Source organism: Rhynchophorus ferrugineus, unplaced genomic scaffold (assembly GCF_030347505.1).
Source record: "Rhynchophorus ferrugineus isolate W39M unplaced genomic scaffold, kcgeb_rfMv2 rfM6, whole genome shotgun sequence".
NCBI classification, from domain to species: Eukaryota; Metazoa; Arthropoda; class Insecta; order Coleoptera; family Curculionidae; genus Rhynchophorus; species Rhynchophorus ferrugineus.
In genome coordinates, this window is record NW_027472585.1 from 18,894,429 (window position 1) to 19,038,607 (window position 144,179).

Sequence of the window (144,179 nt, forward strand, 5' to 3'; positions counted from 1 at the left end):
AACGCTGTTATCTCTATCACTCCACCAATTTCACCGAACCAGGTGAAAAATAAAACACTACAAGGATGAATTCGACCCGGCGATCGAAAAGGAAAACGTCAACACGATCCATTCAAAAGTTGTTTGTTCATTTATGGACCCCATTTCCATATCAAAACTATTCAAAACAAGAGCGTTTCCACTTCATTTCCGCTGTACGGGGGTCGCGCGAAGGGGTCGAAGGCGCGGAGAGGGGGATGGGTTTGCACGCACGATGCAGAAAGCAAAAACCGAAGAGAATGAAGGCACCCTTGCAAGGACAAGGGTGTGAAAAGTGGACCTATCGAGCTGAAAAACCAGTGGGACTTTTTTTAGATTAAGGTTTTGATGAGGACGTTAATAAAAAAAAAGTGTTTTTGAATCATTGTTGAATATAGCATTATTATGTTTAGTTCGATATTAGTAGTCATAATAAAGTCACTGTGTAATTGATGTCTATAACTGACGTTCCTTTTTCTTTTTCATAATTAGACCTAACTGTAGATAAGCCTAGTACAATCTTAATTTACAAATTAATTTGTCACTACTGTTCTGTTGTAATTGCGTCAATACACAAGCCTAACGAGAGCGCGATAAGTACGTATGTTCTTCCCAAATTAAAAATAAATTAAATCACTTAAGCTAAAGTTGACAGTTTTGTTTAGTAGTTGTATTGCTTCCATTTTGTTGTCCTATCCCATAAGTCCAAAAATGTTTTATAATTGAGTCTCTTTGATTTTAGGTCAACTTGGGATTATCCTTCGACTAACACAGTTTTTTTATTTTGATTATGATCTGTTTTTCTCTGTTTTTCGTTTAAAGTGATGTTCCCAATTTAACCTACTTCCGAGATAGATGCCTAGGTAGGTCGCTAATTCTGCTTGAGGGATTTTGCCACAACACCAAATTGACATGGGCAGATTTCGAGCTATTATGCTATATTCTCCAGTCTGTATAAGTATCGATCTTCTTACTGTTTATTAACTAATAATAAAACTGTTGTTTATTATTTGGGATAAAATAATCATTAACAGGTCAATTGAAAAGTCCCCGGCCTGGCACATAGATGGCGCTTCTAGAATTAAATCCATATGTTTTTTAGTTAGCCCTAACCCTCAAAACAACCCTAGTGTGTGAATTACAGCATATTGTGTGAAGCAACTTTTATTATTGTGAAAAATGGATAAAAAGGAATTTCACGTGTTGATAAAATTTTGCTTTTTGAAGGGAAAAAGTACAGATGAAGCAAAAACTCACCTTGATGCCGGTTTTCCGGACACTGATCCAGGAAAATCAACCATGAAGGATTGATATGCTAAGTTTAGACGTGGTGAAATGAGCACCGAAGACGGTGAACGCAGTGGACTCCCAAAAGGGGTTGTTACCGACGAAAACAAAAATCTACAAAACGATTTTGAATGACCGTAAATTCAAACTGAACGAAATAGCAGACACTCTAAAGATATTAACTGAACGTGTATATCATATCATTTACGAATATTTGGGTATGAGAAAGCTATATGGAAAGTGGGTGCCGCGCGAGCTCATTTTTGATCAAAAACAACGATGCAGTGTTTGAGGATGATCAAGCGTTATCATCATGTTATCATGATCAAACCCGAGTTTTTGCATCGATATGTGACATTATTTCACTCCGAAGTCCAATCGACAGTCAACCCAGTGCACTGCACATGATGAACCCGCTCCAACGCGTGGGAAAACTCAACAGTCGGCTGGTAAAGTTATGGCGTCTGTATTTTGGGATGCGCATGGAATAATTTTCATTTACTACATTTAAAAAGGAAGGGCCATCAACAGCAACTATTACATAGCGTCATTGGATTGTTTGAAGGACGAAAACGGCCGCATTTGAAGAAAAAAACGTGTGCTGGTTCACCAAGATAATGCACCGTGTCACAAGTTAGTGAAAACGATGGCAAAAATCCATGATTTGGGCTTCGAATTGCTTCCTCATCTATCGTATTCTCTAGATCTGGCCCCCAGCGACTATTTTCTGTTCCCAGATCTTAAAAGAATGCTCGCTGGGAAAAAAATTTCTTCGAATGAAGAGGTAATCGCCGAAACTGAGGTCAATTTTCAAGCATTCAAAATTTACATTCTTCCATTAGTCGAAGCAGAATGTAGATATTTTGAGTGTGCGATGGAGATTAACTTTTACAGAACGGAAAAGATGTAGTCGTAATAATTTGCGAATTTGCTATCTTCATATTTTTTTGCAAATCTGTTGAAATAATAGCTAGTTCACAAGACAAATTTTAAAAAATCGTCAAAAAGAACGGTATTATATGAGAACGCATAGTAACGCTTATACAATCTTAATTTTTTAAGTTTTATAGCAACAAATGTATATCAAATAAATAATAGATATCAGATTATATCAGAATACCTTAATAGCGATAAATTCCTGTATTCTATATTATTAATTAATACTATCATATCAAATTACAATATAAAATAATTTTTTTACCAATTTTCTTAGATTATTACCTTAATCTAAAAAGATTATTATCCAATCTTTTCAACTATTTGCTGCTATATATATATATATATATATATATATATATATATTATATCTTAAAAATTGTACATTCTCCTTAAAAGATTTCAATAATTTGGAAATTTTATAATTTATAAGATTGTTTATAAGAAAGTACTAATTTCTCTCTATATAGTATTTATTTAAATACACTTATGTTATCAAAGAATTTTGCATTGAATCGAAGGGTGGTATAACAATTTTTATACAATTTCTAGCTTCAAATTAGCTACTGGAGGGAACCTATCATCTATGTATATCTAAAATTTAGTCAAAACTCATGTAGCAGTACTTTTAAGACAATCTGAGTATGTACCAGCATGAGTAACAATATAATCAAGACTCGAGCACATGATCAATCATTCACAAAAATTCAACAAAATACAAAGAAATATAAACAATTTACAATATATCATCTCAAATATTAATGTTTATTGTGGTAAACATGGTAGACAAAATCATCAGAAATTTTCACCAACAAAGTCGAGTTTTTCGACAGAGAAAATATAAAATAAGAAAAATAGTCGCGAAAATAGTCTTAGCGAAATATAAGTGATACCTTGACATGGCCAAAAGAACACAAAACAGCAAGTTCTGTGCGTATTATGAATCAAAATTGCTAAAATAGTATATAATGTGGTTTGAAGGGGCTTTTGGTTTCGAACATTGAGAATTATTAATTTAGATGCCAAGGATAAATACAAATGGCTAAAGAAATTCGAAAATAATTAATTGCAAACCTTACTAGACGAAAACTTAACTCAAATTCTCAAAGAGCTCTCAGAGAGCTATCGAGTGATGGCTGATCTGTTTTTATACTTTATATGGGCTATAGCACAAATTGATTGAAATTACCATTTCATAGCTTTTTTAACATCGCGGTTTAATTTTTTGAAAAGCCAAAAGAAAGGATTTCTGTAGTTTTGAAACTACAACTACTAACTACAACTATTTCAAGTGTAAAAAGCCATCGGTTGACTCAGGAGAACCATTAACGTGGATACTGAAAGGGGATATTCATGGCCAAGAAACGACCAAGGTGTTACTAGCTGCTAAATAAATGAAAGATATGAAAAGATGATCGGAAATATATTCATAAATATATATTGTACAACTTTTTTCGAATATGAGAACATATTTTTACCAAATACCAAAGATTTTTGTACATACGTCATCAAGATGTTTAATGTATTGCCTGTCGCAATTTGTAAATTCGTTTAAGAATCAGACGATATTTTCTTTCTCATGTTATTCTAATTAAAAAGAGATACAATGCTCTTTGATAAATTCGATCGTGTAACCGAACTAGAAAATTCGTTAGAGATAAGCATTTTTACTGTTAATTATTTAGTTGCTGCGGCTTTTATTGAAAATATTTTTAGTGTGTTGCAGCTGAACTGAATATTAGTATAGACATGGACTGATATCTCAGAATATAAAAAATATAATCCTGAATTTACAGAAAAATAAAACCGTCCTCATACGAAGCGGGTGACGAATCAAGATCAGCTTGATGTTAGCTCTACCAGAGATTAAATATATGAAATGTATAAAAACAGTGAGTAGTTTTTCAATACAAACAAAATTTAATACAATTATTTCAAACGAAACTGTTAGTTTGAAAAGTATTAAAGAGGTTTAATGGAAATTCCAGATATTGCTTTTAAAAGAATACAATTTTTAAAAGCATATAATATAATGAAGGAATACTTATGATTTTAATTTATGTATTTAGACGATATATTGATATTTCAGAATGGGACCAATATACTCAATTGTCACTCATGGCAAGATGTTAATACAAATTGTGTTATGATAACAGTTGATGGAAAAAGGTAAAAGTTGGTATAACAATTGATTAGGTTTTATTAGTCATAACATTTACTACTAATTCATTGTAGATATTTGTTTGGATGAATTCGATCAAACACATTGAAAAAGAAATTGACAAATGATGGATTTGTGAACAAATGTTAGATAGAGTGGAAATGAACAGCTTAGTTATTCACTTGAGTGAAACTTTCTGAATATGGAATTATGATTCAATGCTGATAAAACCAAGACAGAGTGCTGGGAGTGGAAACAACTAAAGGTGAGTATATAATTAATTTATAACCGTAGGAAATGTTATTGTAGAGTGTTAAATATTTAGGTACACAGATATGTGTGTAACTGATCACAATATATATGAGCATTTGGTAAATGCATTAAAGAGAATGCAGTGATTAAATCTAGTTTTATCAAGAAAGATGTATACATATATTAACAGAACAAACAGAACAAAGAACAAACAAACAAAGAACAGACGAAGGAGAAATACGGTCATATCAAAATGTCTTTATAAGGAAACACTCAACCCAAGGACACAAGAACTTAGCGTAAAAGGTAAATATGCTCTCTAATGAAAGTAAAATAAATACTTGGATATACAACTGTTAATTAGGTGGATTAGGCCCCCAGGGGCTACAACTACGTAAAAAACGCGCCTAGAATTCTAACTCATAGGTGGTAGGGAAAAGAGTTCAATGTAAATATATCAAACACAACCCTAACATCCAAACTATTATAACTGTTTAGGGTAAATTGATATTGCAAAATAACTTTGGATAAACTATACGTAAGCATCTAACATAATAAATAAAAATAGTATTATAATAGTAATAGTAATAGTGGAATGTTGTTTTGAACGAAGCCTTATTAACATATGAGATTTTCTTGGTTGATAGCTCGATGGTATTGGAGACGACTAGCCGAACTTCCGACCAGAGCTCGTGCCCGAACCGCAAATAACAGCCCCTGGTGGCGATAATTGACATATTGACTACGTCAATGACAAGTGGCTGGTCCCAGGAGGGTGAGGCTCTGGGCTATCGGGTGTCTAATGCCCGACCGAACGCTGACTTGTGATTTTTTACGCGGTAATGGTTTCCTCGCGGAGTGCGATCAATCTTTTTTCAAAACATTGAATAGATAGGGCGAGATATAGGTAAACAGAGCGGCGAGTCACCCTGAAACGTACACCTGGGGAAGGTAATCGTCGTTCCTGAGTTTATATTAGGTAGTTACAGCGAAGAAAATAAACAAAAACACAATTCATGCCATCGTTTTGAACGTTTACGCACTTTACATGTTTTTTTATAATAAGAAAACCACTCCCAACCCACAATTTACAACTTGAGCTTTCATTTAACAAAGAGGATAAGTGTGTATTACTTCATAAAATATTAATTGTGTTGCATTCTCCTAGCCACAATCTCCAGTAAAATATTTATGACTGTCTTTTTGTATAAAGTCTACTTGTTAAAGTGAAAATAAATTGGTTATTTGTCACTTTAAAAGTAAATTCAAACGCCTGTCTAACAATTTTCCTATTTTTCACTCATTTTCCCAGGATTTTCAACCATCGAAAAATATGTTGTCTGTCTTCGTTACCAGGTGTATCGCTTGTTTGGCATTTGTGACAGAGCTTGTTACGTAATTGTATTAGTGTCTCAGATTTTGGCATATATTGTTTGATCGTCACTATATTATACATACATCACTTCTATATATCAGCCATCTTATCAGGGACTGTTGACTTATAGAGTAGTATTTTGTATTGCAGCAATATTAATTTTATATTTAGCATTTTTTTTATTCTGGAGAATAGGAGGACCAATAAATAAAAATACATTATATAAAATATAATGTATAGAAAACTTTTATACCATGTCACTTTAAAGCATTTAACACATTAGTGACAAACTATTAATTAATTTTATGTAAAATAAATTATGAAAAATTATCTTTTATAATTATAGTTTAGAGCCCTTTTCACTTACTAGAGTTTACCTGGACTGAACTGGCTACTAAACGAGGGCTCCGAACCAAGGTCTTCTGAGCTATGCGACCAGTGGCCAACTTAGAGACGATTCCATAGTAACTGGTCTTACCCATGTTGGTTCCAGGCGTGACTAGGGTGGTTATTCCTTGTAGAATTTTACACTATTTTCGAAAGACCATTACACAAACATAAAGCAGACATAAATCCATACCCTGTGGAATTCGAAGTAGTGACCATCATAGAAATAGGAGGACTGTCCTGGCACCTTAACTACTGAAGCTAAGAAGCCGGTAAACAACGGAAATTGGATATTCTTATTAAGTGCGTTTTGTAATTATATTATTTTTAGTTTATTTATCAAAATACGATCCAAATTTAACTTTTGGCAACATGTATTTGAAGGGCATTTAAATAGTTATACTTGTTTTGTTTTATTTTTCTAGAAACATTTACATTTCAATTCAGGAACATTACACGCCATTGAGTGTACTTAAAAATGGACACTTCTCAAGATAATCTCACGAAGGGACAATAATATATAATGTATAGAATGGATTGATGGTATTTTCCATTTAATAGTTTTAGTATAGGTTTATAACTTTTGCTATATATAGCTAAATGCTGTTATATTGTAAAAGATCGATTTGACAACTATTTGTCATAATACCTCATAAGTTAGTTCAGTATAGGTATTCAATTCATCATATATAGTCTATGTTCAAATATTTATATATAAAATTAATAAAGTTCAAATATTTTTATTGTTTTTAATTTTTATAGTATTATTATTTAATTTTATTAGTATTTTTATTGTTGTAGCAATATTTACTAGACAGAACAAATCAAATTTCCCGAAATGAGGAAAAAACCACTTTTGCCACTATATTGACATCCTCATAGCTAAGACAGTAAAAGTGAATCAATCGTAATCTCTAGTATCAATAGTGAATCTCTCACAGTGTTACAATCTCCTAGATTGTACACATTTTATATAATATAGTGTCTAATGTAAATCTTCCAAAAGGTTTTCACAAAATCATATCCACTTGTTACGAATATGACTTAAGTGTTTTAAACATATTAATTCATGATTATTATTGGTAAATTAGCATATTATTGAATATTTTTGCCTATTAGTAAACCCAAGGGTTAATATAGAAATCAATGTGTAAAGCAAACAAGATTTGTTAAAATACAATGGTACACTTTTATGTTTACAAACGTTTATAATATCAAGTCAACCTTAGTGAACTTAAACAAGAGAAATAAAATGCTATTTCTTGCATTAATGTGCTACTGTGTGCCAAACTTAAATCGACTACTATAAATATAGATTTTTTAATTATTAATAATAATAATTAGATTTTATGAATTAAGGAATAAATCTCGTAGAAGGTACGATAAAGGATTGTCAAGTGATAGTAACTCGGCCTAATCGACTGTTGACTTTTTGAAGCTCCAAAAGGTATCTCAAAAATTACTCTAACAAAAAAATAATTGCCAAACTACCAGATGTAGCGTAAAGACAAAATATTCTACAAGACAGACAGGGGAAATTTACTACAAAATGTAGTTTAGAAGATCATTAATGAGAATCTTGCAAGGAATTTACAGTCAATATTTACAACTACTCATAAGCCTTTGGACGTTTACGTTAAAAGTAAACTATTGATTAGATTAACATCGTTACTAAAACTCCTCACCAAGCCTCTATATAATTCAAAATACAATAAATGGGTTTTGTATTGTCCACCCAAATCCACTAAATTTTATTGGAAAACTAAATGACCAGTTAACTTCATATCACATACATCTATCTATCTTGCAAATTTTCTCCGCCAACTAGAGTGTTCACCGGATGGTGTTTTGTCAGCCCTGATGATAATGATGATATTATGGCTCCCAGATGGTATCCAATGCTATTTTGATCAATTAAGAAGGCGTTGTTCTGATGCAGAACTTTTTATAGTTCTTAAACAATAGTTTCGTTCACTATATTGTGAGCACAATGCCTATCAATTTCTATAGCCGGATTATCTATGAAATTAATTTGTGAGAATTGATTACATGCGTGGTAGTAGAAATATTGCTTCTAGTAAGTGGGGATTTTAGAGTGGATAAGAATTTGTTAACTTACTTCTGATACAAATTTAAATGTTACCAAAAAAATGGTATATTACCCTAAAATTGGACATGAATTTGTCCACTTCAGTATGCGTTGTTCCAAAGAACGCCATTTGGAAACAACTATAATCATTTTGAATGCCAAGAAATGGTTAGAATTATTTCTCATCCCAAAATCTAATGAGCATAATGCATCTGGTGATGGGATCACTGTGGCAATTTTATTTTCCCACCGGCATAATAGAACTCAATTGATTAACTACTGTATTTTAATGCCTTACAATATTGACAAACAATTGTTATTTTCCCAACTGTACTTGATTTGTTCGCACCATAATTTTTATAGGGATCCTAGTGAAATCCTACTCGTTAATGGATGATAGGGTATCGTGTATCCAATTCATTTCCAATTGCTTCTGAACAAAATTGTGATATACTAACAATTATCATTTATATATCTCATTGGTCATCAGACATCAGTCATCAGTCACATGAGGTCGTTTTATCTTTGGTATTATTAATAATAAAAGTTAAAAAAGTTTAGGCGCAATAAATATGTAACTAAATAATAATAAATGTAATATACATATACGAAGTATATTTTACGATAAACAGTCACTACATATTTTAACTCTCTTATTGATAAATTTGTATTGAGTGTGACTAAGATTCGATTCGCAAATATCATTAGCAAATATTTATTCATATTTGACATATATGTCATTATTTTTACGTTATCTGATCGATGCAATTACCTAAATATACGTACATCTATATGTAATATAAGTGGTTTAATATTTTGCATTAAACCATCAGTGAGGTGAAATTTGGTGCATTTTAAATAATAATGGTCGGTAGTTTTAATCAGCATTCAACAATTAAGTCATAAAAAAAATTCGATTCGCAGTCTTAACCATTTGATAACCAACAAAAAGATCGATCCTTTGTGATAGTCAAACTGCTGATGACGGTAATACTTTTTTATGTGAAAAAGCAGTTTGCTTCACCGAATTGTGAGCACAATACCTATCAATTTCCATATCCGCATTGTCAATAAAATTAATTTGTAAAAATTGATTATGGACATCTAGTAGTGGAAACAGCGCTCCTAGTAAGTGGAAATATTAGTGTTTATAAGATTTTGTTAAGTTACTTCTGATATAAAGTTCAATGTTAACAAAAGAAATTTTTTCTCCCAATTAATCTATATTTTTTCATATAAATCTTCTTTGAACTTGAGTAAATATATTAAAATCAAAATTAAATAAACTGGTCTAGACGTTCTCTAGTTTTAGTGAGACTTATAGTATATATAGAGATTATATGCATGCAAATAATTTCATATTTCAGTGAATATAAGTAATGAAAGTTAGAATGTTGATTTAAATTATATTGACTGTATTTATTGTATAGTAACGTGTCCATTCACTTCATTGTAACTGAGTGACGGCCGATAAAAAATGTGCGTGGGTAGACGGCGAAATTATTACGCACTAATAGTATCATTATGTTGTCAAAGTCGCGGAAATGAACGTCTACAAAAAAGCACTCGGAGCGGCCGTAAATAAGACTTTTTACGGTCGTAGTAGCGACGTGCATAAAACGCCGCCAAGGCATAATCTCACAATCGTAGGCCACAATCAGGTAATTCTAGTTACACCCCCTCAAGTCTTTGACCAACCGCGAAGTTGAGGCCCATCAAGGTTAGCGCGTTAGCGTTCACCGCCGCGAGAGGCGCCCGCTGTCGGGTCCGCGCTCCAGGAGCGCGACGACGCGCAGGGTGGGCCGTCCTTCGACGAGGTGGGGTCGGCGACGTTCCGCCCCTCGGGCCAACAAACTCACACGGCAAATTGGTGAACCGAGCGCCAGGCCAGTTCGTCGCGAACGTTGATGATCGTAGCGTACCGACGACACCGTCTCCTGGAGCGAACGAGTCGTCGTCGTGGTCTTGAAAGTATCCTTCGTGAGAGTGCAAGTGATCGCGAGTTGGTGATCGGGTGGTTGTGGTGTCCATTCTGCCTCCGAGAGCCGTTCGCTGGGCGGATGGGAGCCCTGGCCAGCGTGGGATGAGCGGTGGGCCACGGCCCCCCCTGCCGGGCCTGATCCCCCTGGCGGCCCTGTCTCGGCGCCGGTCCGAACCGATCGATGCGGCGGCGGGGTCACGTGGCCAAGAGGCGCGCGCTGCCGCCCCCAGTCGCCGCCACCACCGGCACCATCGCCGCCGCCGGGCCGTCGCTGTTGGTAAACAGAGCCGTAGCTCGTCGCCCGCGCTAGACCGGCCGCCGCGGGTCAATCCAATCTTCGTGTGGGTCCGACAGGAAGACACGCGCATCGTGGACGTGAAATGCGAGGACTACGACAAGCGGAACCGCATCCTGCTGACGAAGACGGCGCACGGCTGGCGCGCCATCCCGCGTACCGAGATGCTGGCCGCCCCTCGGGCGTCGGCTGAGCCCCAGCCGCAAGAGGACCAGCAGGAACAGCAGCAGCAGCCGCCGTCGCACCACCACCATCACCGTCATCACCGGCGCCGTTCCCGCAAGTCCAAGTCGCAGGTCAAGTCGGCCTCGGTGCAGTTCCCCGACCCGGAGCCGGCTTGGGTCACCAGCGAGAACGTAAACATCGAGTCGCTGCTGCCCTCCCATACCATCCACGTCAAGAGGACCCCGTCCGAGTCGGAGGGCTCTCCCAAGAGTGTAAACAGTGCCGTCGACAGAGACTATCCGCGCACGCCCGACAACAAGCTGTGTGACGTCAGCCCGCTGGAGAACCTCCTGGCAGTGGCGGAGCTCGAATTAAAGCAGCACATTCAGGCCGGAAGCTGGGACGAGGAGGGCGGGGAAGCGGAGCGCGCCGACGATTCCAAAGATGACCCCAGCATCGAGGAGATCGACGAGCTGCTGAAGACCAAAGCGCAAGAGATGGACATCGGTCAGATCGATCTAACGGACGACGATCGCAAGACGCCCCACGAGTGCAGCTACAACGATGACGACGAAATGTCCATGAATGATATACTTTCCAGGCTGGAACAGTCCCTTCAGAGCCCACACGAATTCAATGACGATTCGGAATTCGACACTTCCAAGCCGGAACCGGATATGACCCCAGCTACAACCCATTCGGAAGAACACGTCGAGTACGACGAACCTGAAGTCAAACAGGAATACAACGAACAGTCTGATTTTCAAACAGAACCATTGGAAACGAACTGTGACCTGAAAGAAGAACATGATGAAGATGAAATGAACATGAAATCACCCTACGCATCACCCGATCATAATTCAGAATTAAATGTGGAATGCAAGCCTGAGGACATAGAGGATGTCGACGAAGACCAATTAGAAATGGATCAGAGAGATATCGAACTAAAAATAGAAATAAACAGCCCGGCTCATTTGCAAGAAGAACCAAACGACATAAATGACGAAGAAACAGTTATTTCGAAAGAAAAAGAAACATCAGAATCATCATCAGACACGCCAAAAGAAGTGGAAGAAATCGATGACGCCCAAGACGTCGTCCAAGATTCAAATGAACACGAAGAGGCACCACAGGACCTTATTGAAGAGCAGGAAGAATCACAGGAAGCAACACAACCTGTAAATCAGGAACAACCCGATGAACACAAACCTCAGGTTGAATCCGAACATTCGGAGGCACCACAAGAACAGGAACGGATAGAGGAGCCAGAGCAATCAGAAGAACAGGAAGAACAAATGGAAGCCGAGGTGGAACCAATTTGTCTTGATTTATCCATGAAAAAACCGACTCCACTTACCATCGAAATCAATACAAATCATCTGGAAGAAAGTGAAGATGGTCCCACCGACCTCAGTGTCCCCAAGAATCAACAATCGCCAAAACTTGATTCCACCCGTCCACCTTCTCAGAACTCCGAAACTGTTCAGTCGCCTCAACCCAGCGGAATACCTGCGGTACCGCCCTCGCCCGATATTGTCTCGACCAGTAGTGCCGCGTCTAAATCACGCTCGGCTTTCCTAGAGTCGCTGTTATCGAGCTCGGTTCAGAAAATGCCGCTGAACTCTGAGGTAACCATCACCAAACAGAAGGAACCTCTGGATTTGGGCAAGTGTCGGAAATCAGCGAGTCCAACCGTGACTTGTTCGGAGGAAATCACCCGTGTGGCCAACTCGGAACCACCCTCCAAGAAATTTAAAACTGACGATATTACCCTGAAAACTCTCCTGGACAAGGACTTGGAGAATATGGACGCCGCCAATAAAAAATCCCTGAAGCCGGCTAGTGTGTCCCATTCATTGAAAGTTGCCAATTTACCGAAAGTATCTGATCCATCTCCTGATCCTGTTCTGGAGTACAAGCAACTCCTGGCTGAAATGGACGTACCAAATCCCATCATGGTGCCGAAGGAGAGCTTTCCGAACCTCCTTAAACATCCTAGAAGAGAGATACTAAAGATACTCCATGGACAGACTGATAAGAATATTCCACTTGATGATATTCTGGTTGTGTATAAGGACAGACTGCTTGCTGCTTTGGAATCGAGCGGAGGCAGGATTCACTCAAATACCAACAAATCGGAATCTCTAAAATCTGTACCCAAAATGGTTAATAAGCCAGTGGAGAAAAACAATAACGACAAGCCTCCAGCGAAAAGAAAGTGTTCCGAAAGTACCACCAAGACATCTGCTGATACGTCAGCAAAAAATATCCTAGCCAACGATATTGATGCTGCAAACGAAGCCGCACTGTTTTGGTCGTCTTGTCCCAATCCATTCGAGGCAATGGCTAATTATCAAAATCACAGTGAGTTTATTCAGGCGCTCTATGCTGCTTCGTCATTACCATATTTGCCCAACCAACTTGGAGAACTTCATCCCGGACTACAGATGATTCTAGGTAACAAAAATGTACCTCCTGTAGGTTTTCCATCCGTGCCGCCAGTTAACTTCAACAATCCATTAGAGTTATCATTATGGCAGGAAGCAATGATGCAAGCTAGCATGCTCAGAGGTAAGAATCCCTATGAGAACTCAATATTGAACCAGCCTAACTACCGAACGAATTTGGAAGCAAAGAGGTCTCATTCTCATCAATCCCACACAGCACGTCACAACGCCAGGATGTCCTCGGTTAACGAGCACAACAAGAGCACCCTACAGCAACAGTCGCTTCTTCAAGGTCTCTATAACCAGTCATCGATGACCACCAATCCCAACAGCTGGCAGAATCCCTACCTGGGTTTGGGGGGATTTCAACAAGGCAGCAACAATATGTCCTTAAGTGTTCCTCCATTTAATCCGTTCAGTCACAAGAATAGTGCCAGCTCGAGCAGCAAGTCCAACCAGCCAATGAACTCATCTTTCCTGCAAAATCAAAACAAGGAATCCGCCTTGATGGCTCAGTTCAATGAACACGAGAAACGCCTTCACCATCAGATGATGCAGGAACAGCAAAAACTACAACAAATGCAGCAGGAGAAGATGATACGACAGCAACACCAGCATCTTCTGCAGCAACAGCAGCAGATGATGAAGCAACAGAACATGTCGAAGAACGTAACACCCAAAGTACCACTGTTGGGTATCCAGTTCGGAGCTGGTAAAGACGGTCATCAGGGGGACAAGTCATCCGCGGATCATCCTAAACAAGTGCAAGGTCCCATCGATCTGTCTGGAGCGCAAAACGTTAAAACGAAAGGTAAAATGGGCGCGGCTAGTGTGAATAAGACATCATCGAAGAGTCACGTGGACGATGTCCCAGAAGTGGGGAGCACAACAGGAAACATCGAGGAAATGCAGGATGCCCATGCGCTATGGCATCCCCTATTTGGAAGGTAAATACTTTTACATTATAATTAAGTTATGTTTGACATTCTTGCATTTAAAATAAAATGTCTTTTTTTTAATTTATTTTAATAATATCACTTGCTATAGTATCATCTTTGTTGTAATTTGAAATATTACTTTTACAATATTAAAACAGTTTATCTTGATTTCTATTATATTTTCTTGAATACAATTAAAGAAGTAAAAATAAAACCTCAATGATGCTACTCATTTTGATATATTTTATTATGTTATTTTGTTATGTAAGAGAGGATCCGATATAAATTAATATTTATTATAAATTCAAGAATGTATGTGTGAATAATTGTGCATATTATTAAATTTTTATATATTCTACACCCAAAGACTATTTACTACACCTAAAGAAATCGGCCTTTTAATTTTATAGAAATGAAAATTCTCTTCCGTCGCTATATTTAATGAATTGAAAAATTTTATTTAGCAATACTAATTCTTTAACACGGCTATGACTGTAGAAGTGATCGATACTATACCGCATATGTTACGCCATCTATTGTAAAGGCTTCAAAGCCCTTGGGATTGGGTATATGGCACCGGATTCTTGCAAAACAATAGTCGTATAATATTTTTAATATCAATTAGTAAATCCTTGATATTTAGGCTCTGCTATCGTAAATTTTCGTTGTTCTGTTTGCAAAATATCGAGACGAGATAACGGGCTATTATCTTCTAGGCCAACATCTCGCAAATATTAGCAAAACAATTAATAGAATTTTAACGACAATGCGTTAACATTTCGAGACTGGCGTTAAATATTAGTCATGTAGAGTTCGGATCATTAGATGTTAGGTACTAAAAGTTAGATAAATATCAAACTGCGCATAAATCAGGCGAGAATAAATTCAGACGCGAACTGTGGGTTTTATAATCACCCGGAGCCAAACATGGCCAGTGGGATGATCTTTGTTAAACATCATGTTTTATAGCGTTAAAGTTCAGCTGAAATTAATTAGAAATAGTCGAGTATCTTTAATAAAATACAACGGACGATCGATAACGTACACACTCGGAAACATTTCATTAATGTAAACACGAGATTTGCTAATTAAATTATCCTAAAATTACTATTCTTTTAACTAAAAAATAATTATCTCTATTGCAGTATTTGTTCGATTTATTATAAATTATATGTATATGTCTCATTACTTCCTTTCAATAAAACGTTTCTTATTTAATTCTTAAATCACGTTGGTTAATGTAAACATTTCGTTATTTTAAAGTACACCTGGTTAGAATTAGTTCACGTTAACGTAACATCTGCTAAAACTCTCTATATTATATATAGAGAAACATCTAAATCTATTATAATTATCAGATTCTGTTATCTAAACAACTGTTTTCCGATAAATTATGGATATAAATGTATTTTTTTTATTCTATCGAAATATTTGCATCAAGATTTGGCAGATATTCTTTAAAACTCAGTGTTGATTCGATGAAAATTCGGTTGGTTCTAAAATTCGATGAAGTTTAATCCAGTAACTATTTTATATTTTGTGAAAACATTTAATTTTTAAATTTCATATATTGCTGGTATTACCAAATTGTCAACACATATTACCAATTATAATACATCATAGTGCTAATTGAATTTAAACATCAAGAGGCATTTGAAAAACATTATTAATTGCTCTTATTTGTATTTTCTTGGCATACATTTTGTCACATTTATTTGTTTAAACTGGATCAAAGTATATTAGGTGTATTTTACTACCTGCAACATTTGGCTACAATAATCGTAAAAATTTGCAGAGAAATCTTTAGAAACATTTCGATTAAATGTTATTATTTATTAATTTTGAAGAAATGTGAACATACATTTCTCTCTGCTGTCATATATTCTCAGTCATTTTTTAAAAATGTAAATTATATTTTTATCTTTATTCATAGTTTGAACAATACTGGAATAATATTTTTAAAAAATTGGTTATATAAATGAATGAATAATGAATGCTAATGAATTCATCTTTATAAAATTGCATTACTTGTATTTTTACGTTAGAATACAAATTATACAATAGAATTATCCAGAGAAAACTCGATAGGTGTCTCTAGAGAAAATTTTCAACAACGTCCAATATCCAGATGATACTGGGATCGACATTCTAGTAATATTATTGGTTAGTTTAAGTATGCATTAGACATCTCTAAAGAATTTAAGTATGCATTAGACTCCTCTTATTAAAACAAAATTAAATCAAGTTTAACATTATTAATATTAACATCCTATTAGACTAAGGGCACTAACGAATTGTAAATTGCAGTAAATATATATATATATATATATATATATATATATATATATATATATATATATATATATATATAGGCAGTAAGTTTTTTTTATGATTTTTGTTATACAATAAAACTATACTGACATGTAGAAGATCCTGTAAGTGATCTGCTGCACAAACTTATAATCTAAATCTTATTCTAGAAACTATACTAACTTATTCTAAAGTCTATCCTAACTTATTCTAAAGGCTATTCTAACTTATTATAGACATTATTATATCTCATTCTATGGTCTCTTAATCAGTTCGTATGGTAGTATTAGCGTTCATGCATCTCACTATCATCGCGCACATTTAACTGCTTGGTGAGTGCATTGGAATGTACTAACACGAACAGTTTCTCAAAGTACATTACAGTAATACTGAAACACACTCGAGAAATGAAATTAACCATTCAAATTTCTTTATGTCTCGCAGCATAGCGATTCAAAATTTTTTTTTCAAAGTAGTGACATCTAGATATTGGACGTCGCGAAACATTTCTTTAAAATTGCCTATAATGTTAAATATTTATTTTCTCTGTGAACTATACGTCGATAGTCCAACAGACGCCAAGAAAGGAGGCTACTCCGTAAACTCACCATATAAAATAATTATATTGATAGGTATGGGAGTGAGTACTTTATGTATGTGTACTTCATGTCCATGTAAACATTAATTATACAAAATCTATCCCTACTTTGTACGTGCAACATTTCTTAAAAGTGGGTAGCATTTTAACACAACATGTTACATTAGCAAAAATAAATAAACAATTTCCTAACAAAATCAACGACAAAAACTTGTAAAAGCCCGAACTTGAGTCCATAGTTTGCATTAGGTGACAGTTTTGTGAATAGTTGACTCTGAAAACACAAGGCAGGCGGCTAAGAATATCAACACCGTTGATGATTCTGATACTGTAAGAAATTAAGTGCAGTTTTGATTTCGCGACTCCGCTCCAATATTTTTATTGTTAAATGGTGGTTCAAACCATATAAAAGGAAAGCTGATGGTCGAAAATATGAGTACCACTATGAAAATCTCCTAACTATTATGTAAGCACTCGTTATGTTACCCAGGAGGTAAATATTGCTCAACAAGTCATATGGGACTATTTGGAAAAGTTAGTTAAACTGGAAAGCTAGATGCCACACGAATAGAATCATAGATCGCATTTCCATTTGTGAATCACAACAAAATTGATCTATTTCTGCAGCAGATGGCACTTGGTGATGAAAAATGGATCACTTAAAATTAAAAGTCCGCAGCCACACTAAGCTGGCGTAAATGGTAACCAAACCAGAATTTATGGCCAAGTATGTTTTGCCTGATGGAATTCGCAAAGTATAATATACTATGACCTTGACTCCTACGACCTATTATAAATTCAAACTTGTAATGTGAACTTGTGATATTCCGTCAGAAGAAACAGTCGCAATCACACATACACAAGTAAAATTCAATATGTTCTCCAGCTAACATAAATGTAATTGGAAGTTGCATAAATATCAAAGATCTTCCCAGAAAATTATACCCCTTAAGTTATATTTCATTTTCACCAAAAATATTGATTATATCAGCATAAATATTTTATTAATCAAAATTAATAAAGTAATAAATACAAAAAAAAACATCAACAAATTAGTCGAAGGTACTCCATCTGCACATTACTAGTCTACATTTCTAGACGCATCTGCGTATTACTAGTTATAGACCGCTAAAGCTATAATGTGTAAATATATTACTGATGCTGTTCTAGACCAATATTGTAGTATCAAAACTTTTGGCTGCATATCATTTGGTAATTCTTCGTTCTCTATTATATACAGAATCCTATAGCTTATAATAAATTATATGCTATTCTCAGAGAAACCTTTAGTAGGTCAAAAGAAACATTTTGATTAAATTTTGTTGTTTATTAATTTTGAAGAAATGTGAACATACATTTCTCTCTACTGTCATATGTTCTCAGTCATTTTTTAAAAAATTATATTTTTATCTTTATTCATAGTTTGAACAATACTGGAATAATATTTTTAAAAAATTGATTATATAAATGAATGAATAATGTATGCTAATGAATTGATTTTTATAAAATTGCATTGTTTGTTTTTTTACGTCAGAGTGCAGACAAATTCTACAAATTATATCATAGAATTATCCAGAGTAAACTCAATAGGTGTCTCTGGAGAAAATTTTCAACAACGTCCAATATCCAGATGATACTGGGATCGACATTCTAGTAATATTATTGGTTAATTTAAATATGCATTAGACATCCCTAAAGAAAAGATTTTGTTATAAAAGCATTTGATCAAAACAAATTTATTAAAACAAAATTAAATCAAGTTTAACTTTTTTAACATTATAAATATTAACATCCTATTAAATTAAGGACACTAAAGAATTGTGAAATGATACATACACGATTAAAATTCAATATTGTTCTCCAGATAACAATTCTATTGAAAGTTGCATAAATATCAAAGATCTTCCCTGTGTAAACACACCCTACAAATTATATTTCAATTCACCAAAAACATTAATTTTGTCAATATAAATATTTTATTGAAATAAATATTAATAAAGGAGCAGATACAAAAAAAAATTTAAAAAAAACAGTGTCAACTAACCTTTACAAAACAGCTACAAATTAATGGAAGGTACCGTCTACACATTACTGGTCTATAATTGTATAAGCATCTACACATTACTAGTAATGGACTGCTAAAGATATAATTTGTAGCTATACAACCGACGATGTTTTAGAGCACTATTGTGGTATCGAAACTTTTGGCTGCATATCATTTGGTAAGCTTCTTCGTTCTCTATTATATACAGAATCCTATAGTATAATAAATACATTTTGAAAACTACAAATCTGAGTTATTGATGTTGACCACAATAAAGACATAACCAACCAATTTTATTCCTCTTGATAATCATTCAAATGGCGTCATTATAATATACCGACTGTAATATTATTTTCGATTAGTAACAATGGAGGTTTTATCTAAATATAAAAATATCTATTAGAATTGGCCTTGAATCATGTTCATATACTTATAATCCTATTATCAATAAATATTAGCCTTCGTGAAGGTCAATGTATGAACGTTGACGTTATTTAATATAAACTAAATTAATCCTAAAAACGGGGAAAAATCGTTTTATAACAAACGCTATTTTAAAAACTTTTTTGAGACTGCTAATAAGCCCTTCCCCCATTATATGGGCGATTGAGATAACTTTTTTTCAATAAAGAGGCAATTTTTATTTAAAAAAAATTATTTCAAGTCAGTATATTTACATATTTTTTATTTTGTTTATTAAATATTGTTTTAATAATGTTTTGTAAGACAAGAAAACATGATCGTCAATGGTTTTTAATTGTCAGGTTTATAGAATTCATCAACAATTTTTATTCCTAACTAAATGCGCGAAAATAGAGTAAGAGCAATTCTTCATAAGTTCACAGTGATTTGGATTTTTGGAAGGCTGTATAGCTTGTGTGATAATGAATCTCGATGAATTAGGATTTTAGTCCCTGAATAATGATTGGTTGTCTGAAAAATGGAAAACAATTGTTCGGTGCTTGCATTTTGATCAGCGATATTTATTTACCAAAATACGAAGCATGAATGCAAAATACTGTTAGATGACCTAACCTAGCTATCAAATTGGATGGTTTTGACATTTTTCTATATAAAATCAATGTATTTCATTCAGTTTAATTGCGTTACTCAATGTATGCAAATGTAAACCGTTACTTTTATTGTTAGATTTAAAGATATCTTCTCTCGAAGTTCAGGGAACATTTTTATATGGAAATGCCGAACAATCATATCATTATAGTTGGTTTTGATTTCAATTATATAAAAGCGACATTTTGGTGTCCAGTAGGTGTAGGACAAAAAAGTTCAAAGAAAATAACTTATAAAGCTTATTAGCTATTAATAAATCCAGCTTTTAAAAAGGTTAGCTGTTAATGAACCAAACGTTTACATATTATGGGAAAGTTACGGAGGAAGCAAAATAGCAGAAATTTCTGAACATAATAAGAAAAATTCTGAGTGTATCTAAGATTTTAATAGTTCAGTGTATTGTTTTTCTAATATTTCCTGTAGCTTATGAACAAGGTTGTCATGCCATGCCTTATCGAAGGCTTACGTTACATCTAAGAATATAACAGGTCAATTGAAAAGTCCCCTAGATGGGATTAAATGCATATGTTTTTTAGTTAGCCTTAACCCTCAAAAGATGCATGTATAAATCTGACAGCTGTCGGATCATTAGTTTGTGAATTATAGCATTTTGAGTGAAGTAATTTTTGTTATTGTGAAAAAAATGGATAAAAAGTAATTTCGTGTGTTGATAAAATATAGCTTTTTGAAGGGAAAAAAATACAGTTGTAGCAAAAACTTGGCTTTATGCTAAGTTTCCGGACATTGCCCCAGTAAAATCAACTATCAAGTATTGGTATGCTAAGTTTAGACGTGGTGAAATGAGCACCGACGACTTTTTATTCCCCTTGATAATCATCAAAATGCTTAAATCAACAGTGGCGTCATTAAAATGTACCGAATGTGACATTATTTTCGATTAGTAACAATGGGGGTTTTATCTAAATTTAACAATATCCATTAAAATTGGTCTTGAATCATGTTCATATACTTATAATAATCCGTAGAAGCGTATTGACCTATTAAACTTATTAAAATAAAAATGGTCAAATATAAGGATATTTATGACCATTTTTAGTTATATATCAGCAGGAGGGTTAATAGGTTTAGAAGGTAAATAAAAATGGTAAACATTTTTAAATAACATTCTATTTTTATAAAAACATCATATTACACATCATTACTGTTTATAAACAAATATACACAAATTTGGTAAATAATTAATCTAATGTAGAAACTATATATAAGGAAGGAAATGAACATTGAAATTTTTTTGAAATAACACTCAAAAATAATTTTTATATGCCTTTCTATTTTTATAAAAACGCCATATTTAAATTAATTTACATATTTGAACAATTAGCAAGATCTCCAAGAACCATATAAGTCAACATTACCATAAAAAAGATCACAATCGTTTAGATCAATCCCAGCGAATATAGTTAAAACCAAATGAAAAAGCCACCACTATATATGAAAGCAGCGAAATTATCCTAAAAATCTCCAAATATGATCAACCATAATCGCTACTATTCTTGATCCACAAACGCCATTAATGAATTAACAGCCTGGAGCTTTAGATTAACATATTGTACATTTACTAGCCTAAAATGAATGGATTATCGTACTTTTAAGCTGCAAGAAATGTCAGTCGATACCTTATTATTTTTAAAAAACAATAATTTAGTGAGTACATTGGGATGCACTGACACTCTTTCGAAGTACTTCACACAAACACGTTCAATTACACTTGTTATAGGTTCTAGAGGAATATCGCGTTGTATCAATTTATTTGAAATATAGTACGGAGCATCAACAATGGCACGCAACACTTTATTTTGGAACCGTTGAATGATGGATATATTAGATTTGCTAGCGGTACCCCATAGTTGGATTCCATATGACCAAATGGGCTTGAGTAGAGACCGATACAGCAATACCTAAATCTAATAATAACTTGGATTTGCGCCCGATGAGCTAATACATTTAATATAATTTGAGTCCAAGTTGTTTCCGTTTAGAGAGTATGTGCTTATTCCAGGTTAGGAGTCGATCTAAGTGCATACCAAGATATTTAACATGATAACAAGATATTTACTGGTGGACATGTTCTTCTACGCAGGGTAAACGTTATATGCGTTGATTTGGTTTCATTGGCTTTAAAGCGCCATGTCTTCCACCATAATTGTATTTGCTCCAAGTGGGTTTGTAGGTTTATTGATGCTGTGACTGAATCTTCATGGGATGCTAAGATTGCTGTATCGTCTGCATATGTTGCCACAGTAGTTATTTTTGTGGTGGGCAGATAGGCCGTATACAGAAGATACAGTACTGGACCTAGTACACTACCTTGCGGAACTCCTGAATATATGGGATTTAATTCGATATGTTCATCGCCTTGATTTACAATAAAATTTCTATCAGTGATACGAGTTTAGTAACTGATAGTCCGAGTGAGGGAGAAGTTTCTTTAGTTTAATCTGCAAGCCCGTATGCCATACTTTGTCAAAAGCCTGAGATATGTCTAGAAAAGCAGCCGAACAATATCTTTTGGCATTTAGGTCAGTGTTTATTTTGTTTACAAGTCTATGCACTTGTTCTATAGTCCCATGCTTATTGCGAAAGCCAAACTGACGTTCCGGAATAATTTTTCCTTTTTCTATTATATATTTTAGCTTCTTTATGTATAATTTCTCGAAAACTTTCGAGATTATTGGTAATAAACTTATAGGTCGGTAGGAGGTCACATCTTCTGGTATTTTTCCTGGTTTAAGAATCATTAATATTTTAGCTACTTTCCAGATTCTAGGGAAATAATTAATTCGTAGCATAGTATTAAATATAAATGTTAATAGTTTTATACCCTTTTCTGATAGTTCTTTTAAAATTTTACCAGTAACTAAGTCATAACCAGGAGCTTTTTTAATATTAATCTCTCTCATTATTGTTTGTTTAACTTTTTTGACCGTTAATTTCTCGTGCGGTAATTCCATTTGAAATGGCGAATCTAGAAAGCTAGTAAGTTTATTTTCCTCATCTTTATGTAGCTGAGGCTGGAAAGGTTTAAAAACATTTTTTAAGTGTTTTGAGAAAATGTCGCCCTTCTCTTTATTGCTTCTAGTTCAATTATTTTCGTTTGTTTTAATAGCTGGGTTATGCTGCTGGGATCTCTTAAGCTTTTTTGTTGCTTTCCACAACGAATAGTCTGTAGCCTCACTTGATGTCAAATTTTCTAGGTATTCTAATGCCTTGGTTTTGTTCAATTTGGATTAATTCTTTCAGCTCTTTTATTGCCCTATTAAATTTTCTTTTATTCTCTTCAGTCCTTTACTGTTGCCAATTTCGTCGTAAATTTCTTTTTTCTGCTATCTTTTTCTGTATTGTACATGATATATGTGTATTTTTTCTTGTAAATGTTTCACTGTTAGGAGTCGCGGAATGTGCTGCCCCCTGTATATTTTTTGTAAGATTTATTGCTGCTATTTCTATATCCATTTCAATTTGTAACGGTAAGTTTAGAGAGATGTTTCGATCTAAGTTTTCTCTAAATGAGGGCCAGTTAGTTCTATTATTGCACAGAGAAGGGGATTTATCTTTGATGGTAATTTTTGAAGAAATTGTTAGTATTATTGGTGAATGATCAGTAGACAAGTCGAAACATGATTCTGCATGACACTTTTTTGTATCAATATTTTTTGTAATACAGAAATCTATAGTATCTGGTTATTTATTTCTGTCTGAAGGCCAATATGTTGGTTCACCAGTAGAGATATATTGTAAGTTATCTGTATTTATTTATTTATTGCTTTTAGCAGTTCTCTACCTTTTGAGGTTATTATTCTTGATCCCCACATTAAATGTTTTGCATTGTAATCTCCTCCGGCTATAAATCTATTATCTAGCGTACTGAGGTATTCTTGAAATTATTCTGCCTTGTCGTTATATTTGGGTGGGCAATAAATCGCAGACATTTTTAATGGTCCATGGACTTTCTCTATGGTTAATGCGCCAAATAAGGAATTTATTGTGGAACAACGTATCCTCATATGGCCAATTTCAATGATGCATCGTTTCTAAAAGACAAGTAATCTCGAGTAACAGACAGTTTTTCTCCTACATTACAACGCTCGGTCAATATTACAAGAATTGTCAATGGAACTCAAAGGAGATGTTCTCTCGCATCTAGAGTACTGCCCAGGCACCTTGTATTTCTTCAAACATGGCTTGGCTGACAAGTTCTAAAAAATTAAATAAATATTTTCATCACTTTCCAAGTTTGATATCTTGTGCCATATATTTCTCAATAAATGAGTTTTTAAGTTAAAAAAATTATCAAAATACATGGCAGCATCTAATATTACTGTTTATTATGTTCGATTAGATCGATAGAGGGAAATTTGTTCATATCGAGCTTAATTGTGTTTAATGTTCGAACATGGCAAGAGCAGAAAATGGTTCTTGTGCGATGAAATGGACGTTTGAACTGCTTAAAATTCAAACGTGCCGAACATAAACGATCGCTGTAGATAGCACGTTCTTACAAGGCATTTTAAAAGGGAAATTTGCATAATTGATTTGGTCGGGTCCGGTTCACGGAAACCCAACGAACACGCAATTTTTACCCGAAAATGGACTTTCTTGTAGGTTATTATGGGCATTTTTCATACATTAAAAATGTGGATTGGATAATTCCGTGTTGTAATTGCCCCGTGTACGACTAGTCTTTGTGGCGCGACCTTTTTTAATGACATATTACTAAAGTGTTTAATTTATCTTCATTACATTTTAACCACTCTTCTGTGCAACGCCAAAGCAATAATCGTTTTATTATTAGTTGATCGCTTGTATTGGTAATTTATCGCGATCGGTGCAAATGTAAATATCCATGTAAAAAATTGTTTAACAAACCAACTTAACTAGTAAATTTGATAATTTTGGTACCCCTCTATACAAAATAATAGTTTTTCATTTAGTATTATTTTATTTTTCAGTTTTCATATATTAATTAGTTTTTCAGTGCATACAGACTAATCCGAGAGCTACATTTATTGTCTGTTTTGAAAATTTCTACTCAAGCTAATTAAACATTAAGCATTGGTTTCGAAGAACTAACAGTGGTGATTTTATATTAATAACAAAGAACGACATGAAGGGTTAAAAAAACTGGTTAAACCAGTTCGAAAACAACGAGGAGGCATGATAACGGCAATAAAAAATATTGATTTATAATAATAATACATGATAGACATATACCAAAACAAAGAGATTTATTTTTAAATTAATCTTTAATAATATTAAATAATTAATTAAGCTTTTAATAGAATTAAAAGCAGAAAATGTAAGAATTCACCATATTAAGTTAAACGCATTACGAATTATTGACATCACTTAACTTTGCTAAGCATAACTTCAGCATTAAAATGCTTGAATTTATACTTTACCGTTATAAAATCGTTTTTGTGCTATTAACCAAAATAAAAGATCAACGAAAATATTGAAGTGCGATTTATGAAGGTAATAACTAGAGTTGGGAGTCAGTAGTTGTGTCTTGAATTTCGAGTTGTGGAACTATATTTGTATTTTTTGAAGTTAGAATTGAAGATACCTCTTTTGTGATAACTTTTTGTATCGCCTCAGCGTTATTTACAATACCAAATCCTGCTTTTTTAAATCTAGGATCTAAAAATGTGGATTTCCCGCACATCGTGTTCATTTCTAAAATTGCCAGTGTTTTGTTGATGACATTTAATAGACAATTATGTAATTTTTACCCATTCACTTATTAAAATCCTGGATTTGATGGAATATTGCAATACTCTTACTAACGGTATAATTAAAGACATCGTAGGATATCTTTCGCCAGATAACTCGGTGGTCATTATTTCAATGGGTTTTAAAAATATTTTAAAAGAAAAAAGAATTCTTTAAAGAAAAACATTTTGACAAACAAAAGTCTTGGACAAAAATCCTAAAAGTTTATCAAAAAAGTATTATTTATTATACCACCCCAAAATATTACCTATTATGCCAGTCAAAAGTATCTTATTGTTTATCATTTACATTTTTTTTGCCCTCGAAAACTAGCATTCCAAAATGCTGCTATATTAATTTATAATATACAGTTATTCACAAGCAAACTACAAAATAAAACCACATATATTACATATAAATCTATATAAGCATATATTCGGCGCATTACTTTCAAGGTCGCGGCTAGGACGACACAATCGCATTGTTAAAGAAAGAAGTCGAATGAACTTGTAGAACCAAAAATAGTTACTAGAAGTAAACGACTGAAACAGTCAATAATAAAGAGTAATAAGATCAGTCGGACCGAAAACAGCGACTGAAAACAGTCACTAGTAAAAACAGTCGAACCAAAAATAGCGACTCAAACTGGAATAGTCGATAGTAAAAAGTAATCAATTACTAAACAGTCGATTGTCGATTTCAGTCGATTGTTCCCAACACTAGTAATAACCTAAATTTACCCATGGGGCACTTGTTTTGTGTTACTGTAACTGAAATAATAATTTTAGAAAGAATACTATAACATTTTTAGAACTGATGTGAGTGATTATTCGAGAAAAACTAGCTATTAAATGTGCTAAAGTATTGAACATTATATAAATATACTATCGGTATAACATTTAACACTACACTACACAAACAAGACAATCAAGTGGAGGTAATAATACTAAAGTGTACCCAATAATAGTATAATCCCCATTTGGGAATTGCGAGAATAGTATTATTGAAATCTAATGTTGCATATTTGCTAAGATAATAATGCTAAGATAATTTCAGGATACAGATGCAAATGTATGTTAATTGACAAGTCTATCAAAATATTAATTCATGGTAACTAGAACATAAAAAGGTATAAATCATATATATTTGATGGCTGCTATCAAATTACCGTGTAATATTTGGGTAAATAAAATGCACACTTTGTAATTTTGAAGTTTATTTTAATAATAGCCTTACAAATTTATAAGCACATGCAACTGCAATACTTCCTTAAGTTCTTTGCAAAATTTGTGTTTAAACATGTATGTTTGAATATATGTTATTTAAAATGTTTGATATTTCTATTAGCCATAGAAGAAACAAAATATTTTATATTAGCTTTTTGTAATCTAATCATGATGAGACTTGACTGGCGCTTGTTGATTCACACCATCGATACAGGTTAGAATGTCTAATTTCATATAAACCGTGCAATTCCACCAACACAACTACGTTCCACACAGATCTGGAACGTTTAACGCGCATATAAATTTAACATACTCTATTTTAACCGTACAATTACAATCTTTCCTGTAAAGTAAATATAAAGAATTGTCGTAAATTTTTTTTTAAATTAATTATCATAATGAAAGATTTATTTGGGGAAAACTTAGTTCTAACTCTCATAGAACTTTCAGACTGATTTGCAGTTGACAACCCAAATGTTTTCCGACGTTTCTACATTATAGGCAGGATACAAAAGCATAGATTTATATGCATGTGTTATTCTACATATATTAGATCTCTCCCTATTTAGTAGCATCATTGACCTATGATCTGGCATCAATCATTGCTAATATCATCAATAATATCATAAATACTTAATGAAATATTTGAAGAATTCAGCGAAATTTGTATATAACCATATAAAAAATTAATAGTAAACTTAACATTATCTTTATTTATATAGTTTCCAAAGAAATAAAAAAAGCCGAATCAATTATACATTAATAAGTACTTTAACTACAAAAGAACTAATTTGTTTTCCTTAAATTGCTTTTAATTTTTGTCTTAATAACGATTCAAACTAAATTACTATTGTGATACTTACTAATTAATACTACTTAAGCAATATAACATTGTAACATTCTAAACTCATAGAGAGGCTGCATGTACTTCGACTATAATTTTCAAACTAACTTAGTAAATCTCCAAATAATTATTTTCAAACACCGATTTATTCATTTTGTGACTCACATATTGTGGCTAACGCACGACAAAGTGGCGTAAAACTTTGTCGTTATACAACGATGAGGGCAATGTAATTTACAGGGAATATGCAAAATAATATAAACAGCATGAAGTATACTACATATTTTGCTGATTGGCTACAGAACTGCTACCGTGTAAATAACGTGACGCGTATCTAGCTATGTGTAATGATCGGGGAAATGTGTGATCTCTGAGATGTTTAACGTTTCACGAGCGACAATATCCACGGTAATACAAAAAACATGATGAAACATCATCAGCGAAGAGGAGTAATGGGCGAAATTAGACTTAGCTGATAGAGACCAACGAATATTAAAAATCTTTCTGTCAAGTCAACATAAAACTACCGTGGCAAAAGTGATAGCTGAATTCAACCTTGACTTGAGTAATGCTGCTTCGAAAAAGAAGTACGGGGGCAGCTCCACATAGCTAGAATCCAATTATTATATAACCTTGATACTTGATGATCTGAAGAATATCGCATGGTCTAACAAACCATCGTTTACATGACATGTTTCCTACAGATGGCTGGATATATATGGACAACCTCAAGAAAAGTCAACTATCCGGACGTTCTGCTTCTTACAGTTGAGCATGGCAGAGGTTTCGTTATGATTTTCTGTCATTCACATCGCTGGTCGGATTACTGAGAATAAAGTACTTCATACGACTAGCATAGTGCTGTCAAACACATTATAGATTTTGTTCCAATTCACACACAAAGTAATATTCGACATGCTGAATACGCAGTCACTTGCTAAATTGAATTATCTGTTATAGTTTCGGAGATATAGGCTATCCAAATTTTACATATTAAGCTCTGTTTCTCCATATAGGCCAAAATTGTAAAATGGTCTTATGAATTACGGATTCCGTTCCAATTCACATTTCAAATAATATTCGGCATGCTAATTACGTAGCTGTTTGCCAAATTGAAATGTCTCTTATTGTTTCAGATATAGGCCATCGAAATTTTACATTTTAGGCTCTTTTTTCCATATTCGGAAAACTTGAAAATTGGTCCTATGAATTATGGATTTTCATCCAATTCACACACTAAGTAATAATCGGCAAGTTGATTAAGTAAGGATTAAATTGAATTAAAGACAAATTGAATTGTCTCTTATAGTTTCTGAGATATAAGCTATTAAAATTTTACATATATCAACTATAGGCTCTGTTTGTCCACATACGATAATATTGAAAATTGATCTTTTGAATTATGGATTTTGTTCCAGTTCACGAACTAACTAATATGCCAGCCGATTACGTAGTCGTTCGCTAAATTTAACTATCTTTTATGGTTTCCTAGATATACACTATGCAAATTTTATATATTAGGCTCTGTTTTTCCATATGCGCGAAAAGAGATAATTGGTAAAACATAACATAATGAATAATAATATTCCAAAATGATTAGTGAAACTTTGTAGTTTATATATCAGTGTATTATACGCATTCGGTGAAAGTCCCTGGCCTGACACATAGATGGCGCTACTAGAATTAAATCTATATGTTTTTAGTTAGCCATAACGCTCAAAAAATGCGTGTATAGATTTGACAGCTTTCGGATCATTACTTTGTGTATTAGTCATTTTGAGTGAAGCAACTTTTGTTATTGTGAAAAAAATGGATAAAAAGGAAATTCGCGTGATGATAAAATATCGCTTTTTGAAGGGCAAAAATACAGTTGAAGCAAAAACGTTGCTTGATGCCGACTTTCCGGACACTGTCCAAGGAAAATCAACCGTCAAGAATTGGTATGCTAAGTTTAGACGTGGTGAAATGAGCCGAAGACGGTGAACGCAGAGGACGCCCAAAAGAGGTTGTTACCGACGAAAACATTTAAAAAATCCACAAAATGGTTTTGAACGACCGTAAATTGAAATTTAATGAAATAGCAGATATTCTAAAGATATCAACTGAACGTGTACATCATACCATTGACGAATATTTGGATATGAGAAAGCTTTGGACAAAGTGGGTGCCGCGCTAGCTCACTTTTGACCAAAGGCAACGACGAGTTGATGATTTGGAGTAGTCTATGAAAATGATCAAGCGTAATAAACCCTGTGTTTTTGCGTCGATATGTGACAATAGATGAAACACGGCTCCATCATTTCACTCCGGAATCCAATAGATACCCATCGAAGTGGACTGCACACGATGAGCCCGCTCCAAAGCGTAGGAAATCGCAATAGTCGGCTAGCAATGTTATGGTTTCTGTATTCTGGGATGCGCATGGAATAATTTTCATTAACTACCTTGAAAAAGGAATGACTATCAGCAGCGAGTATTACATAATGTTATTGGACCGTTTGAAGGAGGAAATAGCCGCATTTGAAAGAAAAGAAAGTGCTGCTTCACCATGACAATGCACCGTGTCAGAAGTCAGTGAAAACTATGGCAAAAATCCATCCATTCAAAAGAAATTGTATGAGATGATCACCGAAACTGAGGCCTATTTTGAAGCAAGAGACAAATCGTACTAGAAAAATGGTATCGAAAAGTTGGAGAGCCGCTATAATCAGCCTTGAAGGAAATTATGTTCAATAAAAAAAATATTTTGCCAGAAAGATGTGTTTTAATGTGGTAGGCCGGGGACTTTTCAATTGACATGTTATATTACTGCGAATGAATATGTTCATATCCTCAATGATAATGCTCCAATACACACAGCCTATAATGTTTAGTCTTGATTTGAAAATACAATTCCTAGATCTCAACATAATTGAACCGTTATGAAGAGATTTTAAGTAAGAGTAAACAGCAAATCATCAGTGTAGTTCAATATCAGTGAAGCAATTGATGAATATTTTGATACAAAAATTGAACAGCATTTCGATTGGAAACTATTCAGACATTCTACGAATCTATTCCAGAAAGAATTGCAGCTGTTTTAAAAGCAATAGTGGCTTAATAACCTTAATTAATAAATGTCATGTGTATGCCATACATTTGTATATACTTTTCTTCGACAATTCAAGGAGAAAGTCATCGATCTACCTGACGATATTGGCGATCGTATGACGTAAAATAACAAATAATTCTTATCTACCTTATTGTCGTATTTGCCCACTACTATATTAATTTTTTGATTGTTATTAAGTACGATATATACCTTCCATTCATGATTGATAGGATGAACGAGTAGTGACGTCAATAAAGCAATAAAGTGCACACTCACACTTATGGAATCGATACAGTGTTCTGTGATACTTCCGATTGTTATTGGCGTTTGATAAAACATTAACAAAATTAAAACTGTTTAACATATTAGCCGTAAACCGTTTCAAATTGACTCAACACATAGAAGACAACACAACAAGCGTAAACAGTATTACTTGTTAAAATTATATATATGCAATTCATGAAATAGTTTTACTTTCACAAAAATGTGATGCTTATTTAATGTGTTTTTATATTTATAGAAAGATTGACGTCAAAAGATCGTAATCTCTATCAATAAGCAATAAATTCAATCATAAAATCTGATATTTTTATATATACATCTACTACATTATTTCATAATAACTATTGCGTTAGAAAAAAGAAATTCATTTCATTTTTAAAAAAATGATTTTAATGGTCTTTTATATTTTTTATATTTATAGAGCCTAAACTTTTAAGAACATACCCTTAAAAGGGCTTTTCAAAATTTCAATTATTTTCAGAGATATTTCAGTAGCTCCGCATCTAAAAACGAAAATTTAAACGAGTTTTTCTCGAATTTACTTTTTTCTAGACGGTTGACATGAGATCAAGCCTTTGATCAAGTTGACAAGTCTCGGTAAATTCTCTTCGTTCTATTATATCGTATGAAAATAAAAAATGGTTCAACAAAATTTTTTTGCCAAACTGTGACTGACGTATTTTATAATTTTTTAAATGAAAATGAAAAGAATGCTGATACGAAATTTTAAGTAAATCGATTCAATAGAACTTTAGATACGTGTCAACTCTCTAAAATAATTGCGTCGATAAAAAAAATTTAAATTGTTGTTTTTAGATGCCGCGTCAATCAACTATATGCAGCTATATAATCTATAATCTAAGATATATATTTATAAAAATCATCTTAATGGCATATTACTAAATGTAAGGCTATGAATGTATGGAAAAAAATCTTTTTTTTTATTTATAGAACACAGTACACACTTCAAGTAGCATATGTCTATTAATACTTATTCAATTAATTCATATTAAAGCTCATTTGAAAGGTAGCAGCCCAAAAAAAATTATTGCTATAATATTACTATCATAAATATCATAAATATATTAAATACAGATATATTTATGCCTAAATGTCAGTATATATGTTTCAAAAGTTGAATTGTATCAATAATTGCAATAAAATATTGAATAGAAGTATATTATAATTGATTATATTATTAGTTTGTTTCATATGAAGATGAATGATTAACTAAAAAATATACTAAACAGATAAATATTTTATATATTTTTGTTCCTAACTATAAGGTAGATAATTCACATTGACAAATGTATCAAACCATGTAGTGTTGTTCTGTAAAATAAATATTTATTTTATTCATTATCAGTCCCTTAATAAATTATATATTCTTATATATTGTTGATAATATATACTAACGATGAAATAAACTTCTTTAACAGGTTTAACTATTAAATTTCCTGATATTTCGCTTGCTCATTCCGAATTCCAATTTGAATGTTTCGATAAAAAGAAAACAAAAGGTTTACAATGATTCTGCGTGAAGTTTGAAAAGTTATCTTTTTAAAGTTAAAAATTACAATTCTTAAAATTAAATATACGTTTATGGTTATCCTTAGCCAATAAATGTACAATTACACGCAAAGCTTTCAATGTTTAGGTGTGAATGGAGCTGTCTTTAAGTACGTAAACTTACGTGTAAGTGAAAGCAATCTCTTCTTTTGCCTGGAACATTTTTACTCGTAAATTGCTCTACATAATAATCCACTTAAACCATTCTCTCCTTTCATAGTTTGAAGGTGTTAATTATAAAGGCCAACGATGAAAAACTCAATTAATCAATCATTCAATCAATTCAATCTCAATAATTTTAATTAATTCATGCGTTTTTTATACCATTATTGCGAAAATGATAATGATAAAGTTATTTCACACAGATATTTTTATACACCACACAGCACCTATGAGAAACAGGTTTAAGCGTTTTTTATATAGTGGTAACCCCTGTAGGTATAATCCACCTAATTAGCAATTGTATATCCAAGTAAAATTTTATAGCTTTATTAGAGAAGTTAATTACCCTTTTACATCTAGTTCTTGTTTCCTTCGTTGCTGTGTTTCCGTGTCAAGTTATTTTGAAATCACTGTATTTCTCCTTAAGTTCCGATTCTTCTGTTCATTTTAACCAAATGCTATATTCTAAACAACTACACACATATCTATCACACTCTACAATAGAATTTCCTACAAATATCTTATATTAATTATATTCTCCCCTTTTTCTATTGCCACTGAACTTGGTATCTTTTTTCGAGCCCATTTATAAAAAGTAAAATACATAAAACACAATAAAACATATAATTTATATTTACCTACCAAAAATTTGAAATAGTTCAGTCTTCAACATGGTATCTTCGACCATATTTTGGGAGCCATACCTTAATCACAGCCTTTGCCGTTCCACAAGTGTGTGGTGGATCAATAACAATATGTGTATCGTCCCTTCAAGTAACTTAAGAGCTGATTTTCAAACCAGAACTAAAATATGTTATGATTCATTTCTCCATGGTAGTCGCCCTTGTACTTGGAGGAAAACACTAACTCTACTCCAGGAATAAAACCACCCAAACTAAAAAAACCAATCAAATATTATTCTTACTTTTATTTTTTCCATAAACGTTTGTTGTCTTTACAATCGTTTAATTAGCGTTTTGCCAAGAATATATCCATGCCTCATCTAGATATACAAATTGAAATAACTATTTTTTAAATATATTTTAATTTTATTATATCCTTTTAAAATTTATATTTTAAATTTTTAATTAAAATTAATTTGTGAGAGTTCCATTAGATCTCTTTGTGGGTTATCTTTACACAATTTAAATCCTGTGTATCCTAACAACGTATGGGAGAAGTTACATCCATCAATGAAATGGAGCTGAATACAAGTAAGTTTTCTATGGATACTCCTCATACTAAGAATTTTCTCTGAAACAGTTGTATTAAACTATGTTTATATCGAAAAAATTAGTTAACTACTATAAACTGCAGCAAACTTGATATTTGATAATGTTAATACTTATTTCTTTAACGCATTTTAATGGCTTACCATATCACTAATGTTTTAAAGAATTTTGTAATAATTTGATAATAAGATCGACCAGTATAAATATTAATCGAATTTAAAGTAGCGTTGGGACTATCGACTGGAAACATTCGAAACAGTCGATAGTCGCAAAACACTCGAAACAGTCGATAGTTAAAATTACGACTGAAAATAGTAATTACTATTTGTACGGTTCGACTGTTTTTTTTTTCATTCCTGATATTAGACGAAGATGTAGGAATTTTTGTCCGTATAAATTATGAGATAGGAAAGGACGGATATAAATGCTTGAAGCAGTTAATTTTAAATGTGCTTATATTCTCCAATGGTAATATAAGCGAGACGGAGATGTATATATATATTCAATCACGTGCTAATTTTAAAAAAGAAAACGAAAAAAATATTACTAATTTCTATTAACATGTAATAAATAATATATAATTTTAAAGGAAGTAGGATTACTTTTATACTGAATGTTTTGTGGATTTGTAAAAGGGAATGGAATAATAACACCACAAATGTTTTATCGTATTTTAATATATTAATTGCTATTTTTAAATAACATAATATAATAAATATAAATAATACAATACAACAAACGAAACAAAAAAACTAGAGATGTTCAATAACCATAACTACTAAATAAAATGTAAACGTATACTTAATCATTGAAAAATTTAATCCATGACGAACCTAAAAATGATCGTATAATAACAACCAGACCCTTTTTAAATAAAAGTTTTATTTATTTTTAAGAGAAATATTTTTAAATTATTGTTCAGGAATATTACCACTTTCAACTTTACTCCCATGAGGCGATTTCTTCGACCGTTAATTATTTGCCTAGATTTTGAAAAAACTCGTTCCGAGGGGACAGAGGTTGCGGGTATAGAGGAATATTTTACGTGTAACTAATATAATTCAAGTATTGTCATTTTATGGGCTTGCCAAAAATCCAATGGGTTTTCTAAATGCCCAATAAATGGCATTTCCATATACTGTTTAATCTGTAAAGTTACTGCAGTACTTGGAGTAATTACTTCTTCCATTCTAGTCATTTTTTTGATCAAAATATCTCCAGATGTCAATACATTCTTGGTCAGTAGTTGTGTCTTGAGTTTCGAGTTGTGGAACTATTTTTGTATTTTTTGAAGTTAGAATGGAAGATACCTCTTCTGTGATAACTTTTTGTATCGCCTCAGCATTATTTGCAATACCAAATCCTGCTTTTTTAAATCTAGGATCTGAAAATGTGGATTTCCCGCATATCGTGTTCATTTCTAAAATTGCCAGTCTTTTATTGATGACATCTAATAGACAATTTTGTATTTTTTTCCCTATTCACTTGTAAAAATCCTGGATTAGATGGAATGTTTCAGTACTCAGTACTTATTATTAAGACATCGTGGGATATCTTTCACCAGATAACTGGGTGGTTATTATTTCAATGGGCTTTAAAGTTGAACACATTCTGTTAAGATAGTCCATTCGTTAACATATAAAAACTGTGGTGTTCTTCTTAATAGCCATCAAAATGAATTGTTGAATAGTAGAGTTTTCCTATCAGAAAATGTATTTATTACAAATATTTAATATACTTTATTCATCTCTTTACCGTTAATATTTTTAAAAGAAATTTAACAACTGCTACTGCAAAAAATTCTTCAAATCTTTTAGAATCGATGCAATTTCTGAAAGCAACAAACAAAAGGCTTGGATAAAAATCGTGAAAGTTTATCAAAAAAGTATTACCTATTATACCAGCCCAAAGTATTACCTGTTATACCAGTCAAAAGTATCTTACAATTTATCGTTTATAATTTAATTTTTTTGCCCTCGAAAACTAGCGATCCAAAATGCTCTTATATTAATATACAACATATAGTTATTCACAAGCAAACTACAAAAAAACATAAAACCACATATATACATAAAAAAATTATATAAGCATAAATTCGGCGCATTACTTTCAAGGTCGCGGCCAGGATGACACAGCCACATTGTTAAAAATCAGTCGAATGAGCCAATAGAGGCGAAAATAGTAACTAAAATAAACGACTGAAACAGTCGATAGTAAAAAATAGTCAATTACTAAACAGTGGATAGTCGATTTCAGTCGATTGTTCCGACACATCAAACAACCTGTACCAATCTATGCCTTTTTAACTATTAAAATGAGGAAGAACTATCTGCTCCGTGTTTAAAATGAATTAAACATTTTTGTAAAATGCATTTAGCAGCTATTTGATGTCGTGTATTGGATGTTTTATTGGAATAACTATAGCATCGAATCATGCACCAAGGAAGCAGAGTATTTTTCAAATCTTAATAAACTATTTTTCCGCTTATATATTAGGACATAAACTCAAATATCCTCACACAAGTGAAACTTTGAAAGTATAAAATGGTCATGAATAAAAAGCTAAAAGCTTTCAAAATAATATACAGAAAGCACACGATAACATTCTTTCTTTATCCTAATATTTTATTGCTTTTAAACATTGTTATCTCTTATTTTCAGCCACAACAAGGGTTACAACCCCTGGAACCTACCCTCGGTTACGGCGACGGGTGAATAACACAGGCTTCCACCTCCGAAAGTCGCATTTTGGAGGAATACCCATCAGTCGTCCTCCAGGTCCAACAATCCGGAGGCTTCGTTTACAGGGTTCGATTTCAATTCGTTTTTTTCTAAATGAGTTACCTGACAGTGCACGTGGGCGTTTTTTTAAAGGTGAGTACTTAATTTCCCTTCTATACTCTCATTGGTGTGAAAACATCACAATAACTTACCAAAAAATGTTTAGAAATTCATTGATTTTATCTCAAATCCAGACAGCAAGTTGCTTATTTAACACAATAGACGACATTTTTGCATATGAGATAACAAATATTTATTATTACCTTTTATCAAGCAATTCAAAATATGTTAAGTATTTTAATTGTTTAATTTAGCTCATATTTTATTAATATATTATAATATCTTAAAATATGTTTATCCTTAATCAAATTTGCATAAAATATATTACATTGTATAATACTTTTGTTATTGATGTTAATGTTTAAAAATATTTAAATAACAATATGTATTGTGTTTTGTATTCCAACAAAATTATATGAATATAAATATTTCTTTTTTATTATAACATATACATTTTGGGTAATGATTATTCACATAATCAGTTGAATTTAAAACCTTTTGTATTCTATTTGTATACTAACTAGCTCGAGCTTATAGTAGGAGAAGGAAAAAAAACAACCCTAAATTATCTTTTTTTCTATGAGTTTTCATTTTTTGAAAGCACATATTACAAATGATGATTACCTAGAACTATCTAGTAATTTTTCAGACGTAAAATTATTGGCATTTGAAGGATTTACTCCCACAGGTGCACTACACATAGAATAAAAGCCCTACAGAATTTTCTCAACTTACTGTATTAGTTCAAAGGATTTTTGTCTTTTCAACCTCCGGATAAATTTACTGTTGTGGAGCAATTGTTGTACTTTGACGATTTTGTAGTAACGCATTCTCGTAAGATAGGTTTTAATTATATTGTAATAGATAATTGTGGTATTTTTGTAAATAACAGTTTAAATTCAGATTATCGTCCAACAAACGACCACGTTTCCTTCCCAACATGCTATTTCCTCTTGAGTTTTGCATCCAGTGTCAAGCTCAAGTATTTATCAATTATTTCTCTAAAACCAATTATCACTGCCACGTAGTCTATTTTTTAAATGTAAAAACCATATGTGTAAACTTCGTGCATACAATTTTATTCATGTCTTAGTCCACTCAATATGTTGATAGCTGTTTGTGCTCTACTTATAGTCTCTGTCTCAAGCTGTAGCAGTATCATTAGTAAATGTGACTGTTGTTACTCTTTCACATTCAGAGATATCACTTGTATAAACTAAATTTATTTTCAGTGTTAATTAATACTCATCCGTCATATTTTCACATATCATAAATAATTCACAAAAAAAGGAAAAGTCATACAATCAATGTTTTGGAGGTAAAATATTATTATTATTGTAAGTGTTATTCATTAATTTATATATTACGTAGGGTACCTAACCATAGCACATTGTACATAAATAAATTTATTATTATAAAGTTTAAGAAAGAAGAAAAAATAAAAATCCATAAAATACTTAGCTATACAATACAATGGAAATGATACGGCTGTCTAATGGTATTATATTTATAATTTTACACGAACATTTAGGCATATATAAATTGTGTCTCTTAGACTTGCCTTCCGGATTGGAACAACAGAGCTTTGCCATAAACCTTTGCTCTCTCTCTCTCTCTCTTTGTCTGTGTGTGTGTCTCTCTCTATAAAATCCCCAAAGAGGATATAATCAGACAATTGAAACCTGCAGGGAGCTAACATCTCCCATAATGTTAAACCTTCATGCAATCTGAGCTGCTCCCATCACTTCACAGTCTTAAAGAGAACGAGAACATCCTCATTCTAGCAATTAAATGGACTTTTTAGCAGTGAACTTTCTTGTTTGTTGTGATGCTTCAGTATTCCGTTCTGTTGTTTTTTTTTCTCTTTACCAAAGTCGTCACCAGAATGCAAATAAGAATTTAAAAATAATCAAAAAATCATAACAAAATACCAAATAACCTCTCATCACTTCCAAGAACAACTCTATCAAGAAGTATTTAGAGCCCCTGTGATCTCTTCCATATTTTTTATCGCAGCCAACATCCTTTTGTAATATTATAAAAACTAAGCTATAGCTACCTCTCTATTAAATTATTCTATCTAGTTTAGATATGTGGAAATCTCTGTCACTAGGACTCACTGAATGGACAAATTAAGCCTCCCTGAGTCTGAGAGACCTTGAGTCAAAATGTTCAAAAATTCAAAATTAATTTCCCCAAAATGAGCATAGCTTGAAGGATATAAATAAAAAAAGTTCTACAAATTAGACCAAATAATGTTTTTAATCCGCAGGCTGTTTCTTCAGAAGATGTTTCAAGCGCTACCAAACTTAAAAGAGATACGTAACAGGTGTCTGATCCATGTGAGACTGATAAAGTCTAGCAGGAGAATGACAATGATACAGATAATAACGACATTTTAAAGATCGACACAACCAACTGTGCTGCTCAGTGCATGAGCATTAGTTAAAACACTTAGTTCAATAAAGATGAAGTTTGAACCATTTAACAAGGCTTTTTTTAAAAAAGGCAAGAGTAGTCTATATAGATTTTGTAGGTACTGGTTCTTCAATTATTCTGATAGACTAGATGAGCGTCAATATTAGGTAGGGCCTTCATCCTGCGTATAAGTGTTGCAAAACCTCGGCTAGTTTTAGACAATAAACGCGGCAGAGTTAGTGTTTAGTGAAACCTGAAGCTCCTCAAGTGAATAAAAATAAGAAGGGTTTATTAAATGATAATGAATTAAACATAAAACATGGGCTCAACACTTCAATTAAAACAATCATTAACTGAATATACAGAAGCAACGAGCGTCATTTAAATGTATAAGAGTCAAAATAAATAAAGAAAGAAAAAATAAAGTTGAAATAATTAATTTCTACTATACATAGTATATCTATGAATACAACCTAATTTCTAAGTAAAAATTGTTCTTAGATAGAGTGAAAACTATATAATGTTATGATATCTGAAAATTTCCTTAAAAAATAAGAAGCATTTAATTAAAACCATTGAAGATCCAATAATTGATTAAATGAATTAAAAACATTTCCTATCGAATGGTTTAGTATATAGCCATAAAATTCAGATAGTATACTATCTCGGTAAAAGGAAATGTTCATACATTTACCGAACATATGTTTCATTTCAGCGACAGACATCAAAAGCAGCTCGATTGTATTAATAACCAATTGAAGCCTGCTTATAATGATAAATTATATAAATTAGAAACCGTTATATTTATCTTTCTGATCTTCTGCTACTAATGGTTTCTTTTGCCGCTGCCACACGACAGTTGAGTATCCGATCAATGTGCGTCAAAGTCAATGAACTTGTTCAGTAACTAAATGTGACTGATGGTTCTGCATTAGTTAGTCCGAGCAATAGTAGCAACGAAACCATTGTAAACATAACAATAACAGTTATTACTATGCTAAAACGAAATGAAAAAAAGAACTGTACGTCTTTGTGTGTGCCAGTGTGTGCTCGTTGACCTTTCATGGATTTTAGGCTTCTCTGTATTTCATTTCCATTCGGTTTTTGACAGGATTTCTCTTCAAGATGATAAATTAAATAGTGTGTCCGTCATAAACCAACGCTGTAAAATTTAACAGGGTTCATCAAGTTTTAAGATACTATTATTTTACTAAACTGGACGTTTTTATTTGTTATATATTACAATATATTGCGATTATTCTTTTTACGTCTAAACTGACACTAGTTTAAAAGCTTTTTTGTCGAAAATATTTTTTCAAACGTGTTAACATAACATCCCAGGTTCTACTGAACCGATTAACATGAAATATAGAGTGAGTGAGGAGTAAAAATCTCTATATATTCTTCTATTTTATCGAAATAAACTATAACAAAATTTGATTTTTGTTGAAGAACTGGTTAAATTGGTTCGGTTCTTTTTTTTCTTTGATATGATAAAATAATATATGCCCTTTGTTGATATATGAGAATTTACTGAACGAATTTACTTGAAAATTGGGGTATGCCTCCTTTATACATTCTTCTATCGTATCAACGTAAACTATAACAACATTTAGATTTTTACTATTTTTAAAGAATTTGTCTCGTTTATTCGAACAAGCGTAATTAGATGAAAATAAATTCGTTCAGCTTTTTTTCTACTTCGATACGATAAAATAATATATGCTCTTTATTGGCTCTATCTCGGAATCATTATGTCCAGGAATTATTGGTCATAAAATTGTTTACAAAGATTATCTTGTGATATTGATCATTGTGATGTAAAATAAAACAGTTAGATTTCAACTAACAGTTTATTGTTCTCTCGAATTTAAACGACGATTTTCCATTACCATTTGGTTCAGTTTAATACGATTTAATATGATATGAGCTAAATATGATTTACTTTACATATTAATCTCTTTTACATACGCTACATCATTCATATATATTTCAGAGTACATTCTTTGTTCAATGTTTTTAAACATTACAATAATCACAAAACAAACACACACATTTTGAATATTGAACAACTTTCAACAGACATAGTCCATAAAATAAAGATACTTAAACTGCGATGTCCCATATATAAAATTGTAACCAAATTTTACGCGTCCGAATCACCAGGCAACAAGCCAGCAAGCTAAAATATTTAAAAAAAGGATTTTAATAGAATATGTTAATTAGATATTAGTTAACACCGAATGAAACATTTTCAAAACATAAAAATATTATCTAATCTGATTATTATTATGTTTAACAAATGTAACAACTATTTACCCAATAATATAATTTTAAATGAGAACATACTGAAATGTTTATTTTATTAGATATTAAATATAATAAGTATAAATCTCAGTACCAACTCAATTCCAAGAATCATCCCAGAAGACATCCAGTCTTAGCCTGCCTGGTTACGGGCGTGACTGGGATCATTTTCCTTGTCGGATTTTGCACTCTTGCCTAAAGACAATCACAAATATTTAACAATCACAAGCATAAATTGACGACCATGCCCCAGCAGGATTCCAACCCGCGACTATTGCAATAGTAGGTGGACCTTCCTGTCGCCTTTACCACTGCGCCAACCAAGCCGGCTTTTTTTCTGTTCTTATTGCAATGTCCTGGTGGGATACCGCAGATAACTCATGATATTTAAAAATACTGGTATTTGTTAGCATTCAGAAATTTAGTTAAATAAAGTGTTGTATATAATTTTGGTAACTATTTAAAAAATCATGATCAGCATCAATTTAACAATTTTTGCTTGCAATATAACCTATAAGCACTTAATTCTTAGTCTTTTTGGTACAGTATTGTCTCAGTTAAACGCACATATTCGTCTGTTTCAAATCTGTGGAAAATATTGTTATAATTATCAGTTTTCACACCTCTCAATTTAGTTTCTTTAATGAATATTAAGCTGATTTAATGAACGACACTGATTCTATTATTAAACTTGTAGCCATTTTTTCGATTTCGATAGATTAAAGCAAAATATCGATGAAAATATAGAAACTACGTATTTAAATTCAATTAGCGATATAAATTTAATCACTATTTCATCATACATTGTATAGATCAAGTAAATGTCTTCCACATATATGTCTAACAGGTGAGTCGAAAAGTCCCCGGTCTTCCATAGTAAAACACACTTTTTTGGCAAAATTATTATTTTTTATTCAACATAATCCCCTTCAGGGGTTATACACTGATTATAGCGACCCTCTAAAGTTTCGATACCATTTTTGTAGTACGATTTGTACTTTGCTTCAAAATAGGCCTCAGTTTCGTCGATCACCTCTTCATTCGACGAAAATGTCTTCCAAGCGAGCATTCTTTTGAGATATGAGAACAGGAAATAGTCACTGGGAGCCAGATCTGGAGAATATGGTGGACGAGGAAGCAATTCGAAGCACAATTCATGGATTTTTGACACGGTGCATTGTCTTGGTGAAGCCACACTTTCTTTTTCTTTCAAATGCGGCCGTTTTTCGGCGATTACGTTCTTCAAACGGTCCAACAACGCTATGTTATAGTCGCTGTTGATGGTCCTTCCTATTTCAAGGTAGTCAATGAAAATTATTCCATGCGCATCCCAAAATACAGACGACATAAACTTGCCAGCCGACTGTTGCGTTTTCCCACGTTTTGGAGCGGCTTCATTGTGTGCTGTCCACTCGGTTGACTGTCGATTGGACTTCGGAGTGTAATGGTGTAGTCTGCTCTTTCAATCAGTTTTAATTTACGGTCATTCAAAATCAGTTTGTGGATATTTTTAATGTTTTCGTCGGTAACAACCTCTTTTGGCCACTGCGTTCACCGTCTTCGGTGCTCATTTCACCACGTCTAAATTTAGCATACCAAACCTTGATGGTTGATTTTCCTGGGGCAGTGTCCGGAAACTCTGCATCAAGCTAAGATTTTGCTTCAACTGTATTTTTTCCGTTCAAAAAGCAATATTTTATCAACACGCGAAATTCCTTTTTATCCATTTTTTGACAATAATAAAAGTTGCTTCACTCAAAATGCTATAATTCACAAACTAATGATCCAACATCTGTCAAATATATACACGCATCTTTTAAGGGTTATGGCTAACTTAAGAACATACTGATTTAATTCAAGTAGGGCCATCTATGTGTCAGGCCGGAGACTTTTCGAATGACCTGTTTCAATCATCTAGTCTTCTCTGAAGTTTGATGTAGAAGCTCATAGGAAATTCGTATAAGAAGTAAAAGCAAAAAAGTTTTCCATCTTTTACTTTCGTTTGTCAAACTAAACTAAACCACGTGTATGCTATAGGATAAACTTTTGGAAGAGAATTCATTCAATTTAAAACTCACATTCTGGAAAACAGCGATTTTGTTTTGTATCTGAATGTAAAGTAATAAATATTTATTTAAAATTATATATAAAAAATAAAAGAAAAACACATATAACCTAAGATGTCGCAGATCAAAAGAAATCTGTCGGTTTTTTTTATACCTCCGATACTCAAAAGTCACTAGATCTCACAGTAAGAACATTTTGGTTACAACTGCGCCTAATTAACTTCCCAGTTTTTGTATATTTTGCACCCGGTACATTACTCTGGAATCTATAAATTATGTGTACAATTGTCGTTATTGTCAATATATACTCAATTCTGTACGCTGTAAGTTCATAGTAGTTTGAGAATTTATTTACTGAATGCATTAGTATTTTTCAAATATGTTAAAAGTATTATTTAATTCCATATCAAATTCTTGCCTATTCTTAATTAAGTACCTAGACTTATTAGTCATTAATCGTTATTGAATTAGTAAATTTTAAATAATAGAAAAACGAACAAACAATTGAGTAATTACAAGAAATTGACGACTAACTTAATGTCATAAAGTAAATATTTTTTGTATAATATAAATATCCTTCTTCGGTGCAATTCATCTTCATTATTAAATAATCAATACTCCATTCACACTATTAAACGCCTCACTCAAAATAATTTTTGAAGGTATCAGTAGTCAATTTTTATTTTAATTTGCTGACTTTAGATTATTTCTTAAGCACGCTTATCGATTATTTTAATGAAATATCTGTATATTGTCCTCTGCAAAAACCAATATATTCTCTCAAAACTTTTCCATATAGGTTTGTTAAGGTTACTAATTGCTTTTGCATTACAAGTAATAATTTAAAACATCAAGAAAGATTGCGTGAACACCAGTTGTCTCTGTATCTAAGCACGTCAGTGGAAGTACACCCATCAAATGCTAATAAAGTTTGGGTCTGATATTTTAGAATAATATGAATAATATAAAGAACAAATTACTAGATAGTTATAAAACTACTTTAGAAAAAACTAGTTATAAAATGTTTGCTTTATATATATATATATATATATATATATATATATATATATATATATATATGTGAACATGGCTCACATTGTGTATACTGCTGGTTAACACATACAGGGTTTGACAAAATAATATGAGCACCATGCAATATAGTAGATCTTCTTGCATGCTGGAAAAACTGCTTCTGTGCAAATAATGCACTGAGTATATTTTGCTCAGTTTACATACCATGTCTTGTACAATCATGTAATGTAATATACGCTTAGTTCTATAACGATTAAAACAGGCGACGTGGCATGTGTGTGTTAATGCGAATGAATATCATAATATCATTTTTATCTTCACAATGGAGATCTTAATATGCTTAGCATAACACTGCCATATTCTAAGATTTATCATCTTATATCTTAATTGTACGCGCCCTTACACAGCCAAAAATATCCAACATTGATTTGAGGATCCTCGCAATATCATTAAAAATCTTCCCTGGCCTGCATAATCGCCAAACCTCAATATAACTGAACTGATATAATGGGATTTTAAGCAGAAAGTGAGGAGTAAATTTCTATTTCCAACATCAATGTAACAACTGGCAGATGTTTTAATACAAGAATGGTACAACATTCAGACACTACTCAGACACTCTACGAATCTATTTCGTCAAGAATTGCAGCTATTAATTATTAATTATTAAATAAAGATTGTATATATGCTAGGTAGTTATATTTTTTTGTCCATGTTGTGTATATGGTTCTATTCTTGTTTAAACAACATATTGAAAAGATACTGTTTTCAAATACAAGTGTAGCACACATATACTAAAAGATTTATATTAATCAAAATGTTCTTCAATATGCATGAACTTTCTGAAAAGTCCGGTAGTTTGTGCTAATTCGTTTAGAATTTGTTCTATTGTTTTTTGAAACTGTATGCACATTTATTTAACTACATTATAGATACTTTACATATTATAGTACGTATACGGCGGATTATGGATATTCCATATAATATTATTGCCTTATCTCTCTTATATCTGAAATATATATGGAAATATATGGAATATATAAGGATGTATATAACCATAGTATATGATATATATAACAATTCATTTCGGTCCACTTTAGATAATTATATGTCCGCTTGGTTGCCATAGTGAACAAGACGACAGAACGGTCCTCCTACCACTACGGCAGTATTTGATTAGTGATTTTTGTAGTATTTTGTATCTCGCTTTCATTACCTGTCAGGAAAATATCAAATTTTCTACAGTAATAGCAAATGGCATTGAAAAATATATTTACTATAGTCCGAACCAAAAGAAATAATGGATTAGTCTGGGGAAGCCATCCATATTACCCCTGGAGAAAAATATTTATGACCAAAATATATTATTGTCACTATTGTACTGCCACTAAAGTGTCACTAAAGCTGACCTAAATTGTTACTTTAGATGTGTACTGACGTCAATTGAACAAACTCGCAAACAAACAAACACACTATATATTGTTGTAAAAGAAAAACAGCAACAGCAAGTAACAGATGCAAAATCATCACCTTGCATGACAGTCTCGGCAACAATTTTGAAGAATACACTACTGTAGCTCGAACTAGAATTTCTTCTTATACAAATATGTCGTCTTCTGAGTACCGCTTGTTTAGATTGATTGCACACTAGCATAACTAGTATATTTGCTTGGCTGGCACACAGTTTCAAAATACTAAACAAGTACGGAAAGGTATAAATAACTAAATCATTGCTAAGCCGGCATTATTCTTTCGAAACTGTACCATCATATTACCATAAATATAGCAAAAAGTTGTAGAAAATAATGGAAAATACTTTATCAACGTATACTTATTTTACTACGTATACCAATTTTTATCGTTAACTGCCTTTTTAAGTAAAAACTGAATCAGTAGGTCTCGGATTGGTTTTGACGTGATTAATTATTCTGGTATTCCTTAAAAACCTGAGTTCATATCAATAATCAATAATGAGATGATACAGACATCAAACACCACTCTATCCTGATAATACCAAATATTTAGTTAATTCATGAATGTTATTGCCTTATTTCTGTGACTAATATTATATACATAGTTAATTATCAAAGCATGACCTGTTTTAGTTAAAACTTCTAGTAAGATAACATAACACTATCTTCTGTATTAATTAATATTTTAAATCTAGAAAAACGTCAAGTGTTACTCGTTGAAACATCAACAAGAAATAATTTATTTTTTTATACGATATTGCAACATAAAAGGTTTTCGTCATAATCGTACTTTATGGCGACTTGCCAATAAAATTCCTTCTCAGTATTAGCTGGATCTATCGTGATTGTTCAACACCGGCCTCCACAATAGGTTGTAATATTTTCTGAATTTATTATTGGGCACGTTTTAATACGATAAACTGTCGATCATAAAAGTGCTAAAACGTAATCAAGAAACGCGATAATTTAAACAAAAGTCGTTATCGTTTTTTATATACCTTAAAATAACACTATAACTTGAATTATACAAACAAAGGTATAGGTAATACATTTTACCAATATCCAAACGACTTATACCTTAAAAATAAATTATTAACATTATAATATCAGTTATATAAAAAAAGACATAGGCAGTATATTTTACCAAACTCCAAACGACTTATTCTACGAAAATAAATTATATTTGTTATATATAAAACCGCAGTAAGAATCACCTGATGTCCCACTCTGAAAATCACATAATTACAACTTTACACATATTACTAAAATGAATAATAATAATGAAGATCTTCCTACGTACATAGATTAATTACAAGATTAATATTTCGATTTACTTGTACATATACTTACATAAATTTATGATAATTTTTATATCAATGGAAAATGTTCATAAACTTACAAAGTAAACAGTAATAATCAGGCACATGGCAAAGAGATTGTAGTTCTTATATTCAATAAGATACGGATCCTTTAATATACACATTTAAGTTATGCCAATACCTATTGTTATACAAAGCATGTAAATAGATCAGCTGCCGAAACCTATCAAACATTTTCGGAAACTTAGAGTGCTGCTTGTTCATCATATAACAGTTACCGCATTCAATTTCTACGCTTTAAAAGTGGCAATTTTGATACAAATAACAAAGAATGACCTGAAGGATCAAAAAATCCAAGACAATTGCAAGACTTACTGAAAGAAAACTCAGCTTGTTAAGGACGTTGGAGAGATAAATGAGTAATATTGTTAATTATATTTGTAAAACTCTAATAATTATTTCCTAGAATACCGTTTTTATAATATCTGCATTTCTATAGCTTCATAATGGAGTCTTGGATCTCTGGCATATTGCGGGTCAGTTTTTGATCGCGTTTTGTTGCCACTACTTGTTGCCTCTGACTTATTTGAAATTTGTTTTTATAACATCTTAATTAGATACGCTTAGTACAATCTTAATTTACAATTAATTTAATACTACGTTTCCTATAGACTTGGATTAACTCACAAGCAAGATGAGTGCGAGAAAATACATCAATACGTATTCCTCAATTATAAAATTATAATAACTTATAGTTATAGTTTATACTAAAGGTATATACTTTATATATGTTCGTATGATTTTGTTCGCAAACTGAGTTCCGAGGTAGTCCAATTGGAACCAAATCAGGATCGATTGGGGGGAAGGGACGAAATCGAGGGAAATGCCCATACAGGCTCGTGCCTTTGAAAGCACATACAAAATTTTCACATATTTTTTATCTCAAATAACCAGATATTTGTGTATAATGTTACTGCTGAGCTGATGTGATGAAAAATTCGTTCAGTGCAAAAGCAATTCAATTTGCACTTTAAGTACGAACTATAGTGTATAAGACCTCGTAGAAATATTGTAGACAACAACTTCTATAATGTAATGGTTAAAGCGTTTAACTCTCAAGCGGAGGTCGCGGGTTCGATTCCTCGCGCTTTTTGTTGTTTATCCCGGGGCCTGAAGCGCTTCTTCTTTTCAATAATTTTCTCTTTATTCCTACTTTTTCTCATACGGACTGCACCTTTACTTGGCCTAGTCATTGTAATATTAAATAAAATAACTTCGCAATTTATTGTGTAATAGATATTTAAAAGTAAAACAATAAAAAAAACAGTAAAAAGAGAAAAATAAAATATTTCTAACAAAAAAATTGAACAGACTTCTAAAAATAAATAAGAAACTCCCTAAAAATGAAAAAATAATCAAAGTTAGACATTTAGCACAAAAAGAGAACGTTTTAAAATAAAATATGTATATAATAATCCATGTAATAACAAAATAAAAATAAACAAAAACCTCATTTAACCTATCTAACATACTGCACGTATTTTATATTTAACTACATACACACAATTTAGCTTAATACCTACTTAAACCTATTTGTCTATTTACAATATTATTTCAACTACTACCTAACTATCAACTAATCACTTTGAAGTCGGTATCGAGCCCAAACAATACAAAAATAATAATATAATTTTGTGACAAATAGATATATTAAATTACCAACAAAACAAATCTAAATAATTAATCTAATTTAACTGTTTGGGTTCGGCATCGACGTCAAAGTAGTCAGTTGATAGTAGTTAAAATAATATTGTAAATACATAAAAAGGTTTAGGTAGGTATTAAACTAAATTGTGTATATGTAGTAGAATATAAAATATCTGTAGTAGATAGATTAAATAAGGTTTTTGTTTATTTTTATTTATCACAACGATTATTATATACATATTTTATTTTAAAGCGTCCCTTTTGTGTAAAAAATCTAAGTTTGATTATTTTAAAATGTTCAGTGAGTTCCTTATTACTTTTTGAATTCGGTTCGATTTTTTTTTGTTAAAAATATTTTATTTATACGCAGATAGCATTCAAAGGTGATAGTACCGATGGTTGATCACTGTCTCTATTAACAAAAACAATAAATTCGTGTATTCTCTACTTTATTTCTAAGGCATTAATTTGATGATTTGATTACGGCTATATTTCAATTTCATTTTAGTTGAATAGAAAAAAAAACTATTTTACGGTCATTACATCTTCTTTAAAACGAAAACTAATGCTTGGAACATTAAAGCTAGAGAATTCGAATAAATTAAACCGGCCCGTTTATTGTTAAAGGCATAAAAGCAGTGAAAGGGCCCTAAAAAAAAGAGTTCACAAGGTAATCAGGAACAATTTAAGATAAATTGGTACATTTCAACGTCAACAGCCAGCCGACGGTGGCCCCTGTCATTCACCCCAGGCATTTGCATTTGAATTCGGACGTTTGCGTGCGGAACAGGAAGACGACCATTTCGCTGCAAGGCAAAGAGCGGCATTCATGGCGGTTTCAAATAGAATCGGCGCTGTGAACTCGTGACCTCCGCTGCTACAGCGGCTGTTCTCGCTCGATATCGATATGGCACGTATTATTACGTACTACGAAACAACGTTTTCTTTCACTATTATCTCCGCTGTTGCTCTTTTGGTTTCCGATGTTGTTCTTGTTGTGCTATTCTATTAACAATTAATTAAATTAATAATAATAATAATTAATTATTATTCATCGATTAAGATATTGTAAGGCCTATAAATTTGTTTTAAAGTATTTTTTTTGATTTGAAGCCTTATTGTGAAACATTGTACGATGCATTTCATTTAAAGTATTGTCAGGCAATTTTTGGAATCCATCTAGAAAGAATCATGTGTCTTTTTTCATTATTTGAAATTTTTATTCGGGCATATTCGAGGATATCTGACTCGAGCCAATTTTTCGTATCTTCATAAGAAGCGAAGCGCTACTTAGATAGGTCCACGACTCATATATCGCTACATCAAGTTTGTTACACCCAACCAGGTGAAACGGCTTCAATAAAACAGTAAATATACAAATAAACTTCAGTAAAACACATTATCTTGGCAAAATTAGTTTTTTTTTCAATATAATTCCCTTCAAGGGTGATACACTGATTATAGCGACCCTCCAACTTTTCGATGCTATTTTTGTGGTACGATTTGTCCTCGGCTTCAAAATAGGCCTCAGTTTCGTCGATCACCTCTTCATTTGACGAAAATTTCTTCCCAACGAGCATTCTTTTGAGATCTGAGAACAGGAAATAGTCGCTGGGGGCCAGATCTAGAGAATACGGTGGATGAGGAAGCAATTCAAAACTCAATTCATGAATTTTTGCCATCTGTGCAGTCCACTCGGATGACTCTCGATTGGATTTCGGAGTGAAATGATGGAGCCATGTTTCATCCATTGTCACAATCGACGCAAAAACTCAGGTTTATTACGCTTAATCATCTTCAAACACTGCTCCGAATCATCAACTCGTCGTTGTTTTTGGTCAAAAGTGAGCTCGCGCGGCACCCACTTTGCACAGAGTTTTCTCATACCCAAATCTTCATGAATGATATGATGTTGAGGTTCAGCTGATATCTTTAGAGTGTCTGCTATTTCATTCTATTTCAATTTACGACCATTCAAAATCATTTTGTGGATTTTCTTAATGTTTTCGTCGGTAATAATCTCTTTTGGGCATACACTGCAGCTCATTTTACTACGTCTAAACTTAGCATACCAGTTTTTGATGGTTGATTTTCCTATAGCAGTGTACGGAAATTCGTAATTAAGCCAAGTTTTTGCTTCAACTGTATATTTTCACCGGTTTAAGTATGTTTTCACCGGTTTTGCATCATATGGTCGAGCGTTGTCATACTCAAGAATAATATAGTTGAGTCTTTCCGATTTTGCCGTTGAAGTAGCATTTCACACATGATTCAAACACATTTCAATGTTTCTTGGCTTCAGTTCATTCAGCACAAAATATTCAAGATTTTGGATCATTCTTCATTCATCATTCTTTAGGCGATTAAATTTGTCGGTTTCCAAAAGTTTCAGACAATATTCGACGGTTTTTCTAATTGAAAGAAAAAAATAATTTTGTCCGCAAATGCAACTCATTAGGTACAAATTCAAGCATTATCAACGCACTGAAAAATGTTTTATTTGCACTCATAGACTAGTATAACACTGTATAGCTGACACTTACTGAAAATTGCAGCTTGTCACTAAAGCTTCACCTTGAAATTGGTTGCAATAACACCGTATATTGTAAATACTTTAAAATAAATTTATAGGTCTAATATTTACAATTAAAGCCTTACCATTGTTTAAACCACTGTTTTACATATATAAAATTTTATAGTGATTCTACAGCATGTACTTGCAAAATAACTTGCTATTTGCAATTAAGTTTTCATGTAATATCGGGAATGCAGTAAGTATTCAATTAATTGAACGGTTTATTAATATATTACTTACCAATATATGGTATGTACAGTAATTATTTGTTGTTATCTGCTGCTCAAATGTAATTTATAACTGATTTTCAAGAAAATTTAATAATCCATACCTTAGGAACATACTTAAATCATTTAATTATTTAAAAATATTAAAATAATTCTAACTAAGACATATTAGAAGGATCTGTTATTAAATATTTTGCTTTAAACTCTAATCCGCTGGAATTGCTTGCTATTCATAATATTCAACCAATTCATAATTATAACTCATTAAAGTTGCACTCTAGTCTAAAGGTGTGAATTTTAGATATTTTTTCAAGTGTAATTTAAGATAGATATTTATAGATGTTTCAAAAATACGTAAAAGAAAAGTGACAAAATTAATACTCAAAATGTTACAGGCTGATAAAGTGGACTCAACACACCGTCACCTCCTTTCTAGTAACCTGAAATAAAAAAACAAATTGTTAATATAGAGAATTGCAGCTATTGTAAAAGGAGACAGCAATATTTTTTCGCCAACTTAAAGCTGTTCAATTTTTAAATAATATTAAGGGTCCTAATTTGTTACAGTTTTACTTTGTGCGATAAGATAATGTATAGCATAAATACATAAACTTTAATATATTAAATTCTGGCATGTATTTTGATAATTTTTACCTTATGTATAGATAAATGCATGTCTTACACTTATATTATTTAATGACACTTTTAGAAAACTATAACTAATGCAGTTAAAAGGTTGATTTCTAAACCCATGTATTTTACTAACACATTCAGCTTAATAATTATATAAAAATTCATAATGCAATACATTTAGAAATGAGTTATACAAATGTATTTTCAGCCGTTATATAACAGTTTTTAAAAAATATAACGTATTTTTAAAAAAATATTTTTATAAATGTATTAAAGACATAAAGAAGTTTTTCAAAAATAATCATTTAGCCTATTGCTTTATAGCTTTTAATTATATTGTTTTAGATTATTAAATTCAGATAATGTAATACAAATTATTTGAAAATTAATTCGAAACCAATATTCAAGTTTTTTTAATATTTATTTAATAAATAAATGTTCTATTTTTACAAAAAATTGAGGCTTGATTCTAAAAAAAAAATATGATATACTGTGAAAACAATTCGATTCCAATACGGTGCCTTTGCTATGATAAAATAGATAGGAAACTATTATTAATCTCCTTTAAAGTAAATAGAAGTTCCAGGAAATAATTTTAGGGTTGTTTTTAAACCCAGGGCGTAAAATAAAATTATATTAAATAAAACCATATAAAATAATCAAACATCTTAAAAACAGAGATAAAAATAAACGATGTAATAACTACTTATACAATAAATGGCAAAATAACTAATGCAAATAAGCGTGTGAGATCTTGATGTTTGAAGTAATTGGGTGATAGTTCTGCAAATATAATAAAACATACACTTTTTGAATGACACGGATAAAATTAAAATATAATTGACAATTACGTAGATAGATACTCTATCTAGGTAGCTAAAATATAACGGTACTGGCAGTTATAATAGTATTGATAATAATGGTATAGATAAATGAATATATCAACAAATACTGGTAATGGACGGTATTAATAATCTCAAGTAAAGACGATGACAACAGCAGGCAATAAAATGCTGGAGCAACCACGATGGTTAGCAATAATCTTAGCCAATAGTATGACATGTGCACACGTTATGAAGGAAAAATGACGCATGACCGACCAGCTTATACCCTAACACTAAGAGATCAAGGAAGGCAGACGCACAAAATCCTCCTTTTGCGTTAGTAGTACTCGCCATATATATATATATATATATATATATATATATATATATATATATATATATATATATATATAATAACGATAATAGCGATAATTGATAGCAATGATAAGCTGTGCCTGAATAATAATGGGGTGTAATGAGATCAAGAGAAGTAACGCGCCAGATCTGCTGTCAATAAGGTTAGTAGGCCTCACTAGGATTAAGCTAAATTCTCAAAATAAATAAATAAATAAACGAACAGTACTGTTACTAATGCGCTCACTTCTCCAGCTCCAGCTATGATGGACCTGCAATGCGTACAAGGGAGGAAGCTAAAAGTCACACGCTAGATACGCTGCCACCAAGAGCCAGCAGAAACCACTTTCAGTGGCGTTTATGTATGATTCAAGTTATCCATAGATCATAAGAATACATCATTAACTTTAGGCACTTTGACGTTAGTTTTTGAATTATAAAATTCTTATAATTTATATTTACAATTGCAACCATAAAACTATCACCTTTGATTTGTCATAAATTCAGAATTAAGGAAAATATACAACGAGTCGAAGAAATAATAAAATAGCGTAGAATAAAATATATAACGATGGATCGATATATAAATTAATAAGAAGAGCATAATGAATAGAGAATAATAAGTATAAAATAAAAAATGGAGAATAATAAATTAACAATAATAAATAGAATATGAGAAACGAACGCTAATAAATATAAAATAATAATTAGAACATAATAAATCGAGATTTAATAAATAATAAATGATAAATAAAAAGAGAACACTAGAAACTCTGTGAACAAACTCACCATTTGATGAAATTCAGCTTAGACGGCACAAAACTCCGTAAAAAAACTGAGTAAGAAGAACGTACTCTATCTGGTCGTCGCGTCTTTAGAAATGAACTCTTATAAAATTCTATCATCCCTAGGGCGTGATCACATATGGCAAATACAACGCACGAAGAAAGATCAACAATGTTTCCTTTGACGGTAATTATTTCCGTTAATAATTATTCACAACGGTGACAATTGTATGATTTACAATTAAAAAGAAGCGGCAATCCCACCTATTTCCTTCACATTATCCCTCAAACCTTTTTTTAGAAACACTTGAATGACCCAAAAATGAAAATGTCGAACTACGAGATGGAATTCTAAATATCGTAGACATTCGGAACGATTTATGATTTCCTTGAATACTTCATGTCTTTGTCTGTATTTTAAGCAAAAAAAATATCGATAAAATATAAACAAATTAAACTCGGTTTTACATAATATTACTTATCTGAAAAACAATTTGCAAGTCAATACACCAAGATAAACGATGACCTTAACAGGAAACCGCAGGACGGTTGCGGTAAGAGCAAGATTTAAAGGAATTGTGCAAAACTCTTTAATAATTTACGATTCATAAATTATCGATAGAACTGTTAACATTTAGGTAGATTAATACCAGCTTCTTTTTTATACGCATCCTCCACGTCACCAAGATATATGAGATTTATATTACTCAACGACCATAGGTTAATGAGAATTCCGAAGTACCTCATTAACGATAAACATCAAGGAACTTGGCGAGCTCTTGTAATAACCGAAGCTGTTTGCTTAAACATATAAGACAATTACATACCATATTCTTTTTCAGGTCGTTCATAAAAACTTTCTCCGTCATATCTCATCATATTTATTATATTTGTTCAGTATGGGAATCAGAGTGTCGTAAATTGGTAGTTTTTTTTGAAGATTGTATTTCTTCATGTGTATTTTGATTTCTTTTTCCTGACGTAACTTGATGTATAATTTTTTCTGTAAATATTATAAGTTTATAGTTCTTTTAACATTATATTTTTATATCGCTGAAACATTTTTGTTAATAATTTTTAGAAATTATACTATTCTTCACTGATCTTGATTCTTGTGTTACTATATTAACAATTAAATAATGTGGATATAATTTGTATTTTAATTTGAAATTACTAGACAGCTCCGAAATATCCTAAAAAACCTCTATTTATTGTATATATTGTCTTTTGTTGAATAATTTATTTCAAACAATAAAAAAATAGTCGGCTTGGTTGGCGCAGTGGTAAAGGCAACAGGACGGTCTACCTACTCTTGCGATAGTCGCCGATTCGAATCCTGCTGGGGTATGGTCGTTAATTCATGTTTGTAATTGTTTAGCATTTGTGATTTAACATTTAAAAAGAGTGCAAAAACCGACTAGGAAAATGATCCCAGTCATGCCAGTAATAGGCTGGGTAAGACCGGATGTATTCTGGGATGATATATAACTCGGTAGGCTTAATGCCGAGGACCGTGGTTCGGAGCACACGTTAAATTGTAGGTCCAGCCCAAATAAATCCTTACTGGTAAAAAGAAATTATAAGTTTATAGTTGTTTTAACATTATATTTTTACATTTTTATAAAAAACTATTGTTAATAATTTTTAAGAAATTATACTATTCTTCACTAATCTTGATTCTTGTGTTACTATATTAACAATTCAATAATGAAGTTCATTTTTATTGTTATTTGAAATTATTAGACAACTTAGAAATGTCCCAATAAAGGCTCTATGTATTGTATATACTGTCTTTTTATTGAATAATAAATTCATTCATTCTTCACTAATCTTGATTCTTGTGTTACTATATTAACAGTTCAATAATGAAGTTCATTTTTATTGTTATTTGAAATTATTAGACAACTTAGAAATGTCCCAATAAAGGCTCTATGTATTGTATATACTGTCTTTTTATTGAATAATTTATTTCAAACAATACAAAGTATTAACAACATCCAATTAAAGATTTTATTGTGAGATGAAATATCAATCTGAATCTCTATCGCACTACCTAAACCATTTCCGAATACACATTAAAACACACCAAAATTGGTTCAACCGCTTAGAAGAAAAATTATATATATATATATATATATATATTTAATATTTATACTCTTAGAAGGTCACTCTTCTAGGTCACTCTTAGAAGCTTAACCAACTTAGAAATCATCCCAGAATACATCCGGTCTTAACCAGCCTGGTTATTGGCGTGACTGGGATCATTTTCCTTATCGGATTTTACAATCTTGCAGAATATTTAAAATTATTCTTGCTGAAAATACAACGAACATATAAGCATTTATTCATTTTCTTCACATTAAATATTTTTATTTGCTTTATAACATTCACTGAAACTATTACATCACACATTATTAACTTATGTTTATTTCAACATGAAAACTAATGCCTACAATAATAATAACACAAATAGAAGTACTGTACTTTCAATTGCATTAAAATGAAAAATCTAATTATTTAATAAAATAAATGTAGAATATAGAATATAAAATAATCTATGAACCATTTAAATCTCTGATCATTTCTTCAATTTAAAAAGGTTTTTATTGGAAAAATTGGGAGAATATATATTAAAATATTTTTCATAATTTTGTACAACTTTTTCTCTTTCTGGCGACATGGTAATATCGTGTTCACAATGACAATATAGCTTTGGCAGCGACCAAATAAATTATTTTCGCACTTTCTCAGCATTTCGAAATCGTATGCCGGTCAAACAATGCTTCATCGGTCTGAACAATTAGTAATTAGAAGATGCTATGTCTGATGAGTTCGCTGAGTGAAACCTTGTGTGTTTCCTTTTCGAGCTGTAATAGTATATCCTTCCCAAATCTGGCAACCTGCGACTTAGTGCTGTCCTGCAAAAGGATAACTTTGCATTTGTTGCTGTTTGTTTATAATTTTTCTTGCAACAATACATGGTTAAATTTCTTTGATTAACATCAATAGATATCTGGAATAACCGTTTAATTGAGTTTCAGTAACTCATAATATAATACACCTTGTCAATCCCACCATCTATACAGGAGTACTTTATGGCCCTAAATATTCAGCTTCAGTTCTGATGTGGATGACTATACTGGACTAACGCATGACTTCTAGCGCTTGCGCTGAAATAATTTATAATAACATTTTCAGTCAACTCATGTGATGGCAATTTTCTCACATTTTGGACCTTTTCAATCACATGTTCGTTCTTTGCCATTAACATTAATATAATTTATACATTCAAATGATTGAAACCAAAACCTACAACTGCGATCTAATAAAGCCACATTACTATAATTTTCTAAAGGTGTTGATGAGCTTTGGCAGCAGATTTCTTAGAAAAATGTCGGCAGCATATTATTAGCGTCTGAATTCGCTAAATAATTCAACAATCCTAATTGGGAAAAAGTCAGTTTATGTATATAAATAATCTCTGATCAAAATACACACAAGCATGTCGAATAATATAAATACTGAAAATTAAATGATATTTCGGATGGTATCTCTATCGAAAGGCTAGTGAGATTCAGCATAATCGATATGAACTGTCCTTTTAATTATGATTCGTTGTAGATTCACCTACAATTTATCTTCAGAACCACTTAGATCTAGATATATATCTAGTTATAATGTTTATGTATTAGCACTGTTGGTTTTCTATTAAATACAGCTTACTGCACTACACTATATAAGATCAAATGGTTTGACTCTTTCGAGTGTACGTCCTCTTCTGATGTTATCCAAGAGTTGTATCGCTTTGATATTGATATGAAAAGGGAGCCAGTCCTCATGTATCTTTGCAATTTTCTTGATTTGCTTAGTAAGAGTTGATATCTGAAAGTCTCGGTGTAGGCAATCAGTTCTGTAGTATCTGGTTGCACCTACAGTACTTGTCAGGAGTTTGTTCTGGCAAGCTTCTACATCTACATAATCTCTACATAATTTAATTCCATATGTCCATATAAATTTCAATATTTGTTTATATAATAGCAATTTATTACGTACTGATAATTGTGATCTTCATCCAATTAACCAATACATTTTCTCATATTTTAACTACAGTTCTTTTCTTTTTTTCTTTACATGTTCCTTCCATTTATTGTTGTTGGTACTTGTTCAGAATTTCTTTAATTCATTTTTATTTTCCAGATTTTGGTCCAATTATTCATATTATTTCTTGATTGTTGTAATTTTTGTGTGGTATCTTCGTTATTGTTACCGAGAGCAAGAATCGCAGTCTAATCAGCAAATGTTGCCATCGAGATATTTTCCATTTGTGGAATAATTGCTCCCAATACACTTTCTTGTGGTTCATTTGCTATAGCTTCTATTCTGGTAGGGTAGGCTTCCTTTCGTTTTGCTCTAAACATTCTGGTTGAAATGTAAGATGATTTTAAGATACCTTTTTTAATATTTTACCAATACATTTAAGAGTAATATTAAAAAAAAACCAAAAATCATGATTATTCGACATCTTCGGTATTTACTTGAATTCCACGTAAAAGTGTTTTTTTACCAATATTTTAAAAATTGTATACCATCTTTATAAATAGTTCCAGAAAATTGTTATAACGCCAAGCTGTTTTTAGAAGTGACTCAGTGAACTCAGAAACTTTCATTTTACTTTATTCCCCATAGCATGGATGTTGTTTGATACGATAAAAGAATAACAGGGAACATTATTACTAACGTAATAAAATAATCATCACCGACATGTTATTAGAACCTCAAGATCGTCAATTATACCCAAAAATACTGTATTTTCCTCCCATTTCCACTCTCGCTAAATGGGAAATACGCCCATTATTTGCGGAAAACTGACACGAAAACAGTCGTAGAGACTCGCACACACACACACACACACACACAGGCACGCACGTCGTTCCGAATCGATAACCGGGCGGCATAAGGGGGAGGCAAAAATGTAGGTTAAGTCTTCTCCGGATATTCGGCAACGTCGCTCTCCTTCTCGAATTTGACTCACTGCCGTCGGCAGCGTAATTCTCTCGGGCCGGGTGGCGGCAGTGGCGGCGGTGACGGCGGAGGCCTTATCGACCATCCCCCACAAATCAATACCGCATCGGTTGTTGTTGTGGCCGTCGACGAACTGGTCCGGATTTGGTGCGTATTTGTGGCGGGAAACCAGGTCCATTCATGAATCGTACGTTAAGTTGTCAATGACGAAATTCTTGCAGGAAGAAATTAAAAGCCATAAAATATAACGAAAAAGCATATAGTCTATCCAAAGAAGCAGTGAACATACGTCATCAAGATGTTTAATATATTACTCGCCGCAATTTGTAAATTCATTTTAGAATCAGACAACATTTTACTTCTCAGTTTATTCAAAAAGTCGTTCGGTTGTCAAATATTTGCAAAATTCTTCAAAATATTGGTTATAACAACTACAGGTTATAAACCGGCAAACTTTGTTTTAACGCTTTGGTTGTTTTATAAACTTCAATTCGCTGATTATTATTACTCTGGCTAAAAATGCCGAAGCCAGATAGAACAGATTGCGCCTCTAATCAGTTACTTCTAACAGAAATGAGATAATGGACCCACCTCTTTCCAGTAATATTCGTTAGAGTGGCAAACATTTTTGCTGTTAAATATGAAGTTCTAACCGCTTTTATTAAAAGTTTTTTAGCGTGTTGCAAGTAGCACTGAATATTAGTGTGGACACATCATTAAAATATCTCAAAAAATTAAAAATATAATTCTCTGTTTACTGAAAAGAAACGGTGCTCATACACAGCGAGTGACGAATTAAAATGCTTAATGTTTGCTCTATCTATAGGTCAAATATATGAAATGTATAAAAACGATGTATCGTTTCAATATTAACATAATTTAATACAATTCTTTCAGAGGAAACTGTCTAGGAATTATCCATAGGTGGCTTAGAGTGATGAGATATGGTCTTTAACGCAAACATTCCTTCGTACACGGTTGGGTAATATAGAATATAAACTGTGTTTAATTTAATTTCGATATATAACAACATTCTATCGCTTAGAGAAATCCAATCCTAATTAATCCCCTTAATAATTGTACCTTGAAGTAATGTATTTTATTTTCATTAGGGAATATATTTAGCTTTTTATGTTCAGTTCTTGTTTTCTTCGTTGCTGTGTTTTTTTTTTTGACAAATCATCCCGATATCACTGTATTTCTCCTTAGCTTCGTTTGTTCTTACTCGTGTACGTCTTTCTTTATCTAATGCAGTTGTCATATCTGCAATACAGTTAGTATTAATTCCCTTCTCGTACATTTTAACAATATGCTCATTATATATTCTGAACAATTTCATTCATATCTATGCACATAATTCTTTAGCACTCTACAACACCATTTTCTACAGTTATCTTATATTATAATTATATACTAACTTTAGTTGTTTCAACTCTTTTCACCCTCTCTTGGTATTGTGAATATTGAATCATAATCCAATATCCAGAATATTTCATTCACTCACTGTCACGTTCTGAACTACTATTCAAGTCAATAACTAAGCTGCTAATTTACAATCTAACACCAGTTCACAATTCTATCACAGAGTCTGTATCTGATGGAGTTCATCTAAAGCGAAAGGTGTAGAGAGTTTGCTTTTCAAACAGTTCTTGCGTATATACCTTTCTCAGCCTACATATATACTGTAATAATTCTTTGCCACATCCCATAACAATTCTATTTGTTGTAGGAACGAGGACCTTACACTTTGTGGCCATATGTGTATCTTTTTCCAGGCCTATTTCTAAAAAAGTAAACACAATTAAAAATTTCATTTATATTTACCAAGCGAAAAAGTTAAATACTTCATTTATTAACATGGTATCTTGAAAATTTTATTTATATTTACAAGCCTTGTCATCTTTTATTACAGCCTTTACCAACCGTTGCTAGGATCTTCTTGGTCCTAGTGTGAAGAACAATATATCTATAATAAATTGTTAAGAAATATTATGATTTACAAAACCTTATCAATTTTCATTCTAACTTCCTTTTTCCATCAAATTTTGTTTTCCCTACAATCTTTTTGTTAGTGTCTTGCCACGGGTGGCCTAATGTTCTATTTTGAAATACATATGTCTGTACACAAATGTCGTTATGTGAGTTATGTCGCTCAAAGAACTGCATGCCCCTAAGTCTTCTATTGGTAGTTTCCATACCAAAATTTATCTCTGATATAATTGTATTAAATTATTTTTATATTTTTATATTTTAACTCACAGAAACTAAGAACTAACATCAAGAATGTATATACTCTCTATTCGGTGAATCAAAAATTATATTGCTTTTCTTTAATTTCGGAGATTTTAGTTAAAGTAGACAAACTAATATTCAGTACATCACAATACAATAAAAGTGCAGCAACACAATAAAAATATTTCCAATAAAAGTCCCAGCTGCTTAATATTTAATAATACCAATACTTACCCCTCTAACACATTTTACTGATAAAAACGCCACCCATTACAACGTTTCTGGTCGCAATTTGAAATTTATGAAAACAAGCGAAGAAAACAACTTTTGCCGGTTTATAATCTCTTATACAAATATTTTGAAGAATTTTGCAGACATTTGACAACCCAACAACTTTTTCATAATAATTCGGTTACATGTTCGAACTTATCAGATAACATTGTATCTCTTTTTGACTGGAATATAATGGGAAGGAAAATACTGTGTGGTATTAAAACGACTTTACAAACAGCAATAGGCAATTTACTGCATTATACATCTTAATAACGTAAGTTAATTACTACTTTGGATATTTTAATTATGACAAAAAATTATTTTAAGTAAGCAGATTATAATTCATTTATTAATAAATAATACAACGACCAAAAAAAAAGAACAAAAATAGGAATTGACGTATACATTTTAATTGATACAGTCACAATAATTGATTGCGGCATATTTTACCATAATCCATATATTTCAATTACGTAACTTAATTAAATAACACTAATTCATTGCTCAAAAAGATTGAATATTTCTGTTATTGCAGCAATCACTTATTACTGCTATTTTGTCAAGATAATTATATATTATTATTTTATAACCCTTAGTAGTTTAACAGTCTGCCCCATGGATCTTAAGATTTCGAACCATTTTTTATCTAATATACCAAAAAATATATACTATAGGGGACATACTAAAAACGTGTTGTGTGATATATCTAATTCATAAAAAATTCTAAAACAGCTATCAGCAAGGGCACTGAAGTCAATGACATTTATCTTTAATCCAAAGTTATGATTATAGAAAATAGCTGAGCCATGTGATGGACGTAAGGATGCACGCAAGGATGCAAAACAAACTGTGAAAGTGTTTTCCTCACCCATATTTTCATATAAAGCATGATAAAACAAAATGATGAAATTACTGAACTACAACCAATATTTTCATCGGTTCTACAAATTAATGTTTTGGGCCCAGTATTACATATCATATATGCTGCTATTTACTGTCGACATAAATTACCACTGATACTAGATATGCAACCAACACGCCAATCTTAGCATCCCAATGACAAGATCACGAAAACTCCAAACACAACAGAATCAAACTACAGGGTACCTCTAGCAAATATACGTATCATTGAACGGCTTCAGAGCAAAGTGTTGCGAGCTATTGTCAATTCTCGCTCTGTATTATGTTTTCAATTTAGTGGTACAGCATCATATTCCTATGAAACCGATAAAGAGTATAATTCAAAATTTTAGTGTCATATACTTCGCAATAATTCAATGTACTTACAAATTTGCTAAATGTGATTGATAACAGTGAATCAGTAGATGAAAGTGTAATATTTTCCTATGTAATTAATGGACATATGGAGGCATTATTATTGTCCAATTGGGAGATTGTTGGGTAATATGGGTAATTAACAACTAATGTTTATATATATATGATTTCTTGTAGATTAATTGTAATTTTATTCCATTCGAATATTGGTATTTTCGGATTGAGAATTTTCTTGTGGAATTTCAATAGCACCCTACTTGAGATAAAAGACATAAGCCTAAAATGAGTGAGAAATATGTAGCTTTAAAAATTTTATATAATACAATTTCTGTGGGCTAATGGTAGAACATCTTGATATATTACTTTCCAAAAAAATAGTATGGACCAAAGAAGAGTGAAGCTTTCTAACTACTTTTATAGATTTGCTGAATATTACAATAATGACTGTAGAACAACGCAAACGAATACGTGTTTTTCTAAGATGTTTGGAATCTGATATATATATTTCTTGTGAAAGTAATGTGCAAACTCCAGTGTACAACAGATGGTGTGACTGTGTATTAAACTTAATCGGATACATAATAATCGCTTGAAGAACATAACAATGATCCAAAAGCTTGTAGTTTATGTGCCATATGAATTAAATCCAAGACAGATTGAAAGGCGTTCAGTCATGTGTGAAATGCTGATTCATCCTATTTTTACCGATGGTGGAAAGTGAAAAAACCCATTACGAGAAAACATTTAATAAAAAAACGAGAAAACTGGTGGGTACCACCTGGTCGTGCATCAACATCAACCATTCATGGTTCCAAGCTAATGATCTGAATTTGGTAGGATCAACTTGGTTTGGCTGAAACTTCCAATGGAGATGGCTATCAATTACAATTGATGCGTTTAAGTCAGACATTATTCTTCAGCATAACAACGCTCGACATGTTGCGAAACCAGTGCTTGAAATAATTAAAATAGTATGCGCTATCCCAGTATTATTTAGACCTTGCGCGTGATCTGTCTAGGAAGCGCTTTTGAAGATGCCAAAAATGAGTCAATTTGTGGTTAGCTTCAAAAAATACATCGTTCCTTCACCATAAAATTCGTAAATAAGCCAAAAGTTGGGAAAAAGTAGCCGCTATCTATGCACGATAATACATTATACCAATTTTTCATAATAATGGTTCAAATTAAAAAATATTCCTTAAAATTAATAGAGAGAATTAGATTCTAAAACTTTCTTTCTTATTTAATTTACAAAATCAATGCAATATATTTCTATTTATATTGAAAAAAGAGGAAATAATTTCAATTTATCCAAGACTTTTTAGGTAAAAGTATCTGCCTGAAACTATCCCGAATAAAATAACAACTAATAGTCTCGTAGTAACATCAATTCAATTAAAGTAACAGTGTATCGATTATTTTTAAATGAATCCTTCATTATTTTGAAGACACTTAATCATAATTTTTGCAAGGCATTAGAATGGGCTTATAAACATTAACATTGACACCGCAATAGTTGATCGATAATAATGACGAATGAAACCATTTGAGCGTCAAGCGATTCGATACGCTGTACTGTCATTGACCCATGCGATTACATTTGTGCGATGGTGGGTGAGTATTTCACTACGTTCAGGTTCTGCGTATCGGTTCATATTTTAAATGGCAACAACTCGATGCCGTATGTCTGTATGTGCATGTGTATGTGTGTGTGTGTGTGAATGCGTGTATATGTCGTACCAATAAATCAGCATTTTTATCGGCAATCTGGGTTAAAAACATGGAAAGGCCTGGTACCAGTACGATTCTTTTTTTGATTGTCCCGCTGCCAATTAAGTTTTGGAATATAAATCGTTAATTTACTTAAGTTGTTTAATAAATTTTGTCGTTTCTATAAAGAAAACAATTGTATGATTTAAAATACATTCTGGAATTCTCCCCAAAACTGCCTTGATTGACAACCACCAGAATTAGAGGATTCTACCCCGGGATTACTGTCATATTCCAGTTTCGACATTTTCGGGACTAAATCTGTCAAATCTGTCATGTCTTTTTAAATCTGTCATAAATATAAGTTATAAAAATATTTTTAACAAAAAATTTGAACCTACTTCAAAAAATAAATAAAGAGCTCATTAAAAATTAAAAAATAATTAAACTTAGATTTTTAACACAAAAAAAACATTTTAATATAAAATATGTATATAATAATCGTAATAACAGAATTGCACTCTTTCGAATTTTGAAAATCGGCATATATATATATATATATATATATATATATATATATATATATATATATATATATATATATATATATATATATATATGTATATATATATATATATATATATATATGTATATATATATATATATATATATATATATATATGTTATACATACATATATATATATATATATACAGCCTAACGTAGAACCTCCTCCTTTTTCGAAATCGGTTAAAAATGCGAAAGGGTTTAGAAAACAAAATTGTTTTATTTTACGCCAAGAAGTGGTGACTTTTTAAACGGCTATACCAAGCGACACTGAAGGTCTTAGAAAACAGACCACCCAGTTAAGCACCTTCAATCCACCCTTTGTGACTTCTTCTTCAGCAGCGATACTTTTGCCGGAACCCCACTTAACTACACCAAGAAACTCTTCAAGTAACTACGGAAAGATTGCCAATCTAACGTCGACCTGTCTTCTTTTCTTGACGATTAATGCGAGAGATAACAGCCTTATTATCTCTTCGGAATCCTACCGACTGCGCTAGTTATCAAATGTGGTTTAGAAAATAAACACTATTAATTTAATTTATAAAACTATTTACAAAGCGACCCTGAGGATCTATTAGAAGAAAATAGACAAACCCATCTATCTCACTCGTTCATTCACTCAGATAGTCGGTGCCGTATTACATACATATTGTAGGAAAAACGCACTAACTTCGCATGCCCTTTTATCAATCATTTCGTTTCCCCAACTGTCTTGATAATTTTTTTATATTTAATTTTGGTCACTTCAACTATTGTTTTTTAAAAATATTTTAGATCCTCACTTTTACCACTACATACTCCACCTGCTGCTTAACATGATTCCAATACCCGTCAGAAGGTTTATCAAGAGTAATCATATAGGGCTCGATACAGGCATCCATACAACGAACACCAAGCTAAAATTTATACCAGGCATAGTAGATCCAACAAACAATCTCTAACAATATTAGATAATATGGAGATTATTAATTTCCCCGGGGAAACCCACCAGTCTGCCGGCATTGTCTCCAGTAATAGTCTCACAAACCGGTAGCTATATTTAATAGAAATTTAACGAGGACTTTCACTGAGGAGATGGTATACAATAATTGGCGAGTGAGAGAACCGAAAATGGTTTAGTCCTATGTGTTGTTGCAGGTAGGTTGGTAAAACAATCTGGCATAATCTAGAAAAGATTGTTGTCTCTGACATTTGAGCAGCTGCATTGACAGGCGTTTTTCATGTACTTTCAGATAATAATAATAATAGCATAGCCGCTGACAAACAATCCCAGATATAAAGGAATCTAGGCTAAAGAAACGCTCAAGCTCAAGAATGAGAGAGGATGGATGATGAAAGAATGGGAGAAGGCCCTGAGAGTATATTGCATTGAATGAATCTGTTAAAATTAACAAATGTTTTTGATAGGAATCAATTATGTGTTGAAGATAACGTATAACTTAAGAAACAGAATTAAAGCATAATTCAATAGACGTTTTAAAGACAGAACTTGTGGAATTTAACTCTAAGCCAGAAAGAACCAAACCGAAGTATATTCAGGTAGTTTAGAATAAGTACTACTGTTACTCTAAAAACCACAGCCGGCGTCATTTGTAGATATGGAGCCATCCTCCATATGTAATTATGGTAAGGATAATTGATGATGGACTATAATTCTTAAAATAAATGTGCAGTGATGGTACAATCGACAATTCGGAAGATATCCATGGTGAAAAGTTTGGAGAGAGAATGAGTAGGAAACTAATTATTTAGTTTGCTTTCTCGCCAACAATCAAACCAATTATATTGTTATTTATACTTAAAAAAATGCATGAAAAATGCGCGTTCAAATAAACTAATATTAGTATTATTACTAAACAAGGAAAACATCTTTTAATATCTTTAAGTTCTATGGGATGTTATAAAATGGACCAATTTATAACTATCTACTATATACTACTATTATTCACACCCTACAATACCGTTTTCTACAGTTATATTCTGTTAATTATGTGCATACCTTTTGGTTGTTTTCACTCTCATCACTCCGTCTCAGGAATTTCCAACATTACACAGCATTATCCCATATCCTGAAAATTTCCTTTAGTCACGGTCACATTTCAGATCACCGTCCAAGTCGATCATTAAACTGTTAATTTCCAGTTTGTCCAAAACATGTTCACTTTTCCAACATTTAAGAATTTCTTCCTCTGTATGTCTTATCGAGTTCATCCGAACCGAAGGTGTTATGGTCGACAATGCTTCTTTCCACATATCCAAACAGTTCCTGATGGAATATCCTTCTCTACCGAGATATCTATTATAATAATTCTTTCCTACCCCCCATATCTACTTGATTGTATTGAATATATAGTGATAAGGAGGAAGTCGTAATACTATGCGACCATATAGTTCAGCCATTTGATCTACTGTATATCTTTTTTCGGGCTTATTTCTATTCTTTCATTCCTTTATTACAGCCTTTGTTGATACTGTTATTACAATTGATTTTCAAACCATAACAAATACATGTTAAGGTTCATTTCTCTATGTTAGCCGACCTTGGACTTAACACTTGGAAAACACTAATTCTACACCAGGAATAAAACCATTCTTATTTCCTGCATGAATTACAATATATCTACTATTAATTATTAATAAAAATTATGTCCAACAAAACCTAATCAAACTGTTGTATTATTGTAACTTTTACCTTTTTCCATCAATATTTGTTGTCTTTTTCATTCTTTTATTACTTTCTTGCCAAGAGTGCCCCCGTAAACCATCTTGAACTATTCATCGTTTCATTCAAGTTTCATCATGATACAAAAAGTCAAATCAATTATCTCCCTTGAATTAACTGTAACTCTTTGAATTATTTTTAAGGCAATGTCTGAAAGTTCCATTATACATCTTCAAAGTTTACTTTTACACTATTTAAATCCTACGCCCCGTAAGAGTGTTTGAAGGGATGTCTCACATCCCTCAAAAAGCTGCATGTCCTTAACTCTTTTATGTATACTTTCCAGACTAACAATTTTCTCTGAAATAATTTTATTAAATTATGTTTATATAGATAAAATAGTTTATTTACTCACTGTTCTTAGTCATTTCGTATATTTGATCTCGAATAGAGCCAATAACAAGATGATCAAGATTCGTCACCCACTTCGTATGTAGACGGGTTTTCTTGGTTGAACCTAACATATTCTTCTTCAATTTATAAGCGATGTTAGTAACAGTACCCACACTAACATGCAGCACAGCAGCAACACTCTAAAAAACATTTTCAATAAAATTGTAGGGACTTATATTATTTAATACCATCAATATTTACTTCTCTAACAGAATTTACGGGCAAAGGGGGGCCTCCATTAACTCGTTCCTTTTCGAAATAACAATCTGTATAATATCAGTTTGTGACCTGCTGATTTATAACCTGTAGTAATTATAAGTAAAATTTTGAATAATTTTACTTACGTCTGACAACAGGACGACTTTGACAGGCTAGTTCGATTTCACGTTCGAACTTATCAGACAGCATTATGTCTCTTTTTAGCTAAAACAAAATGAGAAAGAAAATATTGCCTGATTGCCTGATTAAATATCTTGATGATATATGTACAAAAAACTTTGACTAGACTATATATATAAACTTATGCACTATCCATGTTCATGGGTTTGGTTTCTTCGTATTTTTCGACGATATCTGTGATAATTTCCCTCACGCATTCGATTTCAAGGTCATCGTGCATCTCTTCGTTGGTTACATCGAAGAAATTTATTGTGTCAGCGTTGGATGTTACTATTGAGTCTGACCTACTAATATATTTTTATCTAACATGTTATGGGTATTAAAGTGTTATGTTATACACAGAAGTTGGTTTGTTACTTTAAGTGATTTATCTTTAACTTAATTAATTTCTTAATAAAAAGTAGATCAAAACCTGACTTACCTTTCATTATATATCTGCAAAGTGATACTTCGAGATAGAAAATGTAGTGGATATTAAAATAATTCATATGTTAATTTAGTGTCTTGCAATATTTAAAAATATATGGAACACAACCATTGTGTTTATCACACGTTTTCTTTTTCTTGTACAAACTAAATTTCCACTCACTCATTTTACATCCAATTATTTCTAAGGGTTGCAATAATAATCTAATTGTATTATGTGTTCCAGCTTGAACTTAATTTATGTACAAACTTATGTTTGCTTGTTAAAAACTGATATAGTGGTTAACTGATTTCTACTTGGATTTCTGGACTTATCATGAATTTCGCGTAAGAACAGAAATATTCAGTTCAGACATCCTCTTAATCTATTATATGACTCAAGATCATGATAATAGCCCCAAGTAAGAAGTGAACAAACGTTTGAAAAATATTTTAACCATTTTTAAAATGTTTGCTTGTCCTGCTATTAGTAATTGCCATACAGCTTTCGTTATTATATAACCAACTTTATGGAACTAAACATTTTAGTCAGCATATATCTCACACTATTTAAGGTGTCGAGTTTAAAAACTTGAAAAAATCGATTGTTTTTTTCATACTTTTATAGCTTAACTCTTTAGGTATATACACTTAAGATCATTTTACAGGAACATGTACTTAAACCTTAACACCTTAAACACGTTTTACACGAAACTAGTTTTTTGGAAACGATTGACATGATATGTCAAGATCAACTGAACCGATGTACTTGAAACTTCGCGCGATCCTTCCCTATTTACTCCTTTATCTTACAAAGTAAATATAAAACCAAATTTGTACTATTTCTATTATTAAAATTGGGAAAAATTTTCAACACTTTTCCAGATTAAGAAGTTGGGAAGACTACTGGGAAGGTAGCAATCCTGTCAACGAGGGAGCACCATTTTTTTTAAACCCCCCACTAGATCAGCCTAGAACCTTTTGGATACTTTTTGTCATATTTTTTCTTTTATGTATTTTAAACTGTAGATAGAAAACACTAATGCCTACACAGCAGCTGTATTCTTAGATGTAGCACAAGCCATCAATAACGTATGGCATGATGACCTTGTTCATAGGCTACAGAAAATGTTACCGAAACAACAAACTAAGCTATTGAATCTTACACTACAGCCAAAATGTTAAAAGTCAAACAAGAGGAAGCCTACTCTACAATAAAAGAAGCTAAAGCAGGTGTACCATCAGGAAGTATATTGGGGCCAATTCTTGTAATATACTAAAAATGAAAATTATCATGGCTACATTTGCTGATGACACTGCGATTCTTGTTCTCGGAAACTATAACGAAGAAACGACAAGAAAATTAAAACAGACAAGTCACAATATAAATAATTGGACACAAGCTTGGAAAATCTAAATTAACGAAAGTAAATCTGTGCATGATCAGTTCACGTACAATCAGGCAATAACAATATACAATACTAGCATTCCATATAACAACAACGCTAAATATCTCGGAATGAATTTTGATGCAAAACTTCGCTGGAAGAAACATATAAAAATGAGTAGGAGAAAACTGGAGTTCTAATATATAAAAATATATTGGTAATTGAATGAAAATCACTATTATCAATACATAACATCTTGTTATTATACAAGCAAGTGTTGAAGCATACGGAATTCAATTATGCGTATATTTCGCTAAAATTAATATGAATACAATAAAAAAATTTCAGATAAAAGTCCTGAGAAGTATTGTAGGTGCATCCAGATAATACACGACTGATTACTTACACCGAGACCTTCACAAACAGACAGGAAATAAAGTGAATTAGAAGAAGACATGAAACAATGAACCATTTGATTTTGTGCAGTGTAGTAAGGTGAGATGTATTTAATAGAAAAACAGCAGTGTTATACATAAATATTATTATACCAAAGACTAAGATAGGGCCGATGGGTCCTTCTAGAAATATATCTAGATATAAGGTATTTTAGATAAACGATAGGTTAGTCGGCAACGACTAGTAACAATGCAAACTAATAACTGCTTGAACAGCCTGAAAAAAACACTGTTCCAATTTTGTAAACAATATATTCTAAAAAACTAGAATATATCAAACTGATAAAATGTTGATGAACTACAGAAAATCCCGTTATTAAAAAAAGCAGCGAAAAATATACGACCACACAAAATCAGTTACTTTAATGTGATATTGCCTCTGTCACAAGGACGCAACGAGCACAAAAGCCAAATTAACGGCCCCTTTATCAAGATCCGGAGCGATTTCAAGACGGACGCATTCACTCACGCATCACAAAATCCGCATACGAAACTCGATGTTAAGTCGGTTTAATGCCTTCATCCAGCACAAGAAAAAAGGACGACAAAAGAATGAGAAAAAGAGAAACGGACAAAGTAAAAACGTCGAAAGTTGGATTTTCAATTTTATCTGATGCATGCTCGCATGTCCCCGTATTGCGGCCATTTGCATATCTGCTTAGACAGTTTCTGGGAGAACGGCGAAGAGATGGTGCCGATAGAAACGCTGAGTTTTTTTTTTGTAGTTGAATCTTTGATATGCTGATGGTTTGCACGCTGAAGAATGGCGCAGGGCTTTGAACGGTATCGATTCCGAATATCAATTCTGATTATTTAGCCAATAATTATCCTCATCCATAAATTTAAATGATTTCTAAATTGTTCGTTTTTAACTAAAAAATATCTATTATTCAACATTTGTTCAATCAAAACAATTGTTTCACATTTTATGACACTTTTTTTTAATTAATTACATCTTACGCTGGATATGCTTAGTACTTAGATAATCTTAGTTTGCAAATTAATTTAACTACTATTTATATTTCGATAATAGGAAAAAAGCAAATAGTTAAGCTGCAAATATATTTTTATTGTTTTTCAAAGCACTCGCCACGATGATCGATACACTTTTGCATACGCTTAAACCAATTTTCAAAGCATTTATTCCATTCCGAATGAGGTATCTTCAAAACATGATTTTTGAACGCTTCAATAGCTTCTTCAGGCGATGAAAATCCACGCAGCTTATTCTTCGCGGATGGGAACAAAAAGAAGTCATTGGCTGCCAAATCAGGGCTGTACGGTGGATGACCCATCAATTCGATGTTTTGAGTGATCAAATAATCTATTGTTTAAGAGCTCGCATTGTCATGATGAAGAACAATCCGGCGTCCCTTATTTGTTTTCCTTATTTTACCGAAGACTAGGATTCAAATGGTTGTGTACCAATCAGAATTTACTGTTCTACGCTCCTCTAGAGGCACTGTGCAATATGACCGTTTTTTCCGAAGAAACAGGCCACCATTTTCTTCGAAGTGCTTCGTGCGCGAACAAATTTGTTGGATTTGGTTCATCTTGGGACACCCATACAGCCGACTACTGCTTTGTGGGCTCATACGAATATATCCATGATTCGTCACCTGTCATGATGTTATAAGCGTCTTTCGAAGCACCGCGATTGAATTTCTTAAGCATTTCTTTGCACCAATTGACACGAGCCTTTTTTTGAGCGATTGTCAAATTGTGTGATTTAGCAACTTTATTTCATCTTTTGAGGCGAAAGTTTGGATCACGTCGTGTATCCATTTGATTTCTATTGATAATATTGGTAATTAATGGTAGAACTTTGTTTAAGGTGCGTTGGTTACACTATTTTGGTATGTTTTTCAAACTCATATTTGCACCAATCTAAACAAATGTTTCACATTTTATTTCAAATGTCTCTTTCAATTTTTCAATAGGCTCTGGGTTGTATAATAGCCAGTGCTTTGCACACTAAAGAATGGTGAGGGATATTGAATAATCTTGATACCATATATCGATCGTGCTCATCCAATAAATAATCATTATTATCAACTAACTAAAAAACATGAAATGTGTACGTTTTTAACTGTTAGAATCTCACATGGCTATAAATTATACTGTCTCTGAACTCATGTAACCTAAGCATGTATTTAATGAAATATTTTGCGTTGGTTGTTGATGTTGAAGTTTTAGTTTTAAGAAAAGGTCTACTAGGAACAAATTCGAACTGTAATATCAGTAACTTCGATTTCTATTCAATATCAGTTTTTTATAATATTAAATTTCGCGAACAGCTGTTATAAAGCTATTGAAAATATGATATGTTGCCGTCATATGCGATTTTTATTTAAAAATCCAAGGCTTTACTATGAAGTATGGCAATATTGTTACTTAAGCTGTTTGCCAATGGTGGCCATCATTTTCTTCCAATTTACGCATATTAAACGCCGAAAAAGAATAGTTTCATATTAATTAATCAGATGGCAATGTCAAACGAAACAAATAATAAATGAAAGGAACAATGTCGCATGAACACAATGGATATCCAAGATCGTTTTTCTCTCAGTTTTCCAATCAAACTTTGACTGATACATTCGCTTTAGCCTACTATGTGACTAATATCTTGCATGTATTTTGAGCCACGATATCAATTACCAAAAATGCCAAGTATAAATACTAAATAACCTAACCTAATTATTAAATTAAATATATTTGACATTTATCTACAAAAATAACTGCTTCTATTTGGTATTGTTAATTTATTCAATGTATCAAACACTAATCATAGAACGTTACATTTTCGTCATTCATTACTCTAGTTGTTTAGTTTCAATAGATCCACCTCCAAAACCCAATTATCAGTATTTGCTTTAGAATGTTGTTTGTGTGTTGGCATTTTCAATAATATGTCTCTTTTATCACTAAAAATATAACGAAATAAAAAGAAATATGTTATTTCAATAAATTTTAGGTCAATATTTTAATAATTAAATAATAATTTTAGTGATAATTTTTTTATATTTACAAAAAAAAATACCACGTTGATTATATATATACTGATTGTTGATGGTTCAAATAAAATATGAGCTTATTTATCAAACTTGTGGATATTGTTAAAGTCAAACATCGTTATTTTAAATGTAAATATTATAGCATTGATCAGAGAAACAGTGATAATGAGCAACATGTTTTAAGTTGCTACTAAAATATTAAGTTATTGAATAATTAATATTGAAAAAGCTAACCAGAAGACTATAACATGCTAAAATATATCAGGGAGACCAAAGGTTACAACATATTAATGATGGTGGTATTTCATAGATATGAAAAATAGTTATTGATGGTTAAAATTAGGTGTATCCAAGAAACAGTTATACTTTTGTTTTTAAAAAGAATTGGAGGACAGTGAACTGAAGATATTTATTAAATATTTATTTATTATAACTTTTTATTACAGGAGCAAATTTACAATACTAAGATATGTGTGTTATGTAAATATATGTTATACTTCTGGAATAATTTTCCGATAAAAATATATCTGTTTTTCAGGATTGGATTTCTGAATTTTAGCAAAGAACGGTCTTAAGAACCAAAACAGTTTGACCATAATTTTTTTTTATTACTCTTCGTGAGTCCACAATCTGCCCTATTGGCAATAAGTATTTCTTATGTCTATATTATATATACATGGCATGTAGAAAATCACTTCATTAAGCAATCTTCTGTATAAAATATTATCTTAATTAATTAGTCTTATTCTAATGCTTATTCTAAACTCTACATATGTCCAGTAATCAGATCAGGTGGTGTTAAACGTTTTAGTCTACGCACTTCACTATCACGTCGCATATTTAGCTGATTAGCGAGTACATTGGGATGCACTGACACTCTTTCGAAGTACTTCACACAAACACGTTGGATTACACTCGTTATAGGTTCTAGAGGAATATCGCGTTGTATCACTTTATTTGAAATATAGTACGGAGCATCAACAATGGCACGCAACACCTTATTTTGGAACCGTTGAATGATGGATATATTAGATTTGCTAGCGGTACCCCATAGTTGAATTCCATATGTTCAAATGGGCTTGAGTATAGACTCATACAGCAATACCTTGTTATCTAATGATAACTTGGATTTGCGCCCAATGAGCCAATACATTTGATATAATTTTAGTTCTAGTTGTTTCCGTTTAGAGAGTATGTGCTTCTTCCAGGTTAGGCGTCGATCTAAATGCATACCAAGATATTTAACATGCTCTGCTTGGGGGATTTGACGATGATTGATATTTACTGGTGGACATGTTCTTCTACGCAGGGTAAACGTTATATGCGTGGATTTTGATTCATTGGCTTTAATGCGCCATGTCTTCAACCATAATTGTATTTGGTCCAGGTGGGTTTGTAGGTTTATTGATGCTGTGACTGGATCTTCATGGGATGCTAAGATTGCTGTATCGCCTGCATATGTTGCCATAGTAGTTATTTTTGTGGTAGGCAGATCAGCCGTATACAGAAGATACAGTACTGGACCCAGTACACTACCTTGCGGAACTCCTGAATATTGGGATTTATTCGGTATGTTCATCGCCTTGATTTACAATAAAATGTCTGTCAGTGAGATACGATTTTAGTAGCTGATAGTCCGGATGAGGGAGAAGTTTCTTTAGTTTAACCTGCAAGCCCGTATGCCATACTTTGTCAAAAGCCTGAGATATGTCTAGGAAAGCAGCCGAACAATATCTTTTGGCATTTAGGTCGGCGTTAGTTTGACCATAATGAATTTCAATTCGTAATGGAGAATGAACTTCCAGACAACTTTAGTTGACGAATTAACTGTTTCCAGGCATTTATGTGTGAAGGAAAAGATCCAAAATAAAAAAGGCGCGGTTTCATTGCTTTCTAGACAAAAATTAGAGTTTTCTATAGCGTTTTGTAGATGACGTAGTGAAGCTTTTCTGTGGCATCCACATTGATACCGAAGTAGAATATTCAGTAATTGTAAATGGTCCGTGTATGGTGGGATCAACAAGGTTTACGAGGCATTACCAGCTGCTAAAACCGAATTGAACTATTATTGAAGATATTTACTGACGTCACTTGAGTATATTGTGCAAAAATGACCAGCAATATCGAGTAGTAGTTATAAACTTGTGTATGCTCGCCCACACGTTGCAGTAGTAGTGAAGGATACACTGTTGCCGCTGGAATTACTACTACACTGACTCATACGGTGCCAAGCTCGCCTGTCAATCTGTTCGCACTGACAAAATTATAGAAAACGTTTAATGAAAACATACATTGTACTAATTTTGGTCAATAAATATCCTTTTTAAAGTTAAAAAAATTATTACCATCTATGTAGGTACCTAATAATGTCCCATCTACAAATACTTCGATTATCGGTAAAAAAGATAAGTCAATCGATGTCAATTCATTTAAATTGGTTCCAATTCTTTGTTCATTGAATTATATTACAGGGGACCGTTTCTGAGGAAAAACAGATATATTTTTATCGGAAAATTATTCCAGAAGTATAACTATACAAACATATTTTTATCTTAGTATTGCCAATTTGCTCCTGCAATAAAAAGTTATAAATATTTAATAAATATCTTCAGTTCACTGTCCTCCATTTCTTTTTAAAAACAAAAGTATAACTGTTTCTTGGATATACCTAATTTTAATCATCAATAACTATTTTTCATCTCTATGAAACACCACCGTCATTAATATGTCGTAACCTTTGGTCTTTCTGATATATTTTATATATTAATTATTCAATAACTTAGTATGTTATGGTCTTCTGGCTATAATATTTACATTTAGCTTTTTCAATATTAATTATTCCATCAACAATCAATATATATATGTATAATCAACGTTCCATCTTTTTTGTAAATATAAAAAAATTATCACTAAAATTACTATTTAATTATTAAAATATTGACCTAAAATTTATTGAAATAACATATTTCTTTTTATTTCGTTATATTTTTGTGATAAAAGAGACATATTATTGAAAATGCCAACACACAAACAACATTCTAAAGCAAATGACATAGTTTTAGTACTCGTTTAACCATAAATTTCAATATAAACTAATCCCCGTCGTATATCGACGAAGAAAAACCGAAACGCCAAACATTGAGGCTACATTTGTCGCTTAAAGATGACGAATAACCACGCCCCAACTAAAGCCGACGATCGTGCAGTCCGCGACAACCCCGCTCGTCGAAACAGGTTCGTAATTGGGTTAAAAATTAATCAATCAATCAAGGGCACAGGCACCGAAATGAAATCGTTACTACGTTCCGAATTCCTAAATAAGGAAATTCTGGTTAAACAGAAACAGTAGCAGCGTAGAGATTGCCGCGTTGCCAAATCGATCGATAATAAATATCATTGGCGGCGTTGACGGGTTTTCCTTGCGAATAATGGGGTACGAGAAAAATGTCTGTTTTCGATGGTAGAAGAATACGTTCGGAAGAAACAATGTTAGATTATTTGAAAACTAATATTGGCTTTTATGCTTTTTTTTTAATTTTTACGAAAAAAATTATGACGGTCGTCATTTTTTTGTCATAATAATTAAGAATCTGTCTTTAAAAAAATATTTATTGCTTTTCAAAATATACTACGTTATTATCAATACGCTATAACATTTCAGATATCTACAAAATATAATATTTAGAATGTCTTGTTCTGGCAGCTTTGTTGTTCACAAAATTTGCCATCAGATGTTGTATAAGTTGTTTAAAATGTCGATCTTTATATTGTTCTTAAGCCGATAGAGCCGAGTTCTTTACTTTCAGAATACTTATAATTTTGTACTACAACGTGAACAGTTATTTGTATATGCCCACTTCATACCTAGTGAGATGAAGAAATTCCTATATTATGTGGACTACACGCAGTTATCCACTAAAAATCCCCATAGAACAGATAATTTTCTTGCTTATCGCCATAACTAGTAGAGCAATCGTAGCGGTCCCTATTGGAATAGTCAGCGGTATGCGACCGGATTTTTAAGTTATCGGAAAGTCAAAGAAATAAGTTATTGAATTTGTATTTCGAGTAAAGTTCTTGTCTCTAGTAACTGAACAATTTTCACGATTATAACATCTCTGACGGCAAGAGAATGGTGATCATGATTATACTTGTTATACAAGCATGTGACGGTATCACTAATACAGTTGATCAATATAAGAACAAATTATCCATTGGGCACAAAAAAAATTTATGATAATTTTTATGTACATGGCATATAAAAGATCACTTTAAATATTCTAAGGTATATTTCTGTTGATTAATCAGATAGAATGGTGTTAAAAGCTTTAATCTATGCAATTTGGTGTTATTACTTGCATTAATCTGATTGAAAAGTACATTTTAGTGCACTGGCACTTTCTGGAAATACTTAACACCAACACATTGATTTATACTATACATTGACTAATGTTGCCGTGTCTTCTGCATATATAGCCACATTAATGATTTTTGTAGTCCGTAGTCATCAATACACCGGAGGTACAATACTACGGAATTTTTTTCAGAGTAAAATGTAATCTGCAAGATATGATTTCAGTAGCAGATCGGATAAAAAATTTAATTTCATCTATAGCTTTTTACGTCAAATTTTATCAGAGGCATGAGATATATCCAAATATGCAATAGAGGGACTTAAAAGTCATTGAATTGTTCAATAAGTCCGTTGATAATTCTAGGAAAAAGAAAAGGAAATTTCCCACCGTTCAACGCACTTATTCTAACGATTCCCTAATGTATTACTTATTTGTTTGGTGCATAACGTTTTGCGTGTTTTGCGAATATTGAATAAGTTAATTCATTGATTCTTTCACGTCTATAAACTGGACAATCTGTTGCATACAATTAGACAAAAAGGCCGCAATAATACTCTGATTTCATTGTTTAACCAGTTCGGAAGTCATCCACGAAAAAATAATTTTTGGATTCTAAAAAAAACTCCTTCTAATGTCTTTCATATCTAATTTCTAGACACTAACTCATATTGGGACCGATATATCGATTTCACATCATTTCTTAGTATTTTGTGTTGATTCATAATGGCCCAAATAACCTTATATAAAATTAAATATGTCGTCGATGTTAGACCTTACTTAGACCTAGTTACTAAAAATATCGGGTGAAAATTGATATTCAAGTAGTCTGTTGGAGACTAGTTCTCATTTAAAAACCTGCCAAAGGGTGAGCGTAAAACCTGGAGAAAATTCGCATCATCTGAACCCGTGAAAAATCAACTAATTGTTCAAATCTAAATAAGCAAATAATACATTATGTAGCAAAAGAAAATTGTGGTATTTATTTAATGGTATGTAAATATTTTGATGCATCACAGTTCATCGAATGTTTTAATTTTGTATTTCTCATTCGAAAATAATTTTGCTTTCCTCTTTAAACCGATTCCTCAAGCAGAATCATCTAAATACCTCGGCATCCATCTTAATGATTGGGTGAATCAGAAACATGGCGTAAAAACAAAAGCAGAGCAGATCAGAGACAAAATCAAGCAACTGTACTTGATTTATTAATCAGTTATAAAGCCCATTTGTATTTATGGGCTGCAAATATGGGGTGAAATTAAAACATCGAACCGACTAGTTAATTACCAATGCTAAACGAAGTCAAGACAGCTTTGGAATCAAATGGGTTATCCTAGATTTCACCTTAAAATAAGAAGTAAGTTTACTGAAGCATATCAACATGGAAACTATACTGAGGAACAAAACCACATGAATTTCTATGTCCTAAAAGTGTCACTTTTATATGATGTAGTTATTCGACACTTGTATTGCTTGTGTATAGATGCAAATACAATAGAACAATAGTAATACATTAAGATTGTGACAAGCATATCTAACAAATAAATATAGTAAAAAAGTATAACAAGTTTCTTATTAGTAGTTTACTTACAATATGTTTTTGTAAACGACTTGCACATTTTTTATTAAAATCGTGCTGTCATAAAATGCTTCGTCTTGAATGGATTAACCCCTAAGGAAATTCATCCGAAGATAACAAATGTTAACCAGGATACTGCTCCTTAAATGTCAACCATTAAAAAGGGGGCAGCTGAATTTAAACGTTATTAAACTTCCATCTCTTCCCAAACTTGAAGAAATTTGTTACTTGGAAGCGTTTCACATCCAATAAGAAAGTTGAAAAGGCCGTAGATAACATTGAAAAGACCGTGAATATATCACAGCCTTCCAGAGTCTCCGAGAACTATTATAAGTCTACATAGTCTCCGAAAGAAATATTGGAAAGAAATGCCGATATTGAAAGAAATAAATCACAGTCTTTCATTTTGATACTCTCAAATTTCCTCTGATCATACATCGTCCAGGTAGAGAGTCATCAACTATGACAGCTAAATCTGTTTTAAACCTTATATTGTATCCCTATCATAAATTTCAAACATATATTGACTGATGTTACAAAAATGTATCAGAAATATAAATTTAACTGAAAACATTGTATTAAAAGTAAATAATTAAAGTTTATATATTATGATATTAAATATAGTATATACTATATTTAAATATCTAATACTATATTCTACTTCCTATATTAATTTTATTTGTTTTGAAAAACTTACCAAATATAATTGGGAATAAACATATAAAAGACTAAACAAAACGTTACATAATTCAATAATAGCCTTTTTGTATGGGGTTTTTTATTGTTTTTTTTTATAATTTAAAGTCTGCTTTTTACCAACAAAGGTTTATCTGGACTGGACCTACAGTTTACCGAGGGCCCCGAATCACGGTCCTTGGCTTTATGCCTACCAACTGGAGGGTAATCAACTTACAAATCATCCCAGAAGACATCCGGTCTTACCCAGTCTGGTTACTGGCGTGACTGAGATCATTTTCGTTGTCGAATTTTACACTCTTGCCTAAGGACAATCACAAATGTTAAACAATCACAAACATACATTTACGACGACTATCGCAACAGTAGGAGGACCATCCTGCTTTTACCACTGTGCCAACCAAGCCGGCTTTTTTTTATTGTTATTTTGTACAAAACTAACAAAAAATATGATATATTACTTAACCAGTCGGGGTAAGAAAATATATCTTCTTGGATAATCTCCAAGTGATTATTCCTTTTTTATTATATTTTTATAATTATTATATCTTATAACTTGTGGCAAAAATATTTAGCTCTTTAAACAAAACAGAAGCTTCAGAAAAAAAGAGTCAGCATTGCTTAAACTTATAAATACACGATGAAAAACTGTCGCTTTTACCACTGTGCCAACCAAGCCGGCTTTTTTTATTGTTATTATATACAAAAGTAACAAAAAATATGGTATATTACTTAACCAGTCTGGGTAAGAAAATATATCTTCTTGGATAATCTCCAAGTGATTATTCCTTTTTTATTATATTTTTATAATTATTATATCTTATAACTTGAGACAAATATATTTAGCTCTTTTAACAAAACAGAAGCTTCAGAAAAAAAGAGTCAGCATTGCTTAAACTTATAAATACACGATGAAAAACTGTCGCTTTTACCACTGTGCCAACCAAGCCGGCTTTTTTTTATTGTTATTATATACAAAACTAACAAAAGATATGGTATATTACTTAACCAGTCTAGGTAAGAAAATATATCTTCTTAGATAATCTCCAAGTGATTATTCCTTTTTTATTATATTTTTATAATTATTATATCTTATAACTTGTGGCAAAAATATTTAGCTCTTTAAACAAAACAGAAGCTTCAGAAAAAAAGAGTCAGCATTGCTTAAACTTATAAATACACGATGAAAGACTGTCGCTTTTACCACTGTGCCAACCAAGCCGGCTTTTTTTATTGTTATTATATACAAAAGTAACAAAAAATATGGTATATTACTTAACCAGTCTGGGTAAGAAAATATATCTTCTTGGATAATCTCCAAGTGATTATTCCTTTTTTATTATATTTTTATAATTATTATATCTTATAACTTGAGACAAAAATATTTAGCTCTTTGAACAAAACAGAAACTTCAGAAAAAAAGAGTCAGCATTGCTTAAACTTATAAATAAACAATGAAAAACTGAAGCAACATTACGAAAGCTGAATAAATCAGGAATTACTCTATTATTATTTTTTTTTAATTCCCAAACAATTATGTGACCATCCTCTTGAATTATTGACGTCCCCTCGCTGATACCACAATACGCTTTTGTTATTTTTACATGGTTTGAAAGCAAAAAATACTAGTGTCTTTTGTTACGCATCAAAAGTGACCGCAGCAGAAACACCATCGGAATATCCTGCAAATCCAACGACTATGACGGATCCAATCGCGACAAAAACTTATTTTAATGAAGAAATATAAGTATTTCCTAACTGCCGAATTATTGACGCCATGTTTACAAAGATACTCACTGAACTATATATAATAATTATTTTTAGCTCAATGTCATCTCTTAAAATATATAATACATAATAAACAATTAACCTCCATTAATTGTGTCTACAGTCTTTTTAATGGCGAAATTATTTAATAAAATATACATTTCTATTTATATTTCTGAGAGGTATTCAAAATCGATGTTGCAGCATCTGCGTACTGGGAACAAAAGGGAAAAGGTTTTGTATAACTGTTAAACTCTGTTCAGCACGTACCTCATTAACTGATAAATTTTATAGCTGACTATTTCTCAGTGATAAGGTAATTGCAATTGTTCATAAAGTGACTTCATGATTTATATATAAAACTATATATAACTGTTAATAATCGTATACAAACGCACATGATATGGAAATAATATTAAGCTTCAAAATTTTAAATAATTAAAATATTTAATTTATATATTATAGTGATTTTAATAAAAATAAATTATTTTGTAAATAATATATTTATAGTATGGATTTGACGTAGTTTTTAGATGGATGGAAAACTGTTGATTTTAACGACTGTCAATATTATATGCAAATCTAACATATCTGAAATGTTTCGGAACTAAGTACTCCGATGAATAATATCAAACCGATAATAGCAACACATCATTGATTTAGATTGCTGTTTAGAGCTAATAAAAGGAAACAAAAGGCCGATTTCCGATGTCGGTATACTATAATAGATGATTTGTTGAATTATTATATATAAATACATATCGAACTTAATATTATTGATGCCTCAAAGGCTGACTGCCAAATTCAATCCTCTATGGCAGGATGAAGTCATTGTTCTGAGTCTTTGACAACAATAACAATATATAATTGGTCACATCATACAGTAAATCATAGAATGGTTAACAGTATTAATCTTTACCTTTTAAAGTTTACCTTTACAACCCATTTTACGCTTTATAGAAGTATATCAGCATGAAATATATCAGCATATCAGTCATCAAGCGAAAATCCTGATAGTTGATACGTCAAGTAACGTCCCGTCAAAATATTACGTATACAACCTTATATAACAGGTCAATTGAAAGGTATCCGGCCTACCATAGTAAAACACATTTTTTTGGCAAAATTTTTTTTTTATTCAACATAATTCCTTCAAGGGCGATACACTAATTATAGCGACCCCCCAACTTTTCAATACTATTTTTGTAGTACGATTTGTCCTTTGCTTTAAAATAGGCCTCAGTTTCGTCGATCACCTCTTCATTCGACGAAAATTTCTTCCTAGCAAGCATTCTCTTGAGATCTGAGAACAGGAAATAGTTGCTGGGAGCCAGATTTGGAGAATACGGTGGATGAGGAAGCAATTCGAAGCCCAATTCATGGATTTTTGAAACTTTTTTCGGCGATTTCGTCCTCCAAACGGCCCAATAACGCTATGTAATAGTCGCTGTTGATGGTCCTTCCTTTTTCAAGGTAGTCAATGAAAATTATTCTATGCGCATCCCAAAATACAGACGCCATAACCTTGCCAAAAAACTGTTGCGTTTTCCCACTCTTTGGAGCGGGTTCATCGTACGCACTCCACTCGGATGACTGTCGATTAGACTTCGGAGTTAAATAATGGAGCCATGTTTCTACCATTGTCCTTTATCGACGCATAAACTAGGGTTTGTTAAGCTTGATCATCTTCAAACACTGCTCCGAATCATCAACTCTTCGTTGTTTTGGTTAAAAGTGAGCTCGTGCGGCATCCACTTTGCACAGAGCTTTATCATACCCAAATATTCGTGAATGAAATAATGTACACGTTCAGTTTATATCTTCAGAGTGTCGGCTATTTCATTCAATTTCAATTTACGGTGATTAAAATCATTTTGTGGATTTTTTAAATGTTTTCGTCGGTAACCTCTTTTGGTCGTCCATTGCGTTCACCGTCTTCGGTGCTCATTTAATCACGTCTAAACTTAGCATACCAATCCTTGAGGTTTTATTTACCTGGGGTAATGTCCGCAATCTCGGCGTCAAGCCAAATTTTTGCTTCAACTGTATGTTTTCCCTTCAAAAAGCAATTTTATCAACAGGCGAAATTCCTTTTTATCCATTTTTTTCACTATAACAAAAGTTGCTTCACTCAAAATGCTATAATTCGCAAACTAATTATCCAGCAGCTGTCAAATTTATACACGCATCTTTTGAGGCTTGGGCTTAACTAAAACTACATGGACATAATTCTAGTAGCGCCATCTATGTGTCATGCCGGGGAATTTTCAATTAACCTGTTATTTTTTTTAAACGTCGGGTTTTGCGCTTTAAAATTTACTTTTGTTTCAACACAAGGAAAGCCTTTGAAAATTAACGAAAAAATACAAAAGGAAGGTCGATAAAACTGTTATAATACAAAGCCTGAGAAAAAACATAAGATTAACTTCATTTTTACTATAAAAATCCGCTTTTTAAATATTACGGAAACCTTTATCGGTATCACTATTATACGTAAAAATCAAGACACAGTAAGAAAAGAAGCTTTTATAGGAAATATTTGAAAAGTAACAGCATTATTCATTACTTTTTATGTTAATTTTTTTTCAGCTTTATTTTTTTAATATAATACATATATGTTAATATACAATATTAATATATTGTTACTAGTCGTTTCCGTCTAACCTACAATTTGTCTTTATGATAACTTAAATTGTCAGTATCTGAAGCTCTTGATGTAGGTAATCAGTCCTATAGTATTTGGGTGCACCCACAATACCTCTCAGGACTTTGTTCTGAAAAATGTGTATTTTATTTATGTTACTCTTTGCAGAACATCCCCATAATTGAACTCCGTATGTCCATATAGGTTTCAGTATTTGCTTATATAATAGCAATTTATTATGTACTGATAATTGTGATTTTCTTCCAATTAGCCAGTACATTTTCCTATATTACAATTCCAGTTATTTTCTTCTTTATATGTTCCTTCCAACGAAGTTTTGCATCGAGATTTATTCCGAGATATTTAGCGTTGTTGATATATGGAATGATAGTGTTATTTAATGTTATTGGTGCTTGTACGGTCTGTTTATAGGTGAAGTGCACATGTACAGATTTACTTTCATTATTTCTTATTTTCCAAGCTTGTGTCCATTTATTTATATTGTCACCTGACTGTCTGTAATTTTCGTGAGGCTTCTGCACTATTGTCTCCGACAGCTATAATCGCAGTATCATCAGCAAATTTAGCCATCGTAATATTTTCCATTTGTGGTATATCACAAGTGTAGAGTAGATAAAGCATTGGTCCCACTACACTTCCTTGTGGTACACCTGCTTTAGCTTCTTTTATCGTAGAGTAAGCTTCTTCTTGTTTGACTTTTAACATTCTGGTTTCTATGATGATGATTTTATGTGTATATATGATTCTAATAGTTCGGCGCGTTATTTTGGTAGCATTTTCTATAGTTTATGAACAAGACCTTCATGCCAAACCTTATCGAGGGCTTGTTCTACATCTAAGAATATAGCTGAGCATACATTTTGACTTTCGTAGGCAATAAAATCTGTTATTCTGTGGATGTGGTCAATTGTTGAGTGCTTGCTGCAGCTTTATTAACAATTGTTTTATAATTTGGTGTTGTGAAGTACAGTTACATTTTCGCGTCCAGTAATGCTATACATTTATTTTTATATAAATATACGTAAAACGGAACAAATTGTATATGAAAATTCCAACATTTCTGTAGAAAATTTTATAAAAGTGTAAAACATTCGATGTTGCCCGATTCATAACATATTTTTAGGTTTTTTTTATAATTGACACTCCCCATTGACTGTTGATTTGACTTGAAAATATAGACGTTTCGTTGGTATTTGGTAAAGTAATCAACAATTCACCACAAGATTTGTCGAGTTTTGGCTAGAAAATTACTTCATATCCATTTTTCCAATAGACAATCTCTATAGTTTCATCATTTTATTTTAATCATGTTACACAGAATGGTTTTTACATCCAGGCATAATACTTTTAATATTTGATATGGTTTGGTTTTTATTTACTACAGTACATACGTAAAAATAATTCCTCTAATCAATTTTGTATTCATCTATGTAACAGTCTTTCAAGATGGTTTGAAATGTCTCTTATCCAGTTTTGTGAGCGCCCATAGGCATACAGAGTAGCAAAAAAATCTTCAATAGACGCACCGAACATATTGACAGCCCAGCTACATCCGTACTTTCATCGACTTTTATTGCAAACATATCCAAAATATTCAATCGATGTATGACTTTATCTGCAACATATTTTGTAAATTCCATTAGGGACATTCTTGCTCGAGCATTTTACTGCTACAACTTATTTTGCCACGTCTTCTCCAAGTATGCGCTTAATTATTTTTAATATTCATTGTTTAATTATCGTAGTTCTGTCTGGTTTACGAGAAGAGAGATCTGCTCATAACAATTTAAATTTTTCATATTTATGTAAATTCTCCATACATCTCTTTATATCCTAATTAGCATTTTTTCTTGTAACTATTCCTTTCGAACATATTGACTTAATACCTCAAATTCTATTGACCCGATTTACTTATAATTTAGTGTAAGCCTTCTATACTATTATCATTATCATATACAAACTTTTTATTTTATTTTTATTTTTACTATTTAAAAAAAATTTATAGTTATAACATGTACAAATATGTATAGTTTTTATGGAATAGCCATATTTTGACGAAAAACATTTTGTTTGACTTATACGATACGAGACATTAATTAAAGAAATCTAACTTGAACTGAAAATATTGAACTATAATTATTTAATGAGTGGGCATTCAGGAAAGGACATTGAAGCATTTTACGTATTCTTTGCCAGGTGGCAAAGCAATGTTTAACATCATTTACCATTGCTAGATAGCTAATTTATTTAACCATTTTACATCCTAATAACATATAAATTGATAAATCGCTGTTTTGATAGTGATTTTTTCGCGATTGGTGAAAACAAAGGGAGCCTTGAAAGGGAGATAATTTATTAATGAACGGCTTAGGTATGTAGTACGTAATAAGGCCGTAAATCAAAATAATACGCCGCTTTGTTGTGCCGCAATTGACCATAATAAATCACGAGATCGCTGGGTCCGCTAGACGGGAAGTGAAATAAAATTGTTTTCGCCAAGTGATGGTAACAACAACAGTTGTACACACGATGACTTTTATTAGGAAAATGCTTAAATTAGATAGCAAAACAAAATATATATTACTAAGGGGTTTGACTATTTACTAATTTAACAGAAAACAAATATCAAAATTTATTAAATGAATTTTGAGAAATTTGAGACAGGCAACAAAAAAACTTAATCAGTTATGACCCATTCCAATTTCAAAGTAAAAATCATCAAAAATGTTTAAAAAACAATAAAATCGGTACAGTAGTTCTTACAGTAAAAATGGCAACCTAATTCTTCTAAAACTGATGAAGCTATGTTAGATCTAGCAAATCCGTTATTAGGTATAACCTAACCTTAATAATTAATAATGTAATAACTAACTATAACCATAGAGTGATAGAGATGCAACTCAATAGGCGACTCTGGAGCAAAGTTTTGCGTTGTCCAACATCCAGAGGGAACCATAATGGGCCATTGAAATAATTTGATTGGTCAATTTAAATCTCCATTATAGGCACCTGTAAGAAAAATATTTTACTGTGAATACATTTGATTGGCTCATTAGTAATGTTTTGCACGTGACCGCCTTGACGTCATGTTTAATTGACCAATGAAATTTAAATAAAAAACAATTTTTTTCTGAAATATGAAATGAATAAATATAATATTCAAAAATAAATAAATATAAATATAATCTATAACAACAAATATAAATTTATACTGTAAATTTATCTACAAAATATAAATATAATATAAAAATAAATATATCTATAAAATATAAATATTATATAGATATATAAAACCATAAGCAAAACACTTTGGTGCATTGCAAATCAAAATTATCTCTTCCATCTCTCCGTCAGTACTTTTAATATTTTATCCGAAAGATCATTTTGGAATGTACAATTGAAGGATTTTAAATTTACTTATAGGAACATCTGGACTGAAGTTATAGAGTCAAGTAATTAACAGTAAGAATGAGCAGAAAGGGGGATACTGGCTGAATGAATACAAACTTTACATTACCTTCGGAGTTTGTTCAAATGTCGATGATACTTGCTTCCAACCCTGGTCGTTGGCCTCGAACGAGCAAATAGGTACTACAAATATAGTAAGACAGTTTAGAAATTAATAGTAACAATTATGAACAGAAATGTGACTGACTCCTTCAATTTACATTCTATATAATTTTGATTTTGATCCACTTCCATTTCTACATATTTTGGGCTTGTGGTATTATTTTCACCATCACTAAATTGTTCATAAGTACTTAAAGGAAAGTTTAAATGTATCACAAAAATGTCTCACATGGTAACGATAATAAATCTGTTTCATGTTTAACCCAACCAGTTTAGGATTTTTAATGTTTTCTACTCATTTCTTAAAGATCGTTGTTTAACGAAAAACGATGATGCATTTCCACACTATCTGTGCATCCGGGTACACAACACTTCCTAGAACGGGAATGCATTTCAACTACCGACTCGTATATAGTAATAGAATAAAATAGTTATCTAATATATAAGCGTTATAAAAAGCTAACCACACTGTTCTCAATATAGGGCACATTCAAATGGCGTGCAAAATAAACAAACCATAGAACGAAATGAACCCATCAGATTCGGTCGCGGCTCTTAGCATAGCGAATAAAACAAGTAATATGTTAAACGTAGCCACATCTACATGTTGGACGTAACTACTATAACTCGTAAATAACATTTTAATAAAAATTAACTATAAGTTAAAAGCGTTATACCGGCCAATATCTCTATTCCGGACATGCCGACAATGTCGAAAGTTTTATTAATATTTTTATTCAAAACGCTTATTTTTTTTATATTTTAAAGTATACTTTTTACCAACGAGGGTTTATCTGGACTGGACCTACAGTTTAACGTGGGCTCCGAACCACAGTCCTCAGCATTAAGCCTACCGACTGACGAGTAACTTAACAAGGAATATAATAGAAAAGTACCCGGCCTGACACATAAATGGCGCTACTAGAATTAAATCAGTATGTTTTTTAGTTAGCCCTAATCCTAAAAAAATGCGTGTATAAATTTGACAGCTTTCGGATCATTAGTTTGTGAATTATAGCATTTTGAGTGAAGTAACTTTTGTTATTGTGAAAAAAAATGGATAAAAAGGAATTTTGTGTAATGATAAATTATTGCTTTTTGAAGGGAAAAAATACAGTTGAAGCAAAAACTTGGCTTGATGCCGAAATTTCGGACACTACCCCAGGAAAATCAACCATCAAGGATTGGTATGCTAAGTTTAGACATGGTGAAATGAGCACCGAAGATGGCGAACGCAGTGGACGCACAAAAGAGGTTTTTACCAACGAAAACATTTAAAAAATCCATAAAATGAGTTTGAATGAATGTAAATTGAAATTTAATGAAATAGCAGACACTCTAAGGTTGATACCATCACGTTACCTGAACATGTACATCATATCATTCCCGAATATTTGTCTATGAGAAAGCTCTGTGCAAAGTGGCTGCCGCGCGAGCACACTTTTGACCAAAAACAATGACGAGTTGATGATTCGGAGCAGTGTTTGAAAATAATCAAGCGTAATAAACCCGAGTTTTTGCCTCGCTATGTGACAACGAATGAAACGTGGCTCCATCATTTCACTCCGAAGTCCAATCGACACTCATCCGAGTGGATTGCACACGATGAACCCACTCCAAAGCGTGGTAAAATTCAACAGTCGGCTGACAAGATTATGGCGCCATATTTTAGGAATAATTTTCATTAACTGCCTTGGAAAAGGAAGGACTATCAACAGCGACTATTATATAGCATTATTGGACCGTTTGAAGGACGAACCAAGACAATGCACTGTGTCACAAGTCAGTGAAAACGATGGCAAAATCGATAAATTGCTTCCTCATCCACCGTATTCTCCAGCAACTATTTCCTATTCTCAGATCTCAAAAGAATGCTCACTGGGAAAAAAATTTTTTCGAATGAAGAGGTGTTCGCTGAAACTGAGGCCTATTTTGAAGCAAAGGACACATCTTACTACAAAAATGGCATCGAAAAGTTGGAGGGTCGCTAGAATCAGTTTATCACCATTGAAGACAATTATGTTGACAACTATCGCAATAGTAGGTAGACCGTTTTGTCGGCCGTACCACTGCGCTCACCAAGCCAGCTAGCTATTGAAAACTTTTATTGATAAGGATAAAACCAATCATTAAGAAAAATCACTTTATACCGGTTCCCTTATTTGGTTTCAGGAAGATCATTACACGACTGATTAGGTTGACAAAATCGCCAACGTCATAGAATTGACTCATTCTCACCAATGATTGATAGTCACCAATGATTGATAGCCACTAATGATTTCAAGAAATAAAAATCCACGACACAGTGATATAAAATCTGACAACCAAATTTTTATTAGCAGTACGTGAAGAAACCAACGTTGAAACAACGTTTCCGCGCCTGCCTTAATCATTTCTGTTGTAATTTAGTTTACTTAGCAGTTTTACCACACTTTGGTCATTATCAACTGTACAAACGTATTTCAATCAAACATACAAGTTTTTATTCATAGCAATCAAAATAAAAAAACAATAAAAAAAACTGTAAAAATGAGATAATAAAATAATATAATGGCTTGCTTATTTTCCAGACAAAGTAAGATAAATTTCTATATATGATTAAATAAATCAAAAATATAGATTTTTGATTAATTAATAGTAACATAATTCGCGAAAAACAAACTAAATTTTGACTAGTAACATCAATGTTCCTAAAGCTGATAGAACATCGTAAATTCTCATAATTTCTCTAATAGTGATGTTCTACAGGGTTGCTCAGTCAATATTTTTAATGCAATTTCTAGGCAATTACACTACGTCTTTACTAATAAATGCATCAAGCCCTAAGTTAGCAGAAACTAATTGCAACAACCTTTTACCCGCTCAGTTTCAGAAGCAGCAAACTCATCAACCTCTCCCGATCAGTTAATAATTGAATCAGTATCCCTATAACAACCACAGGTTCTTTATTGTCAAACAAAGCCAATTAAACTTTGCCAATCTACATAGCGTATAAAAAAATACTCAATAACAATTTTCTTTAGTAAATTATTTCGGCATTTTCAGGTTCATGTATCAGGTTAGATAAGAAACTGAACAGAGTGAAAATTGAGCAGTAATACTGGTCATATGTTTAATTGTATTTTGATCTTAGATCAAAAATATGCATTTATCAACCAATGTTGATAACCCAAATATGGATTTGTTCAAAGTTTATCAAATGGGCAAATAAACCAACCATAACAAACAATGCTCTTTCATTAACTAATAATGTTTAATGTTACATTGCCAACAAGGAGCTGCACGATCACTTCGAGATCAAATAAATCCATGAAGTTATCCAATATGTAACCGTAAAGCCAAAGGGAATTTTACTAAATTAAAACTACTACGGGAACGAAATAACATGAATTTGTATAAAGTGTGCAAATCTTTAACCCTAGTTTAGTTCTCATTTGAGAAATACTGGTATATTTACCTAGCATTGGCTTGCTTGTAAACTGATGCAATTACAAATCCAATTCAAAGGAAATATAGCAACATATTAATTTATATACTTGGCGTTAAACGTTCTATAATATGATAATATAGTGTGATTTTTTAATATAGGTTTTATTTTACTTTAAATCATTACAAAATATTTCACTACAAGAATAAGTAATGGCGTCTTGTTGGATCAACTAAGGAGTACTGTACTGTCAATTTCTTCGTATTTCAATCCAAATAAATCCTTATTATATAAATAGTTGTCGCCACCACTTGGAAATGAAATTTCACCATTTCAACAAAAAATTTGTCAAAGGCACGCATTTTTAACCTCTAAGAACCATTCTTGAACTTGTTTCTAATATAACTTCCAAAAATTCGAATTTTATTACTTGACAACATTTAATTACTTAACTATAAAAGATACTGTTTAACTTCACACTTCATAAATAGAATTTTAGAAAATAAAATACACTCAGTTCATAGCCTGTGATATGTGGAAAGAGTTAGTTTCTCAACCAATATGTTATTGTTAATACTGCTTATTTGATATTAATACGTGACTTTTTCAAATCATCGTCTTCCATCCAAAAAATCGATTTCGCTACAGAAATATACTTTTATTAAAATCTACATCGATAATTTATATATACATATATATCTTAGCAATGATCTTCCACATTTCTGTCCATAATAAACTGGTTGGTCCGAAATGCAAAGAATAAACCTTATACTTTAGCATTAACAAACAAAATAATATTTAATTTAATAAAAAAATATTTAATAAAAAAATAAAGAAAAAAAAACAATATAACCTCAGATGTCTTAAAGATAAGAAATCTGTTATCTTTTTACTTTCGGCCCTCTAGTGACTGTCGGTGAGACCATAGTTACGGCTGTGGCCTTTTAAGTTTTCATTCTATATTCCTATATTTTGTGGTTTTGTTAATACTTATGTTATATATGGACACCTCTAAATAGAAAATACGCTATATTTGACGTTTATTGTCAAGTTGAAAACGCAAGCCAGCTCACCAAAAATGTGAATAGCTTTTATAGTACTAGTGTTGTATCAGAAACCAAACGCAGTTTGGGTTTTTTCGATTTTTAGGATGCGACACTCTCGGCAAGTTGTTGAAGATGTGGCTAAAATCAAAAAAATGGTCACCTCCAAGCGCCACACAAACACTATCTTTATTACATAGGGCCTAAGCATTGCACAAGATAACCTTGTATAATAACCCATAATATTGATAACCCAGATGTCAATGAATATCTCGATAGCCCCAATGATGAAGTTCTTACTATGACTACCATATTAATGCTAAACCCTGCCATACTTGATGATAAAATGCGTCCACACACGCGGCCAAAAAGGTTCAGCCTTCATTTGAAGTGATTTTACATCTTCCCTAGTCAGCACAATTGCCATACCTCAACATAGCCATTACAGGGAGTTTCAGCAGAGAGTGAAGAGTAGATTTCCATCTCTAATATTATTGAGATAATTGGGGACTCTTTCGATACAAGAATGGAACAACATTCCATTCGAAACTATTCAAATACTCTACAAATCTATTTCCCAAGGAATTACAGCTGTTTTAAAAACCAAATGGCGACTCAGCGCCTTATTAATAAATAAATATTGTATATATGTCAGGTATTCATATTATTTTGTTAATCCCCTGTATATAATTCATTCTCATTTTTATTTCTATGTCTCATTTTTGATTAAACAATTCAGAATATTTTTATGGTACACTATAGGATATAATATCACTCAACATTGTTAAAAATATATTGTAACATATTTGGATAAGGTTTTGATATGTTTTATTGTCAAATTATTTATAACTCCGTGTTATCCGTCCCACGCCCACATTCTCAATTATTAATTACAATTACAATCTACTAAATTAGCATTTGCCATGTTTTTGTCGGAGGATCGAACGTTTTTGCCACTAAAATTATAGCCTGGTGTCTTTTCAAATAACTCAATAAAAAAGCAATATATCTTAATTAAATACGCCATTAATCAAATTAAAGTCAATTGAAAATTCCTTCCGCATAGCTGGTGAGCGATATTATGGAGAGAAGAGGAAATAGTTTCAATTATTCAGTAGATAGATAAATATTATTGCTATATAATTCATATCCATTATTCGTTTTCCAATAGATGGCTTTAATACATTGTAAATCGCGTTGTAAAATATCGATCGGTTTACACTAGATGGAACTAGTAAACTGACATTTCCTATTAAAATTATATATTTAAAAAAACATATTGTGAATGAATGTTTTAATTCTGTTCAAACAATAGACAGACTTAGAATGCGATCTCCCTTGTATAGATTTGTAGCCAAGTTTTGCTCGTCTAAACCACCTGACAGCGCGTCAACCGGGTGTATTTAGTACAGGGGGAAATTAAAAAATAAAATTTTTATAAAATACTTTATTTTAATTTTAAAACTTGCATAAAACATTTTCCAGATACATAACAAAACAATATCTAATCGGACAATTGTATGCTTTTTTCTAATTGTACATTGTTGTTGCCTTAACCATTATAAAGTTAAAAACTATAAATTAAACTAAAATAATTTGTTCCAAATATACTTAATAATCCAACATTTGAATTTAGTGAATATAGAATGTATTTTATGAATATAAATATGTTACAATTTTGGTTACGAAACCTCCTTTCCTTTTTTATATATTATTATACGTATTTAATTGAACACTATCCATATTATACGTAGGCATGCAACATTTTTCATTTTTGCCCTTTTAATCTTATTTATGTTTTTATCCAGCAAGACAAGCAACCCCTAATTATTATTTTTCTTATTACATTACCTTTGCTCAGGATGTTGTATATAATTAATCATTTTTAAAAAGGTCACCATTTGCTGACATACTATCTAAATGAGGATTTTCATTAAATTTGTTTTGTAGATTTTTTTGCCTAAAATAAAAATTATATAAAGCTTCCCACACAAACGAATTAATGTAGGTTCCCGATACCGTTAAATAACATTTAGATAATAACATATAACGTAATAGCCGAATCATAAAAATATGTAGAATTTCTTAATATTACATATATGCTAGTTCTTTTAGTGTTGTTATATATATATTATACGACCAGATTATTATGCACAGATATGCGGAAGATCATTACATAGCCAAGATGCAATTCCTAATTGTATTTGTAATTGTAAGTATTTTATTAAAATCTACATCGATAATTTATATATACATATATATCTTGATTATATAATGATCTTCCACATTTTTGTCCATAATTATCTGGTTGGTGCGAACTGCAAAAAATAAACCTTATACTTTAGCATTAAAAAAATAATATTTGCTTAAAATTTAACAAAACGCCATAACAACGAATTTTTTTAAAAATTATACACAAAAATAAAGAAAAAAAAAATAACCTCAGATGTCTTAAAGATAAGAAATCTGTTATCTTTTTACTTTCGGCCCTCTAGTGACTGGCGGTGTGACCATAGTTACGGCTGTGGCCTTTTAAATTTTCATTATATATTCCTATATTTTGTGGTTTTGTTAGTACTTATGTTGTATATGGACACCCCTACATAAAAAATACGCTATACTTGACGTTTATTGTCAAGTTGAAAACGCAAGCCAGCTGACCGAAAATGTGAATAGTTTTTATAGTACTAGTATTGTATCAGAAACCAAACGTAGTTTGGGTTTTTTCGATGTTTAAGATGCGACACTCTCGGCAAGTTGTTGAAGATGTGGCTAAAATCAAAAAAATGGTCACCTCCAAAGGCCACACAAACACTACATTTATTACATAGGACCTAAGCATTGCACAAGATAACCTTGTAATAACTTGTAATAATTTGGAAAGGCAGCTGGAGGCAACGTCTGTATCTTAACGTCAAGTCACACATATCGATAGCGCCTCCAAATATTTTAAATTATCCTTCAATTTTATTCCAAAATAATGGATTTTTGCGATACCTATTGTAAGAAACACCAAAACAAGCCAAATAATTTATTACCTATTATTTTTATTATTTTAAGCAGTATTTGTATTTAACAGGAGTATTAATTGCGTAAATGGTGTTTAGTTAGGTCCTAAATCTACACGTTCTAAGACAAAATATTATGTGTTGTTTACCTAAAAGTAATACTTACCTTAATTTTTAAGAAATTTAATTTAACCACTTAATTTAGCTGTATGGCATAGTTATTGACTTATTTTATTTTTAAACTATGATAATTGAAAGCTTAAAATTAAATTTTGGACGTTCATTAGTTTTGTTGCTTAGAAGAAATTTGCTCAATCTTAAAAAGTATGGTGACGCTTCTCCGCTATATCCTAAATGTCCGTCTTGATTTCAAATATTTAAAAGTGGCGATTTTAATGTCATTGGCAAAGAAAGCTGTAGTATTCGAGGACAATGAGCTTCAAGATTTCAAGGGCAAATATTCAACTCAAAAAAATCTTCATACAGCTTAGCAGTCGATTGATTAGTCATACATAATTGTTTTAGCTGCAAAACAAGGGCAATGAAAACGTTACCACACGAACTGATTTGAGACGCCATATTGGGCTATTTCAATGCCGTGGTTTCAGTGCTTGTCTGTCAAAATATAAAAGTATTCTCAAAAAAAAAGAAAAAGAAAAACTGAAGAAACCACGGAAGTCCAGGAAAGCCATCTACATCCACATTGAAGCAAAATGAAGTCTCTATAATATTGCTGGAATCACAAAGTTGTAGTCTACTGCGAGGTGCTAAAACTGAAAGAAAACGTCACTGAAGATATCTACTGATATAAATCAACAAATTGAATCACTAATTGTTTCAAGAAATAGCAAGTAGAAGACACAAAGTCGTCATCTTGCATGACAACGCACGATTACGTGTTACAAAAGTTGTTGAACTAACAGTATTGCAGAAAGAATGGGAACTTCTGTCATCCAGCCTACTTATCCAAGATATTTCTCTCGACCGGGTATTAATATGAGGTCAATTGAAAAGTCTCCGGCCTACTATAGTCACACAAATTTTTGTCTAAATTAGTTTTTTTTATTGAACATAATTCCCTTCAAGGGTGATTATAGCGACGCCCCAACTTTTCGATGTCATTTTTGTAGTACGATTTGTCATTTGCTTCAAAATAGGCCTCTGTTTCGGCGATTACATCTTCATTTGACGAAAATTTCTTCCCAGCGAGCATTATTTTGAGATCTCAGAACACGAAATCGTTGGGGGCCAGACCTAGAGAATACGGTGGATGAGGAAGCAATTCGAAGCCCAATTCGTGGATTTTTGTCATCGTTTTCACTGACTTATGACACGGTGCATTATCTTGGCGAAACAGCACTTTCTTTTTCTTGAAATGCGGCCGTTTTTCGGCGATTTGGTCCTTCAAACGGTCCAATAGTCGCTATTGATTGTTCTTCCTTTTCCAAGGTAGTCAATGAAAATTATTTCATGCGCATCCCAAAATACAGATGCCATAACCTTGTCAGCCGACTGTTGCGATTTCCCACGCTTTAGAGCGGGTTCATCGTGTGGAGTCCACTCGGATGACTGTCGATTGGAGTTCGGAGTGAAATGATGGAGCCATGTTTCATCCATTACCACATATTGATGCAAAAACTCGGTTTTATTACACTTGATCATCTTCAAACACTTCTCCGAATCATCAACGCGTCGTTATTTTTGGTCAAAAGTGAGCTCGCGCGGCAATCACTTTTCACAGAGCTTTCTCATATCCAAATATTCGTGAATGATATGATGTACAGGTTCAGTTGATATCTTTAGAGTGCTATCTGCTATTTCATTTAATTTCAATTTACGGCCATTCAAAATCACTTTGTGTTTTTTTTTAATGTTTTCGCCGGTGACAACCTTTTGTGTGCATCCACTGCGTTCACCGTTTTCAGTGCTCATTTCACTACGTCTAAACTTAGCATACCAATCCTTGATGGTTGATTTTTCTGGGGCAGTGTCTGAAAACTTGGCATCAGGCCAAGTTTTTGCTTCAACTGTATTTTTCTCTTCAAAAGCAATATTTTATCAACACGCGAAATTCCTTTTTATCCATTTTTTTCTCAATAGCAAATGTTCCTTCAGTCAAAATGCTATAATTTACAAACTAATGATCCGACAGCTGTCGCTAACTGAGAAACATATGGATCTAATTCTAGTAGCGCCATCTCTGTGTGAGACCGGAGGCTTTTCAATTGACCTGTTACTTGTGAAAAGTTGTAGAAAATGAAGGAAAATTTTTGAGAAATTATTTAACTATTTTTGATTATCTACAATCTGTTTTCAACAAGAAGATCCGAATTCTGTTTATTGAAACGCTTGTGGGAATGAGAAAAATTCAAATAAAGAGTCATGGACCAGTGAAATCTCATCCTGGAATACCCAAAAGCACTCTTGAGATAATACCATTCCCGCTTGTATCCAATACTAGTGCTACACCAGTCCGACCAGTATAAACTAACTCAACAACGTTAAATACTGGCAGTAATATACCTTTATCATAAAAGAATTGTGATTTGATTATTTTTGTCTGTCTTACGTCGAGACTCCTGGAAACCCAAAATATGTGACTATTAGAATATGTTTCTGAGGGATTCAGTCCCTCTTTCTCACTGCCATTTCTTCCGGCTCTAACTGAACCTAATGTAGCCGCAATATCATATACACCATTTGTTAAAAGACGTAAAGATCTTGGAACTTACTGCATGCTGTTCCGTTTTTCAATTGTCATGGTTTATTCTAGGTCATTCTGAAAATTCAAAAACATAATCGTAGGTTCGATATTGTAAAAACTAGCGCGGAACAAGTCAATATCAATTGTTGGAAAAATATGTATGATGCTAATGATATATCAAAAAACTTGCGAAGAAACTAGACCAGAAGAGCTTTTTAGAGGCACAGAGTCACTTTCTGGGAAATTGAAAGTTTACTTTTTCTGCAGAGGAGTGGAAATACAATCTGCGATCGAACTGGAGACCGAGATATGAAAGTTTCTGGAGCGAGGATGGGGACTTTGTCAATTTGGAGGCGATAGGCGCGGAACTCATTCTTCCGATGGAACAGAATAGCCTGAGTCTTGCTCGGGTTTATCTGCAGCCGCCAGAATGTAAATCGCGCAATCGCCTGGTTTAGCTGGTCTTGAAGTCTGTTGCGAATAGCTTCGGGACTATAACCGGTTGTGAAAAAAGCGGTGTCATCTGCATAAAATGCTGTGTGGGAAAGTTTGTGAGGTGGGAAATCAGCCATATATAGGTTGAAGAGAGCTGCAGCTAGCGGAGCAACTTGCAGGACTTCTGCGGAAATCTATTTACGAGAGCAGATTGCGTCACTAATCCTCACTTGAAAGGACCTACCGTCCAAGTATGAATCTAAAAGGGAGATTAGGTCATTCGGTAGACCAAGCTGTTTGAATATTAGACGGTGGTGCCATACTTGATCGACAACTTTGAAGACATCTAGAAATATGTCTCCAGTTTTTCTACCATTTCTTAATGCCTTGTGGATTGTTGCTCCAACGCGGGCAGCTTGATGAAGGAAAATAATTTTCATTCCACTTCCGACCTTATATAGTGTTCCTCACTTTAGTAGTTCAGGATTTTCGTTATTTTAGATAGATGATGCAACGATCAGCCTTTAAATTTTACCCAACTCTACAAAACAGCTCGGTCCTACTTCAGTGTTATCTAAGAGTTACAGCACTTCGGCGTTAATATGGAAATGGAATATCTCCTCATATCATAATTTCTTCTATGACAGTTGAAATATATATAGGTTGTAGTATTTGCTTATGCAGCAGTTACCTATTATGTACGGATAATTTACATTTTCTTTCAAATAACCAATAGATATCTTGTAATTTAATTTAACTTTCTTTCTTTTCTTTCTGATATGCTCCTTACAAAGAAGTTTTACATCAAGATTCATCCCAATGTACTTAGCATTGTGACTTTATGGAATAACAATGTTCTTCATATTTGATGGATTTTTTCTTGATGGATTTTTCAGTACTTATTAAGTAGTTATTAAGTCATAACCCAGTAATTTAGGTTGATCAATCACCATACTTTCTATAACTTTGGAGACTTATTCTAGAAATTTTTCAGAAGCGTTCACACCTGCTGATCGGTAGATTATATTCAAATTCAGTTTCATTACGTTTGTTTAAAATGATCGACAAGTGCTTCATCTACTTGATTAATTCATGATGATGGTGATGATGCTGATGATATGGCCATCCTTTAGTTAAGATTTATTCAGAAATAAATCACCGGAAATGTTTCACGGAACATATGCAGCCTGCGACCGACTTTATCGAGCTCCCTCGCAGTTTGTTTGCGTTAACTTTGATGATCGGCCCGGAGACGCATCCATTTTATATTCACGAACGATAATCCGATACGACTGACGCGATTAATAAATTAGATCAGATCGACGACTAGATGAAACGACGTCGGCATCGGTCGAGGCCCCTTTAATGTCGACCATCGAGAACGCATCATGTTTCGCATTTTTGCAGACAGTCCACGAGACGAGGAAAACCGACCCGGCTGCGAGATGGCAAATTGAATTTCACGCTGCATCAAAGAGATTATTATATAAGCGAGTAGAAGAACGAGGTGCTCGGGTGCAGTTGGACGAGAATCAAGATGGAGATTCATTGAACATCAAAATTTGCAAACTGTTGAGTTTTGTTTTAAAGTGAGTAGACTCTCACTAAAGTTATAAAAGAGATATAAAATAACATTAGTCCAAAATAGGCTCCTGGTTTTCCTAGGAAACTATTAAAGGAACTTCAATCAGAATATAATATGCTCCACAACTCTGGAATGTCGCGGAAGTAATTATGATTCCTAAACCAGGAAAACCACCTTATACAACCGCATCATACCGGTCAATATCACTATTGCCAACAATGTCCAATTTATTTGAAAACCTACCATTGAAAAATATAAAACCAATCATTGAGGAAAAGTGTTTGAATTCGGATCACCAATTTGATTTCTGGAAAATCATTCCACAATTGATCAGGTTTACAGAATCACTAATGTCATAAAGAATCACTAGAAGGAAATAAAATAAAACGGTTTAAAACATATGATTAAAATGCATCTCCCTAACCAATATATAACAATTTAAGAGTCACATATAAGTAACTGACAATTTCTTAAAGTCCAACAAGAAGATGCGTGTTCTAACTTGAGGAAAGTACTAGCAGGTGTACCATAGGGAAGAGTGTATTGGGACCAGTACTTTATCTGCTGTACACTGAAAACTTGCATATAATCAACGAAAATGTTGTTATTACATTTAGAGTTGACACTGTAATTGTAGCGATTGTTGCCACTGAATAAACATAAAAATTACAAACAGCTTTTGCCGAAATACAATGCTGGATAGAAAAATTGTATATCAAAATTATTGAAAATAAATCAATGCTTATTGATTTCACCAACAAAAGAATCAAGCACAGGCCAGTATATATAAATCAACAAGTAGTCCCGTATGGAAATACAGCCTAATAATCCGTACAAAAATGTACTGATTATTCAATAGATATTCAGCCCTCTCAGTATATAAAAAACATTTACTTTTTACAATTAAAAAAAAAATTAAACTTTTTACTTGAAGAAGTCTTGAAACCAGTATAGACCGATGATGTTCAACTTTGGTATTACCACCAAAGCCAAAGCTATAGAAGTATTTAACAAAGATTCCAAAAAAAGAATTGCGAGGTATTGTTGATGCTCCATGATGCATTCGTAAGGATAATCTTCATAAAAAGCATAAAGAAGGTAGAAACTATTAACAATATCAAGGACTATGCCCAAAGACATGAACAGACCCGAGGACCCCAAGAGCCGAGAATTCCAGCACGTAATGTTCAATCAGCACTTCCCAGAAGATTAAAGAGAATAAAATAATTGTATCTATTTAAGTGAAGTTATTAGTAAAACACAGTGTACATTAAGGAGTGATATAGATGTTAAGCACAAAATGTCTATGTAATTTTTAAACCGTAGCAAATTAAGATAAATACAAATAACTTATTAGTATTAATTTATGAGAATCCTGTAATAAATAATTTAAAAAATACGTGGGATATGCGCAATCATCGACTAACACAAGATATTTGATAAATCTTGGATGTTTCCTTATTGAAATAGTTAATGGGTCTTTGAGAACTTTCAACCCACCTTTTGGGACCTTACAGCTTCAGTTGCAATCGTTTCTCAAAAAAATAATACAGAAAATATTAAGGATTTTTGTAGGACCCCAAAACTCTATATTTCCATTTTTAGCTAGCACACACCTTGAGGTGTCTTTAATTTTATCAAATTAGATATAATTTGTACAGGTAATGTTGGTTATGTTCTTACTCAAGACAAACTATGCAAACATCATTGAAATTTTTATTTCCACTGTTAATTAATAGGTGGTATTTGAACAGCTTATAACACAGGAACAGTAAATAATTGGCAAATTCAATTTGAATATTATTTACTATTATTTACATTTTGGATTTAATTAAAGTGCGTTTATAAACCTACAAATTATAATAAATATACTACTGACTGAAAATGGTTCCTTACCTTTTCTTATTATGGTTCTACTTCAGCCTGCCTATGCCATGACTAAAAAATGTTAAGATGCTAAAAAACGCCTAGCTGACTTATTGTATTCGTTATGTATTCGTATTTTATACGTACGAATCGTATGAGGTTTGTTTCATGGGAATTCAAAAGACTATAATTAAACTGTCGGTCTACAGTATATAATTTATTTATAATTTTTTATTTGTTTATAGTTATTATATTTATATATAATAATAGTTATAGTTTATTAGCCAATTATATTAAAATAAATATAAATCGATGAAATCATAGGAAATCTAAAAACGAGAGGGTCTATATTTCACTACAAATTATCCATCAAACTGCCAAATTGGCTCAAGAACACTATCAAACTAGCCCTGGCAGCTTGAACTTGTTTAACTGAAATAGAAGTTGTTAAAGAGGTGACTTTATACATTTATTTCATTATATTTATTATGTCCCTTTTAAAATATCCCTTCTTTCGAATAATGCACATATAAGTACGTATTATATCTATCTAAAGAGATTTTTCGAACTTGAAATCTCGACTACATAATAAATTTAAGAATTGGCGTTAAAACTTCAAGAGTTATATTTAAGATTTTTTAAATTAATACAAAACAACATATTTCAACATGACAAATCGCATTAAAATTAGCCGATAGTTAACGTGAAGAATTCTTACAAGATAAATCACCATATAATATTTCTAAAAAAAAGAGGTTCCTTCATCTAATTGTGTATAACTTCTTAATGCTATATCAAACTAAATCAACATAAAAAATTAAAAGGTTCATCTAACAAAGTTATTACAGATAAACTACTATAAACCTTTAATTATTTCAAATGTTTACAATATAGTTACTGACTGGAAAATCGAGCTTAAAATTAACTCCACATCCACCTTCATGGAAGATTAAATTGGAAACATCATGTTAGGCAAAAAGCACATCGAATAAGGTTCAATACAATACACCATAATGGTTAGTCAGAATATTTTTCGAACTTACCCTTAGGTCAAAGAGGTTGATTTACCAATAAAATATAAAGAAAATTTGAACTTATGAGATGCAAATATAGTATTGCACTAAAACATCAAATCAATTAGTAATCTAAAGCAACCAAAACAAACTATTAACTATTTTCCATTAACTACCAACGTTTATCACTAATCAACACACGAAGACCTCTAAATCAAATGGACCTACGAAGTTAACCAAGATTTCGCCTTAAGACATTAATTCAGTTTGTTAAACCGCAGCAACGTGAAAGCTATACTGCTGAACAGAAAAGTCAAAAGCACACAGAGAAATAGAAGATTGCACCGAACCAAATTACATGAAGTTGTATAGTGTATAAGTGTCAGCCTTAACTTTAACTTAAATAGTCTAATATAATTCTAATCTGTGAAATACGTACTGATGTATTTAAGCGGCACTCATCTTGCTTGTGTATTGCTGTAAGTATAACAGAGCAATAGTAACAAATTTATTTATAAATTAAGATTGTACCCAGCATATGTAAGATAAGATGTGTAAACTTAACTATTCTAGTTATTGTTTCTTTTCATTCACTATTCACATTTTTCTGAGAGTCAGTGAAATGAAATTACATGATTCATATTTTATTAACTATCAATAGAAAACAGTACTGTTTTTAAATTAATACAATTGTATAATAATACAAAAAGCTAAAAGTCCTATTAAGTAATGCTAACCGTTGCTGGTAATAAGAAAACAGCGTCTGTTAGTAACAACATTATTAATAACAGCTAATGATGGGTAGAGATTTGGATTCTAATAAGTTTATATAAAAAACATTATCTAATAATTTATTATTCTTTTTTCCAGATAATCAACTGACGGATTCCCTTCGGTACCGATGATCCCCATCGTGCCACCATCTGTTCAACCCTCATCTCATGCCTAGTTCACAAATCGTTGTGCGTATACCAAAAACAAAAGAAAGAACTATTTTCACACAAAAAGTGTACATAGATTATTTAGGATTTGTAAGTTGTAACGAAAAGTTCGGTCTTTTACGTTAACATTCCAAGCTTAACACATGCACACAGACACACAAAAAATGAAAAAGAAAAATGTTCCTGATGTATAAAACTAAAATTGCTGTATCTAACGTAGATTATTGTATTGGTTATTGAGACACTGTCAAACATTCCACGTGCAGTTCATTGCGTTAAAAATGAATAAATCTAGCCATCTGGGGAATAACAAAACCATCCTTACATCTATTAAAATTGATTATGATCGATAAATTACTGAGTTTTCAGAGGCTTTTGTCGATCGAAAGCTAACGGAATATTCCAAATGTTATATAATTAAAGTTTCCATGAAAATTGTCCTATATATCCGACAATATATTGATTTTTCGTTCAAGTTAAGTCCTATTGCGCATGGAATGTCCACACGGTATCTCCTTAACGTTACATTTTACGTAACATGTACATAGTTTGTAAAAAGTTAGATGTTAGACATAATCTATCTGGTATAAAAACAAACAATTTTTCTATATACCCGTAATCAATTTACTTATACATATATAAATATATATAGTATAAGTCATACTAATTTAAAAATGAAACTGTTGTAATTAAAAATTACGACTTAAAAAAACACTCAAGATATTTTGATATAGTGTTTTTATTTTTTTAAAAAGATATGGTGCAATAGTTTATTAGCGCGTTTGATTTTTGATTGTTACGTCTGATATGACACTGACATTATCCCTTTTCCCCTAAATGAACACACCCACATACACACACAGAGAGAGAAAGAAAGAGAGAAAGAGAGTTACGGAAATGAGATTGTAAATAAAGAAAAAAGTTTAGATCAATTCCATTAAGAATATCCTTAATTCACGAATTTCTATTTAGATAGGATAATTGTTTTTCATTTGTTTTTCACGAGGGGAACCAAAATTGTTGTTGAGGAGAGGGTGCGGGACTATTAATCGTGATTTTTCTACGTTCTCTATTAGTGAAGCTGTTCATCGAAATTTATCTGACGTTTGCATTACGCGTAATCAAAATATGTTAAAACAATGGGACATTTTCGCTGTAGTAGTGTATATTCTCCGATTTGTTCTGTAATAATAATAGTAATAATGATAATTTAAAAGAAACTGTTCATCGTTGTACCAAATCAATACGTTTACTAGATGTCAAACAGAATATTCATAATACTACTAATAGTAATGTTAATAGATGTTTCTCGAAAATTATAACTACACTCTTAAATGTCCTATAAACGCAAATTTGTTTTATATGTTAATTAAATGTTATCAGTGAATGTAAAACGACTGATGTTTCGTTCAAATTCCTCCCTATCTAATTACCTGTTGTCCAATAACGTTTACGTCAAACTATATCACGTCAAGTATGTCATATTGACAATTATATAACGTTTTAACCGTTCTGTTTCTATAATAGCCGTCGAGAATTTTAGGTGAAACTTCAACAAATGACACAGTACGTCACTTGTTTAACATGATATGTCGACGTTTGTTATGACAACGGTAACACAGCCAACTGATAAGTGTTTTAAATTATACGACGGAGCCATTTGAAGGAAATTTCAATCGATATATTTATGTACTTTGTTTTAAAACATATATTTAAAAAAATGTAATGTAAGACATTATCTGTGAAACATCGTTATGGATGTATACAAAACATATCGGAAATTATTAATACCGTTTATTTTTGTCCACGTTTTTTCGTGCTTTCGCGTAAGAGGGTTTTTTTCCTGGTTTCGAACGTTTCAAGTGTAGACAATAATTAAGAAAAGTTATATTTATTTTATAGGTAAAGGAAAATGAATTGGTGTTAAAAAAACTATACGCTTAAACATTAGTAAAAAATACTGAAAATAGTCCGTAAGTTACTTGAAGGAATCTCGCTATTTCCCCGTATGCGCTGAATTTTTTTTTTCAATCGAGGGTAAATATAGATTGGAAGACATCGAGAACGAAGAAGGCGTGTTTTTAACGAAGGAACTAGCGAGTTTTCTGTATATCGTTATCATTATCTGAGTTGTTTCCTTTTTCTCTGTTTATACAGGTATAAATTATTTTTCATTAAAAACCAAAGAAAAAAATATTTATAGTTTTAGAATATAGCTTAATGAGATCCTCTTAGCTGTACTACATTAAAACTACAAAAAATATATATGAAAGATTTTAATTACTGTGTTTTATTCACCCTTCGAAAAGTTCTGTTCATATTGTTTAAGAGTTAAAAATCGACATTTTTCTTGAATAAATAGATTTCTGTTTTTGTGAAGTATCTCAAAAATATTAAATTCTAAATCAAATTAAGATTGAATTTCGGTTTTTAGCTCTATATGCACAAATCACCTTTTGAGAGTCTCATCTTCATCGAAGAAATAAAAATGTATTACATTTTTACCATGTATACTGATTTTTCCTGCTTTTCTGGAATACATTGCAAGAATATCCCACTTTCATGTCAATGTGGCTAGTTGGAATAACTCGTATTCAGAAAGTGTTTTATATGATGACTATTCTGGGTCCAGCAAAAGCCCCTCTTCGATTTCCAACAGGGTATTTTTCACAATTTTTGCCACGTGTGGATCAGTATTGCCATTCAAGATAATAACCTACAGACAGCACATCATTCAGTTTGTGAAATTGGTGTCGGTAAACATATTCAGTTTAAACAGTTTAATTCTATTTTACCAACATAAAATACACTATACCTTTCTAATGCCACCATGTGCACAGAAATTGATTTATCAGACAACGAAGAAATGAACGATGACGAATGGATTAGCGAAGTTATCCAGGATTTCGCCTTAAAACACAAAAGGGAATTGCTAAATCATACTAACGTGGAAAGAATACAACTACTGGACAACGCGCAGGAAATCAGGGGATTGAAGGGAACAAAACAAACACACAAACAACGAACAAAAAGTGAATCCATCTGACGGTTCCATCGTAAAGTTTGGCATTTTTGACGATATACGTACTCAAATACTTATTTTATGTTTACTTGACAGTTTCGTCTCGTCAAAAAAATGAAACTGAATAGTGAACATTTTCGTGCAATCATTTTTTACGATTTTTGACGTGGATTATCACAACAAGAGTGCATCAATCAAATTGATGAAGCTCCATCAAAACCTACCGTGTATCGCTGATTTAGTGAATTCAATCGTGGTCTCAGTTAGCTGTCCGACGAGTTTCGTGAAGGTCGTCCAAAATCGGCTGTTGTGCCAGAAAACATCGATGCTATGCGCGAAATGATTAAGCAAGATCGTCATGTCACCTATTGTGAGATTGAGGCATCCCTAAGCATTAGTTCCACCAGGATATATGCGATTTTACATGAACACTTAGCTGTGCGAAAATTATGTTTGCGTTGGATCCCACACAATTTGACAATCGCTCAAAAAAAGGATCGTGTCGATTGGTGCAAAGAAATGCTTAAGAAATTCAATCGCAGTGCTTCGAATGTTTACAAAATCGTGACAGGTGACGAATCATAGATATATTCGTATGAGTCCGAAAGAAAGTAACAGTCGACTGTATATGTGTTTCAAGGTAAACCATATCCAAAAAAAATTGTTCACGCACGAAGCACTTCAAAGAAAAGGGTGTCCTGTTTCTTCGGGAAACCTGGTCATGCAACAGTGCCTCTAGAGCATCGTAGAAAAGTAAATTCTGATTGGTACACAACCTTTTGTTTTCCAGAAGTCTTCGGTGAAATAAAGAAAACTAACAAGAGACGCCGAACTGTTCTTCATCATAACAATGCGAGCTCTCAAGCAAGAGACTATTTGAGCACTCAAGACATCGAATTGATCGGTCATCCGCCGTACAGCTCTGATTTGGCACCTAAATATATTGGATGTAGTTCAGTGTATTCGTCACTCTGTTTCGAAAATAAAATATCTGTCTGTGAGATATGACTTTAGTACTAGTAAGTGCCACACCGTATCAAATGATTGAGATATATCGAGGAATGCAGCCGAGCAATATTTTTTATCGTTTAAAAACTTAAATTTATTTGATTGACTAGTCTGTGAATCTGCTCCATTTTTCTGTGTTTGTCACGGAAACAAAATTAATGCTCTGGACAATTTTTTTCTGCTGTGATTAGTTTCAGCCTCTTGATGTATAGTTTCTTAAAACCCTTGGTTTGAGAATCCTAAGTGTTATGGAAGTAGATATTTTAATATGGTATCAGATAGAAATATTAAAAATTATATATAATGCGCTTTTCTAAGAATTCTTGTAAGACTGTTCGAGTTTTTAGATAAACTTTGGAAGATTTTTTAGCATTAATTTCATTAATTATTATTCATTCCTTATCAGTAAATTTAAGTACTACATCCATTTTATTTTTTTGTATAATATAATATAAATTGCAGCAAATACTTGTTGTTCATTGGGCAGATTATTGAACATCAGCAGACTAAAAAAAATGGTTTCTTTATTCAACCTCCTTTTAGATGCTATCCCAACAATTCTATTTTTAATCATCGGCTGCTATTCAAATCTCCTAAAGCTATCAAAATCCATTTAGTTTTAATCTTATACTCAAAAAAATACAAATCAATATCATTATATGTGCACTTAATAGTTGAAAAATTGATTATTTTAATCAAATTTACTCAGAAAAAATCACAGTATCATCCAACTGTTCAAATTATTTGTACCATTTCAGACATTACTGAAAATCAGGAAATTGACTTCCAAAAATACAATTTAATAAACCCGCATTACATTTTCACGTAACAAATATTATTTAAGCGCCCATCGTCGTTAAGCCATTACAACTAATCATAACAACTTAAATTGGCTAGCAATTTGTCTTTAACAACCGTCTTAACACTAAAAGATGGTGCAAATTGATTTTTCCCATCGGTGGCCGTCAATTTTTTTTGCGTGCAACGGGCCACAAAACAGTTTTTGCTTATAATATAACCGGTTTAGTGCGCTTTAGTCTTATTATTCCCCGTTGGTCAAGGAGCTTGATTGTTTCGACATTAACGTGGTTGCGGAGGCGTTCTTCAAGCTTCCGTGTGCTGCGTACTTCCGTGTTAATCTCACCGGTAATAATATATCCATCTTTTTTTAAAGAATCAGAATTTATTTTTAAACGTTAGATTTTATGAGATATCGACATAGTTGAGATTGAAGGAACAATTACTCATACAGATTTTAAAATCTCGTTAAACACCAGCAGCTACAAGGGATGGACATAATAAATGAACACCTGCCATATGCACAATATTTATTTAATAATAATGTAATAGGCCACTATTTTCTTTCAAAACAACTATAATTATTTGCGGAATAAATTGGAATATTGTCCCATTCTTGTACCAAATCATCCGCCAATTCCTTCAATTATGTTCCCTATAACGTTTCAGTTATGTTGAGGTTTGGATTAGTTTGGTTTTACAATACTAGCCAGGCAAGGTATTTAATGATATTGTAAAGCTCTTCAAACGAAAACTGGACCTTTTTTTGCTGCATGTACAGGCACATTATCATCTTGGAATATGGCAGTATTTGACAACAATATACAAGAACTCCATCATTAGGGTCGTCGAGATATTCATTCGCACTAATACAGTCAATGCAATAAATGAGAAGACCAGCTGAATAGCACGTTATTGCCGCCCAAATCATAATGGAACTTCGCTCGTTCTTGACTATAGGAAGTAGGCTGTCCAGATCGTAGGCTTCATACATTGGTGTTCTCCAAACATAAACACAGCTGTTAGCAGGTAGGAAATAATATAAACTACAGACCATACCACATTCTTTGAGTCATCAAGTATCCAGGTTTTATGATCGCGCAGGACTTCAGTGAACGTTAAACATTCATTCATATATCACACATTTCATTGATCCCTTATCTTATCCCTCGCGGAATAAAGCTACTGAAATATAATCAACAAAATTTTTATTCGTTATTTGCACTGAAGCAATGTTGCCAAAAAGTAACAAAATATATTATACTGCATGGTATTAATGTGTCAATATCTAAACTAGACTTCTAGCCTGAAAGGTTATTTATTCAGTTAGTGGTACAACAATATCTCCAGTGGGCAATAAGTATTGCTTATGATAATAATTACATACAGAACATGTAAATTACCACTTCAGTAAGTGATCTAAAAGACACGTACTAAATATATGTTATATAAGAAAATATGTTATACGAAATCTTACTGTAAAATCCACATATCTCCATTAATTAAACAGGAAGATAAACCTTACAATCTACATACATTGCGCACTTCTAGCTCATTTAGCTGAATGGCGCTTACATTGGGGCTGACATTACATTACACTGACAGACTCCTGAAGTATTTAATACTGACACTTTGAACTGCACTCGTTATAGATTCTAGAGAGCTGGATCTATTCATTAGAAACGTAGTATGAGGCATTGACACTTTGTCGTACAAACACATTGTTTTCGATCTGTGTAATGATGACATTAGTCAATTTTCTAGCAATGTGCCATAATTGCATTACGCAGGAATAAATGGCTCTAAGTGCTGATATTTACAGCAACATCTTGTTATATAAGGAGTATTTCAACTTGTGTCCGACAAGTCAATAAATTTGCTTTATTTAAAAGTTATTTTCGTTTAGCATATATGTGAAATAGCACTAGCCAAGAAAAATGCTTAACTGATACATACAATAAAACCTACCCATCCGATCCTTCCCCGCATACACATGGGGAAATATACACACATTCATCCATCTTGATGGAAGATTAAATTAGAAACATGGTGGAAACAAAAATCAGAGCAGATCAGACTCAAAATTCAAAGTTCTACGATTAATTATCAATGCTTATCGCTACGTAACCATAGAAGAACTGTACGATGGCCTTGAGATCAAATGGATACACGAACTGATCCAAGATTTCGCCTTAAAATATGAAATACGGTTGCTAAATAACAGCGACGTAGAAGCAATATAGCAATAAGCAACACAATACGCAGGAAATCAGAAAATTGAAGCAAACCTTATGAACTTGTTTGGTGTGTATCCTTAACTTGAGCTTAAATAGTTCACTTTTATTTTAATTTGAGAAATACTTATTGATAAATCCATATGTTTTTTAGTTAGCCCTAACCCTCAAAAGACGTGTGTATAAATTTGACGGCTGTCGGATCATTAGTTTGTGAATTATAGAATTTTGAGTGAAGCCACTTTTGTTATTGTGAAAAAAGTTAACAAAAAGGCAAGGATAAAAGGGAAAAAATTCAGTTGAAGTAAAAACTTCGCTTGATGCCGAGTTTCCGGATATTACCCCAGGAAAATTAACCATCAAGGATTGGTATGCTAAGTTTAGAGGTGGTGAAATGAGCACCGAAGACGGTGAACGCAGTGGACGCCCTAAAGAAATTGTTACCTACGAAAATATTTTAAAAAATCCATAAAATGATAGAATGACCGTAAATTGAAATTGAATGAAATAGCAGACACTCTAAAAATATCAACTGAACGTGTACATTATATCATTCACGAATATTTGGGTATGAGAAAGCTCTGTGCAAAGTGAGTGCCGCGCGAGCTCACTTTTGACCAAAAACAACGACGAGTTGATGATTCGGAGCACTGTTTGAATATGATCAAGCGTGATAAACCCAAGTTTTCGCGTCGATATGTGACAATGGATGAAACATGGTAAAATGCAACAGTCGGCTGGCAAGTTCATGGCGTCTGTATTTTGGGATTCGCATGAAATAATTTTCATTAACTACCTTGAAAAAGGAAGGACCATCAAGAGCGACTATTACACCGCGTGATTGGACCATTTGAAGGAGGAAATCGACGAAAAACGGCCGCATTTAAAGAAAAAGGAAGTGCTGCTTCACCAAAATAACGCACCGTGTCGCAAGTCAGTGAAAACGATGGCAAAAATCCATGAAGTGGGCTTCGAATTGCTTCCTCATCCGCTGTATTATCCAGATCTGGCCCCCAGCGACTATTTCCTGTCCTCAAATCTCAAAAGAATGGTCGCTGGGAAGAAATTTTCGCCGAATAAAGAGGTGATCGCAGAAACTGAGGCCTATTTTGAAGCAAAGGACAAATCGTACTACAAAAATGGTATCGAAAAGTTGAAGGGCCGCTATAATCAGTGTATCACCCTTGAAGGGAATTATGTTTCACTATGGGAGGACTTTTCAATTGACCTGTTATATAATGTAAGATATAATTAATAAAAAAATTACATCATATCGGTACCTAACCATCGAGCTGAGATCAAGATCAATTGGATTTACAAAGTTAATCAAGACTTCGCCTTAAACATGAAATAAGGTCACTAAATCAGAGCAATGTGGAGGCAATATAGCTACTGTTCAACCCGCAGAAAATCAAAAGTTTGAACTGCAATTACACGAACTTAGTCCAAAGTGTTGCTCTTTACTTTAGCTTAGATAGGCTTATTTAATTTTAATTTGGGATCCCATAATCGTCTTGTTTGTCTATTAATGCAAGTACAACAGAACAATAATAAAAATTTATTTCGTAAATTAAGAATGCACTAAAAATATCTAATGTAAGTTATAATTAATAAAAAAAATGACAATACGCCACTGATCCATCGATTTTTTCGCATTTCACAAAATGACTACGCCCCTGACATTCATTTAGTGCCCTGGTCGAAATAATTGCCATTAATTCACGCACCCATGGTCGTTCGTCGACGAGCTCTCACTCTCACGCCCCTCGTAGCCCGACTTTGCGGTGATCACTCGACATCACGCCGGTTAATTGTAAATGTCACTATTTTTTTGTCCGCCAGATACCGAAGGTTTTGCTTCACTTTACATCAGCCACTTTTTGCGCCAGTATCAATACCGCAGACGTCGTTTGTATATTTACATATGATGTATTTACATGGAATATTGCTCGTATTTTTTTGTTCTGTAAATGAAAGAATAGAAAAGTTGAACAGCAATTAATTCTTTACGGATACTAAATAATAAAAACAATGGTTTTCTATGTCGTTGTCATCAAACAATATTATAATAAAAAATTTGTTGAAGCTCACAACAAGAAATATAGTTCTATAGTGCCTTCAATAAAGCATTGAACTCACGTCGTTTAAATTTATGACGTCAAAACGCAATGTTGCCACATCAATTTTTAACTTTAGTTCATTTTGATTTTGACATGCAATAATATTCTAAATAAGATAATAGAAAAAAAAATTATCAAATATAACTTATCTTAACATTATAGTACATCTAATACTTATATTATCGAAGAACTTGAACTACAGTTAATTATAAAGCCACAAAAGTTGGTAGTATAGGGTTGTTTTATTCTATTTACATTAAATTATTTTCCACATCACCTATGAGGTAGAGTTTTAGGCGGTTTTTATGGAGCGGTATACACTGGAGACCTATCCACCTCATTAACAATTGGGTGTCCAAGTAATGTATTTTACTTTCCTTAAAGAGCATATAATAATTACCTTTTTACGTTTAATTCTTATTTGCCTCCTTGCAGTGTTTCTTTTTGTCATTTAGAAATAACTGTATTTTCCTTTGTACTTTCTTGTTTTACTGCCTGTGCACCTTTTTTTTGATAACATTGGATGTAATCACTCTCTAATGCATTTACCATCGCTGTAAAAATGTTACTATTCGTTCTCTCCACATAAATTCCAATTAAATGCTCACATATATTCTGAACAATTATATACATACCAATTCACAGTTGTTATACAATAAATTTGTTATACAACACATACAATTAATTGTTATACAATACATACAATAAAACCCACCCATCCGATCCTTCCCCGCATACACATGTGGGGAATATACACACATTCATCCATCTTGATGGAAGATTAAATTAGAAACATGGTGGAAACAAAAATCAGAGCAGATCAGACTCAAAATTCAAAGTTCGACGATTAATTATCAATGCTTATCGCTACGTAACCATAGAAGAACTGTACGATGGCCTCGAGATCAAATAGATACACAAAGTGATCCAAGATTTCGCCTTAAAACATGAAATACGGTTGCTAAATAACAGCAACGTAGAGGCAATATAGCAATAAGCAAGACAATACGCAGGAAATCAGAAGATTGAAGCAAACCAAACCTCATGAACTTGTTTGGTGTGTATCCTTAACTTGAGCTTAAATAGTTCAGTTTTATTTTAATTTGGGAAATACTTACTGATAAATCCATATGTTTTTTAGTCAGCCCTAATCCTCAAAAGGTGTGTGTATAAATTTGACGGCTGCCTGATCATTAGTTTGTGAATTATAGAATTTTGAGTGAAGCAACTTTTGTTATTGTGAAAAAAATTTATAAAATGGAAAGGATAAAGGGGAAAAAATACAGTTGAAGCAAAAACTTTTTTTTGTCATTTAGAAATAACTGTATTTTCCTTTGTACTTTCTTGTTTTACTGCCTGTGCACCTTTTTTTGATAACATTGGATGTAATCACTCTCTAATGCATTTACCATTTCTGTAAAAATGTTACTATTCGTTCTCTCCACATAAATTCCAATTAAAAGCTCTATATTATATAATTAATTATTTATAAGTTACTTGAACTCATAACCATATCTCGGAATGGTGCATTGTGTGTAAAAATAATTTACGGTTCCGCCAAGTCCTTTAAGAACATTTTCGAACCAGAGAAAAAACATATTATGGTTCATTTCACCATGGTAGTCGCTCTTGGACTTGGAGGAAAACAGTGATTCTGTGGCAAGAAAACAACCATGTGCTGTTTCCATCATGAAGAACAATATATGTGCAATTAATTGTATATAAATATTATGACTAAACCTATTCAAATGTTATTCTAACGTCTACCATTTTCAATCAACTTTTGTTATCTTTACTCCACTTTTATTATTATCTTGTCAAGAGTGACGCATTGTTCCATTTTGAAATATATCTCACCTAAATACACAAATTGAAACAAGTCTTCATTGATTTTATTATATGCTTTTAAAAATTATATTCTTTATAGATCGTCTATCATCATTATTATCAATTAAACCTCTTCCTGGGTTATCCTAATAATATTTAAATCCTATGTTTCCTAACAGTTTATGAAGGAATTTTATAAAGCATTTTAATTTAAAAGTCCCCGACCTACCATAGTAAAATACATTTCTTTGGCAATTTTATTCAGCATAATTCCCTTCACGGGCGATACACTGATTATAGCAACCCTCCAACTTTTCGATACCATTTTATAGTACAATTTGTCCTTTGCTTCAAAATAGGCCTCAGTTTCGGCGTTCACCTCTTCATTCGACGAAAATTTCTTCCCAGCGAGAATTCTTTTAAGATCTGAGAACAGGAAATAGTCGCTGTGGGCCAGATCTGGAGAATACGGTGGACGAAGAAGCAATTCGAACCCTAATTCATGGATTTCTGCCATCGTTTTCACTGACTTGTGACACGGTGCATTGTCTTGGCAAAGCAGCACTTTCTTTTTCTACGCTACTACGCTTATAACGCTATATAATACTCGCTTTTGATAGTCCTTCCTTTTTCAAGGTAGTCAATGAAAATTACTCCATACGCATCCCAAAATACAGACGCCATAACCTTGCCAGCCGACTGTTGCATTTTCCGATGCTTTGGAGCGGGTTCATCGTGTACAGTCCACTCGGATGACTGTCGTTTGGTCTTCAGAGTGAAATGATGGAGCCATGTTTCATCCATTATCACATATCGACGCAAAAATTCGGGTTTATTACGCTTGATCATCTTCAAACACTGCTCCGAATCATCAACTCGTCGTTGTTTTTGGCCAAAAGTGAGCTCGCGCGGCTCCCACTTTACACAGAGCTTTCTCATACCGAAATATTCATGAATCATATGATGTACACGTTCATTTGATATCTTTAGAGTGTCTGCTATTTCATTCAATTTCAATTTACGGTCATTCAAAATCATTTGGTGGATTTTTTAATGTTTTCGTCGGTAACAATCTCTTTTAGACGTCTACTGCGTTCACCGTCTTCGGTGCTAATTTCACCCCGTCTACACTTAGCTTACCAATCCTTGATGATTTTTTTCACAATAACAAAAGTTGCTTCACTCAAAATGCTATCATTCACAAACTAATGATTCGACAGCTGTTAAATTTATACATGATTCTATTGAGGGTTAGGATTAACTAAAAAATGGATTTAATTCTAGTAGCGCCATCTAAATATCAGGCCGGGGACTTTTCAATTGACCTATTATATGAGCATTTCTATGAAATGTATGAAAAGTAAAAGAGTAGTAACTGTTTTGCAAATATGGCAAATTCATTAGCGATAATGCAGTGATTAAATCGAATTTTATCAAGAAAGATGTATACAAGTAGTAACATAACAAACTAAGGGAAAAGAAGGTGATATCAAAATGACTTTACAAGGAAACACTGTACCGAAGGAAATAGGAACTGAGCGTAAAAGATAAATATGCTCTCTAATGAATGTAAAACATACTGCTTGGTTATATAATTGTTAATTAGGGGTATAAGACCTCCAGGGGTTACCACGACATAAAAATACGCGTCTGGAACTCTAACTCATGGGTGGTATGGAAAAAAATAATAAAACACAATCCTAACATCCAAACTATTATAACTGTATAATTAATTGTAGTCTTAAGTCTTTGATAACATATGCATTAGATGTACTGTAATATTAAAATAAATTATATTTTATATCAGCAGTTTTTAATTTAATAATACAATTTTTTATTTATAACAGTTAAATTATTTTATTTAGTTGTTATACGCCATGGCCAAAATGAACTAAAACTCGGAGTTGCTGCGAAAACATTGCCACATTTTGACGTCATTAATTCCCATGACGTGAGTTCACTGCTATTTTGAATAGACTATATGTATTTTGTCTATTTCTGTATGTGGTAAAACCCTCAATCCTAAGTTCACCGATTGAAATTCGAACGATTCAAACATAATGAAGTCTCTATCATATTAATAAATCAGCCCAATATCGAAAAGAGAAATTTAATTGACCAAAACTACACTACGGGCATCGTTCCCATTCCATCGGGGACTCTCGCATAAATACCATGATAATTTAATCAAGTCGGCGCCCACACCTCGTCTGCTTATTATAATAAGCCTTTGTGACACTGATTGTACTGTTCCAAGTAGGTGGATATCGCAATTAAACGCGCGCTCGAATTTAAAGAACCTTCTCTCTTTCACCGTGACATATGGGTGGCTGTTTATCCCATGAGTGGCCGAACGGTGCGTATCGAGAGATTATCGTCATGTGATTTAGCGATTGCGAAGGATTGATTACGTTGATTAATTCGATAAAACTACCGCTGGTGTTTCATTATTTTTATTGTCGTGTGATTGCTCGTTAATATTACAATGTAAAAAAATAAGTTTAGTTCTATAGGACGGAAAAAGGTATGCTTTATATATTTAAAAATTGAGAAAGCTCAGAATGACTGATCAACATAAGGAACCCATAAAAATAGATGGCAATCACAATGTCTGACATAGTCGTAATGTTTTTTTTTATATTTATTCAACCTCGTTAAGGATGTGATTCGAAATAAATAATTAGTTTTACTTATTTCAAGAATACTTAGAAAATATGATGCCAACCGAAACTGCAGAGTGTTCGTTATGGAAAGCAACAAGAAAGCTCTAAAGGCCCTAACGACATTCCTAACTCGCCTATTTAAAAAATTACAATTACTGTCCTAGAAGTAATAAATAGAAAGCTGACATTTTCTCAAATCACTTAAAAATGATACAGGTCAAAAGTACCCGCTCTGACACACAGATAGCGTTACTAAAATTAAAATCATATGTTTTTTAGTTAGCGCTAACCCTCAAAAGATACGAGCATAAATTTGATAGCTGTCGGATCACTGTTTTATTAATTATAGCAAATTGAGTTAAGCAACTTTTGTTATTGTGAAAAAAATGTGAAAATGGAATTTCGCGTGTTGATAAAATATTACTATTTAAAGGAAAAAATACAGTTAAAGCAAAAACTTAGCTTGATGCCGAGTTTCCGGACACAGCCCCAGGAAAATCAACTATCAAGAATTGGTATACTAAGTTTAGACGTGGTGAAATGCGTACCTAAGACGCAGAGGATGCCCAGAAGTTGGTTGTTACCGTAGAAAAAATTAAAAAACCCACAAAATGTTTGACCGTAAATTGAAATTCAATGAAATAGCAGACACTCTAAAGATATCAACTGAACGTATACATCATATTATTCACGAATATTTGGGTATGAGAAAGCTCTGTGCAAAGTGGGTGCCGCAGGAGCTCACTTTTGACCAAAAACAACGACCAGTTGATGATTCGGAGCAGTGTTTGAAGATGATCAATCATAATCGTTTTTGAGCATATATGTGACAATGGATGAAACATGGCTCCATAATTTCACTCCGAAGTTCAATCGACAGTCATCCGAGTGGACTGAACACAATGAACCTGCTCCAAAGCGTGAGAAAATGCAACAGTTGGCTGGCAAGGTTATGGCGTCTGTATTTTGGGATGCGCATGGAATAATTTTCATTGACCACCTTGGAGAACGAAGGACCGACTATTTCATAGCGTTATTGGACCGTTTGAAGGCGAAATCGCCGAAAATCGACCGCATTTAAAGAAAAAGAAAGTGCTGCTTCACCATGACAATGCACCGTGTTACAAGTCAGTGAAAACGATGGCAAAGTTCATGAATTGGGCTTCGACTTGTTTCCTCATCTACCGTATTCTCCAGATCTGGCCCCCAAAAAAATAAAGTGAATTATCGATGGTGTATATGAATGTGTAGTGTGTACCTGAATGCACAGATAGTAAAGAAATGCAGAATCGTTTTCGTTCAAAGAAGTATTTGGCTGTCATTAAAAAATGGTTGATAATGTTAAAAATTCCTAACAGATCGGATTGAATATCAAAGAAATGTATGATCGTTATAGCATGTTTTGATGTTGTAAGTTGGGTAAGTTTATTCATATATATAAATATCAAATATTTATTTTTTTAATTTTAGAAATCAATGCCCTTCCGAAAAAAGTTATTTTTTTATTGGTCACTTAAACGTGACATCAAAGTTGTCACGTACTGTACCTGCATGACAAATTTTATAAAAGACCCAATCAAATTTGCGAAATGTTTTTTAGAGGTGTCTATAAAGTAGATTTAAATTGGCCAAACACGTTACTTAAACGGCCGATATAACCCCATCTGCATGTTGGGCAAAGCAAAACTTTTCGCCAGAGATCCCTTTTGAGTTGACTCTCTATTGGTCTCTATGGTCAGGCATACTGAAAATGGCGCACGAAATAAATAAAGAATAAACACACCATAGAAAACAAAGTGAGCCATTCAGATCCCGTCGCGTCATAGCATGGCGAATAAAGCAAATAATAAGTTTACAGTAGCGACATCTAGATGTTGGACGTCGCGAGACATTTTCCTAAAATTTCCTATATAGTTAAATATCTATTATTAATAATATTAATATAAAATTAGCCAAATCAGTGTAGCTTTTCTCTGGATTTAGCCGGACTAACAAACAGTAATTCATATTTATATACGTAGATATGTCAAAAAAAAAGTTAACATTGATAATTCGTACTCTGCATTTTCACAAATGTATAACTAAGAATTTTTTAATAAATTTTGTCATCCGTCATGTATAGAAAATACAGCATATATAAATTATAATATATCAATAAGATCTCATCAGATAAGATGAACTGAGTAAAGACAATGTCTGCTTTGGCGATGGAAAAACCGCAATTAAAGATAGCAGCCTTCGTCTAATTAGGTTGCTCATTATCATCACTAATTAATCTTAAGGCAACAATGTGGTTCTCTCGAAATTTTATTTGCTTTCATTCGACCATCGCAGGAAATTAAAAGGCTAGCAGGGTGAATTCCCAAAAACAGAAATGCGAAAAACCCTTTTATATTCGCATTAAAAGCCGTTTGCGATAGTCGATAAGCTAATAACGTCCATTATTCTGCCATTATATTACATTATTACTTATACCATTCTTTTTACCCATTTACTTAACCGATAGATGAAAAAAAAAATAATACCCAATTTATTATTGTTTTCAAAACAACGAATAACACAAATTTCGCAAAGTACAAATATGACTAGTTTTATGGACAAAGATATTGAAGGCCAAGTGGGAGTGTTTAAGCAAAATAGTAGGTAATTATTACGTCGATATGGCATCAAATAGAATGGATCTAACTAAATCAGAACAATCACCAACTGAATAACAAAATTTAAATATACGCGAAGACGGTCCGATAAGTCCTTAGCTTCACCGCCCGATGGCGTCACTATCCCAAGAAAAATTTATTGTCGTGTAGTACATTCTTGTAGACTAAAGAGTAGGACTCTAAATTACAGGCGAATTGGACTCATAGATTTGTTCTGACCGCGTGTCAGCGGTTTTAGAAAAATGTAAAAAGGACAATACCGGTCGGTGATTCGAATCTTGTTCTTGTAAAGGAAGTCGCGCAACGAAATAAAAAAGCGCTTGTATGCTCTTCTTCTTCGATGGCGAATGCCAAAAATTATTTTAGCGAGCTTCAACGTGGTCGCACCCGAAAACAACTACCACGGAGGATAATATGACAAAAATTTTATTGACAATCTTCTATTGGCAGACCGCCTATTGAAGATGCTGGAGATAGATGAGACAGTAGGCATTTCAAAAGATCGTAACAGGACAATTGTAAAGTGCCCGGCCTACCATATTAAAACATATTTTTTGGCAAAATTAGTTTTTTTATTCAACATAATTCCAGTCAAGAGTGATGCACTGATTATAGCGACCCTCCAACTTTTCGATACTATTTTTGTAGTACGATTTGTCCTTTGATTCGAATTGGGCCTCGGTTTCGGCGATCACCTCTTCATTCGACGAAAATCTCTTCCCAGCGAACATTCTTTTGAGATCTGAGAACAGGAAATAGTCCCGCTGGGGGCTATATCTGGGGAATTCGGTGAATTAGGAAGTAATTCTAAGCCCAGTTTAAGGATTTTTGCCATCGTTTTCACTGACTTGTGACACGGTGCATTGTCTTGGTGAAGCAGCACTTTCTTTTTCTTCAAATGCGGCCGCTTTTCGCCGATTTCGTCCTTCAAACAGTCCAATAACGCTATGTAATAATCGCTGTTAATGGTCCTTCCTTTTTCAAGGTAGTTAATGAAAATTATTCCATGCGCATCCCAAAATGCAGACGCCATAACTTTGCCAGAGCCGACTGTTGCGTTTTCCCACGCTTTGTAGCGGGTTCATCGTATGCAGTTCAGTCGGATGACTGCCGATTGGCCTTCGGAGGGAAATGATGGAGCCATGTTTCATCCATTGGCACGTATCGATGCAAAAACTCGGGTTTATTACGATTGGTCATCTTCAAACATTGCTCCGAATCATCAACTCATCGTTGTTTTTAGCCAAAAATGAACTTGCGCGGCACCGACTTTGCACCGAGCTTTCTCATTCCCAAATATTCGTGAATGATATGATTTACACCTTCAGATGATGTCTTTAGAGTGTCTGCAATTTCGTTCAATTTCAATTTAAGGTCATTCAAAATCATTTTGTAGATTTTCTTATTGCTTTCGTCGGTAACAACCTCTTTTGGGCGTACACTGCGTTCACCGTCTTCGATGCTCATTTCACCACGTCTAAACTTAGCGTACCAATCCTTGATGGTTGATTGTCCTGGAGCAGTGTTCGGGAACTCGGCTTCAAGTTCGACCAAGTTTTTGCTTCAACTGTATTTTTCACTTCAAGAAACAATATTTTATCAACACGCGAAATTCCCTTTTATCCATTTTTTTTCACAATAACAAAAGTTTCTTAATTCAAAACACTATAATTCACAAACTAATAATCCGACCGCTGTCAAATTTATACACGCATCTCTTGAGGGTTTGGGCTATCTAAAAAACATATGGATTTAATTCTTGTAGCGCCATTAATATGTCAGGCCGGGGACTTTTAAAATGAACTGTTATTGTTTCATGTAATTCGACCCATGGCTCATATTCCCGCATGAATATTTGGGCATGAGAGAGCTGTCTGCGGGATGGATGCCGCATTTGCTCACTCCAAACAACGAGCGCAACCGTGAAATTAGTTCAGAGCATTGTCTGCATCGTGTCTGAAGGTGTGGCCATCGGCAAAGCATGGAGCCACTAATACACATCAATGGCCAAGGAAGAGTCGAAACAATGGACTGCAACCGACGCAAATGCTCCGAAGAAGGCGAGGACTCTCCTGTCGGTCGGAAAGGTGATGACAACCGTTTTCTGAAAAAAAAACGAATTTTCCGTAGCGTATTCTGACTAGCAATGACAGTGGATCTACTACAACAATCCCATACTCAAGAAGTCATAAGGTCAATTAACAATATATACCGACAACAAACCGGAATATTCGTGGGCATAAAGACTATAGGCTATGCACATTGCAAAACTAGCAAGCTGTATTGTATCACGAGTTGATAAAACCTAATTATTAAGTATTGCCGCAAATATGGACAGCAATAGCAAGTAACAGAATATAAAGGATACATTACCTTGAAAAATGAAGGACCATCAAGAGCGACTACTTTATAACGTTAGTGGGCCATTTGAAGAACGAAATCCTCGAAAAACGGCCGCATTTCAAGAAAAGGAAAGTGCTAAATCACCAAGACAATGCACCGTGTCACAAGTCAGTGAAAACGATGGCAAAAATCCATGAATTGGGCTTCGGAGTGCTTCCTCATCCACCGAATTCTCCAGATCTGGCCGCCAGAAACTATTTCCTGTTCTCAGATCTCAAAAATATGCTCGCTGGGAAGAATTTATTGTCGTATGAAGAGGTGTTTGCCGAAACTGAGGCCTATTTTGAAACAAACGACAAATCGTACTACAAAAATAGTATCGAAAACTTAGAAGGTCGCTATAATCAGTGTATCAGCCTTGAAAGGAATTATATTGAATAAAAAAAACTAATTTTGGCAAGAAAATGTGTTTTACTATGGTAGGCCGGGGACTTATCAATTGACCTGTTACATTAGATGCTTAGTACAATCTTAATTTATTACTACTTACTACTTATTATCTACTGCTTCTTTTGTTATTAATTCTGATGTACTTGTATCAATGCCAATGGTTTGCATTGATATTCTGGTTTCATGAGTGTCGTCGAGTAAGTATATTGCTTCTACGTTGCTATGAATTAATACCCTTTTCATGTTTTAAAGCGATGTCTTAGATAACTTGGTAAATCTCTTTAATTTCGAGATTATCACGTAGTTATCTAGCGTTAGGGTAGAACAAGCTACAGGAACTAAAGAGTAAGTATTTCGTGAGAATATATATTTGAATTTCATAATGAATTGCGCGTTAGGCAAGAAGCAAAACAGATCAGACTAAATAACAAGGAATTATCCTGGTTAGTCAATAGAAAGCCTCTTTGAGCTTATAGGGTGCAAATATGAAGTTGTACTAAAATATCAAACCGACCACTAATCCAACGCTGGCAAAACAAAGTTCCTCGACTATTTACCAATGCTTATCGGTACGTAAATATTCGAATGTGGAAGCTGATGCGTAATAGAACTTTATTATAGTTATATTGCAAATCAAAACACCAATTAACACAGTATTAGTTAAATTAATGAAAAAACTGTTTTATAATTTACAGCAGATGTTCTCAGCTATATTAAAATCACGCCGATTAGTCTTAAAAATACCGAAATAACACAAGCATCAATCACAGATAAACCACACTATAAAATAAATAAATATTTGATCAAAAAAAAAGGTTTTTTTAGTTATTTGAGCCTTGGATTTGTTATTGGGTGCATTTAAACGTTTCGAAGACATATAGGTATCGTTAGTATAGATCATATAATTTAGATTTTCAGCTACGGAACTCTATATTTACCGAAGATAATTATAGAGACCGTCATCAGGAAGAATTGTATCGTCACGGTTACAATTTGCATAGCCGAAACCGAACGGAATACGGAATACGAGCAATACCCATCATCGACCTACGTACTCCACTAATAAAACAAAATATAAAGAATAAATAAGAGGATCTTATATGGACTCATGTGAAATAGAATTTCAGTTTCAAAGTTAAGTCGTCAGTAAAACTGTTGAAGTAGATGATGAAATGTTTAGAATAGAGTTTCTTTTCATGTCATCATTATGTTAAATGTAAGTGTAATTAATTTCTTGCTAACCTTCTAACCACTGTACCAATTTAATAATTCGTTTCATTTGTTTCAGAGCATCCAGGCATCCCGGTAAATAATGACATTGTCCACACTGCAGAATTGAAAGAGTTTTTATAAAAAAATTGTTTGGCAGTGTCATTTCATTTAACAAGCAATATCCTGTTGTTCCTGGCTGTTCTAATTAATTTCCAGATTATGCTCAACACTTAGCAAGCAATCTTAGTAATTTTTTATAGAACAAATGTTGTGTTTTTTAATACAATCAACTTTCTCATTATTCTCAACGAGATATAATTAGAAAGATAACAATTAAGTGTTTTTTGCTTTGGTAGTTGAAAAATTTCAACAGAATCGCAGAAGGTAAGAATAAAAGATCTCTTATTGCAACATCTAAATATAATTCAACTTATATAGATGACATACAATTATATATCCCAAAGAAAAAAATTAAAATTAGATAGTCTTCAACATACATTTTTCTGTGTTGTCTATTTAGCTCAGTTATATTTATGATAATAAAAAATGTTTCATATTCACTTCATTGTATAAATCTTTATATATTTTATATAACTCTGTAAATTTCAAAGTATACATTGTTTTGTATTATGTGTTATATATTAATATATTGTCATTAAAAATAGAAAATTATAGTAGATGGCCAAATTATTAGGTACAGTACGCGTATTTATATAATTTATAGTTTATTATATATGCTTGAATAAATGATATTGTTTTTAAAGTATTATTTAATTTTAAATAGGTGTTGACATCATTGTTATTGTTTTGTGAAGTGGTAAGACATGTGAATTGTGACGTTTCTTCTCATTCAGTTATTGTCCGTTAAAATGCTCGCTTAATACAACTGTTGTTGTATTGTCCAGATATTAAAATTTCAATCTGTATGTCTGTCGTCAATCGAATTAAAATTAAACTTGATAATAAAAAAGCCCCTTGAGGCAAATCGTATTAGCACATGTGGCAGAAAAAGAATCAAGACACCTCGTACTGATCGAAAAATCAGAAATATGTGCCTCGAAATTCGTACAAAGAGCATTGCTGCTTTGCCTACGATAATAAACGAAGAAGGTGTAAAGATTTCGGAGAGCACAATGCGGAGGCGGTGGGTTCAAGAGAATCTAATAGGACGGCAGTTGTTCAAAAAAACCACGCCTAAACTACAGCATGAAAAAGAAACGATTCCAATGTACTAGACAATATCGAAATTTGACTGTTGCCGGCTGGAGTCGAGTAAGTATAACTTTTTAAACAATACCATTGGTCGATAACTATTTTCTAGTATTAATACTAGTAATTTACAGTTGTGTTTTTCCAAATAATCAACCGTCCAAGTTTTAATCAATAAAAGTTCTTTGTAAGAAGACGCCCTTGAGAACAATTCCACGCCGCATTTTTGCCTTGTAGAGAGGACCATGACACTAACTGGGAGTTTACAGTTAGTGTCATGGTGTGGTCAGCCATGGGCATAAAGGCATAGAACGCCTACGCATTGTAGAAAGGATAATGAAACAAGACCAATACAAGCGAATATTAAAAACCCGATTACTACCACAGATCTACTACATTTTATGCATGATTCGGCCATGTCACAAAGCCAGAAGCTGCATATTTGGTGGCAAAAATCACTGTTTTTCCTTGGCGAGAGAATTCACAGAACATGAGTCCCATAGAAAACATGTGGGAATCAAATGGACGATTGCAAAAGAATTGATTACCGCCAAGCAGCAGGTAATTGAAACTGTCATCAGATGTCATCAGATCAGAAAATATCGTTCCAAAATGCTGCTATATTAATAAACAGTATATTATTATTTACAAGCAAACTACCAAAAACTTCATAAAACTATATATATTACATATAAATCTATGTAAACATAAATTGGGTACATTTTGTTAAGGTCACGGCTAGAAAGATAAGAATCAGTCGAATGAAACTAATAGAACCAAAAATAGTAACTAAAAGTACACGACTGAAACAGTCGTTAGTAAATAGTAAAAAAATCAGTCAAACCAAAAATAGCGACTGAAACGATCGATAGTAAAAAGTAATCAATTACTAAACAGTCGATAGTCGATTTCAGTCGATAGTTCCCAACACTAATTGACACCATATCCCGATGTATGTAGAAGGCCTTATTGCATTAAAGGGCGGCACTAAATATTAAAATTAACTCTATTATTTTTTAACAATATTAAAATTACTAAAAGGAAAATTACTGTCATTTTTGTAGATTTTATGATCCCAATATATTACAGAAACAAATAAAAACATATAAGAGACCCCCAACTAATCATTTGTTCAGAAATCCAATTAAACTAGAAAATTTAATAATCTTAATATTGTCTCTGATAATTTGACCACCTGACTGTATATACATTTTCTTTTAAAATAATATTACTATTGTAATGAATAATTTTTAATATTTCTGATATATAAAAATTGTTAAATTATATTGTATTTTATGTATGTTCCAAATATTTACTTAAAATAGTACAAACTTGAATAAAAAATGTTTTTTTTTTACTTTTATTGTATTTCTTTACTATTATTATGATATTATAAATGTGGTCGCTGTCGCGCCCTCTGATGCGAGAACGTGCCAAACTTTTTTACGACTAACGCATGAGAGATCCTCTTCTATACTCTCTGTGTTCTGTGGCTAATAATTCAAAGCCAAATTATATCAAAATAGACACGTAGTTCCTGTTGGTCGACCGCTACCGCGTTGGCAACTCTGCAAGCGGCGTTGTTGTTCCTTGCCATCGCGTATCAGCGGCGGCCTTGACAGCGAGACGACCAGCCGGAATAAAAAGGCCCAACAAAGACACGACGACCTTACCGTCGTGCCGTTTAAGGGCCATAGTCGTAACGAATCGGCCATGCGTTCACGAGGAGACCTTCTTTGGTCGGATTGCCGAGTAAAAGAATGTGTACGTAGCCGCGTGACGGCGGGCGCGGGGTGAGGCCGCGGCCCGGGGGACGGGGAAGGTAAGGGCTTCTCTCATTGTTGCAAAGATAAAGCCTTCCAACAGCGGCCGTATCGCGCGCAAAAAAGCAGCTCACAGCGAATGGTAAAAACGCCGAGGAAGATTGACCTTATTAGATGTTGTTTATACGTTGGGTTCGTTTTCTGTTTCGTTGAATTTCATTGAATTATTCAATGAGAGCCATATTGACGGTTTGAGCACACAACTAAATCGAAAAAAGGTTAATAGCATCAGTCGTTGTACCCTATATACAATATAACATTGCTATTAGCTCTGTACGTTAAATGAAAATTTCTATTTCCTTTTTATTAAAATATTTACATGTACAAAAGAGTGAATATTTTACTTTTAATTTATCTATTACATTGTCACTAGTCGTTGCCGACTAACCTACAAGTTGTTTTTACAATAACTTAAACCTAGGTATAGTTAATTATCGAATAACTTAAAACTACAATTAATTATACAGCCACAAAAATTTATAGGTTAGAGTTGATTTATTATATATACATTGAAGTTCCACATTACTATAGGTAGAGTTGCAGGCGTTTTTTTATGCAGTGGTATCCCCCGAAGGCCACCTAATTAACAATTGTATATCTGAGTAATATATTTTACTTTCATTAGAGAGCATATTTATATTTTGTTTCTTTCGATGCAATGTATCCGTGTAAAGTCGTTATGATATTACTATATTTCTCTTTAGTTTGTCCTGTTACTACCTGTATACATCTTTCTTGATAAAACTACATTTAATCACTGCATTCTCCTTAATGCATTTGCCATATCTGCAAAATATTTAGTAATATTTCTCTTCTCATACATGTTAACCAAATGTTTATTTATATTCTGAACAATCAAATATGCTCATAAAGCTTTCATATTCTATAATACAATTTCCTACATTTAAAGTATATTAATTGTATACTGACCTTTAGTTGCTTCCTCTATCATCACCCTGTCTTGGTAATTGTCAGCATTGAATCATAAACCAACATTATTAAGTTTTATTCAATCACTGTTGTTTTCAAAAATAGTAATCAAGTTAGTAACTAAACTGTTTATTTCCAATATATCAAAAACTTACTCAAGATTCTACCATTTGTCATATTCTTCTTCAATGCGCCTGATCGATCTCACACAATACGAAGGTGTTATTTTCATCAATGCCTCTTTCCGTAAATCCAGACAGTACTGGTTTTGAATATCCTTCTCGCCCTGGATGTCTATTGCTATACCCATATCAACTCAATTGGATTAAATATACAGTGACAGTGAGGAAGACATAATACTCTCTGACCATAACATTCAGTAATCTGATCTACCATGTATCTCTTTTCAGGCCTATTTCTAAAAAAATATATTACATAAAATGCAATTAAATATTTCATATGTATTTACCGAGTAACAATTTGAAATAGTTCATTCTTTAACATGATTTCCTCGAAACTTGTTTAATTTACTTTAAGTCATTCCTTAATTGCAGCCTTTGCTGATGCACTTGTTCAGATTTTCCCCACTAGTGTACTATATATAAGGTAAGTATGCTGCATTGTACATAACAATAACTAATGGTTCCTCCAAGTTCTTTAAAAGCTGATTTTCAAACTACTGCAAAATCAAATTATGGATCATTTCCCCATGGTAGTCATCCTTGGACTTAGAGGAAAACACTAATTCTGCACCAGGAATAAAAGCATTCCTACTGCTAACATGAAAAACTATATGTCTACGATGAATCATTAATAAATGTTATGACTAACAAAACCTAATCGATAGTTATTCCAACGTTTACATTTTTCCATCAACTTTTGTTGTATTTGCTATTATCATCTTGCCATGAGCGACCCATTGTATCATTCTGATATATTTATGTCTCATTTAAATATATAAATTAATATAGTAATTCTTCCTTGATTTTGTTATATGTTTTTAAAAATTGTATTCTTTTAAAAGCAATCTCTGGAGAATTTGGCAAACGTTTGACAAATGAACGAACAACTTTTGCAAACCCTTTCGGTTACATGATCGAACTTTTCTAACAGCATTCTATCTCTTTTTAAATAGAATAAAATGAGAAGGATAATATTGTCTGATCGTAAAACGAATTTACTACTTTAGACAGGCACATATTGACACACGTGTCACTACTGTTTTGACTATATATATCTAGGAGTGTAATTCCAGTAATTATTTATGGTTGGCGATCTTCAAGAGTGATCTTTTGTCACCTTGCCGCTTTAACTGAGATACTTTTGCCCGAACTCCGCTAACTATATCTAGGAATGCTTCGAGTAACTGCGGAGCAATTGGAAATTCAATCTGTCTTCTTCTCTTGATAATATGTTTCTTTTCTTTCTCACTTTTCACGTCTTCCAGTAAAATGGTGAGTACAGACCCGAGCACTCAAGGCGAATTTCGTGAGAAAATTGAAAATGCGCATGAGTAGAACTGAATTCGGAGAACATTCGCGCCGAACGGGTTTCAAAATTGGTTCAAAGCCGTAGTGCGCATGCACTTTGCTTAGTTCTAATGTTCGTCGCAACGACTTTCAGCGCTTGGCGACGAACAGAACGGAGGTCTCGGGGGATCGGGCCAACAAATTTAAGCGAACGTTTGAAAAATTGGCAAGATTATGAATGACATATATTTTGGTTTCGAGAAAATAACCCTGTTTTTCCTTGTAATTTAATTATTGCTATAAATGATGTTTTAAATGATAAATATGTGTTTAATATCTATTAATGATCAATAATAACACATGTAATTATATAAAAACCTCAGTAAAAAACACGAAAAATTAAAATATTCATATTTTACTTGCAGGAGCCTTGTTATGAAATCAGAAATAATATTTAACTTTGATTTCTATTTCGCAAATGGTAATTTAAAAAACGTGTCAAAATGAGTTGTTTTTCTAATTTGTCATTAAAGGGAACTACATTAATTGATACTTTTCATAGTACAAAATTCACAAATAATATGAAAAAAGGTATTTATTTCACAACTGGTGAGAAAAAAGATGTTTAATAATAATCTCAAAAAAAAAATTATTAACAACATAACAATATTAAAGTTTCCGGTGTGTTTGTCAATATATGAATGTTGTGCAAATATTAGAAATAGCAATTGAAAGATACAATAATGTTATATTACTACTAATTTAATTAATTATAAACATTCGCGCATGGTCTCGGGCAGACCTCGAACGTTCGCTTCGTTCAAGTCTGCACACACCATAAGGCATAAATACACAATTTTTTATTCGATATTTTCCGAGCTTTTCTGTATCTTATATGTTCATTTGTGTCGAGCTAAAATTACAACAAATTGTTCTTTCAAGTAAAGAAAGTTCTAAAAAAACACTTCTTATTGAGTCATCATCTAAAAAAAAAACATTTAAGAAAAGCTACGCTTAAAACTATCCAAAAAATATACATTTTTTCATCAAGACAGATAATACAGACAACCAATCAATAAACTACAAATTGCCTTTTCCAAATTTAACCTAATGGCTGAACAGTAGAAGATTTACTAATAATAAGTGCTAAAATAAATTATAGTGAACCCAGAATTTTTGTTTGGAACAATGCTTGGCTCCACTTTCTCATAGGCATGTAAAAGTTAAAAACGTAGTACCTTACTAAAAAGTTTAATTAGAAGAATATCAAGTTTAGTATAAGACTTGTCTCGAGAGGATTCAAAGGTGTTTTTGAGGGTACTTAGCCACCTTTCTCTGAATGTAGTACATCTGGTAAAAGGGTTTATTCTCTAGATGGCCCATCCCCATGTGGTGAGCTATTGTTCTTTTATTGATAAAAATATTGAACATACATTGAAAAGTGTCAACTGCTGATAACAAAATTTAATAATAATATTTGTACAAATGATAGCCTTTACTGGGATTTGCCAAAAGAGTATAGTAATTTTTTTAATACATTGCTACTAGTTATCACCAACTAACTCATAATTTGTTTTAAACTTAATATCTAGTTATGCATAGACAGTGCTGTTTTTTATTGTGTCTTACTTTAATCCAAAAGTTGCAATACTTCTGATTTAACATGAGAATGAAGTATCTCTTCGTGCATCCTTGCAACTCTCTTGATTTCTAGAATTACAGTCGTTACTTGAAGGTCAAGACTAGCGTTGGGAATTTTCGACTGAAATTGGCCATCGACTGTTTAGTAATTGACTACATTTTACTATCAACTGTTTCAGTCGCTATTTGATATACATTTGATATAAACAATCTTGAAAAATATCGTTCCAAAATGCTGCTATATTAATATACAATATATTGTTATTTGCAATCAAACTAGCAGCAGTCACTAGTAAAAAGTAGTAAAATCAGTCGAACCAAAAATAGCGATTGAAACAGTCGATAGTACAAAGTAGTCAATTACTAAACAGTCGATAATCAATTTCAGTCGAAAGTTCCCAACGCTAATTTAAACCAAATTATAATTACATGTATATGTATATATTAAGAAAACACAAAATCAAAAACCATTAGCTCAAATTCCAAGAGAAGTTCAACATATCGAGTTGCAATTTGTGAAGGATTACAAGCGATATAAAGGATCCAAAAGATGGAAAGGGGATGAATTGAATGACTAGAGATAATCTTATTCAGATAATCTTATTTCAAGTGTAAACAAATTTCAAAATACTTGACACTTTTTATATAAATTTCGGATGAACAATTATCAAGCGCGAAAATGTTTCTCTTTAATATCACTATAACATTTCTACTATTCGTACTATTTCGTACACCCAATATATATCTAATTGGAAACGCCGTCGAGGACTTAAACATTATCATCCAGAGTCGTAAAAAAATCAACGCCTACAAGCAAATTAACCCCCCTAAAACACAATATATAATTTAAGAATATCAAGGACAAAATACGAGAAAAAAGTGGAAAAAAATTGACTGAACTGCTCCGCTGCTTTTTCGGATATAAATAAGGCTTTTGACAAAGGCTGACATCATGGACTGGCAAAACACACCCTCATCCTAGTTCAATCAAATGAGCTTCAACATTAAGTAATGATGAATATTATGCTTTACACGAAATACGCCCGTGTGTCCTATAGGACAGTGTATTGACACCGGTTATAGATTTGAATATAGATTTGATTTATACTATGGACCTACCAACTAGTGAGTACTGTGACCCGTGCTGATAACACTAAGTGCATTCTAACCCAAAAACTGCTTCTTTCCAACTGTAATTCCTAGTAAATAAAATCGAAAATGGTCTCTAATGAAGTATAAAGGCAAACCAAACCAAGTTCCCTCATTTTATCTACATTTTGAGTAGAGAAATCTGTTCGTCGGCAAAATTTAATAACGAAAACATCCGACAAGAGAAACATGCAAGCTTTTTGTGCGGTAGTGTGAATTCGTCACTCACACTTAAACAATGAGATTAAAATGATGGTATCTATCATCAAGCCAATCTGTACGTATAGCCTTCCACTATAGAACACAACAAGACACATCAACATTAAAATAATGAAAAGGTTCCAGAACAAAGCTTTAAGTAACAGGTATCTGGATCTCTATGTGAAAACACTATAGTAGGAAATAAATCACTATAGCATAAATTATCAGAGAAGATTTCTGTAGAGGGATGGGAGCTGCTCCTTTCTCTCATTGAAAAAAATACAACAAACAAACAGTTTAGAAAATGGACAACATAATGATTTATTGTTCTCAAATAGATTGCCACGACTCAGAACAGAGAAGGAAAGAAATATCGATACTATCAATTATTGAACAAAAGTAACTCCTCCTGGCTGATCAATTTCAATAATCAAGAGATAAAGACTCAACAATTTATTGAAATTATAATGATTACTAGTTATAATATGCATGTGCCTATTAAATTAAAAAAAAACTATAACCTTTCCGAAACTACGAAAACTACTGTAAATTCTCTATGTGTTAACGTAAATATTCGAAATAATTTTATTAAACATTTCCAAGTCAGTCAGGCTAAACGAATTCTGGTAACATTTTAAGATAACTGAAATTACATTTTCCACATAACCTAAAAATTGGACTGAAAACTCTTCCACAGGCATATCAGTAAACGATAAACTCGTATGTCTAAAGAGAAGTCATATTTTCCTCCGAAATTATAAAGTTCATACTTTGCATTCGAACGAAACATATCAGAAATACCGGCACGATCGACACCGACAGGTCTCGTTCCCATTTTCCGATGTGACACTTTTCCTTTATTGGAAAATGCTTTTCTTCCCTTTCGGGCAGCTTGTCAAATACCGGAGCTGTGTGACGAATAACAGTAGCGGTAATCGAAGACGCGATCGAAGTTATTAGAGTGTGTTCGCGAGTTTGTCTTCAAGAAAGCAGTAAGTCTTGGATACTGAAAAATATCATAGACCGAGTCTTTATTAGTACTGCTGAAACGAATGAAATCGTAATTTAAATTATTGGCTGTTTCAATTCTCCAAATGATAAACAATATTCTGGACTATTTATGGGCTTTATGCACTAATTCAATTCTACATATTATGCTAGATGATTTGTTTTTTATCAGTACACGCTGGTTCAACAAATTTAATACAATTATTAATTCTAATTTCTTCATATATACATATCAATGTAGAAAGCAACACAATAGCGTAGCAATATGTGCATTATTCAACGAAAAAGGACACACTGTTAGTTAAAAAGGGTATGTAGTCTACCAGAGACTACCATTAGTCCACTATAAAGAACTTCAGCCAAATAAAATGACAGCTGCACTACGATTAAAACAATTTGACAGAGCTCAAAACTCAGCAAAGCTACCTGCCATTGAAAATAAAGAACTAGACGAAACAGCAATCCCAATGGCAAAAATGTTATGCGACAAAAAATGTTATGATAAATAAACTATAGTAAAAAGGCAAAAAACTGTAACAAACGAGCCCACCATAGTCGACATGATGAAATTGCTCAGTGAATTTCGGACTGAAAGGCGACACAAATTCAGTCAGTTAGCAAACAGGGTAGAAAAATTAGAAAAATCCCAAAACAAGAAAAAGAAAAATAAGAATAAAAAACATACAAATAATCGTTCGTAAGAATTATAACATGGAACGCAAATCGGTTAAATCAGCGGGTCCAGGAACTAGAACTTTTTCTGAGAACAAATAACATAGATATAGCTCTCAGATCAGAGATTCATTATTCCAAAAAATAGAACATACGGGGTTATGATTCATACTGGACAGTACACCCCAGTGAACGTGATTGAAGCGCAACAGCTCTAATAATAAAACAAAATACACAGCATTTCGAACAAGAGGAGATAAAATAAGAAGAAATACAAGCTACGATAGATAGCATTGAAAAGAACAGCGCTGAAGTAAACCTAGGAGCTATAAACTGTCCACCAAGATACAAAATAACACAACATCAAAGCACAAATTTATTTTTAAAATTAGGCCCAAGATTTATCGTTGGAGGGGACTTTAATATTAAATACACAGCCTGAGGTTCACGATTAATAACACCTGGAAAAGGAAACAAATTACTCGCGGCAAAAAATATTACTAATTGTACTATCTTCAGGAAGTGAATCCACCTACTGACCCACCGATAGTAATAATGTGCCAGACCTACTGGACTTTTACATTTGTAAAGACATCTCATCAAGTAAAATACAAATCAAGAGCTTGTGCGAACTATCATCTGATCACATTCCAGTATTGTAAGGCGCGATAATTTTTTGTAAATAAACTGGGACTCATTTATACTTATAACGCAGGAACAAATCAATTTAAACATAAGGCTCAAAAGTAAAGACGATCTGGACGTAAAGAACTGCAAAACCGAAATAAAAATGAACAAATTCGGTAAACTGCAAAAGAAACTACCCCAACATCAAGAGATAAATTAGAATATGAGACAAATTACCCACATGAAATTAGAGAATGGATAAAAGAAAGACGAAAAGACAAAACCCTATTTAATTGAATTAGTAATCAGACAAATCAAAAGAGTAAAAGAATATAAAAAAAGTTGTTTTGAAAAATATATAGGTGAATTAAGCCCGAAAGCAGACATAGATTTCTCGGATTACGAAGATTTAAAAGACCAATTATTAGAGTAGCGCCTATTAAAAATGATCTCAATGAACGGGTTCGATGCAACGATGAGAAAGCTGAATTATTCGTGGAACATTTAGCTAACGAATTTTCAACCGAATGATATATAAACTACAATAGATATAAATCCTGAAATTGACAATAACCTCAATCCTAAAAAGGCTCCTGGATTGATGATATTTCACCTGCGTGAGCTGCTGAAAAGAGCTGCCACGAAAACTAATAATCATGTTGACATGTATATTCAATGCCTGTCTGAGGCTGACACTGAAGAACATACTGAATGTCTTAAAGTTTCTCGAATAGTTATACTTAACAAGTTGGATCTTACAGGCCTATATCGCTGCTACATGCGATATCAAAATGATTTAAGACACTTTTGTTAAAACGTATTAAACCATTTATACCAGATATGCGAAAACACCACTCGACAATCGATCAAGTGCACGGAGCAACAACGGTTGTTGAAAAGGCATTCGAAGAAAAGATATACTGCCCTGCAATATTCCTGGACGTCTCACAAGCTTTTGACCGGGTATGGCATTTGGAATTAATATACAAAATGAGCATATTGCTACCGCGCAATTACTGCCTACTCCTGGAATCATATATTTTCAAAAGAGAATTAAAAGTCTCGCATGAAGGGGCATTCTCATCAGCACTTAAACCTATTTCAATTGGAGTTCCACAGGGTAGTATCTTGGGACCACTCCTATATCTGCTCTATATTGCTGATACCCCAGTAACAAAAGAAACAGCACTTGCAACATTTGTCGATGACACAGTTATCATGTCAAGAGATATATCTCTGTTTAAAGTTGTAGAAAAATAATAAGTAGCGGTCAACAAAATCGACAAATAGAGTAGGGGCTGGAAGATACAGCTTGTTAATATATCTTAATATGTTAATTATACGTTGCGGCAAAATGACAGAATACTTATTTATATCACTTGACACGGATGCCCCATTCCTCAAGCACAATCAGCCAAATACCTCGGAATATATCTCGATGGTAGGTTAAACTAGAAACTTAGACAAAAAGATGAGCAGATTAGACTCAAAGTCTCAACTTGACCTAAAATCAAAGATATTGTCAATCAGATCAGTCAATCATAGAGCCAATTTGGACCTATGGGGTACAAATATGGGGTTGTGCTAAGACATAAAACCATATACTAAACCAACGTACCCAAAACATAATTTTACCTAACGCTTATCGCTACGTAAACAACGAAATCAAATGGATACACGAAGTGATCCAAGATTTCGTCTTTAAACATGAGATAAGGTTGCAAAATCATAGCAACGTATATATATATATATATATATATATATATATATATATATATATATATATATATATATATATATATATATATATATATATATATATATATAGTAACTGTCGATAACCTTGAAAAGAGGTCTTTAAAACATAAAATATACAACATTTAAACCAAATGAATATCGCAATTATATAATGTCTATTGGTAACAGACGTACTTATGTTACCCCACGAGTAACTCTCTCATTCTTTGTCTTTTGTATCACTTGTATCAATGCCTATACCATATTTTATTTTACAAAAGTTCCTCCTCCACCACTGTGAGGGAGATAACATTTTATCCGTTATTGCAATTACGTCTCTCATTTTATGATTACCGATTACTATGTATCATTTTGCTCTTGATCATACTTAACTTCCAACAATGCTGAAATAGTCTGTGCAAATTTTTGTACGTAGAAACTCTTATTTAGAAACTTCTCCCAAATTAGGATCTGTTTTTTATACAATTTCTTGTGGCAAGATGGCGTTAAAATATTAAGTCATCTGGGCTTGATGACAGAATCCTCAAATGTCTTGAATTTAAAACTGATTCATTCTGAGAGTATGGCATTTTCAAATAATTTCACAAAAAAATCCAAATTTTTCCTAAACGTGTTACAAGAATTCACAGGTTGCATATATTTCAAATTTCACAACAATAATCAAAGGATTCTCAATAATTACCATAATCTTCTGGTTTCCATTTAAACCGTTCATCATTTCAATATATCATATCTCAAGTTCAATTAAAATTCAAACCAAATATGACTATGCTTCATTAATTGACCAGCACAGTTCAACACGCCATTAAGAAGTCCTCAATAATCAAACTGGATATTAATATTATATGTGAAGCCTTCATCGTTGTAAAGTATGCCTTCTTTGTTTTCTCTACCTTTGTGCTTTCTTTCAAGTAACGTACGAATGTAATTACAAAGAACAGCTGCAGGTACTAACGCAATAAAATATCTGATTTTTATTCGCACACCATCCAGTGCTCTGAACTATCTGATAAATATACCTCGTGTCAGTGAATCTCTAATTCGAAATTCAGGATCTGTCGTAGACTCCGTAGTTATGCATCAGATCACAGAAAAGCAATATTAACAACATATTATATCAGATAAGGCTCTATCTATGACGACTTCAACGACACGAAGCGGTGTATTTACGTTAAAACTGAATGGTGTAATGAGTGAGACATCTAAACGTAGAGGTATAGTTTATATTAGACTATATTTAAACCCTCAGTATCGTTTATATCCATTTATAAAGGTTTTTACTGTTTTAAATCCTTCAGATGTCATATCTTGTATACATGTGAAAATAGTGCCGACATTTTGTACCACTCCCCATTGTGTTGAAACCAACAAATGGTAATGTTAAATTGCTTTAATGTTCGATTCAACATAAATGATATAGAATTCCTAATATAGTTTTCATTAACCTGTGATTATTTGAGTAGAATTGAGTAGTTTGTCTTAAACAATATATATATATATATATATATATATATATATATATATATTGCTGATGTGTTAACATTGCTGTTTGTTTTATACACATTAAATGCATCTGACTACACTACACTACACAAGATTAGCAATGTTTTCAAGAGTTGCAATATTTCCAAATTAACATTATAACAGAGTCTCTTCGCATGTCTCCTTGCCCTTTATTTTCTGAATGACTATCAGTATCTGAAAGTATCAGTATAAGTAATCAATTATATAGGATCTGCATACATTTACTGTGCTTTTAAGGACTTTTTTCTGAAAAACTTATATTATATTTGCATTTCCCTTTGCAGAATATACTCTTAATTGAACTCCGTAGCTCCTTATATATTTTAATACTTGCTTGAATAATAGTAATGTAGTGGTAATTGTAATTTTATTCCAATTAATCATTATATTTTCCTATATCACAGCTTCAGTTATTTCTTTTCTTTTTGACATGTTGCTTTCGCACATACACATATTTATTTTGGTTAATTTTCATTTTCCAGGTTTATGTTCAATTTTTTATATTTCCACCTGTGTAATTTTCTGATGTAATTTCTGTGTTAAGTAGGTATAGAATTGGTCCCAATATTTTTCCTTGTGGTAATCTGCTTTAGCTTCTTTTATTGTAGAGTAAGCGTCCTTTTATTTGACTCTAAACATTCTCGCTGTAATGTAAGATTTTAATAATTCAGTGTAATCCTTATTTCAGCTGTCTTGCCAAACCCTATCGAATGCTTATGCTATATCTAATAACATAGCTCAACTTACTTTTTTATATCCATAGGCTTTTTCAATGACCTGTTATTCTATGAACCTGATCAATTGTTGGATGTTTGTTAGCAAACCCAAACTAATGTGTTGGTATTAGGTTCTTCATCTCTATAACATAACGAATCAATATAATAGTTTTGATCTATATATATATATACATTTCCCCACAGCCTTTGGTCATTTCTGTTGTCAAATGGTCCAATCCAGCCGCTCTGCTATACTTTGGTGATTTCATTGCTGTTCAAATACTCGTAACATAACTTTGCCAAGCTTTGTCTCATTCACTAAATGTCACTAAATGAATAGTAACGGGACCAAAAATTTTGTAAATTTTTTAGGATTAGAAGAAAATCAATAAAGCAAGCTGAGTAATTTTCGATAGTTTTTTCATTACTGTCAATTGTCAGTTACTTCACGGAAAATATATCGTTGGCGAAATCAAGAATCGTTTGTAAAATGCAACGAATGAATTCTAATATCTAATAAATCCTTGAAAATTAATCCACCATTATTTTATTATAGCGTTTAATATGTTATTTTGCTTCCGGCCCTTCTTGCTTTGTAAGCATAAAAACGATATTTTAAATGCCAACGTTATCCTGTTCATGACATATTTTCCTAAAATTAAATTGAACGTCACCCATGGAATAAGGGATGGGCATTACATGAAGAAAGTGGATTATTCCTTCCCTGGACCACGTAAACAGATTCGAAGGCACGATTCTCGATTACTCTGGGGACAAGGAGCCTCCGCTTCTGGAGGGCTTTCGCGACCTACATTCTATTTCAAGAGCCCCAAGTTCTTCAAGATAAGAAAAACACAATTTTTCCGTCAATCATAGGTTTTATTTTGTGACAAATTATATTTGAAATCACATACAATAACGTGTATTTATTTGCTACGAATTAGATTGGTTAAAATGTTACTGTTACTGAATGTTAACGAAGTTTCGATTTATTAATAACAAATTGGTTCGTAAACCTTGACATAATTAATTATATTTAATTCAGATTGTATTGACAAAGTTATACCCATGGTTATTTAAATAGTAAAGCACGCCGTAAAATACAGCGTTTTATTGAAATTCATATGAATATACAATATTTTGGGTTTTTCTGTTTCCACAGATTCATAAGAATTAAGATACGTTATTTAGAAAAATGATTTTGGATATAAAAAAAAGATTGAAAAACATAAAATAATAAAAACATAATTAATATATATCCAAACTTCTATTTTTATAAAAAGACTACTTAAAATAAATAATTAACATGAACACCATATATATAAACGTTATATAAAATATATTCAGAATACTATATATTAATGTTTGTGATTTACATCAAGACCAAGCACATTAGAAATCGACAAATATGATCAACTATGATCCCTACCGCAATTTTTGCTGCTACTCTTGATGGACAAACCCCATTAATGAATTGACTAACTCCAACTTTTGGTTGAGGTATTGCACATTTACTAGACTAAAAGACATGGTTATGAATCAACCATCAAGAATTGGTATGCTAAGTTTAAACGTGGTGAAATGAGCACCGAAGACGGTGAACGCAGTGGACGCCCAAAAGAGGTTGTTACCGACGAAAACATTTAAACATCCCAAAATGATTTTTAATGACCGTAAATTGAAATTGAATGAAATAGCAGGTACTCTAAAGATATCAACTGAATGTCACATCATATCTTTAACGAATATTTCTGTATGAGAAAGTATGTGTGTATGTGCAAAGTGGGTGCCGTGCCAGCTCACTTTTGACCAAAAACAACGACGAGTTGATGACTCGAAGAAGTGTTTCAAGATGATCAAGCGTAATAAACCCAAGTTTTTGCGTCGATATGTGACAATGGATGAATCATGGCTCCATCATTTCACTCCGAAATCCAATCCGCAGTCATCCGAGTGGTCTGCACAGATGGCAGAGAGCCATGAATTGGGTTTCGAATTGCTTCCTCACCCACCGTATTCTCTAGATCTGGCCCCCAGCGACTATTTCCTATTCTCAGATCTCAAAAGAATACTCGCTGGGAAGATACTTTCGTCGAATGAAAAGGTGATCGCTGAAACTGAGGCCTACTTTGAAGCAATGGACAAATCGTACTACAAAAATGGTATCGCAAACCAACCTTGAAGGGAATTATGTTGAATAAAAAAAACTAATTTTGGCAAAAAATGTGTTTTACTATGGTAGGCCGGGGACATTTTTATTGAGCTGTTAGTGCGCCCCCCTAATTGTGCGCGTATAACTAAAATGAAATCGTTTTTCTAAATAACGTTTACTGTAGAAGTTAGAGGGATTATAAACAACTTTATATCAAGTATAATGGTAGATAAATAATTTTTATATAACCTTTAATTTTTAAGTTATACATTTTCTTCTGATGCTTCCGCGGACACTATATGTTGAGGTAATATTCCAAGTTTCCATTCATATTTAACTCTTAGAAGAATCTATAGTTTTTCGGCTACGTTTAGCCATAATTTCATGCACCATCTTCAGGTTTAGCTCTGTGTGTACTGTTTTTTATTCAGTTCATGTAACCAAACATGTACCGGAGCAAACAGTTTCCATGGACAGTGGTAATCGGAAGTAACATTCAAACGAGCCTTTTAATTATTCTATCTTGTATTTATTACATTGTTACTAGTCACTACCTGCTATCTTACAATTTGTCTTTACAATAATTTAAATCTAGATATCTAAGAGGACGCATCGGTCTTATGTTAGTTTCTGGTATAAAAATGTTTAAATCTTAAAACTGCTGTTTTTCTATTACAAGCATCTAACTACATCACACTATACAAGATCCAATGGTCTGCTATTTTTGAGTTTGTGTCCTGTTCTGGTATTATAAAGAGTTGCAATACTTTGATATTGACATGAGAATGGGGTCTCTCCTCGAATCTCAGAGAATTGCAACTCCTAATTTTCTGAATGACAGTCGGTATGTGAAGTTCTCGGTGTATGTAATCAGTTCCGTAGTAGTGCACCTACAACACTTCTCAAAATTTTGTTCGGGAAACGCATATTGTATTTATATTACTTCTAGGGGAACATCCCCATAATTCAATTCCGTTTGTTATATTATAATATATTATAATTATGATTTTTCTCCAATTAACTACAACATTTTTTCTATCTTTGAATACCTATTATTTGCTTTTCTTTTTAACATGTTCCTTCCAGCGAAGTTTCAAATAAAAATTCATTCCGAGATACTTAGCTCTGTTGCTATATGGTATAGTAGTATTATTTATTGTTAATGGTACTTATGCGGTCTGATTATACGTGAACTGCACGTGCACAGGTTTCCTTTCGTCAATTTTTATTTTCCTGGTTTAGGTCTAATTATTTATAATGTCACTTGACTGTTATAAATTTCGTGGCGCTTTTTCTCTATTGTCTTTAACAACAAGAATCACAGTATCGACACTAAATGTAGCCATAATATTTTGCATTTGTGATATATCCCATATGTAGTGTAAGTAAAATCTAAATTATCGTT

The 144,179-nt window shown here is 32.5% G+C and overlaps 1 protein-coding gene across 2 annotated transcripts; it reads left to right on the forward strand.

Annotated features, from left to right (window-relative positions):
* Window positions 1-10,394: 10,394 nt before the first annotated feature.
* Window positions 10,395-105,739, forward strand: LOC143198924 (uncharacterized). 2 transcript variants are annotated; one of them, XM_076408547.1, is made up of 3 exons: window positions 10,395-14,340; window positions 37,152-37,364; window positions 105,491-105,739. In XM_076408547.1, the coding sequence occupies exons 1-2, from the start codon at window positions 10,589-10,591 to the stop codon at window positions 37,207-37,209; spliced, it is 3,810 nt and encodes a 1,269-aa protein (XP_076264662.1). In that variant the 5' UTR covers window positions 10,395-10,588; the 3' UTR covers window positions 37,210-37,364; window positions 105,491-105,739. The 2 variants fall into 2 exon arrangements, with proteins under 2 accessions (XP_076264662.1, XP_076264664.1); XM_076408549.1 differs by lacking the exon at window positions 105,491-105,739 and adding an exon at window positions 38,674-40,174 and having other exon boundaries at window positions 37,152-38,507.
* Window positions 105,740-144,179: the final 38,440 nt, after the last annotated feature.

Bases quoted from the DNA above. Each gene is read 5' to 3' on its own strand.
- LOC143198924 (XM_076408547.1), top strand. From the start codon at position 10,589: ATGAGCGGTGGGCCACGGCCCCCCCTGCCGGGCCTGATCCCCCTGGCG. The intron at 14,341-37,151 runs GTAAATACTTTT...TCTTATTTTCAG, and splicing joins TGGCATCCCCTATTTGGAAG to CCACAACAAGGGTTACAACC.